At 47.3% G+C, this 144,179-nt stretch overlaps 2 protein-coding genes across 5 annotated transcripts in view; both read left to right on the forward strand.

Annotated features, from left to right (window-relative positions):
- Window positions 1-5,317, forward strand: part of LOC132382903 (interleukin-2 receptor subunit beta-like) — an 84,503-nt gene extending 79,186 nt beyond the window's left edge. For all 4 annotated transcript variants that reach the window (XM_059953441.1, XM_059953444.1, XM_059953442.1 and 1 more), the window contains one exon: window positions 1-5,317. This exon is cut by the window's left edge and continues 166 nt beyond it. In XM_059953441.1, coding sequence (XP_059809424.1) covers window positions 1-644 — 644 coding nt within the window. In that variant the 3' untranslated portion in view covers window positions 645-5,317.
- Window positions 5,318-26,394: 21,077 nt separating this feature from the next.
- LOC132382901 (transmembrane protease serine 6) lies at window positions 26,395-110,540 on the forward strand. The gene is made up of 18 exons (XM_059953439.1): window positions 26,395-26,714; window positions 36,513-36,627; window positions 48,041-48,183; window positions 54,665-54,732; window positions 59,002-59,162; window positions 62,127-62,168; window positions 67,995-68,199; window positions 74,268-74,404; window positions 77,556-77,668; window positions 81,065-81,174; window positions 84,460-84,602; window positions 88,532-88,630; window positions 93,987-94,103; window positions 95,201-95,317; window positions 100,001-100,166; window positions 102,364-102,635; window positions 105,705-105,841; window positions 108,689-110,540. The coding sequence occupies exons 1-18, from the start codon at window positions 26,631-26,633 to the stop codon at window positions 108,845-108,847; spliced, it is 2,388 nt and encodes a 795-aa protein (XP_059809422.1). The 5' UTR covers window positions 26,395-26,630; the 3' UTR covers window positions 108,848-110,540.
- Window positions 110,541-144,179: the final 33,639 nt, after the last annotated feature.

Here is a 144,179-nt window from a genome sequence, read left to right on the forward strand (position 1 = left end):
CCAGCTTTGCCAACCAGGGGTACTTCTGGTGCAATTATCCCAGCTCATATGAAGCGTATCCTTGCAAAGTTTACTTCAGCTACAACCGAGATGAGCTGGGAGCCAGGAGCGAGAAAAGTGAATCATACCTCTACCTCAGCTCCTCTGATGACTCCCTCTATGACAGCAGTCTGCAGTACTCCCCCTGCACCTTTTCCACAGACAAGCAGAGGTTTGAGTTGGATTGTGGAGAGTCCCTGTCTCGTGTCACCGGAGATAGCTCTGAGGAGGAAATAGACAGACCACCGAGAGAACATGGAGACCCAACTTGTCTACCATACCCTGATCCCCTGGCAAGTCAGAAACACTCAGTGAGTGAATCCCACATCCCTCCGAATGCTGTCTCCCAATTCCCTGCCTTTGGGTCCTCAGATTGTTTCTTTGGGCCTCGTGTCTTGACAGATATGAAGGATGAAGCTGCAAGCATGTTCGTCTCCAACGGGTCAGTGTTTGAAAAGGCTCCAGACGCATCTTGTTCTCAGAATGGTTTTAACCAGCAGAACCCCAGTGTCTTTAAGAGTATGTCTCTGAACCTGGTGCAGCCTACTGATGCATATCTCTCCCTCAAGGAAGTTCAAAGCAAATACAGTAATCAGTCAATATAGGGATGGAATTGTGCGCAAGTCTGATGTTAAGAAGGAGTTTCAACTTCAGGTCTCCTTTTGAAAGACTTGCCTCTACTTTCAAAAAGAGGTCTTTTAATATGTTTTTTTCTGAACTTCCCTCTTGTGTTGGTTCCTGTACCTGAATTGAAGAGGACAATTCAGGCTCCACCAGAACGTCAATCAGCGAAAGTCTTATTTAAAGTGGACAATGTTAATCTTCTATATCCTCACTGAAGATACTTGTGCAGGGAGACAACAACAAGACAAGATTATTTGTTGCTGCTTATTAACGTAATGTGACAGGAAAATTAGTGAAGTTCCCTGCTGGAGGCCATTAGGGCATCAGGAAATTGGACAGACAAAACAAAAACTGATCTTCAGTGATGAAGGATATAACTGCCAGCAAGAAGCCGGTTTGAAACTGAAAATAAAGCTGATGTAAATGTAGCAGTTTCTCCAGCCTCTGGGCCCTCTGCCACCTGTAGCCAATGCTTTCCGTGGGGAACATGGCAATGAATGGACCACCCCACAAACGCAAAGCGAGTGAGGCAAGGTGATTTCTACTGACAGCCTGACGGTTAAATTTTGATGAATATGTATGTGTCGTATTTTCCATAGCACGAGTACCTCGAATGTTGATCGTATAATACGTTGTATTTTAACAGTATTCAGTTGAAAAGTTTGTTTTTTCTTCAATGAAATGCAGTAATGACCCTTTTTCTGCATTGCACCTTGCATTGCGAACTCTGCATTAGGGTGCACAAAACCTTATTCCTGTTCCATCCGCTTCTTGAGGAACCCCAGGACTATTTATGTGCCACGTGCCTTGTGTGTAATGCCTTGTCAGTCTGAGGCTCTCAGGCCTTGCAACTGTGTCTCGGCCTCTGGATCACCCTGGACTTCACTCAAGTTTCCAAAACAGGATCTGACCCACGACCTACCGGCCCAGGAGGGAGAGTGTAACGTTAAATGCCATTCATGCTGACCTAGAGGCCTCACTGACAAGGGTCTGAATCCCCGAAGGATAGCTGGCTGCTTAGCAACTAGGCTTCGTGGCAAGGAGCAAAGGTCAGACTGTCCAGGGAACACCCCTTCCCTCATTAGGAGACGGTCACAGGTTCACCTCAAGGGTCATCTATAGAATCGAAAGGACAAGTTGGGTCATTACTGAACTTATTCTTACCAGTTACATTTTACATTATTTGCTCATTGCAATGGGACAGTTTTGAAGCAGGAGGCGTTACGTGAAAATGGCAGTGAAAATGGAAAAGAGTTTTGACTTTCACGGTCAGCCAGGAATAATGAGGAGAGGTGACAGCTAGATCAGTTGCGTTTCAGTAAGAAAGGGATCAAACTCAAGATTGGCCAACTCTTCTCTTTCGATTGCTGCTCAGGATAAAAAAAGACTTGTTGCCACATCCTCTCTCGACATAGGGTGATGAGATGACTTCACTAACTGACTTCAAAGCACGAACGGAAAAATGAAAGAGACAGAGAATCAGTAAAAGATCGTAAAGGGGGTGGGGGGGGGAAGGACACCAGACTCTCTTCATCAGATCTAGTGATTCCTCAATCAAGTTGAATTTTGTGCTGATTTCTCAGCCTGCTCATCAACAAATTACTGACAAATGAGGTACGGTACGTGCCTAATAAAGTGGCCACTGAATGTATATTTGTGGCCTTCTGCTGCTGTAGCCCACCTGCTTAAAGGTTCAACGCGTTGTGTGTTCAGGGGCAATCTTCTGCATCTGGTTATTTGCATTGTGTGGTTATTTGAGTTAATGTCCATTTGAACCAGTCTTGTCATTCTCCTCTGACCTCTCTCGTTAACAAGACATTTTTGTCCAAAAAACTGCTGCTCACTGGGTGTGGTTTGGCTTCTCACACCATTCTCCATAAACGTCAAAAGCTATTGTGTGTGAAAATCTCAGGCAATTATCAGTTTCTGAAATACTCAAACCACCCTTTCTGGCACCAACAATCAATCCATGGTCAAAGCATTTCTTCCCCCCATTCGGATGTTTGGTCTGAACAACAACTGAACCTCCTGACCATGTCTGCATGCTCTTATGCATCGAGTTGATCAGCTGATCAGATATTCGCATTAACAAGCAGCTGTACAGGTGCACCAAATGAAATGGCCACTGGGTTTAAGTCCGTAGTTCCTGCTGCTGTACCTCTTGCTGCTGCCACATGATTGGCTGATTAGATAATTGTATTAATGAGCAGCTGTGCTGAAATACTTAATAAAGTGGTCAAGGAGTGTGTGTACATTTCATATCCTCCAGAGAACAAGTACATAAAATGCTAATTGTACTTTAACATCATGCAATTGAGAAACTGGTTTTTCTTCAATGAAATGTGATAATGATGATTTCCTCTGTCAAGTTGTGCATCTGGTGTACAGCATCTTATTCCCGTTCAATGTACCATCTATTGGGTACACCACAGTTCCCAGGGAACTGGGAACACCACCTCGGAGAACTGCAGGCCAACGTGGTTTTCATGGCAAGTCCTATCTTCATCCTACAGCCTTCCATTACTTGCCCACCCACATTGTTGCTCTCTGTTCCCAAGCTCATACCCTCCTCCAAACTCCCCAACTCCTGACCTCTGACCCCTTGAATCCTCTTCATCTTCGACTGTGATCTTCATCCCCAAGTTGTACACCCCCACCCCCCCAATACCACCAGGTCTCAACCACAGTTTCCTCCCCTCCGGTCTTCTCCACCCCCAAACCACAATATGCCAATCTTCCTCAATTCTGAGGATAGCCACACATCCCATTTTCCCCCGGGCCCAGGCATTGGCATGTTCTTCCTTGCTCGTCTCCGACCCTACCCTGGTCTCAGGTCCCTGATTAGTGGCCTTCCCCTCTCCCCAAGCCTGGACCACATCCAAATCTGATCTCAGTCCTGGTTGCTGCTCTGATACTTCCAAGTACATGTCCTTGAGATTCTCAGTGGAGGAACCAGCAAGGAATATTGTTCATAGGATGTAGAATACTACAGCATAGTAGAGGCCCTTCAGCCCACAATATTGTGCCAATCTATATCCTTCCCTCCTACATAGCTCTCTGTTTTTCTATCATTATAAAATAAAAATAAAATCTAATAAAATTAAAAATATTCATTATCTAAAATTCTTGGACAACACCAAGCCCGGATCATCAAGCATTGGGATCCCGTGAGGTGAAATGTGGGATTGAGTTGAGGGTGGAGTTGTTGAGGAGGGTGAGGTGGTGTGAGGTTAGGTAAGGGCTAGGCATGTGAAGGAGTGAATTGAGGGTGGGGTGGCAGTCAGATTGAATTGGACAGAGGCATTGAATGAGAAGTCCCTCTAACCCATCCCAAAGTGTGCCAACCTACTAGGATCAGAATCAGGTTTATTATCAGGGACATGACTTGTGAAATCTGTTATTTTGCTGCAGCAGTGTGTGCAGTGAAATGCATATAAAATTACCATAAGTTACAATAAGAAATAGAAAAATAAAGAGCGAAGAAGATTAAGAAAATAAATCAGAAGCAATGCTGAGACCCCTCGTAAATTGGGGAACGGCTTTCTCAAGCACCCTGTTCCATCTGCCACAAGTGGGACTTCCCAGTGGCCAGACATTTTAATTCCCATTCCCATCCCCACTCCGCTATGTTGGTCCATGTCCTCCGATTGTGCCACAATGAGGCCACTCTCAGGATGGAGGAGCAACATCTTATATCCCGTTTGGGTAGCCTCCAACCTGATGGAATGAATATTGATTTCTTCTACTGGTTTAAAAAAAAATTCTTTCCTTTTCCCTTCTTCTTCTGTTCTCCTCTCTGGTCTTTTACCTCTCCTCACCTGCCTATTACTTCCCTCGGGTCTCCTTCTCCTTCCCTTTCTCCTATGGTCCGCTCTCCTCTCTTATTGGATTCCTTCCTCTCCAGTCCTTTACCTTTCCCACCCACCTGTCTTCACCAATCCCCTTCTAGTTAACCTCCTTCTCCTCCCTCAACCTTTTCATTCTGGCGTCTTCCCCCCCTCCCCTTCCTTCTCAGTCCCGAAGCAGGGTCGCCGCTCGAAACCTCAACTGTTTATTAATTTCCAGAGCTGCTGCCTGACCTGCTGAGTTGCTCCAGCATTTTGAGTGTACTGCTCTGGACTTCCAGCATCTGAAGACTTTCTTATGTTTAAGAAATATGAAAACAAAAAAAAATAAGCAGATAAAATAAATAAAGAGAGCAAGGATAGTGAGGTAGTGTTCATGGGTTCATGGTCTGTTCAGAAATCTGATGGCGGAGGGGAAGAATTTGCTCCTAAAACATTGAGTAAGCCTTCAGGCTCTGTACCTCCTCTCTGGTGATAGTAATGAGAAGAGGGCGTGCTATGTCGTTGATGGTGAGCTCCTTCATCATGGGTGCGGCCTTCTGGAGGAATGGCCTCTGGAAGGTGCCTGGTGTTGGAGCCGATTCCGTGGGAAATGAGGTTCAGATTAGAGGAGTGAATGTTGTTTTGTTTATTAAAATACAAAAGCTGCATCAGTGTCTGATCATTTATCATTACTTACAGCATCTCTTCACATATATCATCATGTCCACCGTGTAACCTTATGACATTTTAATGGGATTTGCTTTGTTGTGTTTTACCATGTAAAGATTGTATCATTTCTCAGTTTCAATAAAGGATTTTGATTTGAAGATGAAATTATCTTTATTTGTCACGTGCACATTGAAGCGTCAAAACATTCAGTGAAATGTTCCATATGAGTTAACGACCAACACAGTCCGTGGATGTGCTGGGGGCAGCCGACAAGTGCAACAGTGCTTCCGCAACCAAACATAGCATGCATGCCCACAACGTACTAACCCTAACCCACCTGCAGTAGCACTTGCCCATGAATCTTCAGAACAGAAACATAGAAAAGTAACAGGCCCTTTGGCCCATCAAGTGTGTGCCTAACCATTTAAACTCCCATTGACCTGCACTGGGACCTTAGTCGTCCCCCCCATACTGCTCCCATCCGTGTACCTCTCCAAAATTATCTTAAACGTTGAGCTCACATGCACCACTTGTGCTGGCAGCTCGTTCCACACTCTCACCACCCTCTCAGTGAAGAAGTTTCCCCTCATGTTCCCCTTAAACTTTTCACCTTTCACCCTTAACCCATGACCTTGAGTTGTAGACCCACCCAACCTCAATGGAAAAAGTCTGCTTGCATTTAACCTATCTATACCCCTCATAATTTTGTATAACTCCATCACATCTCCTCTCAATGTTCTATTTTTTTTATGGAATAAATTCCTAACCTGTTCAATCTTTCCTCATAACTCAGGACCTCCAGACACAGCAACTTCCTTGTAAGTTTTCTCTGCACTCTTTCAATCTTGTTTACATACTTCCTGTAGGTAGGTGGCCAGATTTGCACGCAGTACTCTACAATACTTCTGTAGGAAGAAGCCGAAGAACCCAGATGAAATCCAGGTGAAAACTGGGAGAATGCACCAACTCCTTATAGACAGTGGCAGACACTGCTGTTTACTGGCTCTGTAAAGCATTATGCTAACCATTACGTTACCATGCCATGTGACTCCGTGCACCCTTGGCCAACTCTGCCACAGCTCAGGGTTCACAGCTGAGAGGACTCGAGGAAGACGATTTCTGACTGTGATGAACTACATATACCTGTCTGGACACGCCCCCTGCTGACTGCTCCTGTGGCCCCTCCCACAGACCCCGGTATAAAGGCGATTGAGGTCTGAGCCCTGCCCTCAGTCTCCAGGATGTAGTATGGTGGTCACTCACTGCTTGTTCCTTCTTCCAGTCAATAAAAGGCGATATCTCGCCTTTACGTCTCAGAGAGAGTTATTGATGGTGTATCACCGACCCAATGTTCATCTGCAGTTTCTGGCCTGGGCTGCAAGTGGTGATTCCTGGTGTGACTCAGATTCAGATCTGTGTATCACATGCCCATTGAAACATTGCATTGTTTGCATTAACAACCAACACATCCTAGGGGTGCACTGAGGTCAGTCTGCAAGAACCCCCACACATATTGGTGCCAGCATAGCATGCCCAGAATGTTCGACAGAGCAACTCCCTCAATGCTGAGCCACACCCCCATTAATTCTAAGCATCACATCGTGGTTAGATTCTAGAGTTACAAAATATAGCATGTGAGAAGGGCAGTAGTGAGAGTGCTGCACTGTGGGGGGGCAGTACTGAGGGAGGATCGCTGTGGGAGGGGCAGTACTGAGGGTGGTTCACTGTGGGAGGGGCAGTACTGAGGGAGGATCGCTGTGGGAGGGGCGGGTACTGAGGGTGGGTCACTGTGGGAGGGGCAGTACTGAGGGTGGGTCACTGTGGGAGGGGCAGTACTGAGGGAGGATCGCTGTGGGAGGGGTGGTACTGAGGGAGGGTCACTGTGGGAGGGGCAGTACTGAGGGTGGGTCACTGTGGGAGGGGTGGTACTGAGGGAGGGTCACTGTGGGAGGGGCAGTACTGAGGGAGGGTCACTGTGGGAGGGGTGGTACTGAGGGAGGGTCACTGTGGGAGGGGCAGTACTGAGGGAGGGTCACACTATGGGAGGGGCAGTACTGAGGGAGTGTCACACTGTGGGGGGATGGTACTGAGGGAGGGTCACTGTGGGAGGGGTGGTACTGAGGGAGGGTCACTGTGGGAGGGGTGGTACTGTGGGAGGGGTGGTACTGAGGGAGGGTCACTGTGGGAGGGGTGGTACTGTGGGAGGGGTGGTACTGAGGGAGGGTCACTGTGGGAGGGGTGGTACTGAGGGAGGATCGCTGTGGGAGGGGCAGTACTGAGGGTGGGTCACTGTGGGAGGGGTGGTACTGAGGGAGGGGCAGTACTGAGGGAGGGTCACACTATGGGAGGGGCAGTACTGAGGGAGTGTCACACTGTGGGGGGATGGTACTGAGGGAGGGTCACTGTGGGAGGGGTGGTACTGAGGGAGGATCGCTGTGGGAGGGGCGGTACTGAGGGTGGGTCACTGTGGGAGGGGTGGTACTGAGGGAGGGTCACTGTGGGAGGGGCAGTACTGAGGGAGGGTCACTGTGGGAGGGGTGGTACTGAGGGAGGGTCACTGTGGGAGGGGCAGTACTGAGGGAGGGTCACACTATGGGAGGGGCAGTACTGAGGGAGGGTCACACTATGGGAGGGGCAGTACTGAGGGAGTGTCACACTGTGGGGGGATGGTACTGAGGGAGGGTCACTGTGGGAGGGGTGGTACTGAGGGAGGGTCACTGTGGGAGGGGTGGTACTGTGGGAGGGTCACTGTGGGAGGGGCAGTACTGAGGGAGGGTCACACTATGGGAGGGGCAGTACTGAGGGAGGGTCACACTATGGGAGGGGCAGTACTGAGGGAGTGTCACACTGTGGGGGGATGGTACTGAGGGAGGGTCACTGTGGGAGGGGTGGTACTGAGGGAGGGTCACTGTGGGAGGGGTGGTACTGTGGGAGGGGTGGTACTGAGGGAGGGTCACTGTGGGAGGGGTGGTACTGTGGGAGGGGTGGTACTGAGGGAGGGTCACTGTGGGAGGGGTGGTACTGAGGGAGGATCGCTGTGGGAGGGGCAGTACTGAGGGTGGGTCACTGTGGGAGGGGTGGTACTGAGGGAGGGGCAGTACTGAGGGAGGGTCACACTATGGGAGGGGCAGTACTGAGGGAGTGTCACACTGTGGGGGGATGGTACTGAGGGAGGGTCACTGTGGGAGGGGTGGTACTGAGGGAGGATCGCTGTGGGAGGGGCGGTACTGAGGGTGGGTCACTGTGGGAGGGGTGGTACTGAGGGAGGGTCACTGTGGGAGGGGCAGTACTGAGGGAGGGTCACTGTGGGAGGGGTGGTACTGAGGGAGGGTCACTGTGGGAGGGGCAGTACTGAGGGAGGGTCACACTATGGGAGGGGCAGTACTGAGGGAGTGTCACACTGTGGGGGGATGGTACAGAGGGAGGGTCACACTGTGGGGGGCGGTATTGAGGGAGGGTCACAACGTGGAAGGGACGGTGCTGAGGAAGGGTCACACTGTGGGGGGGCGGTACTGAGGAAGGGTCACAGCGTGGGGGGGCGGTACTGAGGAAGGGTCACACCGTGGGGGCGGAACTGAGGGAGGGTCACACTGTGGGGGGAGGCAGTACTGAGGGAGTACCACGCAGGGAGAAGAGCAGTATTGAGGGGGTGTCAGTACTTTTTTTTTACAAATCACATTCTGCAGTATTACAGCACACAAATATCAACAGTGACTGTCTGAAGTACTAACTCAAACTGCACTAAATTAAAATGATTCATCCCTGTTAAAAATGGTATTTATTCTCTCCGGTGCCCTCAGAAACTGATTGGAAAGCTGAGCCTACTGGGCCTGAACACCTCCCTCTGTAACTGGATCCTAGACTTCCTGACTGGGAGACCTCAGTCAGTCCGGATCGGGAGCAGCATCTCCAACACCATCACACTGAGCATGGGGCCCCCCCAGGGCTGTGTGCTCAGTCCACTGCTGTTCACTCTGCGGACCCACGACTGTGCTGCAACACACAGCTCGAACCACATCATCAAGTTCGCCGATGACACGACCGTGGTGGGTCTCATCAGCAAGAACGACGAGTCAGCTTACAGAGAGGAGGTGCAGTGGCTAGCAGACTGGTGCAGAGCCAACAACCTGTCTCTGAATGTGAACAAAACAAAAGAGATGGTTGTTGACTTCAGGAGGGCACGGAGCGACCACTCCCCACTGAACATCGACAGCTCCTCAGTAGAGATCGTTAAGAGCACCAAATTTCTTGGTGTTCACCTGGTCCCTCAACACCAGCTCCATCGCAAAGAAAGCCCAGCAGTGTCTCTACTTTTTGCGAAGGATGAGGGAAGTCCATCTCCCACCACCCATCCTCATCACATTCTACAGGGGTTGTATTGAGAGCATCCTGAGCAGCTGCATCACTGCCTGGTTCGGAAATTGCACCGTCTCGGATCGCAAGACCCTGCAGCAGATAGTGAGGTCAGCTGAGAAGATCATTTGGGGTCTCTCTTCCTGCCATCATGGACATTTACACTACACACTGCATCCGCAAAGCAAACTGCATTATGAAGGACCCCATGCACCCCTCATACAATCTCTTCTCCCTCCTGACATCTGGGAAAAGGCTCCAAAGCATTCGGGCTCTCACGACCAGACTATGTAACAGTTTCTTCCCCCAAGCTATCAGACTCCTCAATACCCAGAGCCTGGACTGACACCAACTTACTGCCCTCTACTGTGCCTATTGTCTTGTTTATTATTTATTGTAATGCCTGCACTGTTTTGTGCACTTTATGCAGTCCTGGGTAGGTCTGTAGTCTAGTGTAGCTTTTTGTGTTGTTTTACGTAGTTCAGTGTAGTTTTTGTACTGTTCCATGTAGCACCATGATCCTGAAAAAACACTGTCTCATTTTCACTGTGTACTGTACCAGCAGTTATAGTCGAAATGACAATAAAAAGTGACTTGACTTGATGCTGGGACACCTCTCCGGTGGCCGTGGACACTGCTTGTTCACTCTCCATGGTCACCCGAGCACGGACATTAGCCCAGAACATCGGCAGACCATCACGCTGGGCAGAACCTTCCTCTGCCCGCTTCCAATACCCACAAATAGTTATGTTAACTGGTCCCAAGAGCAACCTGACTGACAGCTTCTCATCTTTCATTTACCCCCCCCCCCTGCCCCCGTTCTGGATGTGGAGTTTCACACTGTGGCAGGGACAGTATTGCAGAAGTGATATACCATGGGAGTTAAAGATATGAAGGGGAGGGACTGACACCCATAAGATTCAGTCTTGAGCCTCAAGCTCAAATCCCACTACCACTGTTCGGAATTTGAAATTAGTCAATTAAATAAATGCTCATTCAAAACCAGATTACGTAATATTTCCCTCTAAAGTTAATTGGCAGGTCACCTTTTTTGATCTATGCTCCTAAGCTTTGGAATTCAATATCTAAAATTATAAGGGATGCAAGCTCAGCTGACACTTTTAAATGCCAGCACAAAGTCTATTTATTTAACCTTGCTTTTAACTCACATCTTTTGTCTTTTGTTTGCACTTCATCCCAGTGTAAAGCACTTTGAACTGTATCATCTGAATGAAAAATGCTTGATAAATGTTATTATTATTAATAACTATCAGAATAAATAAATATTATCAGGGGAACGAGATAGGCCATTCCACCCTGGACTGGCCTATACGTGACCCTTGGATCAAAGGACAATTCCCAATGCCCTCTGAAATGACCGAGAAAGCTGCTCCACAAGATGTGCATATCCTGTAACCAAATAATCTTCATGAAATGCTGGAGGAACTGAGTGAGCCAACATCATCTGCAGATGGAAATAAACAGTTAGTGTTTTCTGTTCGGACTCCAGTCTATTCCGGGGTTGGCCAGCAGGGGTAGACATTGTTCCCTTAGTGGGGAGGGAGGGAGGGAGGGAGGGAGGGAGAGAGAGAGAGAGAGAGAGAGAGAGAGGGAGAGAGAGAGAGAGAGAGAGAGAGAGTTTTTTTTAGTCCTTTCGATTCTTTTCATTGCTTTCTGATGTCTGCTTATTGCCTGCCATTTCAGGATTTTACTTGTGTATTAAGACTGTGGTGGTAGAGTACTGGACTTGCAACCCAGCAACCGGAGTCTGACTCCTGATCGGGCCATTTCCCTCACATTTTGGGGCAAGACCCTTCCTCTGGGCTGCTGGAGCAGAGGGCAGCTGAAACGAGATGAGAAGGGATGGAGTAAGAACTGGCAGGTGATTGGTGGAGCCAGATAGGCAGATAGAGGAGGGAAGAGTAGGAATAACAACAGAGGATGGGAGGTGATGGCAGGGGGGGGGGAGAGGAAGATGGACCATGGAACCGAGTAAGAGTGGTGGTGGGAACAGCGGGAGGTGGGAGGAGGGACAAGTGGAGGAGGGAGGAACAGAGTGATAGGGGCTGGGATACAAGTGGGAGGAATTGGGTAGATCGGCCGGAGAGAGAAGGAGGCTGGGGGAGGGTAAGGGCTCCATCAACCTCAGCGAGGGGAAGTCCCCTTCTCTGAGAAAAGGAACGCACCTTAGAGCGGAACGCCTCATCTCGAGAACAGAAACTCCATCTCTGCTGGGACTTCCCCTTCACTGAGGTTGATGGAGACGTCACACACAAGCCCTCTGTTTCCCGCTCTTCACCCCGCGTTACCCTCACCCCACCCTGGCAGAACAGGGAGAGATCTCCCTCATCCTCCCTCTCAACCCATCAACCCACGTCTCTTTCTATGACACTTCCAGCAGCTTCTATTTGACCCTGCCACCAACCCTTTCTGCTTTCCACAGGGACCTCTCTCAATACCTCGCTGGTTCACCCACTCGGCCCCCTCCCTGGTTCACCCACTCAGCCCCCTCCCCAGGCACCTTCCCCTGCGACTACAGCCAGTGTAACTCACATCCCTCGTCCCTCATTCCTCACCGGCATCCACTGCCCTGAACAGCTCTTCCAGGTGAGGCACACATTCACACACATCATCTCCAACCTCATCTCCTACATCCAGTGCTCTCAGCTACAACAGTGAGACCAAGCACTGGCCAAGATGCCAAGGACATGTTCTCTGTCTGCTGTGACTGCCTGGGGCTCTTGGCCAGAAGCCATTTTAATCTCTTTTCACATTTCTACACTGACCTTCTCGAGCTTAGCTTCTTCTACTATCAGGGTGAGACCAGACACAAATAAAGGAATGGTACTCCATGTTCTACCTGCGTGCTCTGCAACTTGACGGCATGAACATTGAATTCTCCAGCTTCAGACAACCTGCTTCTCCTCTTTCCCCTTTCTCTCTCCTCCTAATCCTCCCATGTCTACCTGCCTCCACGCCCCCAGACACCAACACGAGCTCTTTCTCCTTCTCCACCTGCCCATCACAAAGTTCAAAGTAACTTTGATTATCAGAGTAAATATGTGACCGTATACAACCCTGAGATTAATTTTCCTGTGGGCATACTCAGCAAATCTATAGAATAGTAACTGTAACAGGATCAGTGAAAGATCAACCAGAGTGTAGAAGACAATTATTCTGCTATTTAAGAAGGGTGGGAGGCATCAGAAAGGAAACTATAGACCTGTTAGCCCGACATCAGTGGTAGGGAGGTTGTTGGAATCGACTGTTAGGGATGAGATTACGGAATACCTGGAGACACATGATAGGCAAAGATAGCATGGTTTCCTGAAAGGAAATTCCTGCTTGACAAACCTACTGCAATTCTTTGAGGAAATTGCAAGCAGGGTAGACAAAGGAGATGCAGTAGACGTGGTGTACTTGGATTTTCAGAAGGCCTTTGATAAGGTACCACACATGAGGCTTCTTAACAAGATAAGAGCCCATGGAATTACAGGGGAGTTATTAGCATGGGTGGAGCATTGGCTGGTCAGCAGAAAACGGAGTGGGAATAAAGGGATCCTATTCTGGCTGGCTGCCGGTTACCAGTGGAGTTCCACAGGGGTCGGTTTTGGGACCGCTGCTTTTTACGACGTATGTCGATGATTTGGACTGCGGTGTTAATGGATTTGTGGCTAGGTTTGGCAATGATACAAAGACAGGTGGAGGAGCGGGTAGTGTTGAGGAAACAGAGACCTTGCAGGGAGACTTACATAGTTTGAGGGAATGGGCAAAGAAGTGGCAAATGAAATACAATGTTGGAAAGTGTATGGTCATGCACTTTGGTGGAAGAAATAAACGGCAGACTATTATTTAGATGGGGGGAGAATTCAAAATGCAGAGATGCAAAGCGACTTGGAGTCCTTATGCAAGATAACCTAAAGGTTAACCTCCAGGTTGAGTTGGTTGTGAAGAAGGCGAATTCAATGTTGGCATTCATTTCTAGAGGTTTAGAATATAAGAGCAGGGATGTGATGTTGAGGCTCTATAAGGCACTCGTGAGACCACAATTGGAGTATTGGGTGCAGATTTGGGCTCCTTATTTTTAGAAAGAATATACTGACATTGGAGAGGGTTCAGAGAAGATTCACGAGAATGATTCAAGAATGGTTACCATATGAGGAACGTTTGACAGCTCTTGCGCTGTATTCCCTGGAGTTCAGGAGAATGGGGGGGGGGGTCCCATAGAAACATTCCAAATGTTAAAAGGCCTGAACAGATTAGATATGGCAAAGTTATTTCCCAGGGTAGGGGATTCTAGGACAAGAGGCTACGACTTCATGATTAAAGAATGTCCATTCAGAACCAAGATGCTGAGAAATTACTTTAGTCCAAGGGTGGTAAATTCCTGGAATTTTTTGCCACAAGCAGCTGTGGAGGCTAAGTCGTCGGGTGCATTTAAGGCAGAGTTGGATAGGTTCTTGATTAGCCAGGGCATCAAAGGGTACGGGGGAGAAGGCAGGGGAGTGGGGATGACTGGAAGAATTGGATCAGCCCATGATTGGATGGAGGAATGGACTCGATGGGCTGAATGGCCTACACCTGCTCCTATATCTTATGATCTTATGAAGCCCCAAACCAACACACCCACCCCACCCCCAGCCCACCCTTCACAGAAGCAACAGCAAAAGCATCGTTACCCCCCCACCACCTGTTCCAGCAGAAGCACTGAACCCGTCATATCCCTACCAAGCAGCACAGCAGAACCCCCCAAAGAGAGGGAGAGAGGGAGAGAGGGGGGAGAGGGAGAGAGGGGAGGGAGAGAGGGGGAGAGGGAGAGAGGGGGAGGGAGAGAGGGGGGAGAGGGAGAGAGGGGGAGGGAGAGAGGGGGAGAGAGGGGGGGAGGGAGAGAGGGGAGGGAGAGGGGGAGAGGGAGAGGGGGAGAGGGAGAGAGGGGGAGGGAGAGAGGGGGGGAGAGAGAGACGGGGAGGGAGAGAGGGGGAGAGGGAGAGAGGGGGAGGGAGAGAGGGGGAGAGGGAGAGAGGGGAGAGGGAGAGAGGGGGAGGGAGAGAGAGAGGGGGAGGGAGAGGGGGAGAGGGAGAGAGGGGAGGGAAAGAGGGGAGGGAGAGAGGGGAGGGAGGGGAGAGGGAGAGAGGGGAGGAAAAAGGGGAGGGAGAGAGGGAGGGAGAGAGGGGGAGGGAGAGAGGGGGAGAGGGGAGAGAGGGGAGAGAGAGAGGGAGAGGGAGAGAGGGGGAGGGAGAGAGGGGGAGGGAGGGGAGAGGGAGTGAGGGGAGGGAAAGAGGGGAGGGAGAGAGGGAGGAGGGAGAGAGGGGGAGGGAGAGAGGGGAGGGAGAGTGGGGGAGAGGGAGAGAGGGGGGAGAGGGGGAGAGAGGGGAGGGAGAGAGGGAGAGAGGGGAGGGAGAGAGATGGGAGGGAGAGAGACGGGAGGGAGAGAGGGGAGGGAGAGAGGGGAGAGGGAGAGGGGGAGAGGGAGAGGGGGAGAGGGAGAGGGGGAGGGGGGGGAGGGAGGGGGAGAGGGGGGAGAGGGAGAGAGGGGGAGAGGGAGAGGGGGGAGGGAAGAGGGAGGAGAGAGGGAGGGGGAGGAGAGAGGGGAGGGAGAGAGGGGAGAGGGAGAGAGGGGGAGGGAGAGAGGGGGAGAGGGAGAGAGGGGGAGGGAGAGAGAGGAGGGGAGAGAGGGGGGAGGGAGAGAGGGGGAGGGAGAGAGGGGGAGGGAGGGGAGAGGGAGAGAGGGGGAGGGAAAGAGGGGAGGGAGAGAGGGAGGAGGAGAGAGGGGGAGGGAGAGGGGGAGAGGGAGAGAGGGGGAGAGGGAGAGAGGGGGAGGGAGAGGGACGGGAGGGAGAGAGGGGAGAGGGGTAGAGAGACGGGAGGGAGAGAGGGGAGGGAGAGAGGGAGAGGGAGAGGGGGAGAGGGGGAGGGTGAGAGACGGGAGGGAGAGAGGGGAGGGAGAGGGGGAGGGAGAGAGACGGGAGGGAGAGAGGGGAGGGAGAGAGGGGGAGGGAGGGGAGAGGGAGAGAGGGGGAGAGGGAGAGGGGGAGGGAAAGAGGGGAGGGAGAGAGGGGGGAGGGAGAGAGGGGGAGGAGGGAGGGGGAGGGAGGGAGAGGGAGAGAGGGGGAGGGAAAGAGGGGAGGGAGAGAGGGAGGAGGGAGAGAGGGGAGGGAGAGAGGGGAGAGGGAGAGAGGGGGAGAGGGAGAGGGGGGAGAGGGAGAGGGGGGAGAGGGAGAGAGGGGGGAGAGGGAGAGAGGGGGGGAGAGGGAGAGGTGGATATCCCTCCTGCAACAATGAAAGCAGAGACCGGAAGCACCTGCTCATTAATGCAAATATCTGATCAGCCAATCCTGTGGCGGAACTCAATGCAGAAAAGCATGCAGACATGGTCAAGAGGTTCAGTTGTTGTTCAGGCCAAACGTTAGAATGGGGAAGAAACGTGATCTACGTGACTTTGACTGTGGAATGCTTGTTGATGCCAAAGGAGATGATTTGAGTATCTCAGAAACTCCCGATCTCTTGGGATTTTCATGCACAACAGTCTCTGGAGTTTACAGAGATCGGTGTGAAAACAGAAAAACATCCAGTGAGTGGCAGTTCTGAGGGCAAAGGTGCCTTGTTCATAGGAGAGGTCAGAGGACAACAGCCAGACTCGTTCAAGCTGACCGGAAGGCAACAGTAACTCAGAAAACTACAAGTTACAACATTGGTGTGCTAGAGCGTCTTGGAATGCGCAACACGTCAAACCTTGAACTGGATGAGTGACAGCAGCAGAAGGAGCATGAGCATACACTCAGTGGCCACTTTATTATGTGCAGGAGCTACAAGACTTGATAAAGTTGCCACAGTGTGTAGGCTAAAAGGAGAAGGCAGGGTGGAGTGGGATACTAAGTCAGACATGATGAAATGGTGGACAGACTCGATGGCTGCCAAATGGGCTAATTCTACTCCTACCTCTTATGGTTTTATGGTTATGCAGATGTTATTTCTATTAAGAGGGAGGATCTCCCAGAGATGAGGAGGAATTTCTGTAGCCAGAGGGTGGGTAACGCCGGAATTCAGTGCCACAGACAGATGTGGAGGCCATGTCATAGAGTGCATTTAAGGCAGAGATAGACAGGTTGTTGATTAGCCAGGGCATCAAAGGGTATGGGGTGAAGGCAGGGGAGTGGTGATGACCGGAAGAATTGGATCAGCCCATGATTGAATGGTGGAGCAGAATCGGTGGGCCGAATGGCCTACTTCTGCTCCTATATCTTATGGTCTTACAACAAGCTGTGCAAATGAAATGTATTGCTGAAGCAAATCAACAATTTTCATGGCCTATGTCAGTGATAATAAACCTGGTTCTGTCCCAATCCTTCTTTGCCCCTGAAGAGAGGTAGCAGTGAAGAGCACCTGCATTGCCCCACGGGGTGAGCCTGGAGCCACTTTACTCCAGCCTGGAGGAAGAACAGTTCCTGGGGCAAATCTCCTCTGAGGAAAACTGAATGACGTTGGTTGAGGGAGTGAATCATAGGAAAGAAATGGGCCATTCGACCCACTTCATCCATGCTAACTACAAAGCCTGCCCACGCTAATCCCATGTACCTGCTTAGAAAGGACTGGAGAATGAGGAATCTGATAGGAGAGGAGAATGGACCATGAGAGAAAGGGAAGAAGGATGGAGGTGAGGGAGGTGATCAGCAGACCTGTGAGGTGATGGCCAGTCCTAATGAAGAGTCGCTTCCCAAAACATCAACAGTTTATTCCTGCTGAAGATGCTGCCGGGCCTGCTGAGTTCCTCCAGCAGTTTGTTTGTGTTGCTCTGGATTTCCAGCATCTGGAAAATCTCTTAAAACATAGTACAGTACTGCCCACACTATCGAACCAATTAACTTAATAATCAAATGGCCAATGAAACTAATCCCCTCTGCCTATATAAAGTCCACATCCTTCCATTTTCCTCCCATTCATGTGCCTATCCAAAAGTCTCTAATGTATCTGCCACTACCATGACCCCAGGCAGCACATTCCAGGCACCTTCTCTATGAAGAACCTGACCCTCACATCTCCTTTGAAATTACTCCCTCTCATCTTCAGTGCATGCCTTCTGGTATTAGAGATTTCAGCTCTGAGGAAACAGATACTGTCTGTCCACTCGGTCTTTGTGTCCCATAATCTTATAAACCTCTATCAGATTTCCCCTCGGCCTGCTCCTGTGAAACCAGCCCAAGTTTGTTCAACCTCTCATTATAGCCTTCTAATCCGGGCAATGTCTTGGTCAACCTCTTCTGCACCTTCTCCAGAGCCTCGTTATCCTTCCTACCAGAACTGTATGTGGCTTGACCAGAGTTTTATAAACCTGCAACATGACTTTTGAATCAGTGCCCTGACTAATAAAGGCATGCTTGCAGCAAGCCTTCCGATGCGCCCTGTCAACCTGTTTAGCCACTTTCAGAGAACTACGAATTTGGACCCCAAGATCCCTCTGCTTATCAACATTGTGTGAGGTCAAGTTTTTTTGACAAGGTGACGAGGGCGGTTGGTAAAGTAGAGCTGTGGGTGTTGTCTACGTGGATTTTAGAGCGAGGCTCATCCAGAACATTAAGATGCATGCATTCAATGGTGAATTGGCCACTTGTATTCAGAACTCTACTACCCTTGAAAGAGTACTGTCTCTTTACATTTGACCTTCCAGGACAGGGTTAAACTCCATCTGCTATTTCTCTGTCCATATCTGCTGCTGATCTATCTCCTGCTGAATTCTTTGCCAGTCTTCTACGCTACTCACAAAACCATCAATCTTCACGTCATCTACAAACTTCCTTACCCACCCATCTACATTTTCATCCAGGTCATTTATACATATCACAAACATCAGAAGTCCCAGCACAGATCCCTTTAGAACACCACTAATGACAGACCTTCAGCTAGAATAAGTCCCTTTAATCACTACCTTGTCTTGTATGGGCAAGCCAGTTCTGAATACAAATGTCCAATTCACCATTGATCCCATGCATCTTAATCTTCTGGATGAGCCTAGCATGAGGGAACTCGTCAAACGCCTCACTAAAATCCATGTAGACAACACCCAGAGCTCTACCTTACCAATTGCCCTTGTCACTTTGTCAAAAGAACTTGACCTTATCAATCATTCCCTACTTCAGCTCAACCTATCAATCCCTGTCGCCCTGTCAGAAAACTCAACCCAGTTATTAAGACACGGGACTTGCCTCACACAAAACCATGCTGGTTCTCTTAATTTGGCCGTGTTTTCCAAATGCACATCAATCCATAAGAATTCTCTCCATCCCCGCACCCCCTTTTACCTCCTTTCTGTATCTGCTCTAAAATATCAAAACCCTGGGACACTAAGCATCCATTCCTGTCCCCCTCTCCGCCAAGTCTTTGTAGTGGCTCCCTGATGTTGTGTATCGGACATCCCTTTACCCACTTACAGCCTCTCCCTATCAAGTTCCACCAAAAGTAGATTTGCCCCAATTTAGGACTTGTGGATCAGTCCTAGCTCTTTAAAAAACTAATAATTACTATAAAATCAGTAAAACTAACCATAGCTATTTTAAAACTAACAGAATTAAGGTCACTGATCTCAAAGATCCTCCATCGCCCACCACACCTTCCACTACATTTCAGCCGCTTGCCCCATATCACTTTACAACAAATTCAAAGTAAGTTTATTATCAAAGTATGTATATGTCACCATTTACTATCCTGAGACTCATTTTCTTGCGGGCATTCACAGTAGAACAAAGAAATTCATTGAAAACCTACACACAAGGACAGACAAGCAACCAATGTGCAAAAGTAAGTAAATAAATAATACTGAGAATGTGAGTTGTAGAGTCCATAGATTTAGGGATCAATTCAGTGTTGAAGCAGGGTAGGTTGTGGTGTCAGGGAAACAGGTGGCTGGGGGAAGAAAGGCAACCACGAGCAGATTACAGCCTTGAGGGTCCGGCCGAAGCTTCAGGGCTGGGCAGGAACCTTCTGTGCAGAGAGGGAGATGGAGAAGGCACCTTACAAGGGAGCCCACTTGAACGAGAACTGAGTTTAAACAGTATCTTCCTGAGTTGGGTGACCTGATGTCATAAAGTCAAAGGGTTATAGCACACGCACGGAGGCTCTTCAGCCCAACACATCTATGCTGACCAGGTTGCTCACCTAATTTCCCTGCATGTGGCCCACGTCCCCTGGAATCTTTCCTGTCTATCTACCTGTCCAAGTGACTTTTGTTGAAGTATCAGCCTCACCAACTTCCTCTGGCAGCTCGTTTCACATACCCACCAAGACAGTGTTGATGGAACTGTTCAAGTGCCTTCAGATGTCGTCGGTATGTTGTCCACGTTTCTGATGCATACAGGAGCGTTGGGATCACCACCTGCTTTGTACACTAACATTTTGGTGTCTGTTCGGATGCCACGATCATGAAAGATTCTTGTTCGGAGATGTCCAAAAGCTGTTCCAGTGCATTTAAGACAATGTTGGATCTCATCATTAAGGTCGACATTGGAGGAGAGGTCCAATGTTAAATATCTTAAGTATCAGCTGGGAAGATAGAAGAACCAACGTCAGCGTGCTAAATGAAGCAAAAACAACGAGCAATGAAGCCTACGTCATCAGGAACCAACTAAGATGGAGCAGTCATGTTGTTTCGATGAAAGACGAACATCTGCCAAAACAAATCTTCCACTCCCAGCTTAAAGAAGGCAAACGTAAAAGTGGCAGACAACAGAAGAGATTCAAAGATGTCTTAAAAGTCAACATGAAGAAATGTAACATTGACATCAACAATTGGGAATCCAATGCCAAGGACAGGAAGCTCTGGCAAACCATCATCTGAGAAGGAACAGCAACTTTTGAAGCCAACAGATGTGCAGAATTAGAAGAAAAGAGAAGAAAATGTAAAGAGAAGCAGCAACAACCAAAGCCCGATCTGCCATCTGGTACCACCTGTCCTGAATGCAGAAGAACTTTCAAAGCCAAGTTTGGACTCATAGACCACTTGAGAGCCCATAAGTAGATCAAGACCATCATCCTCGGCCTCGAGGGATAGCCATGACGACAACGATACTCATCACCACCTGTGTGAACACGTTTTAAACCTTTCTCCTCTCACCTTGAACCCTTCTGCATTGACTCTCCCACCCTGGCAAGAAGGACTATGTCTGCTCTCCTTGTCTATGTCCCACAAGATTTTCTATAATTTAACCCTTAGCCTCCCACACTTCAGAAGAAAAAGCCCTGGCCTATTCAGCCTCTCTCTAACTCAGGAACACGTGCCCTGGTAAATCCTTATGAATCTTTTCAAAACCATTTCCAACTTAATGCCATCCTTCCAGCAGCTGGGCAATGAGAACTGGACTCAATACTCAAAGTATGGCTCTCGGTGACTGACGTGGGTTCTCGGTGACTAACATGGGCTCTCGGTGACTGATGTGGGCTCTCGGTGACTGACATGGACTCTCGGTGATTGACGTGGGCTCTCGGTGACTGACGTGGGCTCTCGGTGATTGATGTGGGCTCTCGGTGATTGACGTGGGCTCTCGGTGACTGACGTGGGCTCTCAGAGACTGACGTGGGCTCTCGGTGACTGACATGAGCTCTTGGTGACTAACATGGGCTCTCAGTGACTGACGTGGGCTCTCGGTGACTGACATGGGCTCTCGGTGACTGACGTGGGCTCTCGGTGACTAACATGGGCTCTCAGTGACTGACATGAGCTCTCGGTGACTGACATGGGCTCTCGGTGACTGACATGAGCTCTCGATGACTGACATGGGCTCTCGGTGACTGACGTGGGCCCTCGGTGACTGACATGGGCTCTCAGTGACTGACGTGGGCTCTCGGTGACTGACGTGGGCTCTCGGTGACTGACATGGGCTCTCGGTGACTGACATGGGCCCTCGGTGACTGACATGGGCTCTCAGTGACTGACATGGGCTCTCAGTGACTGACGTGGGCTCTCGGTGACTGACGTGGGCTCTCGGTGACTGACATGAGCTCTCAGTGACTGATGTGGGCTCTAGGTGACTAACATGGGCTCTCGGTGACTGACGTGGGCTCTCGGTGACTAACATGGGTTCTCGGTGACTGACGTGGGCTCTCGGTGACTGACATGGGCTCTCGGTGACTAACATGGGCTCTCGGTGACTGACATGGGCTCTCGGTGACTGACATGGGCTCTCAGTGACTGACGTAGGCTCTCGGTGACTGACATGAGCTCTCAGTGACTGATGTGGGCTCTAGGTGACTAACATGGGCTCTCGGTGACTGATGTGGGCTCTCAGTGACTGACATGGGCTCTCGGTGACTGACGTGGGCTCTCGGTGACTGACATGGGCTCTCGGTGACTGATGTGGGCTCTAGGTGACTAACATGGGCTCTCGGTGACTGACGTGGGCTCTCGGTGACTGACATGAGCTCTCAGTGACTGATGTGGGCTCTAGGTGACTAACATGGGCTCTCGGTGACTGACGTGGGCTCTCGGTGACTAACATGGGTTCTCGGTGACTGACGTGGGCTCTCGGTGACTGACATGGGCTCTCGGTGACTAACATGGGCTCTCGGTGACTGACATGGGCTCTCGGTGACTGACATGGGCTCTCAGTGACTGACGTGGGCTCTCGGTGACTGACATGAGCTCTCAGTGACTGATGTGGGCTCTAGGTGACTAACATGGGCTCTCGGTGACTGATGTGGGCTCTCAGTGACTGACATGGGCTCTCGGTGACTGACGTGGGCTCTCGGTGACTGACATGGGCTCTCGGTGACTGACGTGGGCTCTCGGTGACTGACATGGGCTCTCAGTGACTGACGTGGGCTCTCGGTGACTGACGTGGGCTCTCGGTGACTGACGTGGGTTCTCGGTGACTGACCTGAGCTCTCGGTGACTGACGTGGGCTCTCGGTGACTGACATGGGCTCTCGGTGACTGACATGAGTTCTCGGTGACTGACATGAGCTCTCGGTGACTAACATGGGCTCTCGGTGACTGACATGAGCTCTCGGTGACTAACATGGGTTCTCGGTGACTAACATGGGCTCTCGGTGACTGACATGGGCTCTCAGTGACTGACATGGGCTCTCGGTGACTGACATGGGCTCTCGGTGATTGACGTGGGCTCTCGGTGATTGACATGGACTCTCGGTGACTGACGTGGGCTCTCGGTGACTGACATGGGCTCTCGGTGACTGACATGGGCTCTCGGTGATTGACGTGGGCTCTCGGTGATTGACATGGACTCTCGGTGACTGACATGGGCTCTCGGTGACTAACATGAGCTCTCAGTGACTAACATGGGCTCTCGGTGACTAACATGGGCTCTCGGTGACTGACATGGGCTCTCGGTGACTAACGTGGGCTCTCGGTGACTAACATGGGCTCTCGGTGACTGACATGGGCTCTCGGTGATTGACGTGGGCTCTCGGTGACTGACATGGGCTCTCGGTGACTGACGTGGGCTCTCGGTGACTGACGTGGGCTCTCGGTGATTGACGTGGGCTCTTGGTGACTGACATGGGCTCTCAGTGACTGACGTGGGTTCTCAGTGATTGACGTGGGCTCTTGGTGACTGACATGGGCTCTCGGTGATTGACATGGGCTCTCGGTGACTGACATGGGCTCTCAGTGACTGACATGAGCTCTCGGTGATTGACATGGGCTCTCGGTGACTAACATGGGCTCTCGGTGACTGACATGGGCTCTCGGTGACTGACGTGGGCTTCCGGTGACTGACGTGGGCTCTCGGTGACTAACATGGGCTCTTGGTGACTGACGTGGGGTCTCGGTGACTGATGTGGGCTCTCAGTGACTGACGTGGGCTTTCGGTGACTGACATGAGCTCTCGGTGACTGACGTGGGCTCTCGGTGACTGACATGGGCTCTCGGTGACTGACATGGGCTCTCGGTGACTAACATGGGCTCTCGGTGATTGACATGGGCTCTTGGTCACCAACGTGGGCTATTGGTGACTGATGTGGGTTCCCTGGGCTCGTGGAGACTGACACGGGTGAGCGGAGACTGACATGGGTGAACTCTCGGTGACTGATGTGGGTTCCCTGGGCTCATGGAGCCTGACACGGGCTCGCGGAGACTGACGTGGGTGACTGACATGAGCTCGTGGTGACTGACGCAGTCTCGCAATGACTGAGGTGGGTGGACAGGAAGTTTAACTGGTGGACATTACCCACAGTAGGATGAGATATTGTTGCTGATGTTTATGGTGGAGCAGTGTAGGAGACCGAAGGCAGAGAGGTCAGAGAGGAATTGAATATTAAAGCAACTAGAGACTCTGTTTCCTTAAGATTGTCACATGTTGGTGGGTATATGCTCCCACTACCTATTAAATGCTCGCAATGGCATGTGCCTTAAATAGCCTCTGACAACCAAGTCCAGCTCCTGGCCTCCACGTGTGGCTTAGCTACTGAGTGGAACCATTTTGACTGACAGAAGGGGCAAAGGCGGGTTACTGGCGCCTTAAAACCGTCGCTTTGGACAGATGAGGCTCATCAGCCGGGGTCGGCAGCTCATCGAGGAGAAGGAAAACTCTGATCTCGAACCTCCGCTCTACCCGCTCAAGGGGGAGGCTTTGGGAGTAAACCCCGAGGGAGAAGTCCGGAGCTGGAGTCCCTAAGGCAGTCCTACTTTGAGTTCAGCTCCTGTGGTGCTGCTGATGCTAACTCTGCCGTTCCTTCGGATTCATCAGACGAGTGGAGAGGGGGAGTCTGCTACGTGGGCAACAGCTTGCTCTCCATACTGTGCTGCCTGGCTTGTGTATCACGCAACAGCCATGCCTGACGCTGACCAAGGAGACCTCACAGAGGCCCTGGTCACTCATCTGAGGGAATAGGGCTGCTCTCCAAAATGGTCAGGAAGTACACATCTCGTTTTCCCTGTGTCAGGGAATGTTTGATAACGATAACGCCCATTTTCTCTTTGCAAAGGTGCTGCCTGGCCTATCGGGTTGAAGGCATAGGACATCACGGGAGAGAGGCAGCTAGCGCAATGTCATTACAGCTTGGAGCGTCGAAGTTCAGAGTTCAATTCCGACGTCCTCTGTAAGGAGCTTGTATGTCCTCCCTGTGAGCATGTGGGTTCCCTCCGGCTGCTCCGGTTTCCTCCCACAGTCCAAAAACATACTGGTTAGTAGGTTCAACGTTGACAGTGCTTCTCCTTATAGGTGCTGCCTGGCCTGCTGTGTTCCACCGGCATTTTGTGTGTGTTGTTGTTCGTCGACAGTGCTTCTCCCCATAGATGCTGCCTGGCCTGCTGTGTTCCACCAGCATTTTGTGCTAGTTGTTGGTTAGTAGGTTCATTGGTTATTCTAAACTCGGTGAGGGCTGGATCGGTGATGCTGAGAGCTGTGGTTCAGTGGGCTGGAAGGGTCTGTTCTGACCTGTACCAATCAGTCAATCAATCAATATATAGGCCAAGGTCAGCACGGTTCTCTTAAGGGGACATCTTGCCTGTTGGAATTCTTTGAGGAGGTAACAGGCAGGACAGACAAAGGAGAGTCAGTGGATGTCATTTACTGTACTTGGATTTTCAGAAGGCCTTTGACAAGGTGCCATACATGAGGCTACTACACAAGGTAAGAGCCCGTGGGATTACAGGAAAGATACTGATTGGCAGGAGGTGAAGAGTGGGCGTAACGAGGGCCTTTTCCAAAGCACTACACACAAAATGCTGGAGGAACTGAGCAGCGACTATGGGAAAGAGCCAACAGTCAACGTTTCAGGGCAAGACCAGAGATGGAAATGGGGAGGTCAGAGTAAAGAAGGTGGGGGGAGGGGAGGAAGGTGGTAGGTGATAGGTGAAACTGGGAGAGGGGGAGGGGTGAGGTAAAGAGCTGGGATGTTGATTGGTGAAAGAGAAGAAGGGCTGGAGGAGGGGGAATCTGATGGGAGAGGGTAGAAGACCATGGAAGACAGGGAAGGGGGAGGTAATGGGTAGGAAAAGAGATGAGAGAGGGAAAGAGAACTGGTGAAGGAGAGGAGGGGGAGAGCAATTACTGGAAGTTCAAGGAATCAATGTTCAGCCATCAGATTGGAAGCTACCTAGATGGGAATACACGGTGTTGCTCCTCCAACCTGAACGGGGCCTCATCCTGCCAGTAGAGGAAGCCACAGACTGACAGGAATTAAGGAGATTGAGAGGGGATCTGATTGCAACATATAAGATTATTAAGGGATTGGACACGTTAGAGGCAGGAAATATGTTCCAGATGCTGGGAGAGTCCAGTACCAGAGGGCATGGTTTGAGAATAAGGGGTAAGTCATTTAGGACAGAGTTAAGAAAAAACTTCTTCTCCCAGAGAGTTGTGGGGGTCTGGAATGCACTGCCTCGGAAGGCAGTGGAGGCCAATTCTCTGGATGCTTTCAAGAAGGAGCTAGGTAGGTATCTTATGGCTAGGGGAATCAAGGGATATGGGGACAAGGCAGGAACCGGGTATTGATAGTAGATGATCAGCCATGATCTCAGAATGGCGGTGCAGGCTCGAAGGGCCGAATGGTCTACTTCTGCACCTATTGTCTATTGACATGTCAGAGTGAGAATGGGACGTGAATTGAAACGGGTGGCCACTGATTGAACCCACTTTTTAGTGGGGTGGGGTGAAGGTATTTGATGAAATGGTTTCATAATCTGCTTAGGGTTCCTCCGGCTTGGGCCTCTTCTCGTTGGCTGATGGGATTGTGTCCCAGGGTCAATGGGCTGAATGAGTTAATCCTGCTCCAAAGTCTCCTGGTCTCATGGAGTATTTTCAGCGTTTTTTATTCAAATTTCCAGCCTCTGCTTTTATATATTTTAAATGAATATAGGAACAGGTTTTTTAACCCTGAAAAAAAAAACAAACAAAAATACCTGATGTTTAGTAAACATAATGCAACGCATACTCGTCACACCTAGGAGGACCGGAGGGATACAAACACAGCTGCGCCTTTTGTCCCGGCTTGGCTCGGGAGCCAGCTGTGCGCTGAGGTTTCGTTTTTGAAGGACAGTTTCTGCTCGTTCCGAACAGCTGGCAACCCGCTGCCGTCTGAGCTGGGGCTAGCAGCTTGCGGACCTTCGCCCCGGTCTCCCCCCCGGGGCCGATTAGCCAGGTGCGGAGAGCCGGGACCGGGGGGATCCAACATGAGCGTCCAAGACCCCTACAAGATCTCAGTTAACACCATCTGCACGGAGCCCAGGGGCCAGTTCGATCCCTGCACCAACAGGGTAAGTGAGACCGGGCTCCTCCGTCTCTGGGACAGACTTGGCAGGAAATGGAGGGGCCGAGACCCTCTCCCCGGACAGAAACCCCAGCTTGAACAACCCTGGGTCCCCGGAAAGCGGGAGAGTCACGTACGGTAAACCTCCAACTAACAGTTTATCTGCTGGCTACTAAAATCCCCTGTCGATAACCTTGATAAACAGGTAAATTAGGAGAGGTTCTGAAGCAACAGGCAGAAAACGCTGGAGGAACTCAGCCGGTCAGGCAGCGACTGTGGAAATGAATGAACAAACAGCGGGAGCCATCAGCCCGGGCCCGAAACGTCGACTGTCTCTTCATTTCCACAGATGCTGCCTGGCTTGCTGAGTTCCTCCGGCACGTTGTCTGCGTTGCTGTGGGATTTCCAGCGTCGCCAGACTTTCTCCTGCTTTAGGCAGGCGCCGCCGCCTGTGAAGAGTTCGTGCGGGTTCCTCGCACCGCCCGGAGACCCACCAGTCGCCAGCTCAGTTGGGCACTGTAAATTGTCCCGTGATTAAACTGCGCAGCACAGTAAATCGGTTTATTGGTGTCACACCTGTGGAGGAACAGTGTGGGAGAAAGCTTTTTTTTTCTGCACGCCATCTTAAAAAAAAAAGTCGCTTCAACCCAATGGGGACATTGATAGAAAAGAGGAAAGACGATAACAATGCAGGATAAAGTTTCTGGGGGGGAAAAGTGCACAATAGGCAAATAATGTGTGAAGGGAAATTGTGAGGTGAAGAGTCCGATTTATTGAACAGGGGCCATTGCAGTAGTCTTATAACAGCAGGGGGAAGAACCTGTCCTTGCAGGGTCTGAATTGGTAAGGGCATCTTAAAAAGATTAATCAATGGAAAAGGGTCACCTGTGAATTTGCTGCCAATACGACTATTGTTGGCAGAGTCTGAGGGGGTGACGGGAGGCCGTACAGGAGCAAGATATATCAGCTAGTTGAGTGGTGCCACAACAACAACCTTGCACTGAAGGTCAGTAAGAGGAAGGAACTGATTGGGAGGATGAGGGAACACACACCAGTCTCATTGAGGGATCAGAAGTGGGAAGAGTGAGCAGTTTCAGGTTCCAGGGTGTCGATATCTCTGAGGATCTATCCTGAACCCAACATGTCGATGCTGCTCCAAAGAAGGTGCGACAGTGGCGATATTTCATTAGGAGTTTGAGGACATTTTCAAATTTGTGCAGATATACCGTGGAGAGCATTCTAACTGGCTGCCTCACCGTCCGGTATGGGGGGGGGGGAGGGTCTCCTGCACCAGATCGGAATAAGCTACAGAAAGCTGTAAAATCAGTCTCCATAGTATCCGGGTCATCTTCAAGGAGCGATGCCTCAAGAAGGTGGGGAATATCCCCAGCACCCGTTCATGCCCCGTTCTTATTGCTGCCACCAGGGAGGAGGTACAGAAGCCTGAAGACCCACACTCAATGATTCAGGAACAGCTTCTTCCCCTCTGATCCGATTTCTGAATGGACATTGAATCCATGAGCTCTACGCACGGTTCCTCTTTTGCACAGTTTATTTATTGTACAAATAGTCATTTTTCCCCTGCCTCTGCCGTGCTACTGCCACAAAACAGTTCGGTGAAAGTAAATGTGATTTCTGATTCTGACAAGATGCGATATAAATGTTTCTCTGTCCATCACATCCACCCAGGATGTTCCCTCCGTGAGTGAGGTGCCACTGGGAGAAAGTTTCATGTTCCCCAACCAGGGTAGTAGATGCACCTGCTTCAACTGCTTTGTCTGGCAGCTCAATCCGTACACCTGCCACCTCCCGTGTCGAAAAAGTTGCCCCTCAAGTCCTTTCCAGATCGTTCCCCACTTTAAAGTTGTGTCCTCTCGTTCTTGATTCCGCAGCCCCCGGGATAAAGTCTGAGTGTATTCACCTCAATTGCACTCCTCCGGACTTTATACACCCCTATGAGATCACCTCTCAGTCTGTTTCGCTGGTCTTGAGAGTGTTTACCTCCATTAACCAGGCCATGGCCTCTTCTCATCAGGGAGGAGATCCAGGAGCCTGAAGACTCATACTCTGTTTTAGGAACAGCTTCGTCCTTTTCACTGTCGGATTTCTGAGTGGACATTGAACCTGTGAATACCACCTCACTACGTTTTTTTTTGCTTTCTTTATGTATTACTTAATTTAAGTTTTTGTATTTTAATTGTAATTTATAGTTTGTTAATTATGTTGCAATCTACTGTTGCCACAAAACCGCGCATTTCACGGCACGTGCCAGTGACATTAAGTCTGATTCTGATCAGCACCAAGCACATACGAGGGGTGACTGATATGTTTGTGGCCTAAAGTAAAGGAGTCAATTTTAGAAAACCTAGCATATTTATTTTTCAACATAGTCCCCTCCTTCATTTACACACTTAGCATATGGATCTTGGACCTCCAGAAAGTGTCCACAGATGGATGATTGATAAGTTCGTGGCCTGAGGTTGAAGGAGAAAAACAGCTCTCATTGCATGTGCAGTTCAACTCTTTGAGTGATTATGCAGAAAGTTTGTAGTTAATAACTCATCTTCTACCTTAGGCCACGAACTTATCAATCACCCATCTGTGGACACTTTCTGGAGGTCCAAGATCCGTATGCTCCACGACCGCTGGACTAAGTGTGTAAATGTAGGAGGGGGATATGCTGAAAAATAAATGTACTAGGTTTTCTAAAATTGACTCATTCAACCTTAGGCCACAAACTTATCAATCACCCCATGTAACTATGGTCAACACGTACAAAATGTAGGAGGAGCTCCGCAGGTCAGGCAGCATCTATAGAGGGGAATAAGCAGTCAATGTTTCAGTCCTGGCAAAGGGTTTCAGTCGGAAACGGTGACTCTTTATTCCTCGCTGTAGACACTGCCTGATGTGCTGAGCTCCTCCAGCATTTTGCGTACATGTTGCGCTGGATTTCCCGCATCTGCACCCTAATTTGGAGTATTGCGTGCATTTCTAGTCACCTACCTACGGGAAAGATGTCAATAAGATTGAAAGAGCACAGAGAAAATTAATTGATTAATTTATCAAGCCACACCACCCAGCACCCCCCAATTTAATCCTAGCCTATATCACGGACAATTCACAGTGACCAGTTAACCTACCAACCAGTACGTCTTTGAACGAGAGCACCTGGAGCAGACCCACATGACCACTGGGAGAACATACAAACTCTTTGCAGGCAGTGGCAGGACCTGGACCCAGATCGCTGGTATTGTAAAGAATTGTGCTGGTCACCTCGCTACCGTGACTTACAAGGATGTTGTCCGGCCTCGAGGACCTGAACTATCAGGAAGGGTTGAATAGGTTGGGACTTTATTCCCTGGAGCGCAGGAGAATAAGGAGAGATTTGATGGGTTTGGGTAGGGTAAATGCAAGCAAGCTTTTTCCTTCAAGGTTGTGTGAGACTAGAACTGGAGGTTAAGGGTGAAAGGTGAAATGTTTAAAGGGAACCTGAGGGGGACTTCTTCACTCGGAGCATGGTGAGAGTGTGGAATGCGCTCCCTGTGGAAGTGGGCATTTAAAGGAAATTTGGGTGTGGTAGAAGCAGATATATTGAGTATGCTTTAGAGATGCTTGGATAGACACATGAATGCGTGGGAAATGGAAGGATATTGACATTGTGTGGGTAGGAAGGTTTAGTTTAGTTGGCCATTTGATTACTAATTTGATTCGACAGAGCATTGTGGGCTGAAAGCTCTGACCTCAAACCTCCGCTGCCTTCTGTCTGTACTCACTCATGGGGGAAGGCTTCAGGAGCAAATGCTGAAGAAAATTCCAGAGCTGGAGTCCCTAAGGCTTGAGCTTGACGCTGATTGGCAACTCCTGCGACTCTGATGGTGCCAAACTGTATCAGTCTCTGCCGTTCCTCTGGATTCATCCACTACGTGGAGAGGGGGAGCCTGTGGCAAGGGGAACAGCTTGCTCCCCATATCGTATTGGCCTGGCTTGTGTATCACGTAGAGAGCTGCAACACAATATCCATAGTCAACCCCGACCTATGGAGGTCCTGAAGTATGGGCTGAAGGGCCTGTTCCTATGTTATACTATTCTATGTTCACAATAAGGGGAGGAGTATGGAGGGCTATGGGCCAGGTGCGGGTCGATGGGCAAAACATGGACTAGATGGGCCGAGAGGCCTGTTTCTGTGCTTAGCGATCTATAACCCTATTCAGTATCTCTTATGATTATAATGTTAAGATTGGCGCCGGCGTTCAGTAGCATAAAGGTTAAGTTATTGAACGAGGAGCCAGAGTTGTGGACTATTGATTTGGATTGCTAAGTTCAAACCTCACCATGGCAACTGGGGCTTTTAGTTCAAGTTTTGTTTTAATAGTTAAAAGAAAAACTAACTTCATGTAAGCACGAGGTTGTTGGATCATGGGGTCACATACAGCACAGAAACAAGCTCTTTCTCCCAACTCGTGGGGCAGCAACTCAGTGCATCAATTAGTCGTTGTTCAGACCAAACATCAGAATGGGGAATAAATGTGATCTAAGTGACTTTGACCCTGGAAAGATTGTTGGTGCCAGATGGGGTGGTTTGAGTATCTGGGAATCCACTGGTCTCCTGGGATTTTCATGCACAACAGCCTCGTGTTTCCAGAGAATGGTGCAAAAAAACAAAAAGAAATCCATTCCCCACTAATTCTGTGGTTGAAAATACCTTGTTAGTGAGAGAGGTCAGAAGAGAACGGTCAGATAGGTTTAGGCTGACAGGAAGGTGACAGTAACTCATATAATCACTTGTAACAACAGTGGTGTGCAGAAGAGCATCTCTGAATACACAATGTGTCGAACCTTGAACATACACTCAGTAGCTAATTTAGCTAATAAACTGGCCTCTGCACATGCTTGTCACGTCAAGTTTATTGTCATTTAACAATATACACGTGTACTGCCAAATGAGACAATGTTCCTCCAGACCAGGGAGTAAAGTACAGCAGTACACATAAACACACAATGACTTAGGAAAGTAAGAATTAAATCTACAAGTGAATCTACAAGGTAAAGTGCATACATTAAACATTGTAGGGTACAGAACAAATTATCTGGTGACACTTTGAATGCGATGCGGCGGGGAGTTCAGAAGCCTAATGGCCTGAGGGAAGAAACTGTTTCCCATCCTGCCCATCCTTGTCTTTATGCATCGGAGTCTGCTGCCTGATGGTAGAAAGTCAAAGGGGATGCTGGATGGATGGGTGGGATCGTTGATAGAACTCCTCATAAATGTCCCCGTGGGATGGTAGGGAGAGGCCTACGATCCTCTCGTCCGTTCTCATAGTCCTTTGTAGAGATTTCTGGCCTGATGCTCTGCTGCTTCCATACCAGATGGAGAGGCAGCTTGTCAGGATGCTCTCAATGGTGCTCCTGCGGGAGGACAGGAGCCTTGATTGCCTCTATCTCCTCAGGGACTGAAGGTGCTGCTGTGCATTCAGTCCACCAGCTGCTCTACTTTCTCTCTGCACTCCAAATCTTCATTGTTGTTGATGAAGCCAAGCCGGGCCCCAGTCCAAAGTGTCAGATGTCAATCTGCCTCCACAGATGCTCTTCAACCCACTGAGCTTCAGTGGGTTCTTTCATTTCCGATCCCAACAGCTGAGGTTCCTCTTGTGTCTCCCTGAACTGTGCATAGTCTTTCCTCGCTCAAAATGGTTGCAAAATCCATTGGTATTGTCATCATAGTGAATACGCTCAGCCGTTTACCCATAGCTGCAGAATCAAGAACTAGAGGGCATGGATTTAAGGTAAAAGGCGAGAGTTTAAGAGGAATTTGAGGGGCAACTTTTTCTTGTTAGCATGGTGGAATCATCTTGTCTGAGGAAGTGGTTAAGCCAGATAGTATAACGACTTTTTAAAGATACTTACACAGATACGTTTAGTGGCCACTTCGTTAGGTGCCTCCTGTGCCTAATAGACTGGCTGCTGAGTGCATGTTCATGGTCTTCTGCTGCTGTAGCCTGTCCACTTCAGGATTCAACGTGTTGTGTGTTCAGAGATGCTTTTCTGCACACCACTGTTGTAACGTGTGGATATTTGAGTTACTGTCGCCTTCCTGTCAGCTTGAACCAGTCTGACCATTCTCCTCTGACCTCTGTCATTCATCATAATCAACATTATGAGCTGCGGTGTATGCCTTGGCTAATAGTCAAGTCAAACCAAGTTAATTGTCGTTTAACGATATACATGCATACAGCCGAACAAGACAATGCTTCACCAGACCAGGGAGTAAAGCACATTCGTACACATGACTCACAATAACTTAGACAAGTAAAAATGAAATCTACAAGTGAATTATTCATAAATAAAGCAAAACTCATAAATTAACTATTATATAATACAGAACAAATTATCCGGTGACACTTCCAACGTGATACAGTAGGGAGTTCATTATCATGGTCTTCCATCTTTCTTTAATCTTCATGTGGGGAAGTCCCCCTTCACACTGTTATTATTCTTTTCTCTATCCATGACCATGATTCTTGGTAAATCTTTCTTCAGAACTGGTTTGCTGTGGCTTCTTCAGGGCAGTATCATTACAAGAGGGGTGACCCCAGCCATTATCAATGCTCATCAGAGATTGTTTGCCTGGCATCAATGGTCCCGTAACCAGGACTTGTGATACGCACCAGCTGCTCAAACATCCATCCACCTCCTGCTCCCATTGCTTCATTGTGACCCTGATCAGGGGGCTAAGCAGATGCCACACTTTGCCCAACAGTGACCTGCAGGCTAGCAGAGGGAAAGAACGCCCTACATCTCCTTTTGTAGAGATGTACCTCAACTTCACCACCCACTCTCTCATTAACAAGGCATTTTTCACCTACAAAACTGCCGCTCACTGGATTTTCTTTGGGTTTTTATTCATACCATTCTCTGTAAACTCTAGACACTATTGTGTGTGAAAAAATCCCAGGAGATCAGCAGTTTCTGAGGTACTCGAACCACCCCATCTGGCACCAACAATCATTCCACAGTCAAAGTCACTTAGATCACATTTCTTCCCCATTCTGATGTTGGATCTGAGCAACAATGGAACCTCTTGACCAGGTCAGTGTGCTTCTATGCATTGAGTTGCTGCCACATGATTGGCTGTAGAGATATTCACAGAAAGGAGCCGGTGGACCTAATAAAGAGGCCACTGAGTGTACATGGATAGGAAAGGTTTGGAAGTTTATGGGCCAAATATTGACAAGTAGGACTAATTTGAGAAGTTGTGTCATAGATTTCTGTGCTGCATCTATGACACAACTTCTCATAGGGTCACTAACCCTACTTAGAATCACAATCAAGTTTATTATTAGTGAAATATTTTATTTATTGTTGATTTATTTATTGATTGAGACGCAGCATGGCCACACGGTGACTGAAATGCCCCTGTGCACTTACCCTTTGTTGCCTCGCAGGTGGAACTTTCAAGTGCTGCACAGCTTTCAAGAGCAATGGTTTCCCGTGCAGCTTTCATGTAAAAAGAAATTGGAGGATCATTGAGTGTAGCGCAGTCTAGGGTAGTGCAAAATGAAACGTTAGAGTGGCAATTACAGAAGAAGTAGAACATAAACACGAGAAAGTCCACAAATACTGAAAATCCAGAGCAACACACAATATACACACACACACTCACACTCACACAGACACAGACCCACACTCACACAGACACACACACACCACACAACACACACACACACACAACACATACACACACACACACACACACTGACACTGACTCACACTCACACAGACACAGACACACAGACACACAACACACACACACACTCACACACACTCACACACACACACAGACACACACACACACACACTCACACACACACACACACTCACACTCACACACTCACACAGACACAGACTCACACTCACACAGACAGACACACACACACTCACACTCACACTCACACAGACACAAACTCACACTCACACAGACAGACACACACACACACACACCACACACACACCACACACACACCACACACACACCACACACACACCACACACACACCACACACACACCACACACAGACACACATGCATGCAACATACAATACACACACAACATGCAATACACACATGCAACACAATACACAACACACACACACGCAACACATAACACACACGATGCTGGAGGAACTCAGCAGGTCAGGCAGCATCTTTTGAAATGAATAAACATTGACATCTCGGGCCGAGACCCTTCGTCAGGACTGGAAAGGAAGGGGGAAGATGCCGGAATGAAAAGGTGAGGGGAGGGGAAGGAGTATAGGATTTGGGGTCAGGGAATGTGGCGGTACCATTACGATGGGAGTGGGAAAGAGATGATCAATCCAATTTTCTGATAAGAGTGGGGAAGAAGCTGTTCTTATGTCTGGTCATTTGAACAAGAAATAGAAGCAGGAGTCGGCCATCTTGCTCCGTCATTGAAGAAAACCATGGCTTATCCGGCCGTGGACTCAGAACCACCTACCTGTCTTTCCCCCAGAACCCTTAATTCCCCTGCTATGCAAAAATCTACTTAACTGTGTCTTAAGCACCCTCAACTGCTTCCCCGAGCAGAGAATCCCGCAGGTTCACCAGTCTCTGGGAAAAGTAGTTTCTCCTCATCTCCGTCCAAAATCTGTTCCTCCAAATGGCTTTGACAAGATCCTGCACATGAGGCCGCCTAACAAGATAAGAGCCCATCGTATTACGGGAAGGATACGAACGTGGATAGAAAATTGTCTGACTGGCAGGAGGCAAAGAGTCGTAATAAAGGGGGCCTTTTCTGCTTGGATGCCGGTGACTAGTGCTGTTCCATGGGAGCGGGCATTCAGATGTCCTTGCTTTTGTATTCTAGTCCTCTCAAAATGAATGGGAACATTGCATTTGCCTTCCTCACCACCCACCCAACCTGCAAGTTAACTTTTCTGCATGAGGACTCCCAAATCCCTTTGCTGCTCTGATCTTCGAATTTTCTCCCCATTTAGAAAACAGTCCATGTCCTTTTCCTTCTACCCAAGAACATGGCCATACACTTCCCCACACTATATTCCATCTGCCACTTCTTTGCCCATTCTCCTAATCTCTGTAAGTTCCATCTGCTTCCTCAGCACTACTTATCCCCTCCACCCTATCTATGTATCGTCCGCAAACTGGGCCGCAAGGCCATCGATTCTGTCATCCAAATTATTCTCGTATAGTTCAACATCCTCTACAAGAAAGTTTGAGTGTTCTTCCTGTGTGCACGTGGGTTTGGGCTCTGCTTTCCTCCCACAGTCCAAAGACCTACCAGCTGGTAGGTTAATTGGTCATTGTCAACTGTCCTGTGATAGGTTGAGATTAAATCAGTGGGTTGCTGACAGCCGGGCTTGAAGGGCCGGAAGGACTTGCTGCTCGGCTTGGTGAGCCAGGAGGGCCTGTTCCTCGCTGTATTCCTGGATTGTCCAGTGCACCCCCTCCCCAGCTTGACAGTGAGACCAGACGGAGGGAATGTAACAAAACAAAGTAAAGTCCTTGACTTTCATTTCAGGGTTGGGAATGTGGCTGCCACACTGGCACTTGATACTCCAATTACCCCCAGACAGAAGGGTGGGGGTGAGGGGGCATACTTAACCACTTCAGAAGACCAACAAGGTCAGGGCAGCAAATATGTCTTTTCCTCCAGACTCCACATGGTGTCGGTGTGTATCCGGTGTCCATTTTTCACAGAATGTGTTCCTGTGCATCTGGTGTTTGTATATCCCTGAGTACCTGGATGACAATGCATTCTATCTTCCTCTAGGGGGCAATTATCACACAGTCTACGCGCGTGAACCGGCGGATAATAGCGATTATTTCTGGTCTGGTGGGAACACTGTTGGTTGCCGGAGCTGCCTTTGGTGCCTGGTACCTCCTGAGTAAGTGATCTACTTCCTGTGCAAATGATCTACTTCCTGTGCAAGTGATCTACTTCCTGTGCAAGTGATCTACTTCCTGTGCAAGTGACCTAGCTGCAGTCTGCAGTACAAACTGACCTCGCTAACTGCCATCAGATGTCTTGGGAATTGTCATGAGGGGAGATGTTCGATGAATAATTTGGTGTTTCCACGCTGTCTATCAGTTCTCCCAAGACTTCCCGAGCCCATCTCTCCCCCAGAACCTGCACAGGCACCCTGTAATGGGATATAAACGCCTGGTTGTGGTGGTGAGAGAGAGAATCCCCCGAACCACCCCCAGCGTGCACACACTGCCACTGGCCATACACGCTCGCGCTCAAGTACGTTAACACCATGGAGGAGGCAGACACAGGTGCACACGCGTGCTGCTGGGCACACAGGGAAGGGTAGTACACACGTGCACACATAGACGCAGGTCACAGGCGCACACACTTGCATAAACGTGCTGACTCATAGGTATTCGCAGATGCAGTCACACTTGCATGTGTTACTGCGCGTTACGCCGCTGGCGTTTCGGGTAGCAATGAAATCCCTCCATCTCTGGCAGCGTTCAGGGCTTCCTTCATCGTGTCAGTAGCTTCCTCTCAGTTTACTGTCAGTCAGGCAAGTCCTGGGTGGAGACTCAGGAATACCGTCACACTCAGATGCACAAGGATTCCTCATTGTTGTTTCCATAACAATTTTGTTTGACCTGAGCCAAATATACACTGTAATTTCTACTGTCAAGATGAACAACATCTTATACCTTAAGGTTGTTATACCTTAACAACACCTTAAGGTTGGGTAGCCTCCAACCTGATGGCATGAACATTGACTTTTCTAACTTCCGTTAATGCCCCTCCTCCCCTTCTTATCCCATCCTTGATTTATTTAGTTTTTCTCCTCCCTTTTTTTTTTCTCTCTCTCTGCCCATCACTCTGTCTGTTCTCCATCTCCCTCTGGTGCTTCCCCTTTCTTTCTCCCTAGGCCTCCCATCCCATGATCCTTTCCCTTCTCTAGCTCTGTATCCCTTTTGCCAATCACCTTTCTGGCTCTCAGCTTCACCCCTCCCCTTCGGTCTTCTCCTATCCTTTCGCATTTCCCCTTCCTACTTTCAGACCTCTTACTGTCTTTCCTTTCAGTTAGTCCAGATGAAGGGTCTCGGCCCAAAATGTAAACAGTGCTTCTTCCTATAGATGCTGCCTGGCCTGCTGTATTTTGTGTGTGCGACTAAAATCGATTTATTTATTTATTAACCGTATTACCACATAACCATATAACAATTACAGCACGGAAACAGGCCATCTTGGCCCTTCTAGTCCATGCTGACGCTTACACTCACCTAGTCCCACCAACCTGCACTCAGCCCATAACCCTCCATTCCTTTCCTGTCCATATACCTATCCAATTTTACTTTAAATGACAATACCGAACCTGCCTCTACCACTTCTACTGGAAGCTCATTCCACACAGCTACCACTCTGTGAGTAAAGAAATTCCCCCTCATGTTACCCTTAAACTTCTGCCCCTTAAGTCTCAACTCATGGCCTCTTGTTTGAATCTCCCCTACTCTCAATGGAAAAAGCCTATCCACGTCAACTCTATCTATCCCCCTCAACTCTATCTATCCCCCTCATAATTTTAAATACCTCTGTCAAGCCCCCCTCAACCTTCTACACTCCAAAGAATAAAGACCTAACTTGTTCAACCTTTCCCTGTAACTTAGGTGCTGAAACCCAGGTAACATTCTGGTAAATCTTCTCTGTACTCTCTCTATTTTGTTGATACCTTTCCTATAATTCGGTGACCAGAACTGTACACAATACTCCAAATTTGGCTTCACCAATGCCTTGTACAATTTTAACATTACATCCCAACTCCTATACTCAATGATCTGATTTATAAAGGCCAGCATACCAAAAGCTTTCTTCACCACCCTATCCACATGAGATTCCACCTTCAGAGAACTATGCACCATTATTCCTAGATCACTCTGTTCTACTGCATTCTTCAATGCCCTACCATTTACCATGTATGTCCTATTTGGATTATTCCTACCAAAATGTAGCACCTCACACTTATCAGCATTAAACTCCATCTGCCATCATTCACCCCATTCTTCTAACTGGCCTAAATCTCTCTGCAAGCTTTGAAAACCTACTTCATTATCCACAATACCACCTACCTTAGTATTATCTGCATACTTACTAATCCAATTTACCACCCCATCATCCAAATTATTAATGTATATGACAAACAACATTGGACCCAGTGCAGATCCCTGAGGCACACCACTAGTCACCTGCCTCCAACCTGACAAACGGTTATCCACCACGACTCTCTGGCATCTCCCATCCAGCCACCGTTGAATCCATTTTACTACTTCAATATTAATACCTAATGAATGAACCTTCCTAACTAACCTTCCGTGCAGAACCTTGTCAAAGGCCTTACTGAAGTCCATATAGACAACAACCACTGCTTTACCCTCGTCAACTTTCCTCGTAACCTCTTCAAAAAATTCAATAAGATTTGTCAAACATGACCTTCCACGCACAAATCCATGCTGACTATTCCTAATCAGACCCTGTCTATCCAGATAATTATATATCCCATCTCTAAGAATACTTTCCATTAATTTACCCACCACTGACATCAAACTGACAGGCCTATAATTGCTAGGTTTACTCTTAGAACCCTTTTTAAACAATGAAACCACATGAGCAATACGCCAATCTTCTGGCATCATCCCCGTTTCTAATGACATTTGAAATATTTCTGTCAGAGCCCCTGCTATTTCTACACCAACTTCCCTCAAGGTCCTAGGGAATTTATTATTATTATTATTATTATTATTCTATACTATGTATTGCATTGAACTGCTGCTGCTAAGTTAACAAAGTTCAAGGCATATGCTGGTGATAATAAACCTGATTATGATTCTGAACCCCCGAACCTGGAGGACCAGTGGACCACTCAGTCTGGCCTCTACCCTTTGACCTGTTTGGCATGGGTGACCTTACCAAGAGCCAAAGTACAAAGCCCCAACTCCAGCCAACACATTTGGGTTTGTGCAGACAGGATGAGGAGACTCTCCTGTTGGTCTCTAGCTAACTACCCCCACCAGCACCCTCAGAATCACTCCTCTCCCTTTCTCTGAACGTGCTGCGTCCACTCGACTATATTGGAGGTGCGGCAGGCAGCAATGCCAACCAGGAAACAACGTTTTCCTGTGAATTTCATTGTTCTCCTCATCAGCGTTAGATTTATTCACACATCTCCAGAACGGTGCTGCGCGTGTAGATTAGCTTAACCACATTCTTCCGTCTTCTAGCAATTACTTTCCTCTCTGGCATTAAACTCCCCAAATGATGAAAGTGTGGATTATTTTCTCAAAGGAGAGAAAATTCAAAAATCTGAGGTGCAGAGGGATTTGGGATTCCTCGTGCGGAACACCCTAAAGATTAGTCTGCAGGTTGAGTTGGTGGTGAGGAAGGCAGATGTGATGTTCACATTCATTTCTGGAGGAGTGGGTCAAAGGCTAGGATGTGATGTTGAAGCCTGAGGCCTCACTGGGAGTATTGTGAGGAGCTTTGGGGCCCTTACCTTAGAAAGGATACGCTGAGAAGGTTCACAAAAATGATTCCATGACTGAACAGCATGTTGTATGAAGAGCCTTTGATGGTGGTGAGTCCGTGGAAGTTGTTGCCACAGGTGGCTGTGGAGGCCAGGCCACTGGTACATTTAAGGCGGAGATTAATAGGTTCTTGATTGGTCACGGTATGACGGGATACGGGGAGAAGACAGGAGATTGGGGTCGAGAGGGATAATAAAGCCATCATGATGGAATGGCGGAACAGACTCAATGGGCCGAATGGCCAGATTCTGCTCCTACGTCTTCTGGTCTTTTAAAAAGTGCAATTTCAGGGAACAGGGACACTAAACCCCAGTGCGAATAGAAGCTGTGGTGTGTTCAAGATTCAAGATGGCTCCTCGTCATTCTTCAATACACGAGCATCTACTCTGGATCTGATGCAGAATACAGTAAGCATAAAAAACACCATGAAAAGCAAAATAAAAGCAATACTGTAAATATTAAAGCAATCCTATAAACTGCAATGTTTGAGTGTGGTCTCATATACATGCGATTAGCTTATGTTCATCGTCGAAAGTTCAAAGTAAATGTATTGTCAAGTAGTGTATGTCACTGGTGGGGTGGAGATGCCTTTCTGCTAAAGGAGGTGTAAGGTGCTCCTTCCCTCCATTAGCCTGCAGGTCTCCCTCGGACAATGTGTAGAACCTCGTTAACCCTCGATCAGGGTCACGTGAAACCACGGGAGCACGGGATGTGTCCGTATGAGCAGCTGGTGCATATCACCAGTCCTGGTTACGCGACCGCTGACGCCTTGGGGAGGTGTCGGCTACGGGAGGGTATTGCTTGCCCCGTGCCCAATGCTTTGCCTCTCGCTGCCGGGCTTGGCACCGTCCGTGGTGGAGACGAGCAGAGGTCGGACAAGTGGATTAATTACTCTGCTGAGAGGCCATCTGACTGAATACACCGGGTCAGTCATTTCCCCAAGATAGAAATGCTAAATACTCAAGGCACCTCTTTAAGGCAATAAGGAGGAGGTTTATAAGGGGACTTCAGTGTTTCAGCTTTTCACACAGATGGTGGTTGGAATGCAGAGCCAGAAGTGGTGAAAGCAGAAAGGGCACCAGGGTCGAGAGGAATTCAGACAGGAACAGGTGGGGAATGGAGATCACGTGCTGGTAGGCAGATGGATCATTACAGTGCAGTACAGGTCCTTCGGCCCGCTATGATGTGGTAACCCTTTAACCTGCTCAGAAATCAATCTAACCCTTCCCTCTTACATGGCCCTCCATCTTTTTATCATCCACGTGTCCTATCTAAGAATTTCTTAAACGGTAGTAAATATTGGTAGCTCGGGTGCACCATTTGTGGTGCACAGGATCACCTGTGGAGGCTACAGCAAGAGCTACGTAGGCCAGACAGGACGCAAACTCTCAGACTGTTAACGGGAACACAAACTGGCGGTACGGAGTCACGATCCACAGTCTCTCATCTGGGTACGCGAAGACCACGAGAAGGACACCGCGGAGGTTCTGGCGCGGGCAAACGCGAGGCAGGCACAGGAATTCCTGGAAGTGTGGTTCTATTTGATAAATCTGCAAGCAAGCATATCAATATAGACGCCATCTATGGACCCCTAAGAGCCAGAGAAGTGCACACCAGTAGAATTCAAAGGTCAACTGAAGGGGTAGCCAGTCAGGAGGAAGGCAGGCCAATGGGGGTCTATATCAACACGAGCCCTCCCAGAGAGAAACACCAAGAACTGCGTACTGAGGATGTCACCTCGACTGGTGACGAAACATCCTCAAGCGAATTGCCAAGCTCGGCGAACACCACAGTGTCAGTTTCTTAAATGTCCCTAATCTGTCTGTCTCTATCACCACACCCCAACCCTGGCAGTGTGTTCCACGCACCAACCACTCACTTAAAAAAAAAGTACCTCTGACGTCCCTCCTAAACTTTCCTCTAATCACCTTAAAATTATGCCCTCTCGTATTAGCCATTGCCGCCCAAGGAACGGTCTCTGGCTGTGTCTGTTATCTATGTCTCTTCAATCTCTTCATATCGATCTGTGTCTCTTATCATCGTGTACTCTTCTATCTTGTGCAGCTTAAACTTATATCAGGGTTAGGACAAAGATGATGGGCCGAAGGGCCTGTTCCTGAGCTGTATCCCACTGTCATCATCACTTGGGTGTTGGCGCTGCTTTGCAAATGGATGCCAGAAGTGTTACTGCACAAGCTTGTTATTAACGGTGCAGGAAACCACAGACAGAGAGGACTGGGCAGAGCAGAAAGGGACAATTTGCACAGGAGGGGAGTTGGGTACAACCATTCAGGGGAGACTGATACGCACAAGGCTACAACCTTGTCCCCACCAGCACAGGCCAACTCAGGGAACAAGGCTGAACCTAATGGTGTCCATCATTAAAGACCCCCACCACCCAGGCCATGCCCTCTTCTCATTGCTACCATCAGGAAGGAGGTACAGAAGCCTGAAGGCACACACTCAGTGATTCAGAAACAGCTTCGTCCCCTCTGCCATCCAATTTCTAAAAGAACTTTAAACCCACCTCACTACTTTTTAATTTGTTTTTTTGTTGCACTACTTACTTTAACTATTTAATAGACTTGTACATATTTAATGTAACTCAGTTTTTTCTTCTCTATATTTACGTTCATGTATTTCATTGAACTGCTGCTGCTGCTAAGTTAACAAATTTGTCGTTAACAATTTAACGGCATATGCCTGTGTTGTTAAACCGATTCTGATTCTGGGGCAATGGGCAGGCAAAGGAAGTAGCAGTCGTGGTGGTGGCTATCCCTCGCTTAGGTCAAGGATGACGGTCTTCATTCTGTTGACCACAGAGCGAAGAGGCCTGTGCATGTATTTGTTTAACGTGTACTTGATGTTGCACTCCAAGAAGCACACGATACTTCACAAATCAACCAACTGATTCCAATGGCATGGAAACCACGATGATTAGAGCTGATGGATTTGTTGCAGCCTTCATCCGCCTTCACAGCCGTTGAGTTCAAAGTAACTTCGTCCACCTGTTCCACCATTGAGGTCTTGGTTGGATTGTTCTTTGTCAGGGACCTCACCCTCGACCTTACCGCCATGGTGACCCTACCAGGAGCATAGTTCTAGACGGCATCGCTCTCGGGATCTCAGGACCACACGAGCTTCTCCACCACGACAAGGTAACAATCCATGGAGAAGGGAAGTAGCAGTAACTGAGCCACGGGTCAGTAGTCGATCTCAGTCTGTGCAGGAACCGGCCTGAGGACAGTTTGTTAATACCACGGCAGGTGGACATCCCGACGTTAATCTCTCAGGCAGCTTCACGATGGATGGTCACTGTCCCCCTGCTGTCAAGTGCCAACACAAAATGGCTGCCGCTTTGCTGAGAGGCCATGCTGCGTGATATATAACTGCAAGTCTCAATTTATCTCAGAACACTGTGCCATATGTACAGATTGATGCACCATCAATAACTCAGTCTGAGACGTAAAGGCGAGATATCGGCTTTTATTTACTGGAAGAAGGAACAAGCAGTGAGTGACCACCATACTACATCCTGGAGACTGAGAGGCCGGGCTCAGGCCTCGATCGCCTTTATACCGGGGTCTGTGGGAGGAGCCACAGGAGCAGTCAGCAGGGGGCATGTCCAGACAGGTATATGTATTTCACCACACAGATGTTCCCAGAAACTATGAAGTAAAGTTTCAGTGCAGTAAATCACCAGTTAGACCACACCTAGAATATTGTGTTCAATCCTGGTCACCTTATTACAGGAAGGATGTGGAAGCTCTCAAGAGGGTGTAGAGGGGGTTCCCTAGGATGCTGCCTGGACTAGAGGGCATGTGGTATGAAGATAGATTGAGGAGTAGGAGGGTGAGAGGCAGCTTGATAGAGGTGTACACAATGATTAAAGGCAAAGTCAGAGACCAGGGCTGAAATGGATAATACAATGGGGAATGATTTTAAGCTGATTGAAGGAAAGTATAGTGGGGATGTTAGAGGTAGATATTTTTTTACACAGAGGATGGTGGGTGTAGATACATTAGGGGTATTTATCAGGCTCGTGGGTGCTGGAAAAATCGAGGGCTGTGGAATAAGGAAGGGTTAGATTGAACTTGGTTGAAAGGTTTGCTCAACGCAGTGGGCCATAGAACCTGCAATTTGCTGTACTGCTGTATGTTCTGTGGTACAAGATTTGTTCTGAACGCAGGGTTTCGTCACCAAACACTGACAGTCCCTCTTCTCCACAGATGCTGCTCGATCTGCGACTTCCTCCAGCAGATAAGAGAGAAGCGAGTTTAAAAAAAAGTATTAGCTCTATTTGTCAAAGGTACATCGAGGCAGGCAGTGAAAGATGCATCATTTTGCATCAACAACCAACACAGGCCGAGGGTGTACGGGGAGGGGCAACCCACAAGGGTCACCGTGCTGTCAGTGCCAACACAGCATCGACCAACCCTAACCCTAACCCTACGTCTTTTAATGTTGGTGGAGACCAGAACACTCGGATGAAACCCATGTGACCGTAGGGCAATCATACAAACTCTTTACTCACTGGAATGCAGAAGAATGTGGAGTGACCCCATTGAAACCTATCGAATGCAGGATGGCCTCAGTAGAGTGGATGTGGAGGAGCCTGAGACCAGAGGGCACAGCCTCAGAATAGAGGAGTGTCCTTTTAGAATGGAGATGAGGAGGAATTTCTTCAGCTAAATGGTGGTGAATCTGTGGAATTCGTTGTGGAAATCTGTGGAGGCCAAGTCATTGGATATATTTAAGGCAGAGGTTGATAGATTCTTGATTAGTCAGGGTGTGAAAGGATATGGGGAGAAGACAGGAAGTTGGAGCTGAGAGGGAAAATGGATCAGCCATCGTGAAATGGCAGAGTAGATTTGATGGGCCAAATGGCCTAATTCTGTGCCTATATCTTAGTTTTACAGTCTTACAGACACCAGCTGAAGGGTAATCCCTTGAACTGAAAAGCAAATTCATTCCATGTCGTGTGAAGGTGGCGGAAATATTTTCGTGTTGAGCTGCGAATCACCCATGTTCTCGTTGCTGCTTGCACTGAGGCACTTGTTTTTGACGCCTTTGTTTACCGGGATCGGCTGCACATCTGAGAGTTCTGTGCCTCCTTGGGGAACAGAGGGCCAGGTGTGATTCACTGAGCCTGAAACAGGCCCTGCCAACGTCAGGACATACGGATCCCGTGGAGCTGGGTTGCCGCGGCAACCGTGAGCCCCAGAGACCTTCCCACATCTTGCAGATCCCTGCACATCCCTGTGTGGTGGGCAAGGCGATCGGCAGTAGGCCGTGGAGACGGGGAATCCTCAGGGTGAGGGGGAATCTTCCTGCACCACTGACGCTGCAGGCAGCGGTGTTACTGGGTGTACTTGTCATCCAGAAACCTTCCAACAAGAGGAATGGATCGAGCCAGGTGCTTTCTCCCCAAAGAGGAAATGGCTATCATCAGGGGCATAATTTTAAGGTGATTAGAGAGGAGGGGGAGAATGCCATAGGTAAGTTCCTTACACAGAGAGTGGTAAGTGTGTGGATCACCCTGTCTAGAGCGGTGGCAGAGGCAGGGACATTAGGAACGATTAAGGAACTCTGAGGTATGCGGAGGCATGGGAGAAAATGGAGGGCTATGTAGGAAGGAAGGGTTAGATTGATCAACTTCTTCTTCAGCCTATCTCTCCTACTGGGGCATAGGCAGCTGGCTAGAGTCGTCTGGCCTGGGCCAGTCTTTCAAGTCCAGGTGAAGATCCTTCGTCTCCCAAGGATAGGGTCTCTGGCGTTTCTGGACTTCTACGGGTGGGGTAGCGAACCCCCAGGCCCAACCCGCTTCCTTCCGCAGCCAGGCTTGGGACCGTCCATGGCGGGGTTTAGATTGATCTTAGAGCTGGTTGAGCAGTCGGCAAAGCGTTGTGGGTCCAGTGGCTTGTACGGTGCTGTGGTGTTCAGTGTTCCTATGAACACAGCCACTGGGGGATTTAAAGTGAGGTTCATACATCTTGGAAAGAGGTCCTTCCGCCCACTGAGTCCTGACTAAATTATCAAACACCTCCTTACAATAATCCTGCACTGATCCCTTTTGTTCAGACATGGCCCAAGTGCAGAAAGAGAGAGACACTGGAGCGGGCCAGCAGTTCACTGGCCTTAATGAGAACTTTGCAGAATTTAAAGGAAAATGAAAAGAATAAACACTAGGCCAACAGGGCAGTTTGTTAACGTTCAAACAACAGATGACTTTTTTTTGTTTTAACGCATTGACATCCGCACGTTCACATTTAGTACACAAGGGTGCCATTTTCTTACCCAACATCCCCTCAGCTCCCCTTGTGCATGTGCCCATAACAGGGGAAGCAAACATCCCAACTAAATGCTTACATAGCCCACGTGAACAGAACTCAGCACGTTAACTAAAACTCTCAAAATGAAAATTAACGCCAACTCTGCGGCTGGAAGCCGTAACTAAATTCTGATCGGATACCACTCCTTGAGAGTGCCAGTTAAAATGGTAGTCTTTCTTCAAAGCTGAGGAGCGTAAACGTTGCGGTGCTGTTGGTCAGGTCTCGACGAGACTAGAACGAAAAGAAGGGAGTTAAATACCAGCATAATGAGACAGAAATTAGCTGGAATTTGCATGCTCACGAACGCAATTGCCCAAGCTGTTCCTCAGCCTGCGTGCGCGGACACCACAGCAGAGTCCGTGGTTGTGACACCTTTTCTTTCTCCCCGCAGTCAGAATCAGGTTTATTGTCATGTGTCAGTGACATCAACTTTGTTCCTATTCGTCCCCATTTTCTGCCCCCAGCTTCCAACCCTTGCCTCACGCCCTGGGGTACTGTGTGTGACTGTTGGCCGTTGTCTCATTTGGGCGTATTCGTGGGTATTCATCTACAGTTAAATGACAATTAAACTTGAATTTAACGTATTGGGTGAGGTGTGAGCTTTAGTGCCTCGTAGTTCCAGGGACTCGGGTCCAATCCTGACTTCCGGTGCTGTCTGTGTGGTGTTTGCATGTTCTCCCTGGGCCCCCTGGGTGCCCCGGTGACCTCCCACATGTGGGTCGCTAGGATAATTGCCCAGTGCAAGTTGCCCCGAGTATGTAGCTGATGGGTCGAATCTGGAGGAGAGATGATGACAATAAGATCGTATTTGCATGGTGTAAATGGGTCAGCACAGACTCAGTGGGCTGATGGGCCTGCTTCTGGTGTGTGCCATCTTGTCATTGCTTTCCGGATTTATCACTCATCGTCTTAAAGATCTCCCTCCTGTAAGTCTCTCTTGGTCTAAAGCACCTGTAACTGCTCAAATAGGGCGGGTTGGTAGCACAACACTTTACAGCACAAGCGACCTGGGCTAAGTTCCCACTGCTGCCTGTAAGGAGTTTGTACATTCTTCTTTGACCACGTGGGTTTCCTCTGGGTGCTCTGGTTTCCCCCTACAGTTCCGAGACGTGCCTGTAGGTAGGTTAATTGGGAATAGTAAGTTGTCTCGTGATTTGGCTGGGATTAAATCAGGGGATTGTTGAGTGGCGTGGCCTGCTGGGCCTGAGGGGGCCTGTTCTGCGCTGTATCTCAATAAAATAAAACTTTGAAAAAAGATCTTTTCTCATTTCCCCACTTTGTGCTTGAGGGGAGTTCCCTCAACAAGATCCCTGCTCCCTGTTTGTGAGACAAGCATGGGACAAACCATCGACAGCCCTGAGCAGGTCAGGGACAATGGGCCCAGTCCAACGGCAGCCTAACCAAATTTCTCTCATTTCCTCCTCAGATAACCAGTCCAAAGACAACAGTGAGAAGGTTGGACTCCACTATGTGGGAAGCTTGCACATTATCAACCAAGAATTCATCAGCGAATATGGACAGAATGAGAGTCCAGAGTTTCGAAGCATAGCTAAGGATGTCAATGTGCAGGTAAGCATTAACTAGCACCTCCTGTCAGACAAATCACCTCCTCTGCTTTACAGGGTGTTACGCTGTTGTCGGCACAGAATGAAAATGTTGAAAATGTTTTAAAATTTGTTCCGTGTTCTTTCCTGGTTCGGCAAGGAACACTTGCATATGTATTTGTAAACAAAGGAGTCACGGTACACGTATTAAACCACAAGAAATCTCCTTTCTGGAGCATGCAGTACAACAATGAAAACAAATAGTTTATGAAGCAGCAGCTCAGAATAAGCTGATCTGCAGAATGGTGAAGGGAACATTTCATACATCTGTCTACATCTCTCTGTCATTCACTCTATAACTCTACCACGCTCTCTCTCTAACCCCTCGTGCTCTCTCTCTCTCTCTCGCTCTCTCTTACCCCCTCTCTCTCTCACCCCCCCTTTCTCACCCCCCCTTTCTCACCCCCCCTTTCTCACCCCCCCTTTCTCACCCCCCCTTTCTCACCCCCCCTTTCTCACCCCCCTTTCTCACCCCCCTTTCTCACCCCCCTTTCTCACCCCCCTTTCTCACCCCCCTTTCTCACCCCCCTTTCTCACCCCCCTTTCTCACCCCCCTTTCTCACCCCCCTTTCTCACCCCCCCTTTCTCACCCCCCCTTTCTCACCCCCCCTTTCTCACCCCCCCTTTCTCACCCCCCCTTTCTCACCCCCCCTTTCTCACCCCCCTTTCTCACCCCCCCTTTCTCACCCCCCCTTTCTCACCCCCCCTTTCTCACCCCCCCTTCTCACCCCCCCTTTCTCTCACTCCCCCTTTCTCTCACCCCCCCTTTCTCTCACCCCCCCTTTCTCACCCCCCTTTCTCACCCCCCTTTCTCTCACCCCCCTCTTACCCCCCTCTCACCCCCCTCACCCCTCTCTCTCTCTCTACCCACTTCTTTCTCTCTACCCCTCCTCCCCTCTCTCACCCCCTCCCCTTCCCTTTCCTCCATCAATGCACTCTCGCTGTCTCGACATACTTGTCCCTATCTTCTCCAACTCTTAGCGCTAACACTAGTCCTGAGAGAGGATTCTCCCCTTTCCTATCACCCTCCTTCCCTCCCTCATGCAAAGGAATTGCACATTGTTATAACCTGCAAACCCCTTTATACTCGTACTTTCCCATGCATTTGGTAGCTGCACCTGCCCTGGGCATTGTCCACTATCGTGGCTGTAGTCTGGTACAGCTTTTACTTTCTCAAAACAATCCCACTCTAAGCTAACACTGCCATTTTACTTTAGTATTACCAAGGAGGGATCATGTTTCACTCTTTCCTTGCGCAGGGAAAGGACATTCCTCACTAAGCACATGGGGGTGTGTGACTGTACACTCGTACGTGTAGCATTAGTAGTAATGATCAGAGAGAATCTGTATTACCTTCATGCAAGGAGAGCAACCGGCCCTCCAGGCATTACGGCAAAATCCAGCCATCATGATTTTACCAGCGGACAAAGCAAATGCAACAGTCTTGACGTCCTCGGAGGAATTCCACAGGAAAGTCCAACAGCTTCTGGATGATCCACCTACAAAGTTCTACAGTGGGATCTCACGGATTTGATTATGACGATGACCTCTGCTTTACTGAAGGAATCTGGACTGCCAGCAGACATACGCAAGGCTGGACTGCCTCAGGCACCGGTACCACCAAGACTCTACGGATTCCCTAAGGTCCACATCCTATTGTCAGTGGAATAGATTCTCCAACTTACTACCTCGCTAAGCGTTTAACGACCCTTTGTTAGGGACTCTGCGCAACACATCATGAATTTGACCGACTTCATTAAAACAATTAACCGACATCCAGCTGAACCCAGAGGACCCTGTTCATGGGAGTTCCCGTTAAGGATCGCTTAGTCCTCCTGTGGTCAAGCTTTGATAAGGCTACCATTGACTTTTTTGAACACACCCTTACATTGATGTACTTCCTGTATAAGGGGAACAAAAGGCCACGGGAACACTCTTGTCACCTGCTACCGATAATTTCTCCATGGGGGACCTTGAGGAGAGGGCTCTGAGTTCATTGCCCTTACACCCCAAATCCTGCTTCAGATACATCGATGACTCCTTCACAGTGTGACCTCATGGACTCCAGGCACTTCAACGTCTAAGCAGTATACATCCAAACATTCGGTTTACGATGCCATCGGAGAAGAATGGCTGCCTCCCATTCCTGGACATTCTAATACGGACAGAAACTGGACAGTGGCCTCGGACATCGTGTCTATCAGAAACACACTCACAAGGACTTGTACCTCAGCAGTAACAGCCACCATCATGTCTCCCAATGCAGAGCAGTTCTTTCGACTTTGCTTAAGCACACAAAAATTTTTTCAGACCAGGAGAATCTTCCTGAGGAAATAAGACGGTTACACATGATGTTTCTACTGAATGGCTACAAGGTGAAGGAAATCAATTGGGCCCTTAAAAGGCTGATGGAAAAACCAGGAAAGGTAACAACGAGGAGGGCCCTACCACCTGACTTCCCTAGATTTCCATGGTTTCTGAAGAAATACCGGATTAATACCATCCACAAATCCGTAAGGAAGCTCAAATCCCAGCTTATGCAGGTCAAAGATGACCTGGGACTGGCGTTTACAGGATTCCCTGTGAGTTCAGAGCAGGTGTACACACTGTGGAAACCCGCATCAAGGAGCACAGGAGGGGTATCTGTTTGGGTTACCCAGAGAAATCGGCGCTAGCAGAACATTGCATTCACAATGGCCATAGGATTGACCTCGATGGCACAAAATTACTGTGCAGCACCAATGGGTGCTGGGACTGCCTGGTAAAAGAAGTCATTGAAATAAAACCAGAGGAAAAGAATTTTAACAAAGGCAAAGGTCTCACTCTAAGTAAGAACTGGAATTTGAAGGTAAACAAGGTGCAAGAGCAGGAACATGATTGGATGAGGATTGACCAATCGGGAGGGATGGACTGCAGGCTATAAATACCACCGGACTGGACGTGCCTGATGAAGATGGCAGAGTTGGTCATCAAAACGTCAGTTATGATCAATAACTGTAACCGGCTGGAAGCCTGAGAAGAGTTTATTCATCAAATACCTTCATTATCTCGACTAAACAGCACGTGGATTCACAAACTAACTGTGTGCAACCTGCACCCCACCCAGGACTCCAATTCTGTTAGAAGGATTACCCCCTTAGTAATTATGATCAGAGAGGTGCTGAGGGAATCTGTATTTCCCCACAAATACCTTTATTGTCTCAACTAAAAGACACGTGGGTTCACAAAGTAACTAACTGTGCACACCCACCAGGACTCACTGACCTCCTATGAACAGTCAATGAAGAGACAAGATGTTACTTGGAAAGGAGTTTATGCTGGTCAGGCATTCTTCATGGTCCCAATCAAACCTCCGCATGTCCATGGGGTCCTCCACATCCACGATGTTTGGTCTTTGGAGAGTTGTTGCTCCCTTGCATTCGAAGTTCCTTATTTAAAAAAAGCACTTTGCATCGTTCAAATATTGCATTTCCCTTTCGTTAGCCTGAGGTCACTTGATCGACCTGGGTCACCTTCTTACTGGCTCTGGTCCAGGGCTACAACCAGCATTGTTCTATGGCCTTGTGCCTTTGTTCTTTTCAACTCTTGTTCAGACCAGGTGACCTGGACAGGTGACCTGGAGTCTAATGAGATTACAGCTCGTCCCTCCTGCAAACTTGCACCTTAGATAATAATCCCTTCTTGTCCAGGAACGGGCTCAGGTTTAGCAGGTCATTAGCTGAAACTCCTTGTGACCACATTCCCGAAGAGTCTCGGCCTGAACTGGCGACTGTTTATTCATATCCATAAATGCTGCCTGACCCGCTGAGTTCTTCCAGCATTTTGTGTGGGTTGTTCAATTGATCTGATTAACTCAGCGTTGCACTAACCGCCACACCGCCATGGCGTAATCTACCAGAGCAGCGTCCGCGGGCAGAAGGGAACTGTCGACATTTCGGTTTGGAACCCCGCCTCAGCGCTTAGGCAACCCTCCCGAGCCCTGAGGCCGGTTTTAACCTGAAGTGTCAATAATTCCAGACACCACTTGACCCACTGAGCTCCTCCAGCAGATTGTTTGTTGCTCCAGATTCCTGCAGCTGCTGCCACTTGTCTCAGCTGCCGACCTGAAAAGTATTTTGAGACATTCTTGTCATTTTTTTTAAGACCATAAACTATTGGAACACAATTAGACCATTCAGCCCATCGAGTCTGCTCTTATATTCTGTATCTCTAGAAATGAATGCCAACATTGCATTTGCCTTCTTCACAACTGAATCAACCTGAAGGTTAACCTTTAGGGTATCCTGCACAAGGACTCCCAAGTCCCTTTGCATCTCTGCATTTTGAATTCTCTCCCCATCTAAATAATAGTCTGCCGTTTATTTCTTCCACCAAAGTGCATGACCATCCACGTTCCAACATTGTATTTCATTTGCCACTTCTTTGCCCATTCCCTCAAACTATGTAAGTCTCCGTGCAGGCTCTCTGATTCCTCAACATGACCCGCTCCTCCATCTGTCTTTGTATCATCAGCAAATTAATCCCATAGTCCAAATCATTGACATGTATCGTTAAAAGCAGCGGTCCCAACACCGACCCCTGTGGAACTTCATTGATAGCCAGCAGCCAGCCAGAATAGGATGCCTTTATTCCCACTCTCTGTTTTCTGCCGACCAGCCAATGCTCCACCCATGCCAGTAACTTCCCTGTAATTCCATGGGCTCTTATCTTCTAAGCAGCGTCATGTGCGGTACCTTGTCAAAGGCCTTCTGAAAATCCAAGTACACCGTGTCTACTGCATCTCCTTTGTCTACCCTGCTTGGAATTTTCTCTAAGAATTACAGTAGGTTTGTCAGGCGGGATCTTCCTTTCGGGAAACCATGCTGGCTTTGCCTATCTTATCATGTGTCCCCAGGTATTCCGTAAACTCATCCCTAACAATCGATTCCAACAACTTTTCAACCACTGATGTCGGGCTAACAGGTCTATAGTTTCCTTTCTGCTGCCTCCCACCCTTCTTAAATAGCAGAGTAACGTTTGGAATTTTCCAGTCATCCGGTACAATGCCAGAATCTATCGAGTCCTGAAAGATCATCGTTAATGCCTCTCCGATCTCTCCAGCTACTTCCGTCAGGATCCTTCAATGCTCTATCATTCATTCTCTGAGGTCTCTTGTTTGCTGGACATCTGTAAAGAGTATGAATGTCAGGTTGTTTACTGGATACATTCTCCAATATTAAATGAACCTAAATGTATTCTCTCCAACTCGATAAATCAAACATAGAATGTAAAACGTAGAACGTACAGTAGAACAGGAACAGCCGCTTCGGTCAACAATCTTGTGCTAAATTAATTAAGCTAATGGTACCTGATTCCTTCTGCTTGCATGTAGTCCTTCTAACCCTCCAACATGGCATGCCCACAACTTAGTAACCAGCCCATGCGTCTGGAATATGGGAGGGAACTGGGGCACTGAGAGGAAACACACACACTGTCACTGGGAGTACACACAAACAGGGTAGGTCTTACACTGTCAACTGAGGTGTGTGGTAGAACAGAGGGACCTTGGAATACACGTTCAGAATTTATCAATCGTGACATCACAGGGTAGGTTGGTCGTGAAGAAAGCTTTTTAGTACATTGGCCTTCATAAATCAAAGTATTGAGTATTGAGTATCTTGTTGAAGTTGTACAAGATATTGGTGAGGCCTAATTTGGGGTATTGTGTGCTTTTTTAGTCAGCTACCTACAGGAAAGATGTCAATAAGGTTGAAAGAGCACAGAGAAAATTTACAAGGATGTTGCCAGGTCTACAGGACCTGAGCTTGCAATTCATTTTCTTGCAATAAAACAAAATGCAATAGATTTTTATGATTGAAGATTGAATAGGTTAGAACTTTATTCCTTGGAACATAAAAGATTGAGAGAAGATTTGATAGAGATATACAAAATTATGTGATGTATAGGTAAGGTAAATGCAAGCAGTCTTTTTCCACTGAGGTTGGGTGGGAATACAACTAGAGGACATGGGTTACGGGTGAAAGGTGAGAAGTTTAAGGGGAACATGAGGGGAAACTTCTTCATTCAGAGGGTCGTGAGAGTGTGGAACGAGCTGCCGGCACAGGTGATGCACGCAAGCTCGATTTCAATGTTTAAGAGAAGTTCTGATAGGGGTATGGAGGGCGATGAACATGGTGCATATCGATTGCATTTTAAATGGTTCAGCATGGACTAGATGGGGTGAAGGGTCGGTTTCTGTGCTGTAGTTTTCTATGACTCTGTGACCTTTTAGATAGCGGCACAAATTGAATTCCTCCATGAGGGAAAACATGCCCCTTCAATCTTTCTCCAACCCTTCAATATCTGTCTCCCCCCCCCCCCCCCCGCAATTATTCAGCCCTCTCTTATGGAAACACAGAGAAATAAAAAAAGACTGGTTATATTAATGCAAATCTTTTTTTCTTTAGATCAAGGAAGCATTTTTGTCGTCAGACATTGGATCGTACTACAATAAATCAGTAGTCTTCACTTTTGGGTGAGAATGCTCTGTTTTTTTGCCTTTCCAGCTGGTGGGGGGGAAGTTCCTGCCCTGAACCAAAAGCGCATCCCTCCTCCCCAACTCAATGGAGCGACTCAGAAGCTCAAAGTTCAAAGTAACTTTATTATCAAAGTCTGTATATGCTAAGGTAAGATTCATTTTCATGTGGGCATTCATGGTGAAACAAAGAAATACAGTGAATCAATGAAAAACTCCACACAAAGACTGACAAGCAAGCAATGTAAAAGACAAACTGTGCCAATACAAAATAAATAATAAATAAGTTAGTAAATTATCAAATAACACTGAGAACTGAAGTTGTAGAGTCCTTGAAAGTGAGTCTGTAGGTTGTGGAATCAGTTCAGAGTTGAGGTGAGTGAAGTGATTCACGCTGGTTCAGGAGCCTGATGGTTAAAGGGTTAACTGTTCCTGAACTTGGTGGTGAGGGACCTAAATCCAACCCTAACTCAAGGTTTTTGTCATCTAACTATGTACTGCACAAGTTTACCGTCAAGACAATGTTTCTCCGGACCAGGGTGTAGAGCACAGCAGTACACGTAACACACGTATAACACACAATAACCTCGGAAAGTAAGAAAGTAAATAAAGTGCATTAATTAAATATTGTAGAGTATGGACAGATTAACCAGTGACACTTCGAATACAATGCGGCAAGGAGTACAGAAGCCTAATGGCCTGAGGGAAGAAACTGTTCCCATCCTGCCTGTCCTTGTCTTTATGCATAGGAGTCTCCTGCCTGATGGTAGAAAGTCAGAGAGGATGCTGGATGGACGGGTGGGATGGTTGAGAACACCAAGGGCACGGCATACACAGCGCTCCTGATAAATGTCCCCAGTGGATGATGGGGAGAACCCTATGATCCTCTCGGCCGTTCTCTCAATCCTTTGTAGGGATTTCCGGTCCGATGCTCTGCTGCTCCCAGACCAGATAGAGAGGCAGCTTGTCAGGACGGACACTCCTGTGAAATTCAGACAAGGTGGGTAGAGGGGGAGGAGCCTCACTTGCCTCAGTCTCCTCAGGAAGTGGAGGCGTTGCTGTGCCCTCTTATCCCAGGAGGTGATATTTGGGGACCAGGTGAGGTAATCTGTGATGTGAACTCCCAGGACCTCTCCCAGTCTGGTTGTCAGGGAAAGGGAGTAGTTCAGTTCCCCAGCTTTCAGGCTGGGATTCCGCAGAGAAGTCACAGAGTGGTGTTGGAGTATATCATAGAGACATAGAAAACCTACAGCACAATACAGGCCCTTCAGCCCACAAAGTTGTGCCGAACATGTCCCTACCTTAGAAATTACTAGGCTTACCTATAGCCCTCTATTTCACTAAACTCCATGTACATATCTAAAAGCCTCTTAAAAGACCCATTCGTATCTGCCTCCACCACCATTGCTGGCAGCCCATTCCCCTGAACCCTGACATCTCCTCTGTACCTACTCCCCGGCACCTTAAACCTGTGTCCTCTTGTGGCGACCATTTCAGCCCTGGGAAGAATCGGCAGGGGCATCTTCCTACAATCTGACAGGGAACTGGTGAGATTTCACTCCTACAGAAAGTGGTGGAGGCAGCCCAGTCCATCGCAGTCAAAGCCCTCCCCACCACATTTACACGGGAAAGCAGCATCCGTTATCAAAGACCCTTCCCATCCACTAGGCAGGGGGTACAAAAGACCACCAGGCTCAGGAACAATTATTACCCCTCAACCATCAGGCTCCTGAACCAGCGTGGATAACTTCACTCACCCCAGCAATGAGCTGACTCCACAACATACACACTCACTTTCAAGGAACTCACAACTCCTGTTCTCAGTATTATTTAATTTTTATTTGCACAGATTGTTTTTCACATTGGTTGCTTGCCAGTCTTTATGTATCTTTTTTTTTTAATGTGCTATTGCATTTCTTCATTCTCCTGTAAATACCTGCAAGAAAATGAATCTGAAGATCGTATATGGTGATGCATACATTTGACTTGGACTTGTGGTGCTGCCTCTTTCCTTTTATTCCTGTGCCCTCTCGGCTTGGCCTCCCTCACCTGCCTATCCCCTCCGCCTGGATCTGCTCCTCCTCGCCTTTCTCCTCATTTTACAAACCAGCCACCTTCATCCTGGGGAAAAAAATGGTCCCGGCCTACTCAGCCTTATTATTCAAACCCTCCAGTTCCAGTAATGTCCTTGTATATCTCTTCTGTGTCCTTAATGATGTCCTTCCAAACTTTGATGAGATTTGCTTTATTTGTCACCTGCACATCAATGCATACAGTGACATGCATCAAATATAAACATGGGAGGTTCTGCAGACGCTGGAAATCCAGAGTAGCGCACACAAAGTGCTGGAGGAACTCAGCAGCTCAGGCAACATGTAAAAATGAATAAACAGTCAACTTTTCAGGCTGAGACCCTTGGAAAGGAAGGAGGAAGATGCCAAAATTAAAAGGGGGAGGGGAGGGGAAGGTGGCTAGCTAGAAGATGATAGGTGAAGACAGATGGGTGGGAAAGTTAAAGGACTGGAAGGAAAAGGAAACTGATAGGAGAGGAGAGTGGACCATAGGAGAAAGGGAAGGAGGAGCGGACCCAGGGGAAGGGGATAGGCAGGTGAGGAGAAGAGGTAAAAGGGAATAGAAAAAGAGGGAAGACGGAGAAATTGATTTTCAGGTTGGAGGCTACCAAGAGGGAATATGAGATTCAAGAATCAGTTCCTATACACTTCTAATTACCCAAAAAGAAGGCCTTAAAAATCTCTACTTTGTCAATAAAAGACTCAGCCATTCCCCTCCTCCATCTGCTAGACTGGTCCTCACACTCATCCTCAGCTCCTTTCTCCAAACTCAAGGGGTAGCCATTGGCACCGGCACGGACCCCAGCTATGCTTTCCTTTTCGATGGTTACGTAGAACAATCCATTTCCATAGAAATGTTCCCCAACTCTTCCCGTGCTACATTGACAACTGCTTCATGCACCCATGCTGAACTCGTCAATTCCGTCAATTTTGCCTCCACATCCAACAATATTATTCTCTACAATGTGCACCATTTCCAAAGGGATCCTACCACCAAGCATAGCTTTTTCTCCCCTCACCCCCAAGCCCACTTTCTGCAAGGATAGTTCCCTCCACAATTCCCTTCTCCCTTCATCCCTCCCCACTAATCTCCCTCCAGGCACTCATCCCTACAAACAACCTCAGTCCTACACCTGCCCATTCACCTTCTCCCTTACCTCCATTCAAGGCCACAGGCAATGCTTCACCTGCGAATCTATTAGGCTTGTCTTTTGTGACCGGTGCTCCCAATGTGGCCTCCTCTCTGCTATGTAAATTGGGGACCCTGTTGTTGAGCCCTCCACCAAGAACAGGATTTCCCGGTGACCAACCATTTTAATTCCCATCTCTATTCCTGGTCTAACATGTTAGTCCATGGCCTCGTGATAAGGCCACTTTCAGGGTGGAGGAGCAACACCTCATATTCCGTCTAGGTAGCTTCTAAGATGATGGCATAAACATCAATTTCTCCTTCTGGTAATTTTTTTACCCTCTTCTTCTATTCCCTACTTGGGCCTTTTACCTCTTCTCTTCTGCCTATCACCTCCCCCTGGTGCCCTTCCTTCTTCCCTTTCTCCCATGGTCTACTCTCCTCTCCTGTTAAATTCCTTCTTCTCCAGCCCTTTACCTTTCCCACTCACCTAGCTTCACCCATCATCTTCTCCAACCCCAACTTTTATTCTGGCATCTTCCCCCCCCCCTTCCTTTTCCAGTCCTGAAGAAGGGTTTCAGCCTAAAACATCGGCTGTTTATTCATTTCAGTCGATGCTGCCTGACCTCCTGAGATCCTCTTTGTGTTTGGTGCACTGGATTTCCAGCATCTGTAGAATCTCTTCTGTTTATGATTCTTTGTGGTTCCTTGTAGTCATGGACAGAGAATTGCCAGTGGGATGTGGAAATGAAACCTTCAATCTTTAGTATCACTATCCATGTTAAGCTCGATTCTGTACTAAGTTGGGGGTTGGGCCTCTAGTGTTTGCCGATGGGAGAATAATCTAGATCAGGACAACTCGGGGGCTTGGTCTATGTATGTTTTTTGTGTGACTGTATGGTTTATTGAAATTGTAATCGTATATGCTATTCGTGCTGTGTGCTGCTGGTAATGTGTTTTGCTCCTTGGCCCCAGAGGAACGCTGTTTGTTTGGCTGTAGGCATTTATGGTTGAATGATACTTGAATGTGAACTTGAAGCCCTCACACATGGACTTCTCCATCACCAGGAAGGGCAGCCTACTGACATATTTCTGGGTGGACTTCCGAGTAAAAACTAGCGAAGAAAATGAAATCAACATTGACTTAGTAAAGGCATCAATCAATGACCTCTTTGAATCTCAAGGATCAACAGTTTACCAGATCCAGCCGGAATCGACTAAGATGAGCAGTGAGTTCCTCTGAGCATTCTCCTGAGAATTAGGTTGTTGGGGCTGGGGGCGGTGGGGGGGGGGGGGGGCAGAGAAATTTGTCTGTCTTACATTGAATGTTGCCTGCCTTTTGATTTACCCGACCCCCACGCAAGTAGATCCACTGACAGAAGCACAGATTGTATAACCTGCAGCCAATACACGGCACTCGATTAACACTGGCTGTGGAAGACTTCTTTAATGGAAGTCAATGACTAAGCAAGTTTCACCCTTTGCAAGTCCGTCCCCTCGGACACCAATAGTACCGTGAGCACTGCTGAAATTTCAGAACGTGAGGCAGTGCAGCACAGGAACAGGCCCGCAGTGGTTAACGTAATGCTGTTGCAACACCAGCAACCCAGGTTCAATTCCCGCTGCTGCCTGTAAGGAGTTTGTACATTCTCCCCACGACTGTGTTTCTCTCTCTTCCGTTTCCATCCATATTCCAAAGACATGCAGGTTAGTAGGTTTATTGGTCACATGGGTGTAGTTGGGCAGCACGGGCTCGTTGGGTTGGAAGGACCTGTTGCCACACTGTGTCTCGAAATAGACCCTGCACCTATGACGTCTGTGCTGAACGCGATGAAAAATTAAACTACCTCTCTTCTGGCTGTACGTGATCCATACCCCTTCTTTCCCTGCACCTCCACCTAGCTTTCAAATGGCCTTTTTAAAAAGTTTGAAGTTCAAATTGAAACATTAATTGTCATTCAACCGTACATGAATATAGCCTAACAGGGCCGAGGTGCAAAACACATTACCACCAACACACAGCACAAATAAACATATGGTGATGATTTCACAAATATAAACAGTAAGTAGAGAAAAACTGATATTAATAATAACAATCTAATCACAAACAAGGGACTCGGCCAAAATGTCGACTGTACTCTCTTCCATGGAAGCTGCCTGGCCTGCTGAGTTCCTCCAGCATTTTGTATGTGTTGCTTTAATAATAATAATAATAGCCCATGTCCCTGCATTGTCCTGGTCCTCCTTGTTCTTCCACTGAGTGCCACTATTTTATCTGTTCCCTTCCAGTATCCCTGGCAGTCCATTCCAGGCATCTGCCATTCCCTAATAAAAGGCTTGCACACCCTCCCATTTCCCTTAAACTTTCCCCCTCTGTAACATTAAATCAGGTTCGCGAGTCAGGCAAGTGTGACAGAAAACAATGCAAATAAATATATTAGTCATATATTTAGAAACAAGAAAAACTCGACCAAACATTCATGTTCTCCAAGTTACAGAGTAGTTGAATATTCAACAAGCATACTGAGCTGAAAGTGCGCAGTGAGCATGTCTTCCCAACGGCTACGTGGACTGCTTGCCTCAGACAAAGGAATAGAGAACATGCCGCTTCCACATGCTGTTTTATACCTGGGATATTTGAAACTGGACACCAGGCAGCTAACCAATGAGAAAAGCAGCTGCAGTTTCTAAACTAACCAATCATGATAAAGTGACTTTCGACAAGCAGAATGAACCACGCCCCCACAGGACACCCTGTCGCCATAAGTGTATGGCCTCGTGTTTCAGTTCTATAACGTTTGTCGCTCAGCTACAATTGGGATATTGAGTGTGGACGCTTTAGAAAGTGGGCTGAAGAGGCTCACCAGGATGCTATCACAAACGAGAAAATCTGCAGGTGCTGGAGATCCAAGCAAGGAGTTCCTCTAGCATTTTGTGTATGTCACCAGGATTAGAGGGTATGAGATGTACACGGAAGCTGCATGGATTAGGGTTGTCTTCTCTTGAAGGTCAGAGGCTGTTCGAGTTTATAAAAACATTTGAGGGGGGTAGATAAGGTAGAAACTCAGAAACTTTCTTCGCCAAGAGAGCTGGTGGAAATGGATATGAAAGCAATGTTTGGGGCATTTGGGCAGACACACGTACAGGCAGGGAGTAGAAGGACAGAGGGTAGCAGGGTTATGCAGTGGTTAGCACAATGCTTCACAGTACAGGCAGTCCGGGTTCAATTCCCATCGCCGCCTGTAAGGAATTTGTACGTTTCCCCATGGAATGTGTGGCTGCTCCAGTTTTCTCCCACATTCCAAAGAGGCACTGGTTGGTGGGTTAATTGGTCATGGTTAATTGCCCCATGATTAGGCCGGGGCTAAGTTGCTGGGCGGTGTAGCTCGAAGGGCCTGTACAACACTGTATCTCAATTTAAAAAAAACATACAGGCAAACAGATGGGGTGGATTATGGGACATAGAGCATTACAGCATAGTGCAGGCCCTTCGGCCCACCATGTTGAGCCTATCATTTAGTCATCGATCTAACTCTTCCCCCCTTCAAAGCCCAAAACCCTCAATTTTTCTTTCATCTGCCTATCTAAGGGTCTGTTAAATGCCCCTAACGTATCTGCCTCTACCACCACCCTCAGAAGCCTGTTCTAGACAGGTTGTATAAAAAATCAGTCTCTGATATCTCCCCAGCATTTCCGTCCACTCACTTTAAAACAGGGGATTATGTCATGGTCCCAGGCTGGGAACCCTGCCTCAAAAGAATATCCTCTAGTTTTAGCCGTTACCACTCTAGGAAAAAAAGGAGTGTCTGTCAACTCTATCTATGCCTTTCATAACCTACCTCTTGTCCTCTTCCCTCCAGAGGAAAGCCCTTCCTTGTGCAGCCTTTCCTCACAGGACACGTTCTGCGATCCTGGGGCTGTCGTGGACAGGGATGAAGATTATTTTGGCTTGCAGAGGGATCTGGGTCAGCTGGAAAAATGAGCTGAAAAAATGGCAGTGGGAATTTAATGCCGGCAAGTGTGGGGTGTTATCGTATTGCCTGGTGGTTAATTGCCCCGTGATTAGGCTAGGGTTAAATCGGGGGTAGCTGGGCGGCGCACCTCAAAGGGCCAGAAGGGCCTGTTCTGTGCGGTATCTCTGAATACATTAAATAAAACACCAGTGACATCGCATTTCTTTCTTACTTTGACAGATCTATTGGAAAATGAACTTGAGACCCTGATATCAGCAGCAGGTAAGGACTGTGGTGAGCACAACCATTTCCTGGTGGTGTGAAGCATTCTTAGATCCTTCACTTCTCTCTGTTCAAAGTTCAAAATAAATTTATTATCGAAGTACATAGATGTCACCATATACAGCGATGTGCAAAGTCTTAGGCGGGTTTATACAGCTAGGGTACTGTACTGGATTTGCCAACGTGGAGCAGAGACCAAGTCTGTAAGTTTGGTGGGAGCAAAGGATGTTGGGAATGGTGAGGGTGAAGTGCCATGGGAGGGGTGGGGGCAGGTGGTGGGGTGGGTGCAGGCACACCCAGCCCTGAGATACCAGGCAAGCTCATTTGATTCCAGGCAACTGGTTTATTGGTCACTACAGAATGTCTCTCCAGTGCTTCCTACTCCCTGCCCTTTTCTCAACCATGATTCCCCTCTCCCTGCCCCCTTCCCACTCTCGGTCCACAACAGAGACCCATATCAGACATGTGTCATGAAATTGTTTGTTTTATGGCAGCAGTACAGTGTAATATATAAAGTTACTACAGTGCTGTGCAAAAGTCTTAGGCACCCTAGTGATATATATGTGCCTAAGATTTTTGCACAATACTGTACAACCCAGAAATTCATTTTCTTGTGGGCATTCACAGTAAGTACAAGAAACACAAAAGAATCAGTGGAAGGCCGCACCCAACAGGACAGGCAACCGGTGTGGAAAAGAAAACAAACTGTGCAAATACTAAAGAAAGAGGAAAAAGTAAATAAATAAGCAATAAATATTGAGAACATGAGCTGAAGAGTCCTTGAAACTGAATCGATAGGCTGTAGGAACATCTGGATGAGAGGGTGCATGAAGTTATCCCCTTTGGTTCATGAGCCTGGTGACTGAGGGGTAATAACTTCCTGAAACTGGTGGTGTCAGATACCTTCTTCCTGATGACAGCAGCGTGAAGAGAGCAAGGCCTGGGTGCTGGGGTCCTTGCTAATGGGCATCCATTCCATTATTGTTGTTTCATTTTGCTCTACATTATATTACACTACAGTCTATGCACCATTCTGTTTTGCCTTGATCTAATAACTGTACCTTTTATTTTATTTATTAGTTCAAGTTTGAGGAGGCATAGTTTGAGTGGACAGCCAGGGCAGCAATGGCTAATACAAGATAATGGGAAGTTTGGAGAGGGTGCAGAGGAGATTTACCAGGATGCTGTCTGGATTGGAGAGGGTGCAGAGGAGATTCACCAGGATGCTGCCTGGATTAGAGAGGGTGCTGAGGAGATTCACCAGGATGCTGCCTGGACTAGAGAGGGTGCTGAGGAGATTCACCAGGACGCTGTCTGGACTAGAGAGGGTGCAGAGGAGATTCACCAGGTTGCTGTCTGGATTAGAGAGGGTGCAGAGGAGATTCACCAGGATGCTGCCTGGACTAGAGAGGGTGCTGAGGAGATTCACCAGGACGCTGTCTGGACTAGAGAGGGTGCAGAGGAGATTCACCAGGATGCTGCCTGGATTAGAGAGGGTGCAGAGGAGATTGACCAGGATGCTGCCTGGATTAGAGAGGGTGCAGAGGAGATTGACCAGGACGCTGCCTGGATTAGAGAGGGTGCTGAGGAGATTTACCAGGATGCTGCCTGGATTAGAGAGGGTGCAGAGGAGATTGACCAGGACGCTGCCTGGATTAGAGAGGGTGCTGAGGAGATTGACCAGGATGCTGCCTGGATTAGAGAGGGTGCTGAGGAGATTGACCAGGACGCTGTCTGGACTAGAGAGGGTGCAGAGGAGATTCACCAGGATGCTGCCTGGATTAGAGAGGGTGCAGAGGAGATTCACCAGGATGCTGCCTGGATTAGAGAGGGTGAAAGGAGATTCACCAGGACGCTGTCTGGACTAGAGAGGGTGCAGAGGAGATTCACTAGGACGCTGCCTGGATTAGAGAGGGTGCAGAGGAGATTCACCAGGACGCTGCCTGGATTAGAGAGGGTGCTGAGGAGATTCACCAGGATGCTGCCTGGATTAGAGACGGTGCAGAGGAGATTCACCAGGACGCTGCCTGGATTAGAGAGGGTGCAGAGGAGATTCACCAGGACGCTGCCTGGATTAGAGAGGGTGCAGAGGAGATTCACCAGGACGCTGCCTGGATTAGAGAGGGTGCAGAGGAGATTCACCAGGATGCTGTCTGGATTAGAGAGGGTGCTGAGGAGATTCACCAGGATGCTGCCTGGATTAGAGAGGGTGCTGAGGAGATTGACCAGGATTCCGCCTGGATTAGAGAGGGTGCAGAGGAGATTGACCAGGATGCTGTCTGGATTAGAGAGGGTGCAGAGGAGATTGACCAGGACGCTGTCTGGATTAGAGAGGGTGCAGAGGAGATTTACCAGGATGCTGCCTGGATTAGAGAGGGTGCAGAGGAGATATACCAGGACGCTGCCTGGATTAGAGAGGGTGCAGAGGAGATTCACCAGGATGCTGCCTGGATTAGAGAGGGTGCAGAGGAGATATACCAGGATGCTGCCTGGACTAGAGAGGGTGCAGAAGAGATTCACCAGGATGCTGCCTGGATTAGAGAGGGTGCAGAGGAGATTCACCAGGATGCTGCCTGGATTAGAGAGGATGCAGAGGAGATTCACCAGGCTGCTGTCTGGACTAGAGAGGGTGCAGAGGAGATTCACCAGGATGCTGCCTGGATTAGAGAGGGTGCAGTGGAGATATACCAGGACGCTGCCTGGACTAGAGAGGGTGCAGAAGAGATTCACCAGGATGCTGCCTGGATTAGAGAGGGTGCAGAGGAGATTCACCAGGATGCTGCCTGGATTAGAGAGGGTGCAGAGGAGATTGACCAGGATGCTGCCTGGACTAGAGAGGGTGCAGAGGAGATTCACCAGGATGCTGCCTGGATTAGAGAGGGTGCAGAGGAGATTCACCTGGATGCTGTCTGGATTAGAGAGGGTGCAGAGGAGATTGACCAGGATGCTGCCTGGATTAGAGAGGGTGCAGAGGAGATATACCAGGATGCTGCCTGGATTAGAGAGGGTGTAGAAGAGATTTACCAGGACACTGTCTGGATTAGAGAGGGTGCAGTGGAGATTCACCAGGACGCTGTCTGGACTAGAGAGGGTGCAGAGGAGATTCACCAGGACACTGTCTGGATTAGAGAGGGTGCAGAGGAGATTCACCAGGATGCTGCCTGGATTAGAGAGGGTGCAGAGGAGATTCACCAGGATGCTGTCTGGATTAGAGAGGGTGCTGAGGAGATTGACCAGGATGCTGTCTGGATTAGAGAGGGTGCCTCATGAGGATAGGCTGAGTGAGCTCAGGCTTTTCTCTTTGTAGTGAAGGGGGGTAAGAGGTGACTTTATAGAGGTGTATAAGATTGACAAGAGGATCGATAGAGTGGATATCCAGAGACATTTTTCCCCCGGGGCACAAATGGCCAATACAAGGGGGGCATAATTTTAAGGTGGGCAGAGGAAAATATAGGGAGGAATGTCAGAAGTAACTTCTTTACACAGTGAGTGGTGCTACAGGCAGACACATTAGGGGCATTTAAGAAACTCTTAGATAGGCATGTGGATGATAGAAAAATGGAGGATTATGTCAGAGGGAAGGGTTAGACTGATCTTAAAGTAGGCTAAAAGGTCAGCATCATGGGCTGAAGGGCTTGTTCTGTACTGTAATGTTCTATGTATAGGTAAGTTTATTGTCACAAGCATAGTACAATACAAGCGTAACACAGACTTAACATCACTTAGGCGTGTATATTGTTGTTTGTTTCAAAATGCTAATTTACAATCGATTCTGGTTAATTGGGTTATTGGTTAATCGGGGTACCATTTACCACTCTTAAAGAGCAAAAACCCATTGAGAAAATTGCCAGGATTCCCTCTGTTTATTTGGACACCACACTGCTTAATTGGGGCGGCAGACTATTGCCAAACAGGTTCTAACCAGTGTCAGTCAGCTCCACTTGTGTGGCTGTTAGACACTACACCATGCTTAGAGCAAACGGTTTTTAAATGGTGTCAGGTGTTCTAAAATCAGTGATTTTTGCCACTGACAGTTGGTGAGAAATACGCAGTAAGACAATTCAGAACCGTTTTGCTCACCGTGGTTTCAAGCATTCAGGCTTGGATGTGCTAGAAACTGCCAGGAGGGAAAATGAAATGATTTCAGTACCTCAACAAGTTAGGAAATATGGAGAATTTGAAGGTATCAACAATCATCTTCAATATTACAATGAAAATGAAGATTTGGAGTGTGCAACCATTGTACGAAGGCAGTCCATTAGCTGCACTAGATATCTGCACTGATTTTGTTCATTGCATATACTGGATGAATTCTTCAGTCGATAACTATTAGGGACTAATACAGTTTTATAGTACTCTGGTAATATTGGGAGTGTTCTAATGTATTCTGTATTTAATTTAAATACATAATTTGTTTCTCAGCTTATCTTTTTTTTTATACCTTTTTAACTATTTGCATGAAATGTTGGCTAATTGAGGCAGCCATGTAATTGGGCCGAAATGTAGAGGTTCCGATGTGTCCCAATTAACCAAAACCCACTGTGTTCTGAAGTTTCTGTTTTTGTGCTTTTAGTTCTATTCTTCCCTCTTTCCACAAAGGTTCAGATATACCCAACTCCAGTCTTCCTGTTAACGAGTCACTAGGTGGACTGCAAAAATATCTCACTGCCTTGGATGGCTGAAAGACAAAAAGTTCACAAGCCAAGAATGGGGTTGAGAGGGAAAATAGATAAGCCATGATGGAATGGCAGAGCAGACTCAATGGGCTGAATGGCCTACTTCTGCTGCTATGCCTACTTCTTGTGTTCTAAATAAATCTTGTAAGTTTAACTTGATCACAAAAAATGTTCTGCATGACAGAGAGACACCTATGGTCTCCATTTTCCAGGGGTCAGAAAATTGATCGGCATCACTTCCCATTGAGGGTAGGAAGAACAGTATGACCCCAATAATCTGGCATCTGATTGGTCAGAAATCGTGGCTGTCCAGCACCTGGCTTATTTATTGGTTCAGAATGTGAGTTAGTTAGATGCGCAGAGACGGGGTCAGATCCAGAGCACCAGGGCACGTGTTTTGAAGGCAGAGATTTCAGCGTGACTGTATGTTTACTATCGTTATTATATTCACTGGATCGCTCGACAACTGCAATAGGCAATTTACTTATTTAGAGATTACATCGCAGGAACAGACCTTTCCAACGCATTGAGCCCACGCCACTCAGTTACACCCATGTGACCAATTCACAATGCCTTTGAATGGGAAAATCCTACAAAAGGTTGTGGATTTGGCCCACTCCGTCACGGGTAAAACCCTCCCAACCAGTGAGCACGCCTACATGAAACGCTGTCGTAGGAAAGCAGCATCCATCATCAGAGATCCTCGCCACCCAGGCCGTGCTCTCTGCTGCAATCAGGTAGAAGGTACAGGAGCCTCAGGACTCACACCACCAGGCTCAGGAACAGTTACTACCCCTCAACCATCAGGCTCCTGAACAAAAGGGATAACTACACTCACTTGCCGTATTATTGAGATGTTTCCACAACCAATGATCTCACTTTAAGGAATCTTTATCTCATGTTCTTGATATTTATTTATATTTGCATTTACACAGTTTGTTGTCTTTTGCACTCTGGGTGATCTTTCATTGAAGTCTTAGTTACTTTTCTATAGATCTACTGTAAATGCCACAGGGAAATGAATCTCGGACTGTATATGGTGACACATCTGTACTTGGATAATAGAATGTACTTGAAACTTCGAAACCTTTTAAAAGTTGCCTTTTCTTCTCTTCGGACTCGCATCTGCCCGTCCTTTCCTCGCCTGCAGAGTGCCACGATTATAACTTCATCGGCACCGCTGAGAGCACCATTCTGAGCGGTCCTGACAGCAGCTACAAGAGCTGCCTCTGGCATCTGCAAGGGCCTGTGGGGCACCTTCTCAAGCTGAGGCTGGAATGGGTGAAAGACTACTGCAAGGACCGCATCTTGGTGTTCAACGAGGTCACGGTCAGCCACATGGACCTCCTCACCTCGTGAGTCGCTGTTCATTACCTCTCCAGTCATGGCACAGGGAACACTGTCAATTACTGCTCATTGTCTAAGTATGCCTTCCTCCCCACCACGTCCCCTCTTCCCCGTAACCAGGAGTGCATTTGGTGGGTCAGAAGTCACATGTAGATGAGAGTGAATGAAGACCAGCGGACATAAGAGGAGAATCAGGCCATATAGCTCAACAAGTCTGCTCTGGCTGATTTATTTCCCCTCTCGACTCCATTCTCCTGTCTTCTTCCAGTAACATTTGACACCCTTAGAACCTATCAACTTCTCAATGACTTGGCCTCCACAGCCATCTACAGCAATGATTTCCACAGTTTCATCATCTTCTCGCTAAGGAAATTCCACTTCGACGTCTTCTATTCTGAGTCTGTGCCCTCTGGTCCCAGACTCCCCCACTACAGGAAACATCCTCTCCACATCCACTCTATCTGTGTCCTCTGGTCCCAGACTCCCCCACTATAGGAAACATCCTCTCCACATCCACTCTATCTGTGTCCTCTGGTCCCAGACTCCCCCACTATAGGAAATGTCCTCTCCACATCCACTCTATCTGTGTCCTCTGGTCCCAGACTCCCCCACTATAGGAAACATCCTGTCCACATCCACTCTATCTGTGTCCTCTGGTCCCAGACTCCCCCACTATAGGAAACATCCTCTCCACATCCACTCTATCTGTGTCCTCTGGTCCCAGACTCCCCCACTATAGGAAACATCCTGTCCACATCCACTCTATCTGTGTCCTCTGGTCCAAGACTCCCCCCACTGTAGGAAACATCCTCTCCACATCCACTCTATCCGTGTCCTCTGGTCCGAGACTCCCCCACTATAGGAAACATCCTCTCCACATCCACTCTATCTGTGTCCTCTGGTCCGAGACTCCCCCACTATAGGAAACATCCTCTCCACAACCACTCTATCTGTGTGTCCTCTGGTCCCAGACTCCCCCACTATAGGAAACATCCTCTCCACATCCACTCTATCTGTGTCCTCTGGTCCCAGACTCCCCCACTATAGGAAACGTCCTCTCCACATCCACTCTATCTGTGTCCTCTGGTCCCAGACTCCCCCACTATAGGAAACATCCTGTCCACATCCACTCTATCTGTGTCCTCTGGTCCCAGACTCCCCCACTATAGGAAACATCCTCTCCACATCCACTCTATCTGTGTCCTCTGGTCCAAGACTCCCCCCACTATAGGAAACATCCTCTCCACATCCACTCTATCTGTGTCCTCTGGTCCCAGACTCCCCCACTATAGGAAACATCCTGTCCACATCCACTCTATCTGTGTCCTCTGGTCCAAGACTCCCCCCACTATAGGAAACATCCTCTCCACATCCACTCTATCTGTGTCCTCTGGTCCTAGACTCCCCCACTATAGGAAACATCCTCTCCACATCCACTCTATCTGTGTCCTCTGGTCCCAGACTCCCCCACTATAGGAAACATCCTGTCCACATCCACTCTATCTGTGTCCTCTGGTCCAAGACTCCCCCCACTGTAGGAAACATCCTCTCCACATCCACTCTATCCGTGTCCTCTGGTCCGAGACTCCCCCACTATAGGAAACATCCTCTCCACATCCACTCTATCTGTGTCCTCTGGTCCGAGACTCCCCCACTATAGGAAACATCCTCTCCACAACCACTCTATCTGTGTGTCCTCTGGTCCCAGACTCCCCCACTATAGGAAACATCCTCTCCACATCCACTCTATCTGTGTCCTCTGGTCCCAGACTCCCCCACTATAGGAAACGTCCTCTCCACATCCACTCTATCTGTGTCCTCTGGTCCCAGACTCCCCCACTATAGGAAACATCCTGTCCACATCCACTCTATCTGTGTCCTCTGGTCCCAGACTCCCCCACTATAGGAAACATCCTCTCCACATCCACTCTATCTGTGTCCTCTGGTCCAAGACTCCCCCCACTATAGGAAACATCCTCTCCACATCCACTCTATCTGTGTCCTCTGGTCCTAGACTCCCCCACTATAGGAAACATCCTCTCCACATCCACTCTATCTGTGTCCTCTGGTCCCAGACTCCCCCACTATAGGAAACATCCTGTCCACATCCACTCTATCTGTGTCCTCTGGTCCAAGACTCCCCCCACTATAGGAAACATCCTCTCCACATCCACTCTATCCGTGTCCTCTGGTCCGAGACTCCCCCACTATAGGAAACATCCTCTCCACATCCACTCTATCTGTGTCCTCTGGTCCGAGACTCCCCCACTATAGGAAACATCCTCTCCACAACCACTCTATCTGTGTGTTCTCTGGTCCCAGACTCCCCCACTATAGGAAACATCCTCTCCACATCCACTCTATCTGTGTCCTCTGGTCCCAGACTCCCCCACTATAGGAAACATCCTCTCCACATCCACTCTATCTGTGTCCTCTGGTCCTGGACTCCCCCACTATAGGAAACATCCTCTCCACATCCACTCTATCTGTGTCCTCTGGTCCTAGACTCACCCACTATAGGAAACATCCTCTCCACATCCACTCTATCTGTGTCCTCTGGTCCTAGACTCCCCCACTATAGGAAACATCCTCTCCACATCCACTCTATCTGTGTCCTCTGGTCCTAGACTCCCCCACTATAGAAGACATCTGCCCCGCATCCACTCTATCTGTGTCCTCTGGTCCTAGACTCGCCCACTACAGGAAACATCCTCTCCACACCCACTCTATCTGTGTCCTCTGGTCCTAGACTCCCCCACTATAGGAAACATCCTCTCCACACCCACTCTATCTGTGTCCTCTGGTCCTAGACTCCCCCACTATAGGAAACATCCTCTCCACACCCACTCTATCTGTGTCCTCTGGTCCTAGACTCCCCCACCATAGGAAATATCCTCTCCACACCCACTCTATCTGTGTCCTCTGGTCCTAGACTCCCCCACCATAGGAAATATCCTCTCCACATCCACTCTATCTGTGTCCTCTGGTCCTAGACTCCCCCACCATAGGAAATATCCTCTCCACATCCACTCTATCTGTGTCCTCTGGTCCTAGACTCCCCACCATAGGAAATATCCTCTCCACATCCACTCTATCTGTGTCCTCTGGTCCTAGACTCCCCCACCATAGGAAATATCCTCTCCACACCCACTCTATATGGATCCACTCTCATTCTTTTAAACTCCAGCAAGTGCAGGCCCAGAGCCAGCAAACTCTCCTCATACATTAACCCTTTCATCCCCAGGATCATTCTTTTGAGCCTCCTCTGGACCCTCTCCAATGCTAACACATTTTTTTTAGATATGGGGTGTGAAGCTGCTCACAATATTCCAAGTGTGGTCTGACCAGTGCTTTATAAAGCCTCAGCATTACATGCTTGCTTTAATATTCTAATCCTCGCAAAATGAATGCCAACACTGCACTTTCCTTCCTTACCACCCACTCAACCTGCAAGATAACCGTTCAGAAATCCTACACAAGGACTCCCAAGTCTCTTTCCATCTCCGATTTCTGATAGTTCTGGAATCAGAAGGGACCGCTTCATTCGATTTCACTCGCCCGTCACAGAACTGCTCCCACAGCCTTTAGACACAATTTCAAGAAATCTTAACCTCATGCTCTCAAGATTTATTGCTTATTTATTATTATTATTATATTTTTTATATTTGCGAAAAGTTTGCTGTGTTTTGCACATTGTTGGTCTGTTCAAAGTAAATTCTATTATCAAAGTATATTTATGTCACCATATACAGACCTGAGGTTCATTTTTTGCGGGCATACTCAGCAAATCTATAGAATAGTAACTATAACTGCCCAACTAGGATTCAACCAGAGTACAGAAGACAACAAGCTGTACAAATACAAAGTAAGAAATAATAATAATAAATAAATAAGCAATAAATATCAAGAGCATGAGATGAAGAGTCTTTAAAAATTATTGTCCTGTTGGGTGTGATCTTTCATTGATTCTATTGTGTTTCTTGTATTTACCTTGAATACCCACAGGAAAGTGAATCTCAGGATTGTATATGGTGACATATACTGTACTTTGAACTTGTTCCCTGTGATTTTGGTCCCTGAAGGATGGGAATGAACCAGGCTGTTAACCTGTGCTATTGATTTGTATTCCATGAAATCCTGCAGGATCCAATTCCGTGTCACTGACAATAATCCCAGCCTCCAGAGATCAAACCAGTCACCCATTCCCCCAGGCTTATCATTTCTCAAGCAAAAGACAATCTGCAGATGCTGGAAATCTGAGCAACGCACACAAAATGCTAGAGGAACTCAGCAGGCCAGGCAGCATCTGTGGGGGAAAAGTACAGTCGATGTTTCGGGCCGAGACCCTTCGGCAGGACCGGAGAGAAAAGGCTGAGGAGTAGATTCGAGAGGTGTGGGGAGGGGAGAGAGAAACACCAGGTGATGGGGAAACTTGGAGGGGAAGGAATGAAGCAAAGAGCTAGGAAGTTGATTGGTGAAAGAGACAGAAGGCCATGGAGAGAGGCAACGAAGGGATGGGAAATGGTGAGGGTGGGGGAGAGATTACTGTCATTTTGAGAAATCGACGTACATACCATCAGGTTGGAGGCTACCCAAATGGAATATAAGGTGTTGTTCCTCAAACCCAAATGTGGCCTTATACCAACAGTGGAGGAGGCCATGGATGGACATATCGGAATGGGAAGTGGAATTAAAATGGGCGGCTACTGGGGGATCCCGTTTGTTCTGGCGGACAGAGTGTAGGTGCCCGGCAAGGCGGTCGCCCAGTCTACGTCGGGAGTCACTGATGTACAAGAGGCCACCCACCAGGAGCACTGAGCACTGTATATGACCCCCCCCAACAGGCTCACAGGTGAAGTGTCACCTCACCTGGAAGGACTGTTTGGGGCCCTGGATGGTAGTGAGAGAGGAGGAGTAGCACTCGTTCCGCTTGCAAGGATAAGTGCTAGGAGGGAGATCAGTGGGGCGAGACGAATGGACAAGAAAGTTGCATAGGGAGTGATCCCTGCAGAAAGTGGGTGGGGGAAGGGCAATTGAAATTGAAGAGTTGTAGTTGAGGGCAGAGTTGATGGTGGAGGAAGGGAAGCCCCTTTCTTTGAAAAAGGAGGACATCTAATTGAGTGCTCTGGTTCTCTCCCACATTCCAATTAGGGTTAAGGAGTTGCCGCATGTTACTGTTAAGCAGTGTGCCAACACTTACCTCTTCGGACTGTGTTGGTCATTGACACAAAGCAACCCATTGCACAGTATGTTTCGATGTATCTGTGGCAAATAAAGCTAATCTTTCAAGCCCAAACTAGGCCAGCCACGTGCAAAGTGTGGGATTCCTGATGAAGGGTCTCGGCCCGAATCATTGGCTACTCTTTTCTCACGGATGCTGCCTGACCTACTGAGTTGTTCCAGCGCTGTGTACGAATTCTTTGATCCACAGCATCTGCAGTTGTATTTTTGTGGGATTAAAAGACTGGCGCAGGAATTAAGTGTAAGTGGCAGGACTCTGGGCATATTGTGGAACAGAGAGGTTAAGGGTTATGTTCATAGTCCATAGTCCATTGGTGGTGTAGCTAGATTCAGTGGTGAAGAAGGTGTTTGGCATATTTACCTTCATTAGCGAGGGCACAAAGTACAGGAGCTGGGACTCTGATTATGTCGGTCAGATCCTGCTGAAAGAGTTAAACTGGGGGAGAGTTCACCTAGACCAGTTTGTTCGGTGTGACTGAAAGTGATGTGATTGAGATGCCTTGAGAGGAAGAACAATGGAGAAGAAGAATTTCAGAGTTATAAGGAAACTTTGAACCATTGAATTCTCCATAGTGTACGGGGTTGGGGGGGGGGGTGGGTGGTGGCCTTCGCATCCAAACTAGAGCTGGGGCCTTCACACAGCACCGGGGACTTCCTCCCAGAGTCAGTGGGGACCTCCCTCCAACCTCCGCGGGCTGATTAGGCTGCGAGCTCTGGAAGTGGAGATGGATGATTCCTAGGAGATGTAGGTGGAGTGGAGATCCAGAAGTCTGGATCTAACTGAGTTGTGGGCCTGAGGGGCCACTTTCAACAGTTCTGTCCTCTCTCCATCCAGCCTGTACAAATGCAACTGGCACGAACCAGCAGTGGAAATCCTCTCGTCCAGTAACATCATGTCCATTGTCTGGAAGGAGGGACGTTACAGCAGCTCTCAGACCTTCAGATTCTCAGCACAGGCTCTGCCAATGCCAGGTGAGAAACTAATGCCTGCTGTCTGCTTGCATAACCACACTCACACCCTCTCCCACCCTGATCTCACCAAGGAGAGGGAACGGTACGGTCTGATGAAGCATTCACTCTGATCCTGCTGAACAGTCTCCTCCAGTCGGTAATTGTTCATTGTTGAGCCTCAGAGAAACATAACTCTGTCCCTTTATTTTACAAGATGATACAATATGGAAACTGGCCCTTTGGCCCATCTATGGTTTGTACCCACCTAACCCTTTCCTATCCATTACCTATCCAAATATTTTTTTAAATGTCGTAACTTTTCCTGCCTCTACCTCTTCCTATAACAGCTCGTTCTATTCACTTGCCTGTCTCTCATGCCTCTCCGATGTCCTTTAGCATTTTCCCCGCTCACCTCAAAGCTGTGCCCTCTATGTCTAGACTTTCCTTCCTTGCAAGGAAGACCAACTAGCTACTTTGTCTCTGCCCCTAGTGATTTTATAAACTTGTCATCGTCATAATTCAGAATTATGAACCAGAATTCAGAATCATGTTTAATGGAGTCATAGAGTACAGCACAGAATAGGCCCTTCAGCCCATCTAGTCTTATCACTAGATAAGCCACTAAAGCCACTTATCATGGTTATCAATAACCCTTCCCTATCTATTACCTCTCAAAATATTATTTTAAATGTTGTAATTTTTCCTGCCTGTACCACTACCACTTCCTGTAACAGCTCATTAATAATATTTATCAATAATATCACTGGCATATGTCATAGAATTTGTTGTTTTGTGTCAGCAACAATTGCAGTATTTCATATTTTGTCATAAAATCATTGTTGAAAATGATGCTTTTTGTTATGTTTGTACTGACCAAAATAAAATTTCATTCATTCATTAAATATACAAAAAATATACCATAAATTATAAGAATGTACACACACACATTCACCACCACCCCCCCCCCCCCGGAAGTTTTCATGTTTTATTGTTTTACAACATTGAATCGCAGTGGAATTAATTTGTACTTTTTTGACACAGTTCAACTAAAAAAGACTCTTGTGACAAAGTGCAAACAGATCTTCACAAAGTGGTCTAGATTAAACCCAATTATAAAACACAAAATAACTATTACAAGTATTCAACCGTTTAAAGTCAGTATTTGGTAGCTGCACCTTTGGCAGCAGTTACAGCCTTGAGTCTGTGTGGATAGGTCTCTATCAGCTTTGCACATCTGGGCACTGCAATTTTTCCCCATTCTCCTTTACAAAACTGTCCAAGCTCTGTCAGATCGTGAGTGAAGAGCCTTTTTCAAGTCCAGCCACAAATTCTCAGATGAATTGAGGTCTGGACTCTGACTTGACCATTCCAGAACATTAACTTGATTGTTTTTAAGTCATTCCTGTATAGCTTTGGCTTTATGCTTGGGGTCATTGTCTTGCTGGAAAACAAATCTTCTCCCAAGTCGCAGTTCTCTTACAGACTGCATCAGGTTTTCTTCCAGGGTTTCCCTGTATTTTGCTGCATTCATTTTACCCTCTACCTTCACAAGCCTTCCAGGGCCTGCTGCAGTGAAACACCCCCACAGCACGATGCAGCCACCACCATGCTTCATGGTAGGGATGGTGAGTTTCTGATGATGTGTGGTGTTTGTGTTATGCCAAACATAACATTTAGTTTAATGGCCAAAATGCTCAATTTTGGTTTCATTAGTCCACAGAACCTTCTTCCAGCTGAATTCAGAGTCTCCCTCATGCCACCTGGCAAACTCTAGCTGCGATTTCATGTGAGATTTTTTCAACAGTGGCTTTCTCTTTGCCACTCTCTCATAAAGCCGCGACTGGTGAAGCACCCGGGCAACAGTTGTTGTTTGCGCAGTCTCTCCCATCTCAGCCACTGAAGCTTGTGACTCCTCCAGAGTTGTCATAGGTGTCTTGCTGGCCTCCTTCATTAGTCCCCTTCTTGCACAGTCACTCAGTTTTTGAGGACGGCCTGCTCTGGGCAGATTTACAGCTGTGCCATATTCTTTCCATTTCTTGATGATTGACTTAACTGTATTCCAAGGGATATTCAGTGACTTGGAAATGTTCTTGTATCCATCTCCTGACTTGTGCTTTTTAATAACCTTTGTGTGGAGTTGCTTGGAGTGTTCTTTTGTGTTCATGGTGTAGTTTTTGCCAGGATACTGACTCACCTGCAGTTGTATTTTTACTACGATCAATTGAAACATCTTGACTCCATTTAACTAATTATCTGACTTCTGAAACCAATTGGCTGCACCAGTGATGATTTGGTGTGTGATATTAAAGGGGTGAATACTTATGCAATCAGTTATTTTGTGTTTTATATTTGTATTTAATTTAGAACATTTTGTAGAGGTCTGCTTTAATTTTGGCATGAAAGCGTCTTCTTTTGCTGAGCAGTATCAAAAATAGCCAAATTAAATCCACTGTGGTTCATTGTTATAAAACATGAAAACTTCCAGGGGGAATACTTTTTATAGCCACTACACGCCACCATGTACAACCCTGAACTGTGAATTTTCTTACGGGCGTTCACAATGAATACAGGAAGCACTGTAGAATCAATGAAAGACCATCCCCAACAGGACAGACAAACAACCCATGTACAAAAGACAACATTCTGTGCAAATACAAAAAGAAGTAATAATAACAACAAATAAATAAGCACTAAACATGGAGAACATGAGATGAAGAGTCCTTGAAAGTGAGTCCATTGGTTCCTGAAGTTGTGCAGAAAGTAAACAAGAGTAGTGAGGGAGTGTTCATGGGTTCACTGTCCGTTCAGAAATCAGATGGAGGGGAAGAAGCTGTTTTGAAATCATCGAGTGTGGGCTCTCAGGCTGTTAATCTTAATGGAATAAAAGTCCTGATCAATGGCCAAGGCCCAAACTGTCGACTGTTTATTCCTCTCTATAGATGCTGCCTGACCTGCTGAGTTTCTCCGGCATTTCATGTGTTGCTCTGGGTTTCCACCATCTTCAGAATCTCTTGTGTTTATGTCCAGCCTACTCAATCTCTCCTCGTAACTCCAGTCTGGGCAACATCCTGTCTGTGTCCCCCTCCAGCTCAATTCCATTCTTCCTGTAGCTGGGTGGCCAATTTAAATGTGCAAATTAAATTCTTATGGCTTTGTTTTAATCTTATTTCAGAATGCTTTGCGAATATCACCTTGAGAGAAGAATGGGGCATTCAAGGCAATTGCAGCACGCCGTACTTTCCGAGTTATTACCCGCCCAATGCCCACTGTATTTGGTACTTCACTGTAAGTGACCTGCACACCAGCACTCAATTTCAAAGTGAATCTGTCATCGAAGTACACACACGTCCTGAGAATTGCTTTCTTGTGGGCATACTCATAATGGAATAGTCACCATAACAGAGCCAATGAAAGGCTGCTGCAGCTTGGGTCAAAAACAAACTCTGCAAGTGCAAAATTAAAGAAATGATGATAATAAAGAAAGTTAGTCCATAGGTTGTGGGAATAGTTCAGTGATGGGATAAGTGAAGTTGAGTAAAGTTATCCTCTTTGTTCAAGAGCCTGATGGCTGAGGGTAATCACTGTGGCACTTACATCCACAGTAATGAAGTCTTTTGAGAGGATGGCAAAGAAACAGATCAACTCCTGCATGAGAAGCAACTTGAAGCCACTCCAATTTACCTACCAGAGCAACAGGTCCACAGCAGATGCTATCTCACTCAACCCTGGAACATCTGGACAGCAAAGATGCATCTTTATCGATTACAGCTCAGCATTCAATACTATCATCCCCTCAAAACTAATCAATAAGCTTTAAAAACCTTGGATCCTCCTTGCACAGCTGGATCCCCCATTTCCTCACTCGCAGATGCCAGTCAATTTGGCTTAGCAATAACACCTCCTCCACAATCTCCATCAGCACAGGTGCAACAGGAGGCTGAGTGCTTAGCCCCTGCTCTACTCACCTTACACTTGGGACTGTGTGGTTAAGCACAGCTCCAACACCATATTCAAGTTTGCTAATTACATCACTGACGTTGGCGGAATCAAAAGTGGTGGTAAATCAGCACAGAGAAGGGAGATTGAAAATCTGACTGAGTGGTGTCTCAACAAGAACCCCTCACTCAATGCCAACAAGGCCAGAAAGATGATTATTGACTTCGGGATGAGAAAACCAGAGGTCCACGAGCAAGTCCTCATTGGGGGACCAGAAACTTTAAATCCCTCGACGTTATTATTTTGGAAAACCTGTCCCGAGGCCAGCACGTAAGTGCAATTACAAAGAAAACATGGCAGTGCCTCTAAGGAGTTCACAAATATTTGGCGTAACATCTAAAGCATTGACTTGTTTTAGAGATGTGTCGTGGAGAGTATATTGACTTACTGCATCACCGCCTGGTATGGAATCACCAATGCCCTTGAATGGAAATTCCTACAGAAAGTAGTGGATATGGCTCAGCCAATCACAGGTAAAGCCCTCCCTACCATTGAACACATTTACACAGAACTTTGCCATTAGGGACGCCCACCACGTAGGTCACGCTCTCTTCTCAGTGCTGCCAACGAAAAGAAGGTTTAGGAGCCATGCCACCAGGTTCAGGATCAGTTATTACCCCTCAACCATCAGGCTCTTGAACCAGAGGGGATAACTTCACTCACCCCACCACTGAAATGTTCCCACAACCTATGGACTCACTTTCAAGGACTCTTCATCTCGTTCTTGATACATATATATATATTTATCTATCTATCTATCTATTAATTAATTATTAGTTTTGTATTTGCACTATCTGTTGTCTCTTGCACCTCAGTTGTTTGTCTGTCCTGTTGGGTTCAGTCTTTTATTGATTCTACTGCGTTTTTTGTATTTGCTGTGTTTGCCCACGAGAAAATGAAAAAAATAAATCTTGTGTTTTTATATAGATCATATGATATAAAGGCAGAAATAGGCCATTTGACCCATCACTTGTGCTCTGCCAATTCATCTTGGCTGATCCATTTCCCTCTCAGCCCCATCTTGCATCTCTTCATACCCTGACCAATCAAGAATCTATCAACCTTGGTTTTAAATATACGCAACCATTTGGCCTCCACAGCCACCTGGGGCAACAAATTCCATAGATTTATGTCTCTCTGGCTGAAGAAATTCCTCCTCCTCTCCATTCTTAAAGGATGCCCACCCTGTTCTGAGGCTGTGTCCTCTGGTCATAGACTCCCCCACCACAGGAAACATCCTCTCCACGTCCACTCTATCTGTGTCCTCTGGTCCTAGACTCCCCCACTATAGGAAACATCCTCTCCACATCCACTCTATCTGTGTCCTCTGGTCCTAGACTCCCCCACTATAAGAAACATCCTCTCCACATCCACTCTATCTGTGTCCTCTGGTCCCAGACTCCCCCACTATAGGAAACATCCTCTCCACATCCACTCTATCTGTGTCCTCTGGTCCTTGACTCCCCCACCATAGGAAACATCCTCTCCACATCCACTCTATCTGTGTCCTCTGGTCCTTGACTCCCCCACTATAGGAAACATCCTCTCCACATCCACTCTATCTGTGTCCTCTGGTCATAGACTCCCCCACCACAGGAAACATCCTCTCCACGTCCACGCTATCAAGGCCTTTAGGTTACAATAGGTTTCAACGAGGTCACACATCATTCTTCAGCATTCCAGAGCCTCATATCACCTGGCAACTTTGCAACAAAATCATCAATTCCATCATCCAAATCAATTACCTATATCGTAAAAAGCAGTGACCCTAACACAAACCCCTGTGGAACACCATTAGCCACCAGCAGGCGTAATAGTGTAGAGCTTAGCACAATGCTTTACGGTTCCAGTGACCCGTGATAAATTCCCGCTGCTGCCTGTAAGGAGTTTGCACGTTCTCCCCTTGATTGAGTGGGTTTCTTCCGGGTGCTCCGGTTTCCTCCCACAGTCCAGAGATATACCGTCTGGTAGGTTAATTGGTCATTGTAAATTGTCCTGTGGTTTGGTAGGATTAAATCATGGGGTACTGGGTGACGTGGCACACTTCATGCTGTATGTCAATCAATAATCAATAAGACTTCTGCCAGTCAGCCACTGTTTTATCCATGCTAGAATCTTTCCTGTAATATCATGGGCATTGTTAAGCAGCCTCATGTGTGGCACCTTGTCAAAGGCCTTCTGAAAATCCAGGCACACACCATCAACCAATTCTCCATTGTCTATCCTGTTTGTTATTTCTTTAAATAATTCCAGCAGATCTGTCGGGCAAGATTTTCCTTTGAGGAACCCAGGCTGCCTACAGCCTGTTTTATCGCGTGTCTCCAAGTATCCCAAAAGCAATCGACTCCAACCACTGAGGTCAGACGAGCTGGCCTATAATTCCCTTTCCTCATGCCTCTCTCCCTTTTTGAAGAGTGGAATGACATTTGTAATCTTATAGTCCCCTAGAACCATGCCAGAATCCAGAGATTCTTGAAAGATCATTACTAATGCCTCTTCCATCTCTTCAGCCACTTCTTTCAGAACCCTGTAGTACATCATTTGTCCAGCTGACTTATCTAACTTCGGATTGTGACATATATGTACTTTGATAATAAATCTACTATGATGAACTTTACTCAGTTGTCACAGTGAAAGGTCAAGGACCTGGTTCACCCTCTCTCTGTGTCCTGTCTCACCCCACAGGTCCCAAGCCTTGACTATGGAATCACTTTGTGGTTTGACGGCTACGAACTGGACACACCCTTGTTCAGAGATCCCTGCTCCCAAGGCCAGTGGATGATACAAAACCGAAAGTAAGTTTGACCTCTTCTTCACTTGTTTTTTTTTGTTCTTTTCCTCCTTCCATCTTCCCCGGCCACTCCTGGCGGAGTACGGTTGATGAATATGACCGGCACTTACAGGAAACTGGGTGACGTGGTAGCATTGCGGCTACTTTGCAGGCCCTGGGGTCACCATCCCAGATTCTGTCCCTGCCACAGACTGTAAGGAGTTTATTTGTTTCGTCCCTGTGACTGTGCGGGTCTCCAGCTCCAGTTTCCTCCCACGGTCCAAAAACGTACCAGTTCGGGTCAGTGAGTTGCGGGCATGCTGGGTTGGGACAGGACGCGCAGCAACATTTGCAGGCTGCCTCCAGCACATCCTCAGACTGTGTTGGTCATCAACTGTGCGTTTAACTGTGTGTTTCAAGGTACATATATCTTTATCCTCTACTAAAGCACCTTCCAGCACCTCGTGACGTCCCCCAGTTCTGTTGAGTACCTGCGATTGTGGTTGTGTTGTGGAAGCCATTGTACGTACAGCAAGGTCCCACGGGCTGGGTCCGTTCGCCGCTGCTTTGTGGGTGCTTTGAAGCCCACCAGAGAAGGGCCGAAAGGCATCACCTGTGGCAATGCTGCACTCCCCTGGTACCACACGGGAGCGTCACTTCCAACCTGGTGTACTGGAGAGGGAATCGGGCTAACCATTGACCGAGCAAGACTCAGCGTTCCATCTTCCCAAGTACAGAACAGCCCTTGTGTCCAACTTCACTGCATCACGATGCTCTCCCTCGTTCCCTACACAGCCACCCTCCCCGTCCCGAACTCCAGAGCAGAGTTTCTCCCAGCTCTTCCACAAAGGAAATTCAGGAACTTCCAGGTGGAATTTAAACCAAGACAAAATTAGAGGAGGTCTTTAGGGCACTTGTGGAGGGTGTCAGCCTCAAATTAGTTTCTTCTCTTCATGACTTGCCCATCTCCTTTGGTCACAAACAAGAGAAAATCTGGAGATGCTGGAAATCAGAGCGACATGCACAAAATGCTGGAGGAACTCAGCAGGCCAGGCAGCACTCAGGACTGTACTCTTTCCCCAGATGCTGTCTGGCCTGCCGAGTCCCTCCAGCATTTTATGTGTGTTGCTCCTTCCTCTGGACCTGTCCTTAAGGCCGGGAGTTGTAGTAGCGATAAGCTCCCGCAACCTGTTAAATTCCTGCCACTGTCTGTAAAAACTTTGTACCTTCTCACCGTGACCGTGGGTTTCCTCCAGGTGCTCTGGTTTCCTCCCACAGTCCAAAGATGTACTGGTTAATTGGTGATTGTAAACTGTCCTGTGATTAGGCCAGGGTTAAATCAGGGGTCGCTGGCAGCACAGCTCGAAGGGCCGGAAGGGCCCATTCCACACTGTATCTCAATAAATTTTTTAAAAATACTTCCAATGGCGTGTGTCTCAGACAGCCTCTGACCACCAAGTCCAGCTCCTGGCCTTCACATGAGGTTTAGCTACTAAACCCAGTGGAACCATTGCTACTGGGAGGAGAAGGGGCAAAGGCAGGTTACTGGTGCCTTAAAACCTGTCACTTAGGGCAGATTGGGCTCGTCAGCCCTGGTTGGCAGCTCATCTAGGGCAAGAAAACTTTGATCTCAAACCTCCGCTGCCTTGCGGCTGTACCTGCTCATGGGGAAGGCTTCAGGAGGAAACCCAGAGTCCAGAGCGGGAGTCCCTAAGGCAGTCCTGCATTCAGTTCTGCGATGGCATTGGTGTTAAATTGTATCGGTCTCTCCAGTTCCGTTGGATTTATCGGCTGCATGGAGAGGGGGAGCCTGCATATGCTCTCCATATCATACTGTCCAGGCTTGCGTACCTAGACAACTAAGACACGATGACCATGGTCAACCCCGACCAACAGACCTCTATCAGATTCCTTCTTCTTCAACAATTTACCTCTTTCACTTATCAAAGTTCAAATTCGAAGGTAAATTAATTTAGAGAGTACGCGTATGTTACCATACACGACTTTGAGGTTCATTTTCTTGGTGAGCATTCACAGGAAAGTACAGAAATACGATAGAAATAACACAGAAAACTAACAGACAACCAACGTGCAACAGAAGATGAATTGTCCAAGTAAGAGATCTACAACGCTGAGAACAGGGCGTTGTGAACAGGAGTCGTGAACAGGGCGCTGAGATCTACAACGCTGAGAACAGAGCGTTGTGAACAGGAGTTGTGAACAGGTGGTTAACACGACGCTTAATGGTGCTGGCAATCACCAGTCTGCTTTCAATTTCTGTCGCCGACTGGAAGGAGTCTGAATCTATGTGGAATTCCACCAGGGTGCTGTGGTTCCCTCCCACATTCCAAAAACATACAGGTTAGGGTCCGTAAGTTGTGGACGTGCTATTTTGCCGCCAGGAACTTGGTGACACTTCTCGGTTTGTGCCCCTCCTCCTTCCGTTTCTCCCATGGCCCACTCTCCTCTCCTATCAGATCCCTTCTTCTCCAGCCCTTGACCTTTCCCACCCACCCTATCACCTTCCAGCCGACCTCCTTCTCCTCCCCCCACCTTCTTCTTCTGCCGTCTCCCCTCTTCCTTCTCGGCCCTGGGGAAGGGTCTCGGCCCGAAGAGCCAACTGTTATTCATTTCCGTAGGCGCTGCCTGACCTGCTGAGCTCTCCCCAGCATTTCGTGTGCGTTCTCCTTGGACTGCATTGGTCAGTGACTACTTTAGCAGTAATGATTTCATTTTTGAAATACATATTTTACTGTAATTTATAGTAAATTTCATGTACTGTACTGCTGTCAGAGAACAACAAAATTCACAGAATACCGTATGTCCACAATTGTTTTTTTTATTTATTTATGGTGATACCATGTGGAATAGGCTTTCTGCCCTTTGATCCTTGCAGCTCAGCAATTCCCGATATCACCTCAGCATAATCACAGGGCAGTTTACACTGACCAATTAACCTACTAACCGGTGTGGACTGTGGGAGGAAACCGGAGCACCCGGAGGAAACCCAGGCTGCCACAGGGAGAACGTACAAACTCCTTACAGGCAGCAGTGGGGATTTTTTGCAGGCATACAAATACCAGAAACCTGATCCTGATTCTCATTCAGATTTTGACGGATAACAGAGGTATTTTGATGAATAATCTTTAAAGAGTCCTTGAAAGGGAGACTGTAGGTTGTAGAATCACCTCCCTACTTTTCACATCATTCCCACTTCCCTCACCCACCCACCTCCCACCTACCCCATTACTGGGACCCCCCCCCCCCCCATCACCTGAAGCATGCCTAACGCCACCTCCTCTCCCCCCAGGCTGTGCGGAAAGAGACTGCTACAACCGTACGCGGAGAGAATCTTCGCCGTGGCGCTGACCACAAGAGTGACCTTCAGCTCCGAGGTGATGCTGACGGGGCCGGGCATCCAGTTCCAGTACAGCCTCTTCAACCAATCCGACCGTACGTGCGTTTGGGGCGGGGGCGCGGTGTGCTGGTCGGGCCTCGTGGAGATGCTAGTTCCATCCAGCTCCAGATTCCTTTTCCCTGGGGTGGGGCAGCAGGAAGCCCCTCCCTGGAGCAGGGCAGCCAGAGGCTTTTTCCCAGGGTTGAACTGGCTAATTTGAGGGATGATTGGAGAAGGGTATCAAGATACTTCTGCCCACGATGCTATGCCAAACTTTTAACCTACTGCAAGATCAGTCTAACCCCCTCCCGCATATCCCTCCATTTTTCTATCATCCACATGCCTATCTATGAGTTTCTTAAACGTCCCTAATGTTTCTGCCTCTACCACCACCTCAGGCAGGCCGTTCCACGCACCCACCACTCTCTGTGTGAAGAACTTAACTCTGTCATCCCTCCTATTTGTTGTTGAGGCTTCTGTCGGTAAGGGGCGACCATGGATGTTGCATTAGCTATCTGGATACACAAGCCAGGGCAGTTAAATATGGAGAGCAAGCTGTTGCCCGTGCGGCAGGCTCCCCCTCTCCTTGTATCTGATGAACCCAAAGGAACGGCAGAGACCGATACAGTTTGGTAACAGCGGTGTCACAGGAGTTGTCAGTCCGCATTGAACAGCATTGCCTTAGGGACCCCAGCTCCGGACTTTTCCCTCGGGGTTTACTCCCCATGAGTGGGTATAGCCACGGGGCAGTGCAGGTTTGAGATCAGAATTTACCTTCACCTAATGGCAGACAAGCCCCATCTGCCCAAAATGACTGGCTTTAAGGCACCAGTAACCTACCTTTGCCCTTCTCCTGTCAATAGAAACAGTTCCACCGGGGTTAGTAGCTAAGCCACTCGTGAAGGCCAGGAGCTGGACTTGGTTGTCAGAGGCTATTTGAGGTGCACATCACTGGGAGCATTTAATAGGTAGTGGGAGTTGGTCCCCATAACAACCCCTGGCTATAACAACCAGGTCCTTCTTGTGCTTTCCTCCAATCACCTTAAAGTTATGCCCCTTGGTATTGGCCACTTCCACCCTGACAACTGTTCTCTGGTTATCCGCTCTTTCTATGCCTCTTACCCGTTCGTACACCTCTATCAAGTTTCCTCGCAAGACAAAAGCCCTAGCCCCACTCCACCTGTTTTCACAAAAAATGCCCTCTAATCCAGGCAGTATCCCTGGTAAATCTGCTCTGCAACCTTCAGCATCCTTCCTATAATGAGGCAATCAGAACTGAACACAATATTCCAAGCGGGGTCGAACCACGGTTTTATAGAGTCATCCCAGAGACTTTAAGAATCAGGTTCGTGAGGTTAGAATGACCAATTGCTCAGATGTGGGGAGTCAGTATTAGAGAACAAACTATGACTTAAAACACCAATACCACACACCGTTACCAGCCTCTGCACATTTTCATTGCCATTTTTGTCAAACACCTTTCATTAAACGTAAGATTCCACACCTGCTGTGGCAGGATTTCGGAGGATGTGATAGCATCTATGGGTGGCTTGTCCAGTTACAGGTAATCCAGATAAGGAAACCCTGTGGGAAAAAGTGTCCATTTATACAAAGTAAATTTGTAAAATACCTCACCATACACAATCCTGAGATTCATTTTCTTGTGGGCATTCTCAGAAGCAATGAAAGGCCACACCCAAAAGAACAGACAAACAATGTGCAAAAGACGACAAATCGTGCAAATACAAAAAGAAAATAATAAATAAATAAGCAGTAAATATGAAGAACAGGAGGTGCAGACAGCTTCAAAGTGATCCCATAGGTTGTGGGAACAGTTCAGTGACGGGATGAGTGAAGTTAGTGAAGTTCAGGAGCTCCTGGTTCAAGAGCCTGACGGCTGAGGGGTAATAACTGTTCCTGAACCGGGTGGTGGGGGTCCTGAGACCCCTGCAGTGAGAGGAGAGCACGGCCTGGATGGTGGGGGTCCTGAGACCCCTGCAGTGAGAGCATGGCCTGGGTGGTGGGGGTCCTGAGACTCCTGCAGTGAGAGGAGAGCACGGCCTGGATGGTGGGGGTCCTGAGACCCCTGCAGTGAGAGCATGGCCTGGGTGGTGAGGGTCCTGAAACTCCTGCAGTGAGAGGAGAGCACGGCCTGGGTGGTGGGGGTCCTGAGACTCCTGCAGTGAGAGCATGGCCTGGGTGGTGGGGGTCCTGAGACTCCTGCAGTGAGAGGAGAGCACGGCCTGGATGGTGGGGGTCCTGAGACTCCTGCAGTGAGAGGAGAGCACGGCCTGGATGGTGGGGGTCCTGAGACCCCTGCAGTGAGAGCATGGCCTGGGTGGTGGGGGTCCTGAAACTCCTGCAGTGAGAGGAGAGCACGGCCTGGGTGGTGGGGGTCCTGAGACTCCTGCAGTGAGAGCATGGCCTGGGTGGTGGGGGTCCTGAGACCCCTGCAGTGAGAGGAGAGCCCGGCCTGGATGGTGAGGGTCCTGAGACTCCTGCAGTGAGAGGAGAGCACGGCCTGGATGGTGGGGGTCCTGAGACCCCTGCAGTGAGAGCATGGCCTGGGTGGTGGGGGTCCTGAGACTCCTGCAGTGAGAGGAGAGCACGGCCTGGGTGGTGGGGGTCCTGAGACCCCTGCAGTGAGAGGAGAGCACTGCCTGGGTGGTGGGGGTCCTGAGACCCCTGCAGTGAGAGGAGAGCACGGCCTGGGTGGTGGGTGTCCTGAGACTCCTGCAGTGAGAGCATGGCCTGGGTGGTGGGGGTCCGGAGACTCCTGCAGTGAGAGGAGAGCACGGCCTGGATGGTGGGGGTCCTGAGACTCCTGCAGTGAGAGGAGAGCCCGGCCTGGGTGGTGGGGGTCCTGAGACTCCTGCAGCGAGAGGAGAGCACGGCCTGGGTGGTGGGAGTCCTGAGACCCCTGCAGCGAGAGGAGAGCACGGCCTGGGTGGTGGGGGTCCTGAGACTCCTGCAGCGAGAGGAGAGCCCGGCCTGGGTGGTGGGGGTCCTGAGACCCCTGCAGTGAGAGGAGAGCCCGGCCTGGGTAGTGGGGGTCCTGAGACTCCTGCAGTGAGAGGAGAGCACGGCCTGGGTGGTGGGGGTCCTGAGACTCCTGCAGTGAGAGGAGAGTACGGCCTGGGTGGTGGGGGTCCTGAGACTCCTGCAGTGAGAGGAGAGCACGGCCTGGGTGGTGGGGGTCCTGAGACCACTGCAGCGAGAAGAGAGCATGGCCTGGGTGGTGGGGGTCCTGAGACTCCTGCAGCAGTGAGAGGAGAGCACGGCCTGGGTGGTGGGGGTCCTGAGACCCCTGCAGCGAGAGGAGAGCATGGCCTGGGTGGTGGGGGTCCTGAGACTCCTGCAGTGAGAGGAGAGCCCGGCCTGGGTGGTGGGGGTCCTGAGACCCCTGCAGCGAGTGGAGAGCACGGCCTGGGTGGTGGGGGTCCTGAGACCCCTGCAGCGAGAGGAGAGCCCGGCCTGGGTGGTGGGGGTCCTGAGACCCCTGCAGCGAGAGGAGAGCCCGGCCTGGGTGGTGGGGGTCCTGAGACCCCTGCAGCAGCGAGAGGAGAACCCGGCCTGGGTGGTGGGGGTCCTGAGACTCCTGCAGTGAGAGGAGAGCCCGGTCTGGGTGGTGGGGGTCCTGAGACTCCTGCAGCGAGAGGAGAGCATGGCCTGGGTGGTGGGGGTCCTGATACCCCTGCAGCGAGAGGAGAGCCCGGCCTGGGTGGTGGGGGTCCCTGATGATAGATGCACCTTTTCTGCGACAGTGTTCTGTGTAGATGGTGGGGAGAGCTTTACCTATGATGGGACATGCTCAGGTTTTAGTTGTACAAACAATTTGAAAGACAAGCTTTTCACTGTGTCTTGGTATGTGGGACAGTGATAAGCCAATACTGATACGAGGGGCATTTCCTGTTGCCTCGGTAAAGTAGCCATGGATCTGGGAAACTGCAGCTTTGCACTGACTGTCCCTCTGTCTGTGTTACAGCCTGCCCCGAAGGTGTCTTGTGCACGGTGTCTGGTCTCTGCGTACCAGAGTGTGACGGCCTGAAAGACTGCAGCAATAACGTGGACGAGAACAACTGTGGTAAAACAGAACTCTGCATCTTTCCCGGAGGGAGCTGGGGGGGGCGGGGGTCAGCTACCAGACAAGGCCCGATTCTGCAGGTGCCGGAAATCCAGAGCAACACACTGGAGGAATTCAGCAGGTCAGGCAGCATCTGTGGCAACGAATAAACGGTCGACATTTTGGGCCGAGGCCCTTCATCAAGACTGGAAAGGAAGGGGAAGAAGCGGGGATGAAAAGGTGGGGGCAGGGGAAGGAGGCTAGCTGGGAGGTGACAGATGAAGCCAAGGGGATGGATAAGGTAGAGGGCTGGAGAAGGGAGAATCTGATCGGAGAGGAGAGTGGACCGTGGGAGACAGGGAAGAGAAGGGGCACCATGGGAGGAGGTGATGGCCAGACTGGGGAAGAGGGAGAAAAAGATCACCGGAAGGACGTTCATCGGGTTGGAGGCTACCTGGATGTTGCTTCTCCTCCCTGAGAGTGGCCTAACTGTGGCAGAAGAGAAGGCCGTGGAAAGACATGTTGGTCTAATTTTATAATACCGTTCTCCTGTTTAAATCTCCTCAATGCGCTCACCCTATACCCACCTTCCCTATCTCTGGAACTTTCTCCAGCTGCGCAGCATTCAGTCCTGATGTCAGGTGCTGTCTGTGTAGAGTTTGCAAGCTCCCCCTGTGGACAAGACACAAAAAAATCCTACAGATGCTAGAAATCTTGACCAACGCACTCAGAAGGCTGGGCAGTATCTGTGGAGGGTAATGGACTGCTGTAGAAGGGTGTCGGCTCAACACGCTGACTGTTCATTTTCCTCCATAGATGCTGCCTGACCTACTGAGTTCCTCCCGAACTCTGAGTGTGTTGGGCCCTGTGACAGCGTAGGTTTCCCTTGGGTGCTCCCACCTCCCAAAGGTGGGTTACCTAGCAGCAGTAAGGTTTCTAGAACATGAGTGCATTTATTCCTGTTTATATACAGGTTACGGAGGAGGATGTGTTTGCTGCCTTGAGGCAAGTTTGAGTGGATAAATCCCCAGGGCCTGACCAGCTGTTTCCTCAGACCCTGTGGGAGGGGTAGCAGAAACTGCAGGAGCCCTGGCAGAGATATTTAACATGTCCTTAGCAACAGGTGAGGTGCTGGAGGAATGTTGTTCCGTTGTTTGAGAAACTCCCTAAGGATGAGCTGCGAAACTAAAGACACGTGAGCTTGTTATCAGTTGTGTGTGAAAGTTATTGCAAGGGACTGGATATGTAAATACTTGGATAGTCAGGGACTCATTAAGGGTAGTCAGCATGGCTTTGTGTGTGGTAGGTCATATCTAACCAATCTTATAGCTTTTTTTTTGTAATTTATTTTTTATTGAAGTTCATCATCAAACAAACATTTCCATAAGGTATTGTACATATATATCATATAGTCATATATGCCACAAATCTTCACATAATATTTATCTGAGGTACACACTTATAAAAAAGAGAGGAGAGAAAGAACAGACGAAAGGAGAAAACTATGTACGAGTAGGGAGTGATGTTTTTTTACAACAGATTCATTGATTTGTGAGGATAAAATCAGGCCTATGAGGTGTTATGTAGTTAAACCATTTTTCCCAGTATAAATCAAATTGTTCCAACTCATGATTAACAGATGCTGTTATCTTCTCCATTTTGTAAATGTCCATTGTAATTTCCATCCATGCATTTAACGTTGGGCTCTCCTGTGATAACCATTTCCTAGTAAGAGTCTTTTTACCGGCCACCAGCAGTACATTCATTAGATATTTATCTCTTTTCAACCGTTCTAGAGGTATATACCCAAATAAGGAAATGATCAGGAAAGTTGATGAAGACAAGGCAGTGCATGTTGTCTCCATGGACATTAGCAAGGCCTTTGACAAGGTCCCACATGGGAGGCTGGTCAAGGAGAATCAGCCTTTTGGCATTCAGGATGAAGTTGTAAATGGAATTAGACACTGGTTTAGTGGGAGAAGACAGAGAACGGTAGTAGATGGTTGCTTCTGTGACTGGAGGCCTGTGACTAGTGGAGTACCACAGGGATTGGTGCTGGGCCCTTCATTACTTGTAATCCATATCAATGATCTGGATGATACTGTGCTTAACTGGATCAGCAAATTTGTGAATGACACCAAGACTGAGGGTGTCATGGACAGCAAGGAGGGCTTTCAAACTCGTAATGGGAACTGGACCAGCTGGAAAAATGGCTGATGGAATTTAATACAGACAAATGTGAGGTGTTGCACTTTGGGATAACCAACCAGAGTAGGTCTTAAACTGAGGATTGTGGTAGAACAGAGGGATCTGGCGATAGAAATCCATAATTCTTTGAAAGTGGTGTCACAGTTAGATGCGGTTTTAGCACATTGAACTTCATCATTCAAAACATTAAGTACAGGGAGTTGAGATGTTGTGTTGAAGTTGCGAGGCCTAATTTGGAGTATTGTGTGCATTTCTGGTCACCTACCTACAGGAAAGATGTCAATAAGCTTGAATGACCACAGAGAAACTTTACAAGGATGTTTCTGGGATTTGATAGCCTGAATAGTTTGGGAAGTTATGCCCTGCAGCACAAGAGAAAGGGAGATCTGGCTGAAGTATACAAAATTATAAGTGGTATAGATAGGATAAATGCAAGCAGGTTTTTTTCACTGAGATTGTGAGAGACTGGAATTAAAGGTCATGGGTTAAGGGTGAAAGTTAAAATGTTTAAGGGAAACAAGGGTACACACACATGCACACGCACTTATTTTGAAATGTTCTGAATATGGAGTAACTTTTGCAAAACTTAGTTTTCACTGTATCTCTGTAGCTGACAATAATAATCCAATTCTGATACCAAAGTACCAGCTGGGTCAGTCCTGATGAGCAGTACTCAACAACCACTTGCCCCATCACCTGCCCCTCCCAATAAATTCCTTTCCCCTCCCCCTACCTTCTTCCACCTTCCTTTCCAGTCCTGATGAAAGCTCTCAACCGGAAATATCGACCATTTATTCCTCTCCACAGATGCTGCCAGACCTGCTGAGTTTCTCCAGCATTTTAAGTGTGCTACTCTGGATTTCCAGCATCCGTATAATCTCGTGTTTTTATAAGTTACCACCTTTCCTGTCTGCATTCAGTTCTCAGCTTAAACATTGACGGCGGTGTTAAGTTTGTGCTCATGAAAGAGTAAAAAAAAATTCAATCATGTGTTTAGTTTTCAAATGAATGGGGTGAATGGTGAAGACAGTGATACTTACAGGATGTGTTTGTGATGACCTAACCTTCCCATGTTGAATGCTCCCTCCCTCATGGTTTCTATCCTCCTTCCCTTCCTCCCATGGTCCACTCTCCTCTCCTATCAGATTCCTCCTTCTTCGGCCCATCACCTTTTCCACTTACCACCTTCCAGCTTCTTACTTCATTAACCCCTCCCCTACCCATCTGACTTAACCTATCACCTGCTATGTCCTCCATCTCCTCACCCCACCTTCTAGTCTGGCATCTTCTCCCCCACCCCCAGCTTCCTTTCCAGTCCTGATGAAGGGCTTGGACCATGGATGCTGCCTGACCTCCGTCATCTTGTGTGTGTTCCTTGTAGTTTGTGTCCCCCCCCCTCCTTCAGACCCCACCTCTCCCCATCAAACATGTGTGTGTTGTTCCTTGGCACACCTTGTGGCACATCGGGCGACACTTTATGACGTTTCTGTAGCATTCAACTTCTTATAACGAGGCTGAGCCGCTAGCTCGATGCTCACGGATGGACAGCGGCCGGATTCGAACCCGGGACCATTTGCCTCGATGTCTGATGCTGATGCCACTACATCTATCAACCTTGACCTTTTGTTTTATTTAGAGATGCAACATGGAACAGGCCCTGCTGGCCCAGCAACCCCCCGATTTAACCCAGCAAGTTACAATAACCAATCCACCTACAAATGAGTACTTCTTTGACTTGTGGGAGGAAAGCCACACAGCCACAGGGAGGACACAGACGACACGGGAATTAAGCTCTGAACTCCGATGGCCCGTGCTGTAACAGTGTTGCACTAACCGCTAATTTCCGTGCTCCGTAAACACCTCTGAGGAACAGAGTGTGCACGTTCTCTCTGTGACCACGTGGGTTTCCTCCGGGCGCTCCGCCTTCGTCCCACATTCCAAAGACGTACAGGATAGGGTCAGTGAGTTGTGGGCATGCTCTGTTGCCGCTGGAAGTGCGACGATACTTGCAGGCTGCCCCCCGGCACAATCCTCACGGATTTGATGCGACGCAGATGATGCGTTTCATTGCGTGTGACGGAGGAAACTAACCTCTGATCTTGGACACAGTGATGGTACTGATGGTAATCTTCTAAACTTCTGTCGATTCAGAAAGGTAAGCTTGGAACGTAGCGATCAAAACCTCACCGAGGAAGAAAAGGAGAGGAGAAAATACAGTTATAGACTGCTTAGGTTCAAATCAATCAAGGAAAATGTTGGATGTTCATTCAGCGGCCACGTTATTTGGAACCTCCTTCAATAAAGTGGCCACTGAGTGTATGTTCGTGATCTTCTGCTGCTGTAGCCCGTCCACTTCAAGGTTTGATGTGTTGTGTGTTCAGAGATGCTCTTCTGCATGCCACTGTTGTGACACGTGGTTATTTGAGTTACTGTCACCTTCCTGTCAGCTTGAACCAGTCTGACCGTTCTCCTCTGACCTCTCTCATTAACAAGGTGTTTCCACCCACAGAACTGCCTGTTTAGAGATACGGTGCGGTGCCAACACTTCCAGCTCGAAAACACCCCACCCAGCAACTCACTGATTTAACCCAAGAATTTACAGTCACCAATTCACCTACTAATAGGTACAAACCAACGTTGTACTATGCGAGGAAGCCGGATCACCCGGAGGAAACCCAGTCATTCCTGTGCATGAAAATCCCCAGAGATCAGCGGTTTCTGAGATACACAAATCACCAACGATCATTCCACAGTCAAACTCTCTTAGATCACATTTCTTCCCCGTTCTGATGTTTGGTCTGAACAACAACTGAACCTCTTGACCATGTCTGCATGCTTTTATGTGTTGAGTTCCTGCCACATGATTGGCTGATTAGATATTTGCATTAATGAGCAGGTGTACCCAATAAAGTGGCCACTGAGTGTTTACACAGAAAATAGTAACAATGACTGATTTTTATCAGGGAAAATAATATTTGAAAATTCTGCTGGATTTTTTTGAGGTTGTAACTCTACCTTTCCGTAATGAGATTCTTCTCCCACTCTTTCCACCTCCCAAGCTTGCCTCCTCACACTCCCTCCACCTCACTTCCCCTCTTTCACTCCCCTCCCTCTTACACTCGTCGTCCGATGGTTCACCCAGCCTCTCTCTGTCTCTCTCTTTCCCTAGTCTGTCCTGCACAGTATCTGTGCGACGGGGAGAGCAGCTCCTGCCTCTCGCTTCTCAAGGTCTGCAACCACGTGAGTGACTGTGAAGGAGGGAGTGACGAGGAGAGCTGTAATGAAGGTAGGTCCCACACCAGCCATTTTGGCATCTCTCTCCAAGGAATCTTCCTCACTGAAGCCGTCAGCATCACCAACTCTCAAAGCTCAGCTTGCAGTTTACTCACTTTATACATGCTCGTTGTGTGTGTGTATATCTGTATATGTGTGTGTGCTTCTGTGTCTGTGTATGTGTCAGTGAGTGTGTGTGTGTGTATATGTATATGTGTGTGTGCTTCTGTGTCTGTGTATATGTGTCAGTGTGTGTGTGTGTATATATATATGTATATGTGTGTGTGCTTCTGTGTCTGTGTATATGTGTCAGTGTGTGTGTGTGTGTATATATATATGTATATGTGTGTGTGCTTCTGTGTCTGTGTATGTGTCAGTGAGTGTGTGTGTGTGTATATGTATATGTGTGTGTGCTTCTGTGTCTGTGTATATGTGTCAGTGTGTGTGTGTGTGTATATATATATGTATATGTGTGTGTGCTTCTGTGTCTTTGTGTATATGTGTCAGTGTGTGTGTGTGTATATGTGTGTGTGTGCTTCTGTGTATGTGTCAGTGAGTGTGTGTGTGTATATCTGTATATGTGTGTGTGCTTCTGTGTCTTTGTGTATATGTGTCAGTGAGTGTGTGTGTGTGTGTATATCTGTATATGTGTGTGTGCTTCTGTGTCTGTGTATATGTGTCAGTGAGTGTGTGTGTGTGTGTATATATCTGTATATGTGTGTGTGCTTCTGTGTCTGTGTATATGTGTCAGTGAGTGTGTGTGTGTATATCTGTATGTGTGTGTGCTTCTGTGTCTGTGTATATGTGTCAGTGAGTGTGTGTGTGTATATATCTGTATATGTGTGTGTGCTTCTGTGTCTGTGTATATGTGTCAGTGAGTGTGTGTGTGTGTCAGTGAGTGTGTGTGTCTGTGTGTGTATATCTGTATGTGTGTCAGTGAGTGTGTGTGTGTGTATATCTGTATATGTGTGTGCTTCTGTCTTTGTGTATATGTGTCAGTGAGTGTGTGTGTGTCTGTGTGTGTGTCAGTGAGTGTGTGTGTGTCTGTGTGTGTGTCAGTGAGTATGTGCGTGCTATCTAATGAAGTGTTGTTGACTGCTCCACCTGTAGCCGTGCCGTGTAACCTGTTCACCTACAAGTGCGACGACGGCTCCTGTGTGAAGAAGGCAAACCCTCAGTGCGACTATGAGAAGGACTGTGAGGACGGCAGTGACGAGCGGACCTGTGGTAAGGACTGTGCTGTGCAGAGAGACCAGATGCAGGAAAACAGCTCACCAACAAAACCATACCGGTTAGATGCACGAAGCCAGCCAGGGGTGATACATCACCCAGGACGTGCCCTCTTCTCATTGCCACCATCAGGGAGGAGGTACAGGAGCCTGAAGATTCAGGAACAGCTTCTTCCCCTGTGCGATCCGTTCACCTCCCCCCTCACCCATTCAGACCCCCAGGCAGTCCTTCCAGGTGAGGCAAAACTTCACCTGCGAGTCTGTCGGGGTCGTCTGTTGTGTCCAGTGCTCCCGATACGACCTCTTCTACATTGATAAATTGGGGTGGTGGGAGGGAGCCGTTTCATCGAGCATCTCCGCACCATCGGCACAAGAGGGACTTCCCAATGGCCAAACATTTTAATTCCCGTTCCCATTCCAACACGTCGGTCCATGGCCTGCTCTTGTGCCAAGATGAGGCCACTCGCAGGGTGGAGGAGCAACACCTCGTATTCCCTCTGGGTAGGCTCCAACCTGAAGGCATGAATATCAATTTCTCCTTCCATTGAACGTAGAACATAGAAATCTACAGCTCATTACAGGCCCTTCGGCCCACAATGTTGTGCGGACCATGTAACCTATTCGCCTAGAATTTCCCTAGCGCAGAGCCCTCTATTGTTCTAAGCCCCATGTACCTATCTTTGAGGTTCTTAAAAAAAACCTTATATGACACACATCCACCTCTCTCTGTGTGAAAAACTTACCCCTGACGTCCCCTCAGTACCTATTTCCAAGCACCTTAAAACTATGCCCCTTGTGTCAGCCATTTCAGCCCAGGGAAAAAGCCTCTGGCTATCCACACAATCAAAGCCTCTCATCATCTTATACACCTGAAGTAAACCAATTCTGCCCCGTTTCCTCTATTCTGCACTCTGGCCTTTTCTCATCTACCTATTACTTCCCCCGCATACTCTCCTCCTTCCCATTTTCCTTTGATCCACTCTCCTCTCCAATCAGATTCCTTATCTCCAGCCCTTGACCTTTCCCACCTGACTTCACCTTTCACCCTCTAGCTGGCCTCCTTCCCCTCCCCCCACATTTTTATCTTGGCATCTCCCCCTTGCTTCTCAGTCCTGGCCTGGAAAGTCAGCAGTTTATTCATTTCCATAGATGCTGCCTGACCTGCTGAGTTCCTCCAGCATTGTGTGTGTGGTGATCTGGATTTCCAGCATTCTCCTGTTTCTGATTTGACGATACTGACCTTAAGTAGAAAATATAATTTGGGAACACACTTGATTAATTGCTGCACTTGCCTATCTGTGGTAAGTTTGGAACAACCTGAATGCTTATTGTTGTCTCACTGAAAAATATGCCGTTTTGAATCTAACCAAAGATTTGATCAACACGAGAGATTCAGCAGATGCTAGGGGTCCAGAGTAGCGGACACAGGGTGGTGGAGGGATCTCAGCGTCTATGGAGAGGGAATAAATGGCCGGCATTTCGGGTTGAAACATTTCATCACGAGTCTTGAATCTTGGATCTACCTGCTGGGGAAGCAGAGGGCTGGGGAGAGCACCCAGTGACTGAAACATCGACTACCTATAAAAAGTATTCACTACTCCCACCCCACTCCCAGAAGTTTTCAGTTCTTATTGTTTTGTAACATTGAATCACAATGACTTTAATTTGGCATTTTTTGACACTGATCAACAGAGAAGTCTCTTTTGTGTCAAAGTGAAAACAAATTTCTACAAATTGGTCTAAATGTATTACAATTATTAAACTCAAAAAAATAGGTTCATAATTACTCAGAATTCAAGTCAGTATTTAGTAGATGCACCTTTGGCAGCAATTACAGGCTTGAATCTGTGTGGATAGTTCCCTATCAGCTTTGCACATCTGGATGTTGTAATTTTTCCCCCATTCTTTACAAAACTTCTCAAGCTCTGTCAAATTGCATGGGGATCGTGAGTGAACAACCCTTTTCAATTCCAGCCAAAAATTCTGTGGATTAAAGTGGATTGAGGTCTGGACTCTGACTTTGCCACTCCAGGACATTAATTTGCTGTTTTTAAGCCATTCCTGTGTAGCTTTGGCTTTACACTTGGGGTCATTGTCTTGCTGGAAAACAAATCTTCTCCCAAGTTGCAGTTCTCTTACAGACTGCATCAGGTTCCCCTCCAGGATTTCCCTGTATTTTGCTGCATTCATTTTACCCTCTACCTTCACAAGCCTTCCAGGGCCTGCTGCAGTGAAACATCCCCACAGCACGATGCAGCCACTGCCATGCTTCACAATAGGGCTGGTGTGCTTTTGATGATGTGTGGCGTTTGGTTTATGCCAAATATAGAGTTTAATCTGATGGCCAAAAACTCCGTTTTTGATTTTATCAGCCCATGGAGCCTTCTTCCAGCTGAATTCAGAGTCTCCCTCATGCCTTCTGGCAAACTCTAGCTGAGATTTTGTGAGGGTTTTTTTTTCCAACAGTGGCTTTCTCTTTGCCACTCTCCCATAAAGCTGTGACTGGTGAAACATCTGGGCAACAGTTGTTGTTTGTGCAGTTTCTCCCATCTCAGCCACTGAAGCTTGTAACTCCTCCAGAGTTGTCATAGGTCTCTTTGTGGCCTCCCTCACTAGTCCCCTTCTTGCACGGTCACTCAGTTTCTGAGGACGGCCTGCTCTGGGCAGATTTACAGCTGTGCCATATTCTTTCCATTTCTTGATGATTGACTTAACTGTACTCCAAAGAATATTCAGTGACTTGGAAATGTTCTTGTATCCATCTCCTGACTTGTGCTTTTCAATAACCTTTTCGAGGAGTTGCTTGGAGTGTCCTTTTGTCTTCATGGTGTAGTTTTTGCCGGGATACTGACTCACCAGCAGTTGGACCTTCCAGATACAGGTGTATTTTTACTACAATCAATTGAAGCACCTTGACTCCATTTAACTAATTATGTGACTTCTGAAACCAATTGACTGCACTGTGATGATTTGCTATGATTAAAGGGGGTGAATACTTAAGCAATCAATTATTTTGTTTTATATTTGTAATTCACTTTGTAGAGATCTGTTTTCACTTTGACACAAAAGAATCTCTTCATCAGATCAAATTAAACATCAAATTAAACCTACTGTGATTCAATGTTGTAAAAAAGTAAAACATGAAAACTTCCAAGGGGGAACAAATACTTTCTGTAGGCACTATATTCATTTCCATAGTTGCTGCCTGCTGCATTCCTCCAGCATTTTCAATCCTGAAGGAGGGTCTCGGCCCGAAACGTCGACAGTGCTTCTGCCTATAGATGCTGCCTGGCCTGCTGCGTTCCACTAGCATTTTGTGTGTGTTGCTTGAATTTCCAGCATCTGCAGATTTCCTCGTGTTGTGCTTGTTGCTTTGGCTTTCGCCGGTTTATGTTTGTTGCGTGAACAAAGACACTGGAGAAAATCACTGGCGGTCTCTCCAATCAACAAAACAAGGTATCATTTGGAGACACTTTCAGTGGAAAGGTCTGGTAACCCAACGTGGGGCTCCATGTTTTATGTGCCACTCATCAAAGGACAATTGCGTAGTTACAGTGTATGGACAATGCTTTCTTTGAAACTACATACAATCTTCACATCTCCTGATTCACACCCACACCACAGACATATAACTATATAACAGTTACAGCACAGAAACAGGTCATCTCAGCCCTTCTAGTCCGTGCCGAACGCTTACTCTCACCTAGTCCCACCTACCTGCACTCAGCACCCTAAATTCCTTTCTTGTCCATATACCTATCCAATTTTACTTTAAATGACAAAATCGAACCTGCCTCTACCACTTCTACTGGAAGCTCGTTCCACACAGCTACCACTCTCTGAGTAAAGAAGTTCCCCCTCGTGTTACCCCTAAACTTTTGCCTCCTAACTCTCAACTCATGTCTTGTGTGAATCTCACCTACTCTCAGTGGAAAAAGCCTATCCACGTCAAGTCTATCTATCCTCCTCGTAATTTTAAATACCTCTATCAAGTCCCCCCTCAACCTTTGATGCTCCAAAGAATAAAGACCTAACTTGTTCAACCTTTCCCTGTAACTTAGGTGCTGAAATCCAGGTAACATTCTAGTAAATCTCCTCTGTACTCTCTCTATTTTGTTGACATCTTTCCTATAATTCGGTGACCAGAACTGTACACAGTGAATGTACGCATCCAATGAATTTTAATCAGCATTGCCTGGACCGGAATTCACAGCTTTTAGGAACCCAATGTTTAGAGCTGCACTCCAAACTAAGTGCACGATACATATTCAAATTGGAAGACCGGTAACCAAAGCCAATTGCTAAGTGTATCCGTCCTAAACCCAAAAATCACTCTAACGATGTAAATAAAAATTAAATTAAATAATTAGTGTTGAAAGAGGTAGTGTTCATGGGTTCACTATCCTTTCAGAAATCTGATGGCAGAGGGAAGAAGCTGTGAGAGGGAAGAGTGTGTGTGTCTTCAGGCTCCTGTACCCTCTCCCTGATGAGAAGAGGGCAGGTCCTGCTTTCTGAACGGTCCACGAACACTGCCTCACTATTTTGATCTCTATTGGCACTATTTTAGTTGCAGGTTCTTATTGAAGCTCTGCATTGCACTGTACTGCTGTGGCAAAATGTGCGTCAGCAACAAAAAGCCCGATTCTGATTCCAATTAACAAGTGGCTTCCTCGTTCTTCAGAATGTGGCCTTCAGACGAGCAAGAGCCGAATTGTCGGCGGGACCAATTCGACGGAGGGTGAGTGGCCTTGGCAAGCTAGCCTGCAGCTCTACGGCCATCACATCTGCGGAGGAATGTTGATCAACGAACACTGGGTGCTCTCCGCAGCCCACTGCTTCCCCGGCAGGTAGATCCGAGATTCGAGACTATTCCGTGTCATTTGGTGTTGATCGGCCTTACTGCTTGGGGAAAGGAGTGGCTTTTGAGTCTGGTGGTCTTGCTGTCGATGCTACGTAGCCTCGGACAAAGAGTCCACGAGCAGGGTGTGTTACTTTCCGGCACCTTTCTGTAGATATGTCCTTGATGGCGGGTAGGCTGGTGCCAGTGATACCTTGGGCAGTGTTCACTACCCGTTGTGGAGCCCTCCTGTCAGCCGCCGTGCAGTCCTCCTGTCCGCCACCGTGCAGTTTTCACACCGTACAGAGATGCAACCTGTCAGGACGCTCTCTACTGCACGTCAGTAGACTGTTATGAATATAGATGATCAATATCATTTAAAATCTTTTTTTTATTGATTTAAAAAATATATAGAGACAAATACAAATCAGGGGAGAAGTTATATCAAATACATATTTCAATGAAGGTACAAACACAAAAGAGGAAGGTACACTGTCAAAATCATGTATTGTATTATATAGAGTTAATATGTAAAAGGAACCACAATGCCTCTTAACAATTCAAAAAAAAAGACTCAAAATTTCTATTATTCAGAAGAAGAAAACCCCACTAAACCAACCTGAAACAGAAAAAAAGACTGGGCATTCCACTTGAAGATATAATTACAAAAGAAAGGGGGGGAAATCCTTCCGGTCAAATCTGACACATCACGGAGAAGAAGAAAAAAGATTACCTAAAAAGTGAAAAAAAAGTTTTTAAAAAAAAGAAGGAAATTTGAATCATATGAAAATATTGAATGAAAGGTCACCAGGTTTGCTCAAATTTAAAAGATGTACCAAACGTCCGACTTCTAATTTTCTCCAAGCTTAGACACAACATAAAGGAGGAGAGCCAATAAAAAAGAACAGTAGGTGGATGAGGATCTTTCCAATACAACGAAATAGCTCTCCTAGTCAATAAAGTTGAAAGAGCTATAATACATTGAGCGGAGGCGGAAACATTTCCTGCTTCCTTCGGAGTGATCCCAAAGATTGAGAACTGATCAATATCAAATTCTTCTATGAACTTCACCTTGTGTTACCCCCTTACAACACCCTCCAGCTCCCTCCTCAGAGGCCCCTGGCATTCAAACCGCTATGAAGTTTCAGGCTCTGGTTACAATTGGATTTCAAAGGTCAAGATTGAAGGCAAAGTGCTGGGTTAATGGAAGGATTTGTAGCAGGAGCAGGGGGGTCTTCTGGTCCACATCCGTTAATCCCTGAAGGATGCTTTGCAAGTTGATAGAGGGATTAAGAATGCAAATGGTGTGATGGCCATCACAAGGATTGAGCTGGAGAGCCATGACCTCATGTTATGTCTCTATAAAGCTCTAGTTAGACCGCACGTGTAGTATTGTAGTATTCAGCTCTGGTCACCTCATTATCGAAAGGATGTGGGAGCTTTAGAGAGGGTGCAGAGGGGATTTACCAGGATCACTCTGAACTAGAAGGCAAGTCTTATGAAGATAGGTTGATGGAGCCTGAGATTTTCTCTGTGGAATGAAGGAGAATGAGAGGTGACTTGATAGAGGTGTATAAGATGATAACAGGCATAGAGAGAGTGCACAACCAGAGACAGTTTCCAGGGTGGAAATAGCTAATACAAGGGGGCATAATATTAAGGCAATTGGAGGAACGTATAGAGGAGAGGTCAGAGGTAGTATTTTACACAGAGAGTGGTGGGTGTGTGGAATGCCCTGCCGGGGTGGTGGTAGAGGCAGATACATTAGGGGCATTTAAGAAACTTTGTCTTACACAACACTTGGATGAAAGAAAAAGGAAGGGCAACAAAGGAAGGAAGGGTTACATTGAAAGGAGAAAATCTGCAGATGCTGGAAATCCAAGTGACACACGGAAAGTACTGGAGGAGCTCAGCCGGCCAGGCAGCGTCGGTGGAAAAGAGTAGAGAGTCAATGTTTTGGGCCGAGACCCTGCATCTGGGCTGGAAAAGCAAAAGATGAGAAGTCAGAGCAAGAAGATGGGAGGAGCGGAGGGTTGAAGTGAGGAGCTGGGAAGTTGATAGCTGAAAGAGATAAAGGGCTGGAGAAGGGGGAATCTGATAGGAAAGGGTAGAAGACCATGGAAGAAAGGGTTGGATGGATCTTTAAGTGATTGGAACTGTGCTGAAGTGTTTTATGATCTAGACTCCTTCTCCATCTCCCCCTGCAGTTATTCACCGCCAGAATTTTGGACGGTCTATCTTGGCAAGTTCAAGCTGAACACCGTGGGGAGTAACGAGCTCAGCTTCAAGGTAGAGAGGATCATCATCCACCCTTACTACGATGAAGAAACGTACAACAATGACGCGGCCCTCCTCAAGTTGGACCAGCCCGTGCCCCTTGCGCCAACCATCTCTCCAATCTGCCTCCCTGCCACGACGCACGTCTTCGAAGCAGGCCAGCTGTGCTGGGTCACAGGCTGGGGGGCGACTGAGGAAGAAGGTGAGTGACGTGTCCTCCCAAACCATGCTGGCACAGGGCGGTGCTGGGTGCTCTGTCCGAATCTGCCACGCCAGTGTCACAGGAAGAGAGTGAAAGATGAGATGCGAAACGATTGCACAGATGAGGCATGGTTATCACTCGTGTTTAGCCCAGTTCCCTTCTCATTTGCCTAGTGGCAAACATAACCAAATCAAGTTTAATTATCATTCAGACTGTACATGGATACGGTCAACTGAGACAGCATTCCCCTGGGGCCAAGATACATTCAGATCAGCGAGAGATTTAAAAAGCGCGCACACGTCGTTACACAAGAGAACTCCTGTACAGACCGAAACCCTGAGCGACATGAGGTTGATGGTACAGCTCCCCGCCATCCAGCCTGTCATCGCACCGGTCGAACACCGGAGGGCAGCACTGGCTGGAGTGGCCAGCTCCCAACCCGGCTACCCAGCCACTGGAAACGCCATTTAATGGCTCCCGGTCCTTCCTTGGCCCCACTCCGCCAAATGTCGCGTGTCATTTTGACGCTCTGAGTGTCATTTCCAGTGGTCACACATTCTGCTGACCAGTTGCTAGTCTCTGGCATTTCCTCATCAAGCTCCTAAAGCCAGTGAGAGTAGGGAAGAATCCCTTTGGAACAGCACATCCATTAAGACCACACTGATCACATCCACCAGATCTTGGTCCATATCTCCAGTGCCTTGATGATTCGAATGCTCGTCTACATATCTCTTCAGCAAGAATTCCTCCTCCAGTCCTCCCACTCTCATGGTTTCCTACCTCCCTACCCGTCCCTACTCCCTCCTTGACACACACCACTTTTTGAACTTTGACCTGTTTGTTTTTATGGCTTGGTACCACCTTTTGTTTGGTAACTTGCCTGTCGAGCACCTTCAGCAATGTTGAAAGCCCTGTGGACAGTACTGTGCAAAACTCTTAGAGATATATACACTGCTAGGGAGTCTATTTGTCAACGTGGAGCGGAGAGTGAGTTTGTAAATCTGGCGGAAGCAAAGGCCGTTGGGAATGGTGAGGGTGAAGTGCCATGGGAAAGATGTGGGACAGATGGCAGAGAAGGAGTGCCAGGGGTAGGGGGGTAGCATGAGTGCAGACGCACCCAGCCCTGAGACAGTTCAGCGGGTGAAAACACATTGTAAATGAGAGAGATCAGAGGAGACTGGTTCAGATGACGGGAAGTCAACAACCACCATTACAACAGGGGTGTGCTCAGAGACGCTCTTCAACACACAACATGTCGAATCTCAAAGTGGATGGGCTACAGCAGCAGAAAACCACCAACGTCCACCCAGTGGCCTTCACACAACAGAAATATGCCCTGTTTCAGTCTTGGTGAGAGTCCCGGCCTGAACCGTTGACTGTTAATTCATTTCCGCTGGCGCGGCCCGACCTGCTGAGTTCCTGCAGCATTTTGTGTGTGTTGCTCTCATAGGTGTTCTTGCCAGACAGAAAGGGAGAAAGAGAGAGAGAGGAAACGTGTAGAGAGAGTGATCTGCCAGCTGACGCATCACGACGGGGCAATGCTGGTAAAGGGGACACCTCACCGCACCAGTCCTGACCTCTGATGCTGCTTCAGTGGGGTTTGCACGTTCCCCCGACAACCGTAGGGTCCTGAGGTGTGCAGTGTGACAAAGGGATCTGGGAAACAGATCCGCAATTCCTCCGGAAATCCACAAAATGCCGGAGGAGCTCAGCGGGTCAGGCAGCATCTGTGGAGAGGAATAAAGGGAGAGTGGGTCGAGAAGCTAGGAGGATGGGGGAAGTGAGGATGATGTGAGAGGCTGGTGGGAGGTGCTCAGTGGAAAAAGGTAAAGGGCTGGAGAAGGAGTCTGATAGGAGAAGAGAGTGGACAATGGGAGAAAGGGAAGGAGGAGGGACAACCAACAGTAGCTTCGGAGAAGGAAATAATGCCTTGAACGTGGCATCACAGGAGACGTGGTTGAAAAGAGACCTTTTGGCACATTGGACTTTATTAATCAGGGCACCGAGTAAAGGTAACACACACAAAACGCTGGACAAACTCAGTTTGTTAGGCGGCATCTATGGAACGGAATAAAGAGTCAACTTTTCAGTCCTGATTAAGGGTCTCAGCCCTGAAAAGGAAGGCAAAGACGCCAGACTAAGAGAGTGTGGAGAGGGGAAGTAGAATGGGTGTTGGGATGTTTTGTTGTGTAAGACAATAATAGACCATATTGTACGCAATTCTGGTCACCTACCTACAGGTACACCTACACCTACCAATAAGCTTGAAAGGATGCAGAAAAAATTGACGAGGATGTTGCTGGGACTTGAAAGAAAGGTTTTGAATAGATTTAGGGCTGTCCTAGAGCATCAGAGAACGAGGGGAGATGTTACAGAGGTATGCAAAATTAAGAGGGACATAGATCGAGTAAATTCATGGAGCTTTCTCCTCTGAGGTTGGGTGAGACTAGAACTAGAGGTCATGGTCTTAGGGGATGAAATATTTCAGGGGAACATGAGGAGAGTCCTCTTTGCATGAGAGTGTGGAACGAGTGCCAGTTTAGGGCAGCAGAGAAGGTCCTCCATCTCTGACATTGTTCAGGGCTTCCTTCATTGTGTCAGTAGCTTCCTCTCGGTTTTCACTACTGTCAGTGATACAAGTCCCAGGTGGAGACTCAGGAATACCATCGCACACAGATGTAGAAGGATTCTTCATTGCTGCTTCCATAACAGTTTTGTTTTACCAGTCAGGGTTGTTACCCCTGAGCTGAACCCCCTGAACCCGGAGGACTGGTGGACCACCCTTAGTCTGGCCTCTACCCTTTGACCTGTTTGGCATGGGTGACCCCACCAAGAGCCGAAGCATAAAGCCCTGACTCCAGCCAACATAGATCTATTGAGGCACACAAGCCTCCAAACCCCTACGACAAAGTGGTGGATGCAGGTGCAGTTGATGTGGAAAGGACCTTTATCACTGGTAACTCTGTGTGTGAGTGAGACTGCCCGCCACGTGTTTCTGGCCATATCCCAGAGACACGGGATGAAACGCGTCAAAGAAATCGGGGGAAACCAACGGTTCTTTCCTTTCAGGTCCAGTAGAAGATGTTCTTCAGAAAGTGGACGTGAAGCTGGTGGATCAGTCAGCTTGTAATGAAGCGTACTCCTACAGCATCACCCCCCAGATGATATGCGCTGGTTACCCAGAGGGGAAGAAAGACTCCTGCCAGGTATCCAGAATCTAACAGCCAAGACCATGCAACTAAGGTTCCTCACTGGCTGTGAGCCCATCTTGTTCAAAAGTTCAAAGGTTTATTTTATTATCAAAGTTATGTATGCAGAATACAATTCTGAAATTCATCTTCTCCAGGTAGCTGTGAAATACAGAACAAACAGAAAAGGAAAATGCTCGCAAACTGCACCCTCCCAATCCTTCGTGCACACAAGATCTAACAGGTCTCCCACCCAGACACAGACTGAAACATCAAACCCCTAAATCACCCCCTCGCAGAAAAACTAACAGATTGCCCACACCAAAAACAGTGACTGGAATATCAAACCCCTCCCTCACAAAAAGAAGCAGTAACAATAACATCCAACCCTAACGCCCCTCCCTTGCAGAACAGAACAGCGAAAATAGCATCAAAACCCCCCCCCCCAGTGCCCTCTCTCATACCCAAAAACTAACAGATCGCCCACATAGAAACAAGAACATCAGACCCCAGACAGTTTTATGCTTTTTCCATTCAGCGTGGCTTTACCTAAAGCTCTTCATGTAGGATGGCCTATTGGACACAGAGACCTTGGGCCAAAGGTGCAGGCTAAGTTGCAAAAGACTTTCTAACCACCCCCCATATAACATAAAGCAATTACAGCACGGAAACAGGCCATCTCGGCCCTTCTAGTCCGTGCCGATCTCTTACTTTCACCTAGTCCCACCGACCTGCACTCAGCCCATACCCCTCCATTCCTTTCCTGTCCATATTTCTATCCAGTTTTTTTTAAATGACAAAATCGAACCTGCCTCTACCACTTCTACTGGAAACTTGTTCCACACAGCTACCACTCTCTGAGTAAAGAAGTTCCCCCTTGTGTTACCCCTAAACTTCTGCCCTCTAACTCTCAATATATCCTCTAGTTTGAATCTCCCCTACTCTCAATGGAAAAAGCCTATCCACGTCAACTCTATTTATCCCCCTCATAATTTTAAATACCTCTAACAAGTCCCCCCTCAACCTTCTACGCTCCAAAAAAGCTCCCCCCAGTCTTGCCGAGTCTCTATAAACTGAAATGGGAACTCTGATTCTCGTCCCACAGATGCTGCCCGGTCAGATGAGTGTTTCCAACATTTCTGTTTTGAGCTCAGGTTTCTGTCCCCTGCAAGCTTTTTGTGTTTTGTATTTTCCTTCCGTTTTGGTGATGCAGATGGCCTGGCTTCTGCCACCGTTTCAGTGCAGCCTGATGCCCTCCCTTCACCCTTCGCTCTTCCAACCTCTGACAGTACGACAGCCCACTTGGCCGAAGGGCATTGCACTTCCTTGCATCTGCTTCTAGAGACGCTGATCAGCAAACTTGCAGGTGATACTTGGTGTTTAAGAGAAGTTTGGGTAGGCAGATGGATGAGAGAGGTATGGAGGAGCGATGGAAATAGGCAGAAGGCCAGGCTGGCACAGATTAAACGGGCCAAAGGGCCTGATTCTGTGCTCCAGTACCGTACGACTTTAGAGCGGAGCATCCCAACCTTGGGGTCACAGACCCTCGGTTAATAGTGAGGCATAAAAATGATTGTGAAGCCTGCCCTAGAGTCTTTTCTAAGGCTGTTTCCTTTGACTGACAAGGGGCCTCTCGTATTAGTGAATGGTGGACTGTGGCTCCTTTCTGGTGTCACGGCATCAGCAGACGACGGGACCTGCGGTGAAAGCCGTCCCCCTTGGCTAAGCTCACGTGGGGAGGTATGGCCAGGGTTGACGACCTGCTGCAGGAAGGGTAGACCCTGCCTCTATTACTGCGGAGACTACGGCCTCAGGGTGATTACCACGCTCTGCGTCAGCAAGGGGCCGTCACCGCAACCTGGGCGGGCGGTGCGAGTGCGTGCACAGCAAGATCCCAGGTGAGCAGAGAGCCGGTTCCAGGTCCCGCTGTCTGGGCGGCGGGGCGCACGGTGAAATGATTTATCACCGTCCCCCAGGAGAAAGGCAAGACTCCAGGAGAATGCAGCCAGGTGGGGGGGGGGGGGGGGCGGGGTGAGGGTGGTTCTCCGTTGGACTTGTGTTGGGGGATTACAGTCAGAGGGCGCAGGAGGGGGCACCGTATCACAATCGGCGAGCTCTCCGAGCGCCCGTGATGGCTCAGGGCAGCACCAGCCTCGTGCATCAAGGTGCTGGAAGGATAGAAGGGTAAAATGTGAGGGAAAGGTGAGCTACTGGAGGCAGAAGCACAACTGCAACTGCACAGGGTTCTGGTGGGGCCGCACCTGGATATTGTGTGCAGTTCTGGTCTCCTGACTCGAGGAAGGATAGACTGGCTTCGGAGGCGGTGAGGCGGAGGTTAACCAGGTTGATTCCAGAGATAAGGCGGTTGGACCATGAGGAGAGCCTGGGACTGTACTTGCCAGAATTAAGAAGAATGACAGGAGGTCTAATTATGTAAGGGACAGATTAGATGGAGGCAGGAAAGTTGTTTCCACTGGGAGGTGAGACTAGAACGAGGGGACACAGCCTCAAGATTCAGGGAGTAGATTTAGGACGGAGATGAGGAGAAACTGCTTTTCCCAGAAAGTGGCAAATCTGTGGAATTCTCTGCCCAATGAAGCAGTGGAGGCTGCCTCAGGAAATATATTTAAGACGAGGTTGGATAGATTTGTGCATAGTAGGGTATTAAAGGTAATAAGGCAAAGGCAGGTAGGTGGAGATGAGTCCATGGCCAGATCAGCCATGACCTCGACGGGCCAGATGGCCGACTCCTGCTCCTATTTCTTATGTTCTTGTGTTCTCGCGTGCACCCCAGCGGCCTACAACCCCACCCCGCCCTGCCAGCAGCAAACGGGCAATAATCCCGATGCTCTTCCCCGTCTGCAGGGTGACTCCGGAGGACCGCTGGTGTGCGCGGAGCCGAGCGGTAGGTGGTTCCTGGCTGGGATTGTGAGCTTTGGTTACGGCTGTGCCCAGCCGAAGTACTACGGCGTTTACTCACGAGTCACCAGATTGATCACCTGGATTCGCAGCGTCACCTCGTAACCAAAGCGGATCCGCTCGTGCGGGAGGCTGACCGTCAGTGGTGATGTCACGGGGACCATTCTGACGCACCACAACACTCAGCAGCTTTTGATGATGTCAGCACGAGAAGGCCAGCACTCTGCAACTTTTGATGACATCAGCATGGGATGCCCAGTGTGACTTTTGTAAATACACTATGAGGTCGATAAGGCGGGAGTTGGGACCTTTATGTAGAAATTTCTCCATCTATATTTTGGTGGGGTGGGGGGGTTGTGCAGTTCAGGGTAAAGAATTTTAGGAACCAAGATAATATTAGAGTTGTTTACCACTACTGGACCCACCAATACCCAGGGCACTGGATACCATCATAAACAGACTGGGGGGTGGGGGGAGAGTGGAAGGTTAGGGTCACCAACCCAGTCAGGGCTAACTCATGTCCAATCTGTTGCTCCTGAGCTTTGTTTTGTCACCCGCTGCACTGGCAACATTGGGTTTTGCAAATTGCCCCCTCACCCACCCCCTCCCCCCAACGCCAGGATTGCGTGCTCGGTATGGGATCCTGCTGTGCACAGAAACATCTCGTCCCCGTGGCCCCCCCAGTCCTCTTCGAGAAGGATGTCCCTGCCTTGAATAGGCTTCGGGACATCACAAGGCTGTAAAAAGCAGCCTTCCTGCACCCTTCCCCCAGGGAGCTTCGAGGTGTTTGACTGCAGCCTCTAGCGGCACGGCATAGAGGCACATTTCATTCCAACAGAGGCCACTCTTCCCCTTGACCCAAAACTGGCAGTTTGGAATATCCACCACTTCCTTATCCCACACACCCAAAGGTTTCAAACCTCTCTCTCTCTTTGAAAGTCCCTATTTAATCTACTTCTACAGTCCTTTCAGCAGTTATCCCGAAACTTTTCCCATCTTCCCTCCACATCTCTTGTCAGTTGTCTTAAATTTGCCCCATCTGGTACTGCCTTGGGAAGGTCAGTAACCAATTCCCTTTCACGCTTCTGTTAAATCAAAGTTCAAGGTAAATCTAATATGAAAGTGCAAATATGTCATCCTGGGGTCCATATGCTTGTGAGCATTCACAGCGAATACAGGAAACAAAATATAATCAGTGAAAGACTGCCCCGATAAGGGCGTTGACTCAGACTCTGCAAATACAAAAATAAAGAAATAATAATAATGAATAATATGTCGAGAATGTAAGATGAAGAGTCCTTGAAAGGGAGTCCGTAGGTTGTGGGAGTGGTTCAGTGATGGGGTGAGTGAAGTTATCCCCTCTGGTTCAGAAGGCTGATGGCTGAGGGGTAATAACTGTTCCTGAACCTGCTGGGTCCTGGGGCTCCTGTACCACCTTGCTGATGGCAGCAGTGAGACGAGAGCATGGCCTGGGTGGTGGTGGGTGGTGTGGGTCCCTGATGATGGGTGCTGCTTTCCTGCGACAGTGTCTCATGTAGATGTGCTCAGTGGTGGGGAGACTTTATTCATGATGGACCTGGCCGTATCCACTACTTTTTGGGTGGGATCATGCTAAAGTCAATGGTTCGGAAGTTCAAAGTAAATTTATTATCAGAGTACATATACGTCACCATATACGACCCTAAGATTCATTTTCCTGTGGGCATTCACAGTAAATCCAAGAAACACTATAGACTCAATGAAAAGCCACACACAAGACGGGCAAACAACCAATGTACAAAAGGCAACAAACAATACGCATATTATACAAAAGAAAATGAATAATAAATAAATAGATAAATAAGCAAGCAAGTGATATCAAGAACATGAGGTAAATAATCCTCAAAACTGAGGCCATAGGTTGTGGGAGTATTTCAGTGATGGGGTGAATGAAGTTATCTCCTCTGGTTCAAAAGCCTGATGGTTGAGGGGCAATAGCTGTTCCTGAACCTAGTGGTGTGGGCCGTGAGACTCATGGACCTCCTTCCTGATGGTTGAGGGGCAATAAATGTTGCTGAACCTGGTGGTGTGGGCCATGAGACTCATGGACCTCCTTCCTGATGGCAGCAGTGAGAAGAGAGCTGATGGTGAAGGTCGTTGATGCTGGGGACCATCGGAGGACAGACTCCAGCGTTTCAGATCCTTCCTCTGATCTCAAAAGTTCCACGTTGCTCTAAAAGTTTGAAAACAAAACGGTGCCGAGAAAGTTCAGAATCATCTCAAGCTGTTCTGTGAGACATGACTTGAAATGGCGCTGGGACTTTGTTCTGTAGTTCCACTGTTCACAGGGCCAGAAAGTACTCTTTGTGAAAGTGGTTAGTGTGGCACAAAGTGAAGCTGGAAAGGAGAAACAGTGGAGTGATGAACACCGGGTGAGGGAGGAGTACACTGATATTTTCCGGAGAGAAGTTGCAGAGTTTTGTCATGGCGCAGAGTACAGTGAGTTAAAATGCAATTTTCTTGGCCCTCTGTTTAAGATGAGCAAAAACAATATTTTGGTGTTGAATCTGTTTTGCTTGCATTGATATTTCCGAACCTTTGCAAGATCGGTGTTTTGTCTGAAGTTGGCTTCGTTCGGAAGGTTTTCTGAGGAATGCTGTCATCGAGATGATTGTTTGCAGAGCCCCTCAACAAAAGAAAGGTTCTTTCTCTCATCAGAGCCACAGGCACCGCAGAGGTTAATTTGGACAGATGTGTATAATTAGGTGGTGTAGGCTCATTGGGCTGGGAGAACGTGTTACTGTGCTGTATCTCTAACTAAACCAAAATTAAATCAAAAACTAATACAGTGAAGTAACACGATACTGAACCAAATGTTCCAGACATGACCTGCTCGTACCATCAGAGCAGGGGTAATGACGGGGTGCAACTACAATACACAGGTTTCTTGATTGTCCTGCCAGACTGAACTACCCATTCCCTGAGGCAGATATTATCTCGAATTGAATACCGCGTCCTTGTTTGCTGTTCTCAAAGCATAGGGCGCCTCTGGTTAAACTTTAACCGAAGTTGTTCCCAAATGGTGGTTTATGTCAACAGGACATGTCACAGTGTGCGCTGGCAGTGACAGAGCATAAGACAGGCGCCCAGGTAGAGATAACGTCAAGGGCTTATTCATAAGAGTTCCAACAAAACATCGGCGGCTCAGCTGAGCGACACGGCAAGAGGAAATGTTATCAAAGCTCAGACCCCGCGATAAGCGCTAATCAGGTGTCCACTCAAATAATCACAGAGTGCGGAAAACCCATGCCAGTCAAAATAAATTCAGCAAGATTAAACAGAAAACAGAATTAATGACTCGCGTTAAAGCAGCAATGAACAAATTCAAGTGCCCTGGAGACCAATGCTCGCTAGTCCAAATAGTTCATTACAAGGACGGGTATGGCACAGGCTGAAATATTAATACAAACTGCAAATGGACAGCACATAGAACGTTGCCACAGTGAGTTTGGCTGACCAGAACAAACCTGTTCGGCCACATGATAACAAGTTGAAATTCTACTACACCCTTTCAAAGCCCCAAGATATGATCCCAGCAATGAAGTGTCCAGCAGGGGCCTGATCTGGGGGTGCTGGGATCTGCAGGGGTTGGGGTTGGCCTTGCTTGTCGGTGCTGCCCCCCAGTGTTTGCTTAGTGGAAGAACAAGCTGGATCAGAACAATCTACAGTCATGCCACTCAGGGACTTTGGCTATTTAGTTTTTCTTTGTAACCGTATGTTTTTCTGAAATCATAACCATATGTGCTATTCATTACGAGCAGTGTGCTGTTTGCTGTTAGTAATGGCCCTGGAGAAACGTTTCGTTTGGCTATACTCGTACCTAGTTGAACGATAATTAAACTTTATTTAGGAAACTCGCAGGCCAAACAAAAATCTCTGAGGAACTGAGTGGGGTCAGGTAGCACCTGTGGAGGGAAAGGAATGACTGACCAACATGTTGCGTTGAGACCCTGATTAGGCCTGAGAGCGTAGAGGGGAGGCAGCCAATGCAAAGAAACGTGGGAGGGGTGAGGCAGATCCAGCAGGGAGGTAGGGTTGATGGGCAGATGGAGCCAGGTGGGAGGAGGATGAGGGAGATGGTGACAGTACAGCCAGCAAAGGGCTGCAGATGGAATCTGATAGTTGTCAACACTACAGTACCTCACTTTTCTGCAGAGCAGATCAACACACACACACACTCTCACACACACACACACACACACTCACATACACACACTCTCTCACACACACACACACATACACACACTCACTCTCTCACACACACACTCACACACTCTCACACACTCACTCACACACTCTGTCACACACACACTCACTCTCACACACTCACTCACACTCACTCTCCCACACACACAGACACTCTCATACACACATTCACACACACTCACTCTCTCACACACACACACTCACATACACACACTCACTCTCACACACTCACATACACACACTCACTCACACACATATACACATACACTCACACTCACTCTCACACTCACATACATACACTCACTCACACACACTCTCACATACACTCACACTCACTCGCACACACTCACACACTCGCTCACACTCTCACACACTCACAATGCAAAATGCTTGATGAACTCATGCGGCATCTATGGAAATGACTCTGTGCTTTGGGAGAAAGGTCTTGGCCTAAAATATATATTTTTAAATTATTTACAGGATGTGGGCATTGCCAGCTAAGCTAGCATTTATTGTCCATCCCTATTTGCCTTTGAGAAGGTGATGTGCTGCCTTCTTGAACCACTCTAGGCCCCGACTGTTTATTCCCCTCCACAGATGCTGCCTGTGTGTGTTTGTGTGTGGTTCCAACATTTGTAGCATGTTTTGTATTTATGACTCATTATTTTGCTCTTTTTGCACTATTTATTCATTTTAATATATTCCTGTTGTAATTATTAGATACAAAGTAGGCCCTTCACCTGGCACAACCCAGCAATCACCCAATTTAACCCTAGCCTAATAATGGGACAGTTTGCAACAGACCAATCACTTACAGACCAGCACGAAAGGTGGAAACCCTACATGGTGCAGGGAAGAACGTGTAGACTCCTTACAGGCAGTAGTGGGTTCAACAACAAACTTCCATGATGGTAAACCAGATTTGGAGGCAAGGAAATGTGACATCTTGTACTCTGGAAATCTTCAAAGGTTACCAGGAGGAGGTAGGGGTGTGAGATCGAGGGGGGTAATAAATCAGCCATGATATAATGGTGGAGTGCACTCAATGGGCTGACTGGCAGGGTGGAGGGTGGTCTCTACCAAAGGAGGTGTGAGGCACTTCTTCCCTCCACTAGCCTGCAGGTCACCCTTGGGCAAGGTGTAGCCCCTGCTTAACCACCCCCACCCCCCGATCAGGGTTTCGTGAAGCCATGGGAGCAGGTGGTGGGTGATTGAATGAGCAGATGATGCACATCACAAGTCCTTGCTCTGTGATCACTGACGCCAGGCAGACAATCTCTGGAGAGTATTGATAATGGCTGGGGTCACCCGTCTTGTAAAGACACTGCCCAGAAGGCAACAATGGCAAAGCACTTATGAAGAAAAATTTGCCAAGTACAATCATGGTCATGGAGAAGACCATGATCACCCATGTCATACAACACGGCGCATAATGATGATGTCATATGACATGGCGCATGATGTGGTGATGATGGCTTATGGTCTTACTGCTAATCACTGTGGATGAGGAGGTGCTCTGATATTGCTTGTCTGAATTTGCCCACCTCCCACAGATTATCCACAAGCACCATCCCAACCGCCTTTCCCAAACCTTCCTCTCCAGGCTAATCGTATGAACCTTCCACAAACTGCAGCTTCATCCTCCTCCAAATTCTCTGTGTACCACCCACCTCAGAGCTGAGTAGAAAGGCAGGACCCTCCCTGTGTAAAACCCTGGAGGAACTCAGCAGGTCCAGGTGCAAACACGAGGAAATCTGCAGATGCTGGAAATTCAAGCAACACACACAAAATGCTGGTGGAACGCAGCAGGCCAGGCGGCATCTACAGGGAGAAGCACTGTCGACGTTTCGGGCCGAGACCCTTCATCAGGACTAACCGAAAGAAGAGATAGTAACAGATCTGGAAGTGGGAGGAGGAGGGGGAGATCCGAAATGATAGAAGAAGACAGGAGGGGGAGGGATGGAGCTAAGAGCTGGAAAGTTGATTGGGAAAAGGGATACACAGCTGGAGAAGGGAGAGGATCATGGGACGGCAGGTCAAGCTGCATCTGTGAAAGGGAGTAAACGTCGACGGTTTATTCCTCTCCATAGACACTGACCGACCTGCTGAGTTCCTCCAGCATTTTGTGTGTGTTGCTCTGGATTTCCAGCATCTGCAGAGTCTCATGTCTGTGTCGCACCTCGTCAGTGAAGGTTTACTGACCTGTTCTTCCAATTCAGCAATTCCTGCTTACTCATAATTAATTCAGAATCACTAGACACTGGAGCAGATTTAGACCCAATGACTCGGCCTCCACAGCCATCTGCGGGAATGAAATCCACAGATTCAGCACCCTCTGGCTAAAAAACAGAGGCAGAATGAGACAGACAGGGTGAAAGTGACAGAGAGACAGTGGGACAGAGAGAGAGAAGGGATGATAGGGGGTTAGGTCTGTGGGAAAGAAAGTAAAGATTAGTTTTATTTGTCACATGTACATTCAAACATCAAAATAGTGAAATGGATCGTTGTAGTCAATGACCTATAGAGGCCGAGGACGTGCTAAGGGCAAGAGTCACTATGTTTCTGGCATGAAGCTAGCATGTCCACAACTTACTAACCCTAACTCGTACTTCTTTGGACCGTGGGAGGAAATCGGAGCACCCGGGGGAACTTGGGGAGAACGTGCAAACTCCCTACAGACCGGCAGGAATTGAATCCCAATCTGTCAAACTTGGCTCTATAAAACATTGCACTAACTGTATGCTACCATAAGCACAGGAGAGAGGCTCAATTGCTCTTTCAAAGGATATGCATTACTATGCAAAATGCAGACAAGTCCTTGGGACGTTTTGCTGCATACAATAAGGAGAAAATGTTCATCACCCTGAATGTTCCCTTTGTCCTTCAGGAACAAGCCTGGACTCAATGCGCTGTGTGCTCGGCCTTCAATGCAGAACGGCGCCACCAGGGGTCACTAGAGGCCACAATCTGAACGGCGATGTGGCAGCCTCCGGTTCTGAGCACTAACAGGTAATCCGGAGCCATGTGGGTGAGAGAAAAGCAGCGTCCCATCAAAACTGAGCGACTCCTGTCCTCACTGTCTCAAACCAGGAGATGCTGGCTTTTGTACTACCTCAGTCCAGATGATGTCACACAGTCCAGTCCCCAACGCAAACTCAGACACTAACACACTATTCACACAGTCATATACACACATTCACACTCACACAGGGTCATACACACACACTCACACTGTCATATACACATATACACAGTCATATATACACACACACTATTCACACAGTCATATACACACACTCACACAGTCATGTACACATATACACAGTCATATACACACACACTATTCACACAGTCATATACACACTCACACAGTCATGTACACATATACACAGTCATATATACACACACACATTCACACAGTCATATACACACTCACACAGTCATATACACACTCACACAGTCATATACACACACACTATTCACACAGTCATATACACACATTCACACTCACACAGGGTCATATACACACATTCACACAGTCATGTACACATATATACAGTCATATACACACACACTATTCACACAGTCATATACACACACTCACACTGTCATATACACATATATACAGTCATATATACACACACACTATTCACACAGTCATATACACACATTCACACTGTCATATACACATATATACAGTCATATATACACACACACTATTCACACAGTCATATACACACATTCACACTGTCATATACACATATATACAGTCATATATACACACACACTATTCACACAGTCATATACACACATTCACACTCACACAGTCATGTACACATATACAGTCATATATACACACACACTATTCACACAGGGTCATATACACACATTCACACTGTCATATACACATATATACAGTCATATATACACACACACTATTCACAGTCATATACACACATTCACACTCACACAGTCATGTACACATATACAGTCATATACACACACACTCACACTCACACAGTCATGTACACATATACAGTCATATACACACACACTCACACAGTCATATACACATATATACAGTCATATATACACACACACTATTCACACAGTCATATACACACATTCACACAGTCATGTACACATATACACAGTCATATACACACACACTATTCACACAGTCATATACACACACACACTCACACAGGGTCATATACACACATTCACACTGTCATATACACACATATACAGTCATATATACACACACACTATTCACACAGTCATATACACACATTCACACAGTCATGTACACATATACACAGTCATATACACACACACTATTCACACAGTCATATACACACATTCACACTCACACAGTCATGTACACATATATACAGTCATATATACACACACACTATTCACACAGTCATATACACACTCACACAGTCATGTACACATATACAGTCATATACACACACTCACACAGTCATGTACACATATACAGTCATATACACACACACTCACACTCACGCAGTCATGTACACATATACAGTCATATACACACACACTCACACTCACACAGTCATGTACACATATACAGTCATATACACACACACTCACACAGTCATATACACATATATACAGTCATATATACACACACACTATTCACACAGGCATATACACACATTCACACAGTCATGTACACATATACACAGTCATATACACACACACTATTCACACAGTCATATACACACTCACACAGTCATGTACACATATACAGTCCTATACACACACACTATTCACACAGAGTCATATACACACACACACACTCACACAGTCATGTACACATATACAGTCATATACACACACACTCACACAGTCATATACACATATATACAGTCATATATACACACACACTATTCACACAGTCATATACACACATTCACACAGTCATGTACACATATACACAGTCATATACACACACTATTCACACAGTCATATACACACTCACACAGTCATGTACACATATACAGTCATATACACACACACTATTCACACAGGGTCATATACACACATTCACACTCACACAGTCATGTACACATATACAGTCATATACACACACACTCACACAGTCATATACACATATATACAGTCATATATACACACACACTATTCACACAGTCATATACACACATTCACACAGTCATGTACACATATACACAGTCATATACACACACACTATTCACACAGTCATATACACACTCACACAGTCATGTACACATATACACAGTCATATACACACGCACTCACACAGTCATATACACACTCACAGTCATATATACATACACTCACACAGAGTCATATACACACATTCACACTCACAGTCATGTACACATATACAGTCATATACACACACTCACACAGTCATGTACACATATACAGTCATATACACACACACTCACACAGTCATATACACACTCACACATACATACACTCACACAGGGTCATATACACACATTCACACTCACAGTCATGTACACATATACATAGTCATATATACACACACACTCACACAGAGTCATACACACATTCACACTCACACAGTCATGTACAGATATACACGGTCATATATATATATATACACATACACACTCACACAGACATATGCACATATACATACAGTCATAAACACACATTCACACTCACACGGTCATATACACACATTCACACACGTACATGCACTCACTCTCACACACTGTTTGTCATACACACTTGCACACTCTCACTCACATTTTAACACCATCTCACATATTCTTACACATACAGACACACACACACACATAGTGTCTTCCACTCACTCTCATAATCACACTCGCATATATTATCACACAAACACACATGCACTCGTGTACAAACTCGCAAACACACTCATACACACTGTTGTACAAACTTACACACAAACACACACATATTCATAGTACTTGTACATTCAACAGTAGACTCAACCTGGACTTTGACTGCAATAAAAGACTACAATAATCTCTTCTTTGATTGACGACCAGTGGTCTGACTCCACCTCACTGGTACTGATGTCTGCTCTGTGCTGGAAAATTTAATGCACAGTTGTATAATGTCTAACAAAAATTAATTCAACGTGTGTTAGGAGATTAATTGAAATAACAGCCAAATTGAAACAACGATGTGCTGGGGGCAGCCCGCAAGTCTCCCCATGCCTCCAGCGCCAACACAGCGTGCCCACGACTTGCTGACCCTAAGCCGCACGCCTTTGGAATGTGGGAGGAACCCAGGGGAAACGACACTGTCACGGAGTACGTAAAAACTCCCTACGGACAGCAGTAGTTCTGTAACGCGTTCCGCTCTGCTACGCCACAGTGTCATAGTTACAGAGCAGGTGGACAGTTAAACCCAAGGCCACGATGAGGTGGGCGCAGTGATCCATTCAGGAGTTTTCTAACTCTAGAGCCTGACAGTACACGTTTCCCAGTGTTTGCATCTCGAGCAACACACACAGCGTGCCGGAGGGACTCAGGAGCTGGTCGGAGGGACGTAAGTAGTCGACAGTTCAGGCCAAGACCATTCGTCGGGACTGAGAAGGAATGGGCAAGAAGCCAGAATGACAAGGTGAGGGAGGGGAAGGAGGACAAGCTGGAAAGACCAGGTGAGGTGGACGTGGGTGGGAGAGGTAAAGGGCTGAATTTGAGAGAAGGGTGAGAGGGAACTCGATGGAGGTGTACAGGATATGAAGCATAATTAGAATCAGAATCAGGTTGAATATCACCAGCACATGTCATGAATTTGTTGCCTTTGTTGTAGTACAGTGCCATACATTAAACTAAAAGCTGTAAATTATCATAAATAATATGCTTCTTATATTAAATGGTTAATAGGGTGGACAGCAAGAGACCTTTTCCAAGGACAGAAATGGATAATACAACGGGACGTAACTTTAATATAAACACCAGATCCTGGAAATCCCGAGAAACACACACAACATGCTGGAAGATCTCAGCAGGTCGGGCAGCATCTGCGGAAGTGAACGAAGAGTTCCACCAGAGAGGGCGCTGTTTCAGGCGGACAGAGTGTAGGTGCTCGGCGAAGTGGTCTCCCAGTCTACGTTGGGTCGCACCGATATACGAGAGGCCACACAGTAGATGGCCCCAGTAGACTCACAGGTGAAGTGTGGAAGGACTGTTTGAGGCCCCAGATGGTAGTGAGGGAGGATGTGTAGGAGCAGGGGTGGCACTTGTTCCGCTTGCAAGGGTAAGTGCCGGGCTGACGAATGGAGAAGGGAGTCGCATAGCAAGCAGTCTCTGTGGAAAGATGAAAGCGGGAAGTGGGGGGTGGGAGGGAAAGATGTGGCGGTGAGATCTCATTGGAGATGGCAGAAGTAATGGAGAACTGTGTGCTGGACCCGGAGGCCGGTGGGGTGTTAGGTGAGGACAAGAGGAACCCTACCCCTGGTGGGGTGGGGAGGGCAGATGCGCGTGAAATGGAAGAGATGTGGGTGAGGGCAGCATTGACGGTGGAGGGAGGGGAGCCCCTTTCTTTGAACAGATTCAGGTTCAGTTTATTGTCATTCAGAAACCACAAATGTAATGCAGTTAAAAAAATGAGACAAAGTTCCCCCAGAATGATATCACAAAAGCATATGACAAAACAGACTACACCAGAAAATCCACGTAACGTTTGGCAATCCCCAATCCAGAGTCCGGAGAGGCTGCTGCATATTAATATCGCACTACCATCTAGCTCGTTCCCCGGAAAGGAGCTCCAAATCCACCAGATAAACAAGACCAAAAACTAAAGCTACAAGACCTGCACAAAACCATATAGTTACAACAGTGCAAACAATAGCATAACTGATAAAAAAAAAACAGATCATGGGCGCAGTAAAAATAGTCCAAAGATGTTAAAGGACAACAGGCAGGACATCTGGATTGAAAAGCCTCATCCTGAGAGCAGATGCGGCAGAGGCGGAGGAATTGAGAGAAGGGGATGGCATTTTTACAAGTGACAGGGTGGGAAGGGTGATTACGCTAGGGTAAAATCAGAGGGTGCTGGGCGGCAGGGCTGGAAGGGCTTATTCCACATTGTATTTTACTTAGTAAATGAGTGAGAAAATTAATAGTGAGTAAATAAGAAAATGAATAAGTAAATAGTAAATAAATGGATACAGTAGCTAGATAAATGAATGAATGAATCAATAAGTAAATACTGACTCGAATTCTAAATCCAGGCTAGCAACTCCAGTGCAGTCTGAGAGAATCTCGTCCTGTCAGGGGTGAATGTGGTCCATCTACCTTTTAGTTAAAGGGAAGGGATTTCTCCCTGACCTGTGAAAAAGAATGAAGTTTGAGGCCCAAACCATAACTCCGACACGGTGTTCTGCAGTCGCTGCAAATCTTGATCAACGTTCACCAAAAAGAAACAAAATCGGTTCAGAAGAGTGAGGGGAGATTTCACTGAAATCTACAGCATGGTAGTGCAGTGGTTAGCACAACGCTGTACAGGACCAGCAACCCGGGTTCAATCCCCCCCCCCCACCCCGCTGTTGGTAAGAGGGTTGTACATTCACCCCATGACATTCATTCTCCACATGGGTTTCCTCCGGCTCTTCGGTTTCCTCCCACAGTCCAAAGGCGTACTGGTTGGTAGGTTAATTGGTCGGTGTAACTTGTCCCGTGATTAGGCCGGGGTTAACTTGGGGATTGCTGGGTGGTGCAGCTTGAAAGGCCGGAAAGACCTATTTTGTGTTTTCAATGGATAAGTAAATAAATTAAATATCCAATATTGAATGGCCTACATCGAGTGGAAATGGAGGGGATGTTTCCAATAGTGGACCAAAGGGCACAGCCCCAGAATACAAGGATGACCATTTAGAACAGAGATGAAGAGGAATTTCTTTAGCCTGCAGGTGGAGAACCTGTGGGAATTCATTGCCACAGAAGGCTGTGGAGGACAAGCCACTGGGTATATTTAAAGTGGAGTTTGATAGGTTCTTGATGGGTCAGGACATCACAGGCAGGAGAATGGAGTTGAGAGGGATAGTAGATCAGCCATGATGGAATGGCGGAGCAGATGCGAAGGGCTGAATGGCCTCATTCTGTTGCTGTCTCATGGTCTTATACTAAAGGAAATCAGTGGGTCAGGCAGCATCGAGAGAGGGAAAAGAGCAATCAATATTTTGGACCGAGGACCTTCATCAGGATGTGTCCCGGTCGGAAATGTCTATTGTTTACTTCCCTCCACAGATCCTACCTGACCTGCAGAGTTCCTCCAGCATTTTGTGAGTCCTGCAACATAATTTGAACCTGGTCACACCACGGGTTTTGGGACCTTGCTGTGTGTAAGTATGTTTTCCACACTCTGCAATGATAGCTACACTTTAAAACTGCTTTATTGACTGGGAGGATCTGATAAATGTTTCTTTCCTGATGTCTCTTTCTCTGTACGCCTCGTACTTTGAATTTGTGGAGAGTTGCAACATCAGGCTAGAGAGGTAAGACCCAACCTTCGAGCAGTTTAATACCTGTGAAAAAGAATCAAGTTTGAGGCCCAAACCATATCTTTAATGTCCTTTATCTTTACGATGATTTGCAAGAAGAAGGAATGTGAATTCCTTGCTTTATGGGTTGATTGAATCGCCTCACATTCCTGCACCTTCTGACTGTTTTTATCTCGCCGGGCTCAATGTCCTCGAAGGGATCTACATTCAGTAGCCCCTTTATGAGGGGCCTCCTGTGGAGGTAAATAAAGAGGCCGCTGAGTGTCTGTTCATGGTCTTCTGCTGCTGTAGCCCGTCCGCTTCAAGATTCAACACATTGTGTGTTCAGAGATGTTTTTCTGCACACCACTGTTATAACGTGTGGTTATTTGAGTTACTGACACCTTCCTGTCAGCTTGAACCAGTCTGGCCATTCTCCTCTGACCTCCCTCATTAACAAGGTGATTTCACCCACAGAACTGCTGTTCACTGGACGTCTTTTTTTTGTTTTTCTCTGTAAACTCTGTAATCCGAGGAGATCAGCAGTTTCTGAGATACTCAACCCACCCCGTCTGGCACCAACAATCATCCCACAGTCAAAGCCACTCAGATCACATTTCTTCCCCATTCTGATGTCCTTTGATCCTGTTCATTGGAGCCTCCATACCAAGCGGTATGCTTAAATCAGGAAGAAAAATCAAGTATTTGTAAGAAAAAGTGTTCAACTGGTAGAACAATGAATGCAGAGAATGCATATGGGTTTGGGCCAGAAACATGGTGATGCTTGTCAGCTGCACAGCACAATCCCCGTGTCAGGGAATGTCCAGGTGGCTTGAGTTGAACGCAGAGTGCTGGAGATGATTTAGCGATGATAATAAACTACAAAATAAGACGCCACGAGAGGCCACAAAATGAGAGAGAATGTATACTTAACCCAGCAAGGCAACTGAAGGCTAAGAGCAACTGGTTGAAGCTGGCTGGATCGATGAGTGAACAAGGACTGTGGATGAGAGTTGGGTTTAAGTAGGTGATGAGTTAGAAAGGAGTGGTAGGTGACTCCTATTAGCTGGGTCGAGGCTGGGAGGTGCCTGCCTTTACAGGCCTCAACACCTCGCTGATTGACTTGACGCAAAATGAAATCGTTGACTGTGTGATTCAACATCTCAGTGTACTTGTGACAAGTAAAGCTAATCTTTCATTTTTATCACAAATCAACCGGTCTTATCATAAGAACATAAGAGATAGGAGCAGGAGTAGGCCAATCGGCCCCTCAAGCCTGTTCCGCCATTCAACAAGATCATGGCTGATCCAATCTTAACTCTAGTTATCACCGAATCCCACAAGGCAACAGTGCCAACCAACAGGGCACCATGCCACCCATTTTATTTTATTATTCAGCCTGTCCAAACCCATGTGATCACCCGGGGAAAAAAAAACGATTTGCCAATTGAGGAGAAAAAATCTGGAAAATTCCTCTCCGACCCATCCAGGCTATAGAAAACTGGTCCAGGAGATCACATGGCTGATCTAAACCTAGCCTCATGTCCACTTACCTGCTCGCTCACCGTATCCCCTAATGCCATTTTTATCCAGGAAAACGTCTATCTCCGTTTTGAATTTATTGAGTGTAGTAGCTTCCACAGCTCTCTGGGGCAGTAAATTCCACAGCCCCACTACCCTCTGAGTGAAGAAATTTCTCCTCATCTCAGACCTGGAACGGCATCCCCTTATTTTAAGATTATGCCCCCTAGTCCTAGTTTCACCCATCATTGGGAACATTCTCCCCGCATCCACCCGATCAAGCCCCTTCACAATCTTATATGTTTCAATAAGATCGCCTCTCATTCTTCGGAACTCCAATGAGTAGAGTCCCAATCTACTCAACCTCTCATCATACATCAACCCACCCATCCCCGGAATTAACCTAGTGAACCTTCTCTGCACTGCCTCGAGAGCCAGTATGTCCTTTCTTAAATATGGACACCAGAACTGCACGCAGTACTCCAGGTGTGGTCTCACCAATACCCGATACAACTTCAGTAAGACCTCCCTGTTCTTATACTCCATCCCCCTAGCAATAAAAGCCAGCATTCCATTGGCCTTCTTGACCACCTGCTGCACTTGCATACTAACTTTTTGTGTTTCCTGCACCAGGACCCCCAGATCCCTTTGCACAGAAGCACTTTCCAGTTTCTCTCCATTTAGATAATAACTTGCTCTATTATTTTTCCTGCCAAAGTGCAAGACCTCACACTTGTCAGTATTATATTTCATCTGCCAAATGTCTGCCCAATCACTCAGCCTCTCTATGTCCCCCTGCAGGGTTTCAATGTCCTCCGCACTCATTACACTCCCTCCCATCTTTGTGTCATCAGCAAACTTCCATACGTTGCACTTAGTCCCTTTCTCCAAATCATTAATATAGATTGTAAAGAGTTGGGGTCCCAACACCGACCCCTGCGGAACACCACTAGTCACGAACTGCCAGTCTGAGAAGAAACCATTTGTCCCAACTCTCTGTTTTCTGTTAGAAAGCCAGCCCTCCACCCATGCTAGAATATTATCCCCAATCCCATGATTGTTTACTTTAAGTAATAATCTTTGGTGTGGCACCTTGTCAAATGCCTTTTGGAAACCCAAAAGTCACCAACTTTATCCTAGAGTCACCAACTCCAAAGCCTCACTGCCCAAAGGGTATAAAACATCTTCTTATCTCCAATTTACAATAAAAAGCCTTGCATTTCTGCAGTGCCTTTCCCATCCTCATCAACTCTTCACTCAGCTCAACACTGAAATGACTCCTCAACCTCTGGACTCAGTTTCAAGGACTCACGTTCTCAGTATTATTTATTTCTTTTGTTTCTGTACTCGCAAGAATTGTCTTCTTTTGCACGTTGTTTGTCAGTCTTTGTACGTAGTTTTTCACTCATTCTGTTTCATTTCCTGGTTCCACTGCGCCTCTGCTTGCTTAGAAATTTGCAGAGGTTCAGCATGACATCTAAAACCGTGACGAACTTCCATCGATGTATGGTGGAGAGTGTATTGATTGGTTGCATCATGGCCTGGAATTGAAACACCGATGCCTTTGAATGGAAAATCCGACAAATTCGGCCCGGCACGCCACGGATAAAGCACTCCCAACCATTGAGCACATCTATATCAAACTTCCCATAGAAAAGCAGCATCCATCATCAGAGATCCTCACCAGGTCTCGCATCGCCAGGTTCAAGTAGCTACTACTTGGGGCGGAGTTCAGAGTTCAATTCCAACGTCATACGTAAGGAGTCAGTACATCCTCCCCGTGGGATGCGTGGGTTTCCGGATGTTCCGGTTTCCTCCCACAGTCCAAAACATACTGGTTGCTAGGTTCAAAGTTCAAAGCTCTAAGTAAATTTATTATCAAAGTACATGTACGTCACCATATAAGTGTAACTGTAAAGAAAGCACAGCACTGCCTCTGCTTCCTCGGGAGTCTACAGATACTTGGCAGGACTTCAAAAACTTTGACAAACTTCTGAAGGTGGTGTAGAGTGTACTGACTGGCCGCATCACAGCCTGGTATGGGAACACCAACGTCTGTGAACAGAAAAACCTACAACAGGTAGTGGATTCAGCCCAGCGCATCACGGGTAAAGCCCTCCCAACCACTGAGCAGGTCTAAATGAAACACTATCGTAAAAGTCCACCATCAGAGATCACCACACCCAGGCCAGGCTCTCTTCTCGCTGCTGCCATCAGGGAGAAGGTACAGGAGCCTCAGGACTCACACCACCAGGTTCAGGAACAGTTACGACCCCTCGACCATCAGGCTCTTGAACAAAAGGGGGTAATTGCACTCTCTTCCCGTATCATTGAGATGTTCCCGTGACCAAGGATCTCACTTTAAGGACTCTTTTTCTCACTATCTCATGTTCTCATTGTTTATTGCTATTTATTTATATTTGCATTTGCACAGTTTGTTGTCTTCTGCACTCTAGTTGATCTTTCATTGATCCTGTTATAGATATTAATCTATAGATTTGCTGAGTATGCCCGCAGGAAAATGGATCTCAAGGTTGTGTATGGTGACATACATGTACTTTAATAATAAAATTTACTTTGAACCTTGAACTTTCAGCAGGATTGATAAAACACCTTAAAGCCAATCACATATCTGATCCATTGTTCTAAAGTGGAAAAGCAAAAGCCAAGAAGCATACAGCAAATTCCCAAAATCAGCCTCAATGGGTGGACCATTGAACGCAAGAGCAGTCGGTACCATAGCATCCGGCCAGACTGTCAGGGTGGGAAAGAGCTTCCTCCCCCCAGGCAGTGAGACTACTGAACTCCATCACCACCCAGGTCTCATCACCTTCCAGCGCCAGTCACGTTTAAACTTGTACCGTACATTCACATTATTTGTTCATTTATTTGTGGTAATATTACTTTGTGTTGTGTGTGTGAGTTATATGTACTGTGTTGTGCACCATGGTTTGGAGGAACATTGGCTCTTTTGGCCGCGTACGGTTGGAGAACTATAAACTTGAACTTATAGAACACTGGTCAAGTTCAAAAACACTCATAAATGGTCTATAAGTGTTAAACTTGTAACACATATAGGTTTAGCTGGAGTAGTCTGTGCAGTTCTGGTCAGCACCCCAGGGGAAGGGATGGGACAGAGGATGGTGCCTGGGGAGGAGTAAATCAGAAGAGTCCAAGGAGACCGGGTCTGTTTTCCCTGGAAGAGGGGAAGGTAAGCGGGAACACACACATAACGCTGAGAGAATGCAACAAGTCAGACAGCAGATATGGAGAGAAATAAACCGTCCGTGTACCAGGCCTGAACGGACATCGTACCGTAACGTTGACTGTTTATTCCCCTCATGACCTACTGAGTTCCTCCAACATTTCGTGTGTCTTTCTCAGGATTTCTGCTGAATCATTTGTGTGTAGGATAAGGGGAGGACATGACAGCTGTGTAAAAATATTTATTTTTTTATTTAGCAGCACAGTGTGGAGTAGGCCCGACTGGCCCTTCGAGTCACGCTGCCTCAGCAAACCCCGATTAACCTAAACCTAGTCACCAAATAATTTACAGTAACCTGTTAACCTACCAACCGGTATGTCTTTGTGGGAGGAAACCGGAGCACCTGGAGAAAACAGGGGGAACGTACAGAGGATTGAACTCTGAACCCCGACGTTCCAAACTGCGATAGTGCCACGCTAACCGCACAGCGTAGTATAAATGGTTGCGTAGAACCGATGGGTGAAGGGCCTGGTTCCTAGCTCCGTGGCTCCATGGTAGTTCCGGAGTTCAGACCGTTGAAGGTCACAGGGAAGAACAGGAGGTGACGTCCTAGCAGTTTTCCCAGTCTCCTCGTAGACTGAACAGACACGAACCCTCCCACCCTGCTAGCCTTGAGCAATGTTCATACTTGGAGTTTACCCAACGTCAGTGGCAGTTAGCAAACTTTGTTTCCAAAAAACCAACTGTTTGGAGCATTTGTCCCTGTTTATCAAAGACGACAGGCAAGATATCAGGCAAGGATTCAGATTGTTCTGACGGGATTAATCTGCACCCTTGAACCTGAAAGTACTTGCTGTCCCTCACTGTTTGCCTTTACTGGTTTCAAATGAAATATGTACGGTGTCCTCTCTGTGTATCCTGGACTTCTCACACCCTGGTCCATCCCTGTCTACCCAACTGCGTCTCTTAAGGAGTTAGGAGCACTGTGCTATCTCTCAGTCCTCACCTCGAGAGGGTAACTGTGCACTAGTTTGCAGACACTCAGAGACCACGTCATTGGTTATCTCCTGTACCTAATAAAGAGGTCATTAAATGTACGTTCATGGTTTTCCATTCCTGTATCCCATCCACTTCCAGGTTCAACATGTTGTGCCTTCAGAGATGCACACCACTGTTGTAACGTGTGGTTATTTGAGTTACTGTCGCCTTCCTGTCAGCTTGAACCAGTCTGGCCATTCCCCTCCGACCTCTCTCATTAACAAGGGGCTTTTGCCCACAGAACTGCCCCTCACTGGATTCCTTTTCTTTGTTTTTCACACCATTCTCTGTAAAGTCTAGAGACTGCTGTGCGTGAAAAATCGCAGGAGATCAGCACTTTCTGAAATACTCAAACCACCCCATTTGGCACCAGCAGTCATTATGAGAGTCACTTACATCACATTTTTCCCCCCATGCAGATGTTGGGTCTGAACAACAACTGAACCTTTTGACCACATCGGCATGCTTTGAGTTCGGCCACATGATTGGCTGATTAGATATTTGCATTACCGTGCAGGTGTACTGGTGGACCTAATTAAGAGGTCGCGGATTGTGTGTTTACATGTATTAGGAATTTGCTGTGGTGTCTTAGCATGACATGGAACAACAACATCCAACAATTATAAAGAATAATGAATTATACAAAAATAAAGTTAAGAGGGTAAAGTTCAGATACAGAATAAAGTGTGTATAAACACATACAGTAAATACCAGCAAGTATCTACAGTGTCAACAATATTATAATAGGTGATTTAAAGTGTTTACAGTGACTGAGGTCATAAATAGACGGGAATGTGGAAGGGCGCTTAACTGGAATGGTTGATCAGATTAACTTTCACGAGGAAAAAACATTTAAGATGGTCTTCTCCTATCATTTCGCATTTTCCCTTCCCCCTCCTACTTTCAAATCTCTTACTATCATTCCTTTCGGTTAGTCCTGACGAAGGGTCTCGGCCCGAAACGTCGACAGTGCTTCTCCTTATAGATGCCGCCTGGCCCGCTGCGTTCCACCAGCATTTTGTGTGTGTTGGTGTTTGAATTTCCAGCATCTGCAGATTTCCTCGTGTTTGCATTTAAGATGGTGTGAGGTGTTTGTTTTAATAGCCCTGTGGTGCTTTCCTGAAGGGAGCTAGCAGGGTGAGTGGTGCCTGGAGTGTTTTCCGTTCAAGTCGGGCCATGATGGTAGAGTGTGGCCAATGTCGTTTTCTGATTTCTGGTAAGACGCTGTCATGTTCAATCATAGCAGATTCTGTGGGGTGTTACTGCCTTTTTTAAACTTATTTTTTATGATTGTAAGACCCTGTCAGACATCAAGATCTTGAAGTGCTGCGGGTCTATCCCGTCACTGGGCTGTTCATTGGTCGTAAAACTGAAGGAGCTGGACTTGGTGGGGATCGTGCTGCTACCTGCGCCAGAGGGGCATCGGAGGAGTTGGTGCGCGAAGGCGGTGTGCGTCTAACAGTGATTGAGCATCCTAGCTGCTTTTCCTGTGATCACCAGACCCCGTTGGACATTGTTAAAGTGGAGTGTTGCAAGTCCGAGTCTATTGGCAGTTGACAGGGGCGGACAGCGTGGCCTTGGTTGTAGTGAGGACTAGGCCTCAAGCCACAGTGTTGCCTGATTACACCCGTCCAAGAGCGAGGCACACCATCGGCATGGCTTCCACGCTGGAGTCGGTGCTGCCTCACCCCAGTTTCGCTGAGCAGAGGACGAGCTGTATTGTGTCCGACTGCAGACTGCTGCAGCCTTCAGGGTCCTGGACTATTGATTTGTGTGAGCGTATTTATATGTCATGTGCTTGGTGCTGTGTGTGACTGTTGGGTTTGTGTTTTGCACTTTGGCCCCAGAGTAACACTGCTTCATTCATGGGTATTCATGTATGGTTGAATGACAATTAAACTTGAACTTGATCTTAATGACCTGATGGTTTGCTGACACTTCTAATCTTAAGGGACTAGAGGAAGGGAGCCCGGAGGTTAGGGTCCCAGCGGTGAAGGCACAGCAGTCAGTGGTGAGGTGCATTAAGAGGGGCTGGAAACGAAGGGGGGCTGACCGATGCCTACAAGGTCAATCGCTCAGAAACTGCGAGGGGGAGCAAAGTGAGGCAGTCTCACTCTCCACCTTCCCACAAAGTGACACAAGCGTGACTTCAGTGCATCGTTAAGGACCCCCACCTCCCAGGACAAGCCGTCTTCTCAATGACGTATACGTAGAAGAGTACAGCACGGGAAAAGGCCCTTCGGCCCACAATGTTGTGCTAAACCAACTAAAAAGTAAATCAAACACTAACGCCTCCTACCTGCATCATGTCCATATCCCTCCATCTCCCTCATGTCCCTCCATCTCCCTCACATCCGTGTGTCTACTTGAACATCTCTTAGAAGCTTCTAATGTATTTGCCTCCACCACCAGACCAGGCAGCACATTCCAGGCATCCACCCCTCTGAGTAAAAAACTTGCCCCTCACATCCCCTTTGAACCTACCCCCTCTCACCATCAAAGCCTGCCCTCTGCTATTAGACATCTCTACCCTGGGAAACAGATACTCCTTATCTGCTCTATCTTTGCCTCTCATAATGCTGCAAACCTCAACCAGATCTCCCCTCAGCCTCCAACGCTCCAGAGAAAACAACTCACTTTTTTCTGGCCGCTCATAACAGCACACGTCCTCTAAACCAGGCAGCATCCTGGTGAACATCAGTCAATGAAAGCAAACAGGCAGTGAAGAAAGCTAATGGCATGCTGGCCTTTATAACAAGAGGAATTGAGTCTAGGAGTAAAGAGGTCCTTCTGCAGTTGTACAGGGCCCTAGTGAGACCCCACCTGGAGTATTGTGTGCAGTTTTGGTCTCCAAATTTGAGGAAGGACATTCTTGTTATTGAGGGAGTGCAGCGTAGGTTCACAAGGTTAATTCCCGGGATGGTGGGACTGTCATATGTTGAAAGATTGGAGTGACTGGGCTTGTATACACTGGAATGTAGAAGGATGAGAGGGGATCTGATTGAGACATATAACATTATTAAGGGATTGGACACGCTGGAGGCAGGAAGCATGTTCCCTCTGATGGGTGAGTCCAGAACTAGAGGCCACAGTTTAAGAATAAGGGTAGGCCATTTAGAACAGAGATGTGGAAAAACTTTTTCACCCAGAGAGTGGTGGATATGTGGAATGCTCTGCCCAAAAAGGCAGTGGAGGCCAAGTCTCTGGATGCTTTCAAGAGAGAGTTAGATAGAGCTCTTATAGATTGTGGGGTCAAGGGATATGGGGAGAGGGCAGGAACGGGGTACTCATTGTGTATGATCAGCCATGATCACAGTGAATGGCAGTGCAGGCTAGAAGGGCCAAATGGCCTACACCTGCACCTACTGTCTACTGTCTATAAACCCCTTCTGCATCCTCTCCAAAGCCTCAAAATCGTTCCTATAGTGGGGCGACCAGAATTATATACAATACTCCAGGTGTGGCCTAACATCAGGGAGGAGGTACAGGAGCCTGAAGGCACACACTCAGCGATTCAGGAACAGCTTCTTCCCCTCTGCCATCAGGTTTCTGAATGGACATTGAACCCATGAACACTATCTCACTTTCTTATTATTTCTGTTTTTGCACTGATTATTTAGTGTCATGTTTTTATTTTTATTGTAATTTATAGTTCATTTGTGTATTGCACTGTACTGCTACCACAAAATAACAGATGTGATTGTATGTGCCAGAGATGCCTCTGATTCACCTGAGCCCATTGCTCAGGATGCTCTTAACGACGTGCTAGGGAACGGAGCCCCCCTCCCACTGAGGGGATCCCTCAATCCCCTCCGAGGGAAGAGGCAAGCTGCCTCCCCAAGCGATGAGGGACACAGCAAGGGTTGGTGGGGTTGGTGTCAGCGACTTGTGGCAGTGGGAGAGGCGGCAGGCTGCGGCCTTGACTAGCCCACCCAGCCGACGAGGAGCAAGCTGCCTTCGCCTCCCTCACCTGCTCTACCCCTCCGTGACCTCCCCGCTCCGTCTGGAGCTGCCCTGAGGCGGCCATACCTTCCAGTGCCAAAGTCCTAAGCTCTGGAATTCCCAGAAGTAAACAGAATACCAGCCATTCCTGAAGATAGCAATGCCCAGAATTTATCACCGAGCAGATAAACGTTATAGCCCCAGCCCCTGATACAATAGTTGCCAGATAAGGACCACTCATTTGTGAATTTTTAAAATGTTTTCAGATGATTGGATTTTCATTTTTTTCTTCTGTTATGTGTACCTCTTGTGTTAGTTGTCCTTCACCACTCCTCCCCACCCCTCCCTGATGTTTTCCGGATTCTTTCACACAACTGCAGACCCGTCTCTCTGTTTTACCCCTTCCAGTTTGCAGAACCAACCTTGTTCAGCTGGAACTAAACCCATCAGACCGAATGACATAGAAACAGAACTAGGCCGTTCAGTCCATCGAGTCAGGCGTGGCTGATTTATTAACCCTCTCAACCCCATTCTCCTGCCTTCTCCCTGTAACCTTTGACACCCTGACTAAACAAGAACCTATCAACCTCCGCTTTAAGTATACTCCATAACTTGGCCTCCACAGCCGCCTGTGGTAACGAATTCCATAGACTCACCACCCTCTGGCTTAAGAAATTCTTCATCATCTCTGTTCTAAAGGGACATCCTTCTACTCTGAGGCTGTGTCCTCTGGCCCTAGACTCCCCAGAGGAAGTGCAGCGTAGATTCACGAGGTTAATTCCTGGGATGTCTGGACTGTCTTACGCAGAGAGGTTAGAGAGACTGGGCTTGTACACGCTGGAATTAAGGAGATTGAGAGGGGATCTGATTGCAACATATAAGATTATTAAGGGATTGGACAAGATAGAGGTAGGAAATATGTTCCAGATGCTGGGAGAGTCCAGTACCAGAGGGCATGGTTTGAGAATAAGGGGTAGGTCATTTAGGACAGAGTTAAGGAAAAACTTCTTCTCCCAGAGAGTTGTGGGGGTCTGGAATGCACTGCCTCGGAAGGCAGTGGAGGCCAATTCTCTGGATGCTTTCAAGAAGGAGCTAGATAGGTATCTTATTGATAGGGGAATCAAGGGATATGGGGACAAGGCAGGGACTGGGTATTGATAGTGAATGATCAGCCATGATCTCAAAATGGCGGTGCAGACTCGAAGGGCCGAATGGTCTACTTCTGCACCTATTGTCTATTGTCTATTGTCTATTTTCTATTGATTTAACTGACTCCAAAGAATATTCAGTGACTTGGAAATGTTCTTGTATCCATCTCCTGACCTGTGTTTTTCAATAATTTTTTTTGTGGAATTGCTTGGAGTGTTCTTTTGCTTGGATGAAACATCCTCTCCACATCCACTCTATCGATGCCTTTCAATATTCGATAGGTTCCAATAAGACCCCAACTCATTCTTCCAAACTCCAGTGAGTACAGGCCCAGAGCATTAAATGCTGCTCATCCGCTAAGGCCTTTATTCCCAGGATTGTTTTTGTGAGCCTCCTCTGGACCCTCTCCAATGCCAGCACATCCTTTCTTAGATAAGAAGCCCAAAGCAGCCCACAATATTCTAGACGCAGTCTGACCAGTGCCTCTTAAAGCCTCAGCGTTACACTGACAAGAAAGCCTGAAATGGTGGAAATCCGAGCAACACACACAAGATGCTGGAGGAACTCAGCAGGCCAGGCAGCATCTATGGAAAAGAGTACAGACGACATTTCGGGCCGAGACCCTTCAGCAGGACTGGCAAGGAAGAGGAGAAGTCAGATCAAGAAGGAGGGGGGAGCGGAGGAAGAAGTACAAGGAGGTAGACGATAGGTGAAACTGGGAGATGGGACGTGGCTGAAGTAAAGAGCTACAGCTGGAGAAAGGGGAACACCACGGCAAATTCCTAATACCTGTAAAATCTTCTTGGGCCCTCAGCTCCCAATAGAGCAGAGGCCGTCGATGACCTCCCCCAGTAGACAGCGTGGTTGGAGTTCATTAGTGTTTCTGTAATCCATACTATCCATACAGCTTCACCAGAGACCTGGTGGCCAGCCTTACCCATGATGAGGACATAGGATTGGACTTCGAGAGACAGTGAAATTGTGATTGGCAGATGTTGGTAGGGGAGATCTCTGGATGGTGCAACTATTGGTGGAACAGTATCCTGGATGAAACTACACCATGAAGACAAAAGAACAGTCCAAGCAGCTCCACAGCTGACTTCTGTGAGGCATGTAGAAGAGGACCACGCACAAAATGCAAGAGGAGCTCGGCAGGTCGGGCGGCATCTATGGAGTCAACGTTTCGGGCCAGGGCCCTCCATCATTTTGGTAGGTCAACAATGATGGCAGAATACAATATTAATGGTAAGACTCTTGGCAGTGTGGAGGATCAGAGGGATCTTGGGGTCCAAGACATAGGACGCTCAAACCAGCTGCGCAGGTTGACTCTGGTTAAGATGGCATATGGTGTATTGGCCTTCATCAATCATGGAATTGACTTCAGGAGCTGAGAGGTAATGTTGCAGCTATACCGGACCCTGTTCAGACCCCACTTGGAGTACTGTGCTCACTACAGGAAGGATGTGCAGAGGAGATTTACAAGGATGTTGCCTGAATGGGGAGCATGCCTTATGAGAATAGGTTGAGTGAACTTGGCCTTTTCTCCTTGAGCGACGGAGGATGAGAGGTGACCTGATAGATAATGAGAGGCATTGATCGTGTGGATAGTCAGAGGCTTTTTCCCAGGGCTGAAGTGGCTAACATGAGAGGACACAGGTTTAAGGTGTTTGGAAGTAGGTACAGAGGAGATGTCTGGGATAAGTTTTTTACTCAGAGTGATGAGTGTGTGGAATGGGCTGCCGGCAACGGTGGTGGAGACGGATACGATGGGGTCTTTTAAGAGTCTTTCAGATAGGTACACGGAGCTTAGAAAAATAGAGGGTAAATATAGGTAAGCCTAGTAATTTCTGAGGTAGGGACGAGTTCAGAACAACTTTGTGGGCCGAAGGGCTTGTATTGTGCTGTGGGTTTTCTATGTTTCTATCATTCCTGAAACATCATCTGTTTACTCCCCTCCACAGATGCTGCCTGACCTACTGAGTCCCCCTAGCATTTTGTGAGTGTTGCTTAGGGTAGCACAGTACCGTAGAAGTTAAGACGTTGCTTTACTATGCCGGTGATTACCGACTGGGGTTCAATTCCCGCCGCTGTCTGTAAGGAGTTCGTACATTCTCATGCACATTGAAAGACAGAGTGAAATGTATACTTGTGTCAAATCAAACTGTTAAGGATTGTGCTGGGATCAGCCCACCAGCGTTGAAAGGTTTCTGGTGCTGGCACAGCATGCCCGCAACTCACTAACCCTACTGTGTGAGGGAAGGAGAGTACCTGGAGGAAACTCACATCGTCAGAGGGAGAATGTACAAATTCTCTATAGTCAGTGAACCCCAATCGCTGAACACCAGCACTGTAAATCAAACCGCTATGCTACCATGCGTCACTGAGTGTCTCAAAGCAAAAAGTCTTGACTTCAGTGCATAGCATGAAGCGCAATGTTCCCCTTATTTTTATTTACAACCATTGCCCTGAGCAGGAGATCTCTACATAACCTGAAAACTGCATGGCGCTTTGATAAAACATGATACAGAGGGCGGCTCAGTCGTGTAGTGCTACGCTCTACGGTACCAGCGACCCGGGTCCAAGTCCCACCACTGCCTACGAGGATTTTGTATGCTCTCCCCATAACCACACGGGTTTCCTTCCCACAGTTCCAAAGACATACCAGCTGGTTGGTCATTGTAAATTGTCCCCTGATTAGGCCAGGATTAAATAGGGGGCTGCTGGGCATTGCAGCTCAAAGGACCAGAAGTGTCTATTCTGTACTGTAAATTCCAGCTGCGTGGCTACAAAGGATATGTGCACGGGAGCATTTCAGTCACCGTGTGGCCATGCACCCACACAGCTTCGAGAGAACAATCACGTAGGCTGCTACAAGGTATAGAGGTGTGGTGAACTACATATACCTGTCTGGACATGCCCCCCCCCCTCCGCTGACTGCTCCTGTGGCTCCTCCCACTGACCCCGGTATAAAGGCGATTGGAGGCACTGCTCCCCCCTCAGTCTCCAGGATGTTGTGTGGTGGTTTCTTGCAGCTAATAAAAGTCTATCGTTTGCCTCCCGTCTCCGAGAGTTATTGATGGTATATCAAGAGGTCAATTGCCTTTTTGCACCCAGACAGTCAGTGAGGCAAAAGTTTTAACTATTTTAAATTCATGAAAGAAAAATCAAAGTATGGAAGGGCATTCTGCTTGAGCAAGGTCTGAGCTGAGAAATGGAGGAAAAGGGTTACAGTAAGATTGTTCAGCTGGAGTGAACCAGAACAGGATTGGCATTGATGAATACTACTAATTGGCAAAAGACAAATCGTGTAGGGTACAGGAACTGGGAAATACTGCTGGTTAGCACATTTAGTTCTCAGGCTCAGAGGCTGAGCATTGATAATGATGGATATTTTAGTTGAGTTGTTCTCTGATTTGGCCAATTCATCTGCAAATGTTTTGTTGCTGTAGGAGGAGACACTGTCTGTTCATTTGTGGCGTGTCCTCTGAATACTTGGCCATTATTAATCAGCTGATTGGCCATCATTACAGAAACTCGATGTGACGTAGGGAGGAGGTCTCGTTACAGATTGGTTGCGTGGCCAACTCAGTGCGTTTTGCCCACAGCTCACAGAGTTTCCCACACAACTAATCAGCAATGAGGCGCTCCCCCCCGCCAAGTATTCGGAGGACTCACCACAACTGAACAGAGAACTGACAACATCTCCTGGCGTGGTGATGAAAGTTTGCAAGCGAATTGCCAAGATCCGAGGAGCACTCAATCCAACCATTGGCCACCCGAGCTGCACGTTTTCCGAATTGTGAAGACTTTTGTCACAGAGGCTTAGGGCACAGAAACAGGACCTTCATCTCATCGGGTCAACGCTGATCCTCAAGCGCTAATGAGCAGCACAGTCGCACACCGCCTTACAACGTCAGCTCGAAGATCGTGGTCCGATTCCCACTGCCTGTCCATAAGGAGATTTTACGTTCTCCCGGCGGACTGAATGGGTTCCACCGGGTGCTCCAGTTTCCTCCCACAGTCTAGACGTGTACGGGTTAGAGTTGGTAAGCTATGGGCACGGAATGTTGGCGTCAGGAGCAAGATGGCACTTGTGGGCTGCCCCAGCACAATGCTCAGACTGTGCTCGTTGTGGACACGAACAAAGCATTCCACTGTATGACTCAATGTTTTGAAGTACGTAAGACAAATCTCGTCTTTAATCCTACATTAATCTTCTTGTACTTTTTTTCCACATTCCCAGCAGTAGCTTTCTGATTCTACTCTTCCCATGCACGCTACGGATAAGTTACAGCACTCGGTGGGATGTGGGACAGACACCCAAGCCCCTGAGAGATTCCGTCTACAGGACCAAGACCTCTTAAAAAGCACCTTCCAGAGCCACCACCGCCACTGACAAGAAGGATGGGGGGAGCAAACGTTCGCACAGAGAAGCGAGAATGTAGAGCTGAAACTTTGTAAGGCACTGGTTAGATAACGCTTGGAGTATCGTGAACAGTTTTGGACCCCCTTTAAAGAAAGGGGAGAGAAGGTGTCTTGCTAGAGTTTAAGTGGAGAGCATATTTCCTAAGTGGAGAGCATATTTTTGTGGGGGAGTCTAGGTTCAAAGTTCAAAGTACATTTATTATCAAAGTATGTATACTATATACAACTGTGAGATTCACCTTCTTAAAGAAACCCAATAGAACCCATTGAAAAGGGGGAATGTCAAACACCCAGCGTGCAAAAAGAAACAAACTGTGCAGACAATAAAAAGTAAGCAAATAACATTCACGAAAGTGTGCTCACAGCCACAAAGCCGATCGTCGCTGCGGCCTGTTAGTCGCAGGCCACAGCTCCAGTTCAGCGCAGAGATGAGTGAACCTCACGGAGTGGCAAGCTGAAAGTTGGCCCATCCTTCACCTCCGTTCCCAACACCTCCAAACCTTTCAATCTGGCCCAGCACTTAAATCAGCCAAACCTCCAAACGCGAGGGCAAAGCCTTCGAAAAGAGGGACATCCATTAAGAACAGAGGAGGAATTTCTTTAGCTGGAGGGTGGCAAGTCTGTGGAATTCATTGACACAGACGGCAGTGGAGGCCAAGTCATTGGGGATATTTAAGCAACACAAACAAAATGCTGGAGGAACTCAGCAGGTCAGGCAGCATCTATGGCAACGAATAAACAGTTGATGTTTCAGGTTGAAACCCTTCATCAGGACTAGAGAAAGAAAGTGTGGAGTCAGAGTAAGAAGGGTGTATTTAAAGTGGAGGTTGGTAGGTTCTGGATTGGTAGGGATGTCAAAGGTTATGGAGAGAAGGCAGTAGAATGAGGTAGAGAGGGAAAATAAATTAGCCTCGATTGAATGGCTGAACAGATTAATGGGCTGAATGGCCTAATTCCGCTCCTATGTCTTATAAGCATGGGGAACACCGCTAGCTCTCAAAGCCAATGTCATTCTGATTTGGAAGTACGTCACCATTCCTTTACTGTCGCTGGGTCGAAGTCCTGGAGCTCTTTCCTTAACATTATTGTACGTATATCCCCACCCAAAGGACTGCAGCAGCTCACCAGCACCTCTCGAGGGCAATTGGAGAGAGGAGCTGGGTTCGGTGAGGAACACAGCTTCACTACTTTTTTATTACTGGTTTTGTACTATTTATTTAATTTAACTATTTAATATATATACTTAATGCGATTCAGAATTTTTTCAATTATTATTATATATTGTATTTTACTGCTGACGGCAAGAAAACTAATTTCATAACATATGCCGGCAATATTTAACCTGATTCTGATAATGAAAGGTCAATGAATTGAAACTGTAAGCACAAGAGATTCTACAGGTGCTGCAAATCCAAATCAACACACACAAAATTCTGGAGGAGCTCAGCATCTACGGAAAGGAATAAACCGTTGACATCTTGGGCGGAGGTGAAATGTCACCTAACAACACACACAAAACGCTGGTGGAGCACAGCAGGCCAGGCAGCATCTATAAAGAGAAGCACTGTCCATGTTTCGGGCCGAGACCCTTCGTCAAGACTAATGTCACCTGTTTATTCGTCTTTACGGATGCAGCTTGACCTGCTGAACATTTCCAAATCATTCTGTTTTGTAACTATATACTGGGTTAGTTGACAGAAGGCAGAAAAGCACATGCCAGTCCTCACTGGGGGGGCAGCAGTGAAAAACGTGATCATCTCTCAGGATCTATGGGCCCAACACATTGAGGCAATTACAAAGAAGGCACACCAGTGGCTATATTTCATTCAAGGGGTATGAGGAGATTAGGTACGTCACCAAAGTCTCTAATCGGTTTCCCATGGAAAGCATTGGTTGGTAGAGAATCGATGAAACATTGGGTGAGGAAAAACCTGCAGAGAGTTGTAAACTCAGCCAGCTCCATTATGGGCAGCAGCCCCCCCGCCCCCCAACCAACGAGGACATCGTTAAAAGTCGATGCCTCAAGGAAGTGGCATCCATCATTAAGGACCCTCACCACCCAGAACATGCCCTCTTCTCATTAGTACCATCAAGGAGGAGGTTCAGGACCCTGAAGGCAGATGCACAACGTTATCAGAACAGCTTCTTCCTCTGCCGTCAAATTTCTGAGTGATCAATGAACCCGTGACGTTGGAGTAGCTTAACGTTTGGCACAACGTTGTGGGCTCCAGAGCCTAAGCTGTGCTGTAATGTTCTACGCTCTAACCCCTGTACACTAGACCTTAGAGTAACATTGTGGGCCCCAGAGCCTGAGCTGTGCTGTAATGTTCTACGCTCTAACCCCTGTACACTAGACCTTAGTAACATTGTGGGCCCCAGAGCCTAAGCTGTGCTGTAATGTTCTACGCTCTAACTCCTGTACACTAGACCTTAGAGTAACACTGTGGGCCCCAGAGCCTAAGCTGTGCTGTAATGTTCTACGCTCTAACTCCTGTACACTAGACCTTAGAGTAACATTGTGGGCCCCAGAGCCTAAGCTGTGCTGTAATGTTCTACGCTCTAACTCCTGTACACTAGACCTTAGAGTAACATTGTGGGCCACAGAGCCTAAGCTGTGCTGTAATGTTCTACGCTCTAACCCCTGTACACTAGACCTTAGAGTAACATTGTGGGCCCCAGAGCCTGAGCTGTGCTGTAATGTTCTACGCTCTAACCCCTGTACACTAGACCTTAGTAACATTGTGGGCCCCAGAGCCTAAGCTGCGCTGTAATGTTCTACGCTCTAACTCCTGTACACTAGACCTTAGAGTAACATTGTGGGCCCCAGAGCCTGAGCTGTGCTGTAATGTTCTACGCTCTAACCCCTGTACACTAGACCTTAGAGTAACATTGTGGGCCCCAGAGCCTAAGCTGCGTTGTAATGTTCTATGCTCTAACCCCTGTACACTAGACCTTAGAGTAACATTGTGGGCCACAGAGCCTAAGCTGTGCTGTAATGTTCTACGCTCTAACCTCTGTACACTAGACCTTAGAGTAACATTGTGGGCCACAGAGCCTAAGTTGTGCTGTAATGTTCTACGCTCTAACCCCTGTACACTAGACCTTAGAGTAACATTGTGGGCCACAGAGCCTAAGCTGTGCTGTAATGTTCTACGCTCTAACCTCTGTACACTAGACCTTAGAGTAACATTGTGGGCCACAGAGCCTAAGTTGTGCTGTAATGTTCTACGCTCTAACCGCTGTACTCTAGACCTTAGTGTAACATTGTGGGCCCCAGAGCCTAAGCTGTGTTGTAATGTTCTACGCTCTAACCCCTGTACACTGGACCTTAGTGTAACATTGTGGGCCCCAGAGCCTAAGCTGTATTGTAATGTTCTACGCTCTAACCCCTGTACACTAGACCTTAGAGTAACACTGTGGGCCCCAGAGCCTAAGCTGCATTGTAATGTTCTACACTCTAACCCCTGTACACTAGACCTTAGAGTAACATTGTGGGCCCCAGAGCCTAAGCTGCGCTGTAATGTTCTTTCTTTCGTTCTAAATCTTTTTATTATTAGTAGTAATATGGACAGAATACAAATGATATATTGATAAAGAAATTACAAACATACAAATTCCATTACATATGAAAAAAAACATACATAATAGTTACAATATAAACGAGTTTACCAAGACATAAGCCATGAAATATATGTATGAACATGGTAAGTCTAAATATTTCATAATATATGATAAAAAAAACAGAAAAAATAAAGAAAAAAAATAAAATATATATATAATGCAAAACTAGCTAATCTACTAATCTAATAACTAATATAGAAGAAAAAAGAAGCAAAAAAAAAGAGAGAAAAAAAAGGGGGGCTGTTTATAATATCTCACAAGAATAAATATTCATCAATGCCGTCACTTCCGGTCCTCTCAACATACATAAGCTAAAAGCTGGGAAATCAAATGAACTTGGCACAGGGTCATATTACATCATATGAAAATGTTGAATAAATGGTCTCCATAACTTTTCAAATTTAATAGAAGTCTCAAAAACACCACTTCTAATTTTTTGTAAATTTAAATATAACATAGTTTGAGAGAACCAATGAAATACAGTGGGAGGATTAATTTCCTTCCAATTCAACAATATAGATCTTCTAGCCATCAGAGTTAGAAATACAATCATTCGACGGGCTGAAGAAGATAAATGCAGTGAGTCTAACATTGGTAAACCAAAAATTGCGGTAATAGGATGAGGTTGTAAATCAATATTCAAAACCGCAGAAATAATATCAAAAATATCTTTCCAATATTTCTCCAAAAATGAACAAGACCAAAACATATGAGTTAAAGTCGCAATTTCAGATTGACATCTATCACAAATAGGACTAATATGAGAGTAAAAATGAGCTAATTTATCCTCGGACATATGGGCCCTATGTACGACCTTAAATTGTATTAATGAATGTTTTGCACATAACAATGATGTATTAACTAATTTAAGAATTCTATCCCAATTCTCACTAGAAATACTAAGACTAAGCTCTCTTTCCCAATCCTTTTTAGTCTTATAAAGAGGCTCTGAACGTATCTTCATAATTAGACCCTTTTGAAAAGGGTCTAATTCAAAAAAACTCTCCAAAATATCTGAAGGCACAAAATTTGGAAACGTAGGGAGTACAGAACTTAAAAAATGTCTAATCTGTAAATATCTAAAAAAATGAAATCTAGGCAAGTTATATTTGTTGGATAATTGCTCAAATGACATGAAACAATTGTCCAAAAATAAATCAGAAAATCTTAGTAATCCCTTAGTTTTCCAAGCCGAATAAGCTTGATCTATAATGGAAGGGTGGAAAAAACAATTAGATACAATAGGACTATTTAAAACGAATTGCGTCAACCCAAAAAATCTCCGAAATTGAAACCATATACGCAAAGTATGTTTAACTATCGGGTTGTCAATTCACTTCGGCAATTTAGAAAGAGCAAAAGGGAGAGAAGTGCCTAAAATAGAACCCAGAGCATAAGCTGATACAGATTTAATTTCTAAACTCACCCAACGAGGGCCGAAAGATCCACCCCCATCTTTCAACCAGCATAACAAATATCTAATATTAACTGCCCAATAATAAAATCTGAAATTAGGTAATGCTAACCCGCCTTCCTTTTTTGTCTTCTGTAAATATATTTTACCTAACCTGTGATTTTTATTCTGCCATATATATGAAGAAATTTTTGAGTCAACATTAGTAAAAAAAAGATTTCGGGATAAAAATTGGTATCGCTTGAAAAATATATAAAAACTTAGGTAAAATAACCATCTTAATAGCATTAATCCTACCTATTAGGGATAAAGATAATGGTGACCACTTAGTAAACAAACCTTTGATCTGATCAATTAAGGATAAAAAATTAAATCTAAACAAATCTTTATGGTTTTTTGTGATTTTGATCCCTAAATAAGTAAAAGAATCATTAACTAATTTAAAAGGTAAATTTCCATAAATTGGGACCCGTTTATTCAAAGAAAACAATTCACTTTTATTAAGATTTAACTTATACCCAGAATACTCACTAAATTGAACCAATAATGATAAAACTGCTTGGATGGATTTCTCCGGGTTAGAAATGAATAGTAATAAATCATCTGCATACAAAGATAACTTATGAATGTCTGTCCCACGATTAATACCCAAAATATCCTGTGATTGTCTGATGGCAATTGCCAAAGGTTCTAAGGCAATGTTAAGTAGTAATGGACTAAGAAGACATCCCTGTCTAGTGCCCCGAAATAGGCGAAAAAAGGGAGATCTTTGATTATTGGTAAACACTGAGGCTACTGGAGTATGATAAATCAATTTAATCCATGATATAAATATCGGACTAAAATTAAACTTCTCCAACACATTAAATAAGTAAGGCCATTCAACTCTATCAAATGCTTTCTCAGCATCTAATGAAATCACGCATTCTGAAATGTCATGTGAGGGAGTATAAACAATATTCAACAATCTCCTAATGTTAAAAAAAGAATAGCAATTTTTAATAAAACCGGTTTGATCATCTGAAATAATTTTGGGTAATACCTTCTCCAATCTAGATGCCAGTAACTTGGAAAAAATCTTGGAGTCTACATTCAATAAAGATATTGGTCTATAGGAAGCACAGTTAGTAGGGTCTTTATCTTTCTTCAATATTAGAGAAATGGAAGCTCTATAAAAAGATTGTGGCAAATTCCCCAATCCAATGGCTTCCTCAAAAACCTTACATAACCAATGGGAAAGAGTAGCGGAAAAAATTTTAAAAATTCAACTGTATAACCATCTGGACCCGGTGCTTTCCCAGAATTCATTGAGGAAATAGCCCCTTTAATTTCTACATCCGTAATAGGAGTATCCAATATTGAAAGATCATCA

The sequence above is a fragment of the Hypanus sabinus genome, chromosome 29 (genome assembly GCF_030144855.1).
Source record: "Hypanus sabinus isolate sHypSab1 chromosome 29, sHypSab1.hap1, whole genome shotgun sequence".
Classification (NCBI taxonomy): Eukaryota; Metazoa; Chordata; class Chondrichthyes; order Myliobatiformes; family Dasyatidae; genus Hypanus; species Hypanus sabinus.

What these genes read in the sequence shown, in the direction of transcription:
- LOC132382901 (XM_059953439.1), top strand. Translation starts at nt 26,631, where the DNA reads ATGAGCGTCCAAGACCCCTACAAGATCTCAGTTAACACCATCTGCACG. An exon ending in CGTGGACGAGAACAACTGTG is followed by an intron (nt 88,631 to 93,986) that starts GTAAAACAGAAC and finishes CTCTTTCCCTAG; the next exon opens with TCTGTCCTGCACAGTATCTG. An exon ending in GCCCACTGCTTCCCCGGCAG is followed by an intron (nt 100,167 to 102,363) that starts GTAGATCCGAGA and finishes CTCCCCCTGCAG; the next exon opens with TTATTCACCGCCAGAATTTT.